A 129,644-nucleotide genomic window follows, 5' to 3' on the forward strand; every position below is an offset into this window, starting at 1 on the left:
CGTCATAGTTAAGGGAGAGTAAAATCCGTTACAATTCTCCCCGACTTAATGTTGAACGTCCTCGCGAAAGCAGAAACCACGCGCACAAGCACCAAATAAAAAAAGGTGCGAATCCAAACAATGATGAAAAATGTTCCATAGAGACAAAATGACCATAATATGGCAATGACCAACAAAGAAAAACAAACAGAAAAAGGCAAAATTCACATGAAAACAAGTGAAAAACCGTGACATGGCAAAGCCGAAAAACATGGCAAAAACACGAAATTAAAGAAAGTTATGATGAAAAAAACATAATACAATGGCATTTACAAAGATAACCACAAAGTTAACAAAAGACGTCATAGACCAGAAAAAACAGTGGTGGAATACACATCGAACAATTAAAGGTTCACTGAACTCTTTAACATAAAACCACAGAGAATACCACTCTGGACAAAAGTGCAAATATATAAACAAGTATGGATATTCAAATTCCCTAAACAATCTTAGAAATTAGCCAAAATATATACAGCGAAATATATACAAAAATAATTATGGATAGATACAAAATGAAAATAGTTACACAATGAAATGGCCATTAGAATATGAAACGAAGGGTATGAAACAAAATAATACACTACCTAGAAGTGCACAAAACATTAAAAAAATTGAGCAAATTGAAATCATCACCATTGAAAATAAAAATGTGAAAATTTACATAATATACAAGTGCGTTACGCGTCATTAAAACGACAAAAAAATTGGATCGCGGTTAAAACGAGCTGACCCATAAAATATAAAATAACCCACATAAGTAATTGAGGCCTAAAAACTCCTATGGGGTAGACAACAGAGGTTTACACACTCTGGAAATGGGCACAATCACCCAACGAAATTAAATCAAACGCACAGAGGTTTACACGCTCTGGCTATATAACGGGATCCCTTCCCAAAGAAACATACAAAACAGCACAGAGGTTAACCACGCTCTGGCCACGGGTAAAACACCCATAAAAAAACGTCGAGGTCACCACCCTAGTGTGCTCACAATTAAAATGTATTAACCCTTCGCCATTCCGCACAGATAAGAGGTTGATCACACTCATTAAAAATTGGTAGTTTCAGGCATGGGGGATAATACAAAATAAAACAAATTAACAAAAGAAAATTAAGGACCGCTATGGTATCCTCGACACCACCCATACCAACGGGGGTTGTAAAGAAAAAGCTTAGTATGAAACTGGGAACGAAAAAGGATTGCCTTGAAAGGCCTAGCTAAAGCGATGTTTTGTCTAATTGATCCATCGTACTTCTGCGCTAACCCAATCGACGCCCATAACTAGCTAAAAAACATTAACAAAGAACAAAAAGGTTAGTAATTAAAAACACGATAACAATAAAAAACTAATCGAAAGTAAAAAAAGGGGGATATAATAAGAATTAAATACAATATGTACAATTGGGGCCAACGGTACTTCAAAAATAAGAGGGGAATTAATTTAAAATGGTGATATAGACGGAGTACTTAAATAATGGGTCATGTGAGGCAAAAGAGGGTTAACCGAAAAAGTTAAAAGAAAAAGTTGATCAGCAACTCAAATTGAAATTACTCGGTAAAGAACGTGGCACCGCGTCCGAAACCACGCCGTACCCTCTTGGAGAGCGGCACAAGAGAAAACATTTATTAAATTAAAATATCTAAAATATGAAGGGGACACTAAAGCGAACGTTCACAAGAAAAAAATGACCGTAGAAATATAACCGTCAAGGGTAATATACAATGGGCTTCAAAGCCACATCGAAAAATAAAGTGGCCCAAGAAGGGAGTTGTAAACGAAGGGGGGGGGGGATGAACAAAAACCCTGTGGCCCTACCCTAAGACGGGGAAGGCTGCAACAGGGGCCATTGCAAAATGTTTGGGGAAAAAAATTGGCGCGAAAAACTACCAAATTGCCCAATCTGATAATTCAATCGAGCTACTCGTACTTTGAAAGGGGTACAGACCACAATTTGACAGTTGGGTTCAAGAACTAGACTAAGAATGAGTTTCTACATCACTATACCATCCGATTCTTCGCTGAATTACTTTCCCGGTAATACTCTGAGCAAATGCCCGTTTTCAAGCGCCCAGTTCTACGGAAGAAAATTCCTCTTTACCGGAGCGAAGGTCGTCATGGACGTTGCTAGTGGTATTCCAATCAAAAAGTCACATGCAATTAGATTCAAAAGTCCAGAAGATAAACCTTATTTTCAGCCGCAGAAATGGTTAAGAAAATGACGGGATCTGGACTTAAAAAACGCTTCAGCCCAAATAACTCGAAGAAAAGCCAGGAGGAGGAAAACATCGTGCACTTCTTACTCCGATATATTTTCCTAAAGCGTTATTCTGGCACTGTTACATCTACATTCAAGCGGGTGCGTGAATTCGGAATTGGATTGGACGGGGATTATCGGTGGCGAATGGGTCGAATAAAATCCCATTTTCAGTAGTACCAACAATTCCACGTTAACGTTTTGCGTTAGTAGAAATTCCAAAGCCTACGTACACTTGTCGCAGACTCTCCTTCACGTTCAGGTGAAAGTGAAAAAACAAAATGGATCTTTCCCCAAAGCCGCCGTGATCGATCGAAATGGCGTGGTTACTACACCAGCTGATAATGTCAATTCTTTTTCCCGAAGTTCATCTATTTTTAAACGAAAAATTCGTTACTCCTTCGGCTCAAAATTACCCGTATAAAAGTATTATACTTACCTTAAGTTCATATTTGGAAACTAATGCAACACTACATGAAACTATGATACGACTTTCTTTGAAAAAGTTAATCCTCGCGGGATAAAGCCTCAAAAATGAAAAAAAGTGTTTCAAGTATTGGCTGTTATGATGACATTAACTATTCAGTTAATCACACAGAAGCAGATACAAGAATTATTTGCCATGCGATTGTATGCAGTCATTTACCTAGATCAAATTGAATTGAAAATTTAATAGTTGAGTCTCCTGACACTGATATTTGTTTGCAATTTTAAAATGATAGAACCTACTCATGTGTGGTTCTTCACTAGAAAAATGAAGTCCATGCAAGATCTTAAACGCTTCATTCCTATTCGCTGGCTATATGGTATTATTAAACCTTCGTTATGTTCAATATTGCCATTACTTAACGCATTCACCGGGTGTGACACGGTTTCGTCATTTTTCGGAGTAGGTAAAAATAATGTTTGGCAAGTACCACAATGGTTAACAGATGTACAAATACGGATTTTAAATAAGCTACCCGAGTTTCCGACTGATGAAAATGTCATCCAGAACTTTTTAATCAATGTTATAAGACTTAAGTGGAAAATGCAATACCCCACACCATTCCTTAAATGCTATGGGTGTAATGCTGTTTCAGGACCTAAAACAAGACGCAGGTATTGTAAAAATGCCACCATCAGCACCTACATTTTCACAACATTTTAAAAGACCTGATTGACAATCAAATAAATGGAACAACGCACATAAAACTATGATTCCACTTAAGTATCCTCTAGAATATGGCTTGGAACTATGCGATGTTTCTCTGAATTTCAAGTATTTTGAAGGCCCACCGAGTAGCAAGAGATGTCATATAAAAAGATTAATATTATCTGCTCTGCGATAGATAAATATTTAAAAAATAACTGTTACATAATTACATTATTTTGTCACTAATTTCTCTAAAGATGAAGATAAACACTTACGGTTGGCGTCGTTTATTACTCTATACTCGGATTATTGAAAAAATTAAGAAAAATGGATTAAATTGGTAATAACAAAAACCTGAAAAATCAATTGTACTTGATCAATTTTTAAAATATAAGACCCAGTAAATTGGAAAATAGTAATCCCACGAAGTTCATACCTTTCCCAAATTGTTCGTCATGCTTTTTTGAATAAATTTCATATAAAATATACTGGACATGCATCAGATTTATAGCCCGGTGTACCGGTAAGATTAGAACCACACCACCGGAGGTCCATCATCAAATGCCCTACGCCAGCGTCCACACGCCCGGACAGGTGACAAAACCAGCATGGGTAGCAGAACCCTACTACTGATGGTCGCACCTTCGACGCAAGCCGCTCAACCCAGCAGAAGGTGCAGCAATGGGCCGACCAACCCGCCACTTCACGGACATAAAGTTATGTATTTGTACCCCGCCGTTCCGCTAGGCACTACGGCGGCCCACAACACTCAACCAGGTCCGGACAAAAATGCGCTTTGCGAAACAAACGTTCGGCCAGTGAGACAGCTATAAAAACCGGCTCACATATGGCAAACAAACGCCCTCATCACGGCCCAACAAAAGGCGACACCATGGGCCTGCCCGAGAACCCATCCTCGCACAGCTGAGGGCTAGAGAGACTTTCTCATTCACTGCAATTACCATCCCCGATAAGGTTATCAAATGACAGGTATGGAGCGAACCATCGCGCGAACCCAAAGTCCGAGCCCAGCAACCACGAACACACCCGTCCCCCCTCCGGCTGGCGGCGAAGGGGGCGATGCGAACTGGCGCGCAAGCCCAGAAATCAGGCCCGGCAGCCGCGAACGACACCAGTGACCCCATTAAGGACAATCCGGATAGGGACAGTGATACCTGTGCAAATCAGCCGCAGGTTATTAGCCATACGTTGCCCGGCTCTCGCCACGAGGAGGCTTTGCAATCAGGGTTTTCAAGAGAGCGGACAGCAGTGGGGATAAAGGCGGATGCCCTGGCAACGCCAGCCGACACCCTACCTAGAAAGGTAGAGAGCCAAGCCCATTGGAAAGAGCGCCTAAAGGGGAATGGCGGGCACACGGCAGACCGCATAACCCGGCACAGCTGTCACCCCAAAAGGCCGGGAGATGGGCGCCGCGCCCTCATACGGAGGCCCGCAGCCCCACAGCAGGCAACGCAATCCGCCGAGACGGCCAGTGGGCCCGGCCCCTCTCCGTTAGCCTGGGCCGAAGCCCAGTTACCAGCCCACACCGGACCGAAGTCGGAGGTGGAGATAGGACCATTTGGACGGAGCTAACATCTCCCAGTGCGCCATCGCCCGTGCTGGGTTACAAGGTCCGGACCCCGACTCCCCGGTAAAGCCACCAGTTATTGCACACTCCGACCCCTCGTGGGCCATATAAAATATGCTGAAATAGGTTTACTGAAAATCTTTTAAAAAATGCTTATACCAATTCCAATCGGAAATAGTTAATAAACCACTGATTTTGAAATGTGGCCACGAGCGGATTTTGGCGGATTTTCTTAAAGAACATCCTTTTTACGTATACTTTCGATTTAAACAGCTTTCAGTCGGTCGTAAAATATCTGCCGTTCATTTACCAAAATCGACCTCAATTTCTTCACCTACATCGGACGTCTTCGTTTCATGCCAGCTTGCCTCGAAACTGTAATTGATAATTTGGCTATGGGATGTTCGGATAAATTTCCTTTTTTTAACTATTTCTATCCTTCGCATCAAGTCCCGTATTTAGTAAAAAAAGTTAACCAATCCTTACGACTATATGGGTAGCGTGCAAAGACACTTTCTCCCAGAAAAGCATTTTTCACTACTCTCACTGATGAACACATCTCTGAAGAAAGTAACGAATCAGTCCGTCAAGTGTGATATACTCTCAACGTAAAAAATCTAGGTATTTCTCCAAAAATCCTTAATGGAAAGAATTAATATCACCAACGAAAATTTTATTGACAGGTGAATTACACGATTTGTACGTTCAAGCGGATACCCTCCAGCTCGCTGACGCCTTCGAAAGTTTCCGCGCCATGTGTGTGGAATATTATGGCCTAGATTAGTAGATTGCGCGCACGCGTACACTGGATCAGGATTCGCTTTGGAATCCGCGCTTCACATGACCAAGGTGAAGTTTGAGTTACTCCTCGATATTGACACGCACTTATTTATTGAGCGTCGTATTCGAGGAGGGGTTTCGATGATTAGCCACAGATTGAACAAGGCGAGTAATAAATACATACCAGAAACTTTCAACCCCGAGCAGCCGAGTAATTTTATTTTCGACATGAACAATTTGTACGTGTCGTCGATGGTCGGCTACCTACAAACCAGTTAGTTCACTTGGGTGCTTGTAAATGACCCCCTTGATTACGCTAATTTACACGTGCTTACTTTATCGGACGAGTCATCCTACGGTTTAATTTTGGTGGTTGATTTAGAGTATCCCGCTGAACTGCATCAAGGAGACAATTGCTACCCCTTCGCGTCTGAATCTCACGCACTGACCACCGATTTATTTTCTTCATATTATAAACTGATGCTTAAACAATTGAGCCTTTCTATTCAACAAGCAACGTTATGTAGTTAACTATCGTTATGTAAAATACTACGTATCGAAGGGGCTGAAACTTACTCAAGTTCACAGGAGGCCCTCGTTTGAGCAAAGTCCCTTTCATCGAGAATAAAAAGTGGAACTTAAAAATGGTTCTTATATTATTTGTATTCTTTTTTCAAGAGTTTTAAACCACAGTGAAGGTATGTACCGATGAATGATAAAGTTCCGTTATTAGAAATGGTATCTATCACAGAACAGTTCTTCTCTAAACAGACGTTACCTGAATCTAAGAAACAAAAAATAGACATAATAATACTTATTTTTTGCGATAGACCAGTAAATTTGTTAACCAATCCCATCTCTATTAACGAAACGTTCGCTTTAATAACACTTAAAAATTATTCGTCTATTAAAATCCTTAGTGCTGACAAAAGTGGAAAGGTGGTGATATTAAACTCTTTGAACTATCATAATAAAATGTCAGAATGGTAAGAGAAATCTGGTTACTACAGGGAAATTTTTATTGTATTATTTAAGTTCATTAGAACATTTTATTCAGTTAAATTTAGAAAATGAAATTAAAAGTGATTGTCTCCCATTTCTTGATATCTTAATTCAACGTCAGAATAATCATTTCAAGTTTTCCCTTTACCAGAAATCCACTCGCAGTAAACAGTTTTTACATTTTAATTCACTTCATCCTAAACAGACGAAAATGGGCGTTGTAAATTCTCTTAAACACAGAATTGAAGCCATTTCTGATACACCAAATAAGGACCAAATTGTAGTTAAGGACTAATTACACCCCAAAAGTAGTAGATGGTGTCTTTCAAGAAAATAGTGTGAAAAACTGTAGTACGAAAATAGGTCAAAATAGGTCATACCCTAATAAAAACGGGGGATTAAACTTGAAAATAATTTTTATTGGATCGTGTAAAGCAGATAGGGATGTTTTGGAGACTAACCGTAAGTGTGGCGTTAACGATATTGGTGAAACCAAACGTCCTCTACGCACGAGATTTTATGGACACAAAGACAGTATTAAGAGAGGTGATGTTGAAAAGGGACCAGCAGTCCATATATGGTCGCCAAATAATGATTGTGTGGTGAACTTTGATGAACCGGAAGTGTTATACAGAGAAGGAAATGTTTCAAAGCGTAGGTTTGCAGGGGCACTTTTTATTAGTTATGCTAAAAATAAATGAATGAATTTAAATAAAGGAGATGAAGGTGCAAAATAATGGGGTGTTATTCATAAAAAAACGATTGGTTGATTTTCGGGTTTTTTTTTGTACTTACTTTTTATTAAGAAAAATGCGCAAATGAGCAGTTTCTATTATTCCTTGGACATAATTGTTTCCTTTTACTAAGTATTTAGTTTTTTATGGAAAAAAAGAAAATGATCACTAGTATTAAAAGTTCATTATTAATTGAAAGAAGTATTCAACGTGTCAAAAATAACAATACCAAGGGGTTTCATAGTGACTACGTCAACTGAAAGAAAGTTATTTATTGAATTTCGATTTTTTTTTTCAAATTCCATAAGTTCAAATTTAACTGAATTAAAAAAAATGTGCAAAAGATCACCTGGAGCCCACGCTAATCAATCTTGAATCCGTTCGAAGATTCGTGGCGTGTTACGATTTCGCGACCGAAAACTAGGGTGGCGCTTCCTAATGGCGGCGGACGGAACTACTCGTCGGGGGTCAAATTTAATGCAAGTTATTATACCTCTTATACGGTTCGGCATAATTGCTGCATCTTGACACGTTTCTGTCGCGAATAATTTCACAACAATCAATAATGCGTTGTCGTAGGTCGTCAATGTTGCGGACAACTAAAAGTTGGGTATGAATAGAAATTCGTGTTCTTTGAGTAACAAGGAATAAAAACGTCTTATGAGCTAAGTTGATAAAAATTTCAACTAGGAAAAGCTTATTAAGCGTTCGCATCTAGAAGTGTGCGATCGATAGGATTTAAATAATGAGAAGTAGACCTAAATTACCAAGATACACCGTAAAAATTCATTTTTTTGTTTTATGTTTTCTCAGACGTTATATTATATTGATCATTGTATTTAGAACCGTTATTCGAAATGGCCCTCATTGGCGTCTAGGCAAGCTTGGACGGGTCTTCGGAAAGATTCTGGAACACGACGAAAGATTTTTGGCTTGTTTTGGATTGTGTCGCAGGCGTCAATTGTGCTTTGACGTAGGTCTTCAACGTCTTGAACTACAGTCTTGTATATCAAGTACTTGATATGGCCCCAAAGATAGAAATCAGGTGGGTTAAAATCAGTAGATCTGGCTGGCCATGCAACAAATCCCCCTCGGCCTATATAATTCTGAAGAAACTCGGCATTAAGGTGAGCTGTAACCCGAAGGCTAAAATAAGGGGGTGCTCCGTCGTCCATAAACCACATTAGTTGTCTTACTGCTAGCGGTACGCCTTCAAGTAGCTCTGGTAAAGAGTTTTGTAGAAAGGTAAAGTACGACTCACCAGTTAGTCTTGGTGGTAGAAAATAAGGTCCAATTAAATGGTCGCCAACAATTCCGCACCAAACGGGAGTTATGAAGATGTTAGTTGAAGATTCCGTCACGGGGAAAATTAGCCTCGTCAGAAACTAGGTGCTTACTTAACCAATTGATGTCTGTAGTGTGCTCCTGAAACCACTGACCAAATTCGACTCGTCTTGGATAATCGGCCTCACTTAAAGATTGAACCTTTTTTAAATGGAGTAGGTGGTACTAGTGCCCTCGAAGGATACGCTAGTCAAGAATATGGTTGACTCGCTATTGACGTCCAACTTGCCGCGTACTTGTCATAGAATCATACTCGAAGATAGTTAGTAGTTGTTCCTCCACGTGTTCTGGAACGTCTCCTTCTGCAGTAGCAGGTCCCGTTGGTTAAATTTTACTAATTTCTCTTAACCATCTGTCAATCGCGGTGAGCGTTTGCCGATTTTGAAGCTGTCTTTGAGGAAAATACTCCAGATACAAGCGCCGCGCTTCCATTGCATTTCCCTGAGCGAGTCCATACATAAGATGCATATCGCCATATTCTGCATTCGTGTAGTTCGTAATAGCATAGCAGGTTTAAAATGAGAATGTGAAATTAATTATTGAGGCCCCTCAATTTATTGCAAACTCGAGCCTCGTACCCAACCAAAAAAAATTAGAACATGTGTTGTAGACTTAACTTGTAAAATTTAAACATTTTTTGTGGGTTACTATTTAATAAGACCACAAATTACGCAAGCCAACTACACTCACGAGGAGACGACCCGAGGTGGTTTTCACCGATTTTGTTCAAAGTTGGGGGATTGTTAGACCTAGATGTAACATGAAACCAGTTAAAGGGAAAAGTTACGCTGGGCTTCCGTTTCAAAAATGTTTTTGACAACATAAAATGAGAAAAGGTCTATGTAAAATAACATGCGAAAATGATTAATTCTAAGGGTCCCCCCTGTGCAAAATTTCAATAAATCAAAAAAACAATTATTTTTAAAAAAATTTAAAAAATAGTAAATTTTACATTTTTGGATTACTTTGGACAGATAGGGGGAATAAAAACCATTTTGGGTGAACTCGAGCTAATTTGAATAAATAGGTCGAAATTTTAGGTATAATACAAAATATTCGTAAAACTTATGCCGTGATAACTGCCATATATTTTCGCCGATAAATCTTAAAATTTCTACATAACATTATCTGAACGATGTAAACAGATTTTTAGATTTCGATAGAAAAACGACGCCATTTTATAAAATGGCGGATACAAATAAAAATCATGGTTCAATAAGTTAGGTAATTTGTATCCGATTAACCTGAGATTTTCTACGTTACATTATCTGAACGATGTTAACAAATTTTTAGATTTCGATAGAAAAACGACGCCATTTTATAAAATGGCGGATACAAATATAAATCATGGTGCAATTAGTTAGGTAATTTGTATCCGATTAACCTGAGAATTTCTACGTTACTTTATCTGAACGAGGTAAACAGATTTTTAAAATTCGATAGAAAAACGATGCCATTTTATAAAATGGCGGATACAAATATAAATCGTGGTGCAATAAGTTAGGTAATTTGTATCCGATTAACCTGAGATTTTCTACGTTACATTATCTGCCCGAATGAATTCGTACTATAGATTTTGTAAAATGGCGGATATCAATAAAACTCATCGTGCGATAAGTTCCGTAAATATTCGTCGATTAATCATCAATTTTCTACGTTTCATTATCTGCCCGAGCTAATTAGATCTATGGGTTTTCCAATAATAATCCGACGCCATTTTGAAATATGGTGGATATAAATATAACTTATGATGCGATAACTGCCGAAATAATTTGTCGATTTACGTAAAATTTTCTTCATTACATTATCTGACCGAATAAATAAGCCACTTAGTTAACTGAAATAATTAAGGTTAATTTTACATTAAATTTGGAAAGGAATACATTTATGTAAATACTTATTATTTGGGTAAAATGGAATTACATTAAATTAGTTCAAATTACATTTTCGACATTCATTTAAATTGGGAGAAATACAAACTATATTTGGTGTTTTTAATAATATTGAGTAACTTCAAATAATTTTGATAACATTGGAACAATATTGAGTAAATTCAATAATATTTGGTTAATTGAAATAATAGTATTGTGTATATTTATATAACATTCGTAAATTTAAATAATATTGTGTATATTTGAATATATTGAGAAAATTCCAATAATATTGTGCAATTAACATAATTTTGTTTACAGTCTATTAATTTTCACTAAATCCAATTTATAAAGTGTAAGTTCATTTACCAATGGGCGAATTATAATAATTTTGGTAAGTTTATATTATAATATATTATTTGGTTAAAATAAATATCGGAAAATGTATATTATATTTTGTAAATAGACGAGTAAAGAAATCAGCTATTAAATTTTCGCAACGATTTTCCTGGGGAATTGTGGGAAGGAGAAGATAAAGTGATTGGCTATTTCAGGGGTCTACACATAACCTTACTACTCTTTAATCAAATTAGTAAATATATAGACCAATATTACGCCCCGGTACTTACCATTTCGATCGCTAGTTGCGTGCCGAGGGGCTGATCACTCCTCGTAATTGACTGTACTAATGGGATTACGCGTAATCTTTGAAATCCCTGCCTTTGGCAGTGCTAATCTAAGCGTAATCCGGTGTACAGACTTTCTAAGTTGCGTGCAGAGCCGTAGCAGGGCGGGGTATATCGCGCTGCAACCTTCCAATTGACAAAAGTGTACGCTTATGGTATTGCAAGCCTAAGAAATCTGCACTACTCTGCCACGAGTGTATAGTTATAAAGTTGTGATCGAGTTCTGGCTTCGCTTAAAGTTACTAGACTGTAACTGCAAAGTCCCGCTTCAGCCGGGAGTGTGGCTAGCTCCTATAATCCCATGCTATGGGATATAGATAATGTTGCGGACCTTGTGAGGGCAACCATTAGGTGGTGCTCATACATCCGTCATGGTGTCCTTTTCTAAGTATCGCTCCCGTGGGCGTGACCTTGATACATTCTTACACTTAAGACCAGAGGACGTATTTGTCCCACGCATCCGAGTGAATGAGATAAAATTTTGGCTCGTCGCGTACTTTACTTTACAAATATTAAAAGATTTATATCTATCCATGGAAATTGTTAACTAAATTTTTTTTTACTATTAACAGAGAGACACGCATGGATTTTATTTATTATAAAAATATTATTTAATCAATAATTGGGGTGTAAAGAGCCCACAATTTTAACGAAAACAACTGAGCTTTCGACCCGCGGGTCTTCGTCAGAGTGAAATTTACTTTACTTTACCCTAAATATTGGTGTTCGCAAATTATAGAAAACTAGCACATATGAAACAAGCGAGGTAAGAGATAAAAATATTGGTTTACATGTTGAAATATCTATCATGATGTTTTTGACCTAGTCACTAGTCAGTTACCGTTCTAGTCAGTGAAAGGGCAACGCAAGTGACCATGTAGGGGGGCGCTTGGTTTGAAACTAAGTTTTCTTCTACAAGTCGTAAATTGGTTTTATAAGGAGGATTTTATAACGTATACTCCTTTGTTGTAGATACGTGGTGCAATTTCGCTTTCATTCGCGAATTTTTCAATTTTCTTAGCTCACCACCAACAAACCCAGAATTTTAGGCTTAGATTAATTTATTTATTATGGAGGAAAGAACTGAGTTTCCGAAAGTTTGACGTTGATATTTTCGATTTATAAATGTTTTGGAATAAAATGTTTTGCCAGTTTAATATTTTCAAGTATGGAGGTTGAAACATTAGGCCTTGGACGCGGTATACCTCTGCCGCTAGCCTCGCACACTTGGTTCTATATCCCGTCTCCCTTAACAATTTTCCAATCCTTATACCGGAACAGAATATTTATCTTTGCTTTATTACAATTGTTTTTATAAAGGATGCGATTTGTCGGTAAGCTCGGCCATTTTCCGCAACTTAAGAATTGCAACCTTTTTAAGGAAATATCGTCTTATGATGATTGATAAGAAATATTCCTAGCCCTTGCTCAAAGATATTAAAGTAAGTGTCTAGGTTAAGTAGCTTTTTCTTCAACAGATGTCGCTAGCGTCGAAATCAAAACAAGATGCTGAAGCTACATTTTCACTCAAAAGGCGGGACATAAAAGTATGCTTCGTGTTGATTGGCTCGTTTGTAAATTTGTCAATAACTTCAATTATAGTAATTGTTTACAATATTTTTATATGGGATATATAATTTAGGTTAAAATTCACTCAGTAGAGTAAAAGTGGTCTAAATATAATACTTTATAATGCCTCTCTGACGACGTTATTGTTTCGCTATTTTGAATTTTATCTTCCGTTCCCATTAATAGATGGCTCCACGCTCTCCACGCTCTCCACGGAAGTAATTTTTTTCGAAGATTCGGATGGAGCCGGGAGTAGTGGCGTACTCCTGTAATCCCAAGCGTCTGGGAGGCAGAGTTTGTGGATGGCCGTTTGAGGAAGACCACCAATCCCCCAACGGGTGGTCGGAATACTTCCGCCACGGGTGTCCTCACCCCTGTCCCCACGTAATGCTTAGGCGGTGTACGGGGTATATAAATACAATAGTCTGATGTCCCCACGTATCCCCCCGTTGGCGTGGCTGTTACACATATCTCGCCCTGATTAATCAAATGGACGAGAGGACTGAATTGTCCCACACGTCTCAATCGACCAAAAAAAAGATTCGGATGGATTCATGCCCAGGTAGCAAAATCTCGTTGATAAACCGTTTGTGAATCGTTGAATGTTGAGAGATAAACGTTATGAAATGGTTGACGATGTCACCAAAATAGACGGTTTATAAAACGGTTGATATTAAGTCTTTTAATACTAACAGAAACCCAAGTATAAACATTATATGATTAGCGTTTATTTAAAGTTTATATTAAATGATAACCGAACAATTAAATGATGTCAAATTCACCAAATGTTAACGTTGTAGGATTATCATCTATTAATCGTCAACATGAATTGTTTGTATATTTATTTACAGATGCAAAATGAACGAAGTATACACGTTATAGGACTAGCGTCGATTTACACGTTGGTATTATTCAATATTTAACCCGGTATCTGTCAGGGATATACGCTTCTTACGGATAAGAGGCAATTCGTTCCCTAGTAAATGAACCTTACACTATATAGTACAGGCATTTGCCAAGTATTAAACAACAGTGACTAACATCGTCATATTTATGATGGAAGTACAACGCTGTTATAACTCTCTCCCCGCATGGCACCGTACCCTATATAACTAACTGATTTATGCCAACTTCAAACAATTATACGTTGATTTTACAATAATTTCCCTTTTATCATACGGCCTAGTGTCTATAGAAGAAGGCGCTTAAAAACATTACTATACATTACGCGTTTTTCCTGTGTAGGGACAAAGAATGAAGAAACTCTAGCTTTTGGCTAAGACCAAAGTGTAGTATCTTGTGTATAGTGGATATACCTAATTATTAAATTAATCCAATTAATTAAATATGTTTTGCCGACCGTAACCGTCGAAAACCACAGTCAGGGTACCATGAGATGGTATACCAAATGTGGTAGAAGTAAGTTGAAAACTGTAGATTTCTATAGCGGACAAACAAACTAATAAATAAAGTTTATATTTAGTTAAATATTAACTACTTCTATAACATGTTTTAATTATAATATTCTTATTAAAACATGTTTAAGAAGTGGTTACTATTTAACTAAATATAAACTTTTATTAAAAAATTAGTTGAGAGCTAACAAACATAAAAACGTCTCATGTTTGTTAAAATATATACCCTTAAAAAAGATAAATGATATAACGTTATTTTAACCTAAATATCCATATTAAAAGTGACGTTTTTGAATGTGGTGAATATAATTTAAATAACGTGGTTTTTCAACCTAACTATTTTGATAAAAACATGAGTTCAAAAAGAGGTCAATATTTTACTGAATATAAACATTTATAATTAGTGGGATAATAACCATTAAACGTTATTTTGACCTTAAACCAAATATTGACTATTTTACAATCGTTATTTTGCTACCTGGGTGGTCATCTCTAATAACAGGGGCCTTGTCATAATACAGGTGGCAATGATAGAGCCGACAGTTGCTTTAATTCACCAAGGCCCGGGAAGATGGCGAGTCGTGGCCTTTCGTGGCGTGAATTAAATCTGAGAGAGGCTCCCCCCCCAAGCTTTGGAGAGTTGGCAAATCAAGGTGGACTTCGCAAAATGAAAATTATGAAACATGTTTTTTTTAATTAAGAATCATTTAGAATTTCCCAGTAAATTACTTCCCTAAAGTCATTCACTATGTTTGAGATTTCTATGTAGTTGCTTCTCCTTATGTACAACTTACAAGACCTGATTTCTATGCTAGGCAGCTAGTGCGTCGAAACCAGAGACATAATAAAGAAATATACCCAAGATTCTACGGTGGGTAAATACGGCAGCGATAACTAGCAGACAACCGATATTTGTTCCGTATTCCTGTGGTACCACGTTTAAGCGACGCCTGCCGATTAGGTGATAAAATAAAAAATCATCACGTGACACGTCACACATGTTCGTGTTTGTAATCTTTTAGTTACTCTGACGTGATTCGCGAATATTTTGGCTGTGAGAATTTAAAATTAGGTTAATTTTTATTATAATTTTTAAATAAGTCAATTAATTCTTTCAAAACCCAAATAAAAAGCAGCAGATGATCGTATAATTAAAAATAAAAAAATTCAAATTTCGAAATGATATTTTGTCCGGTGTGTTGTGGTTATGGACATCTTCCCAGATCACCACGAACATGTTTGATGCTGAAGTTGGAATCGAACATCATCATTAAGAAAGTTATTAATTTATATTGCAAGCTCAGACTCCACAAATTAGTGAAGGACAAAAATCTAGAAATGAATTGTCAAGCCATCAGACTTAAATTGTCAAAGCTAATTTTATTTCAAGGACAATAGCTACATACCTTTAGTAGAATCATCCATTTCATCAAAATTCCATTTACTTTTGTTTACAATTTAGAATCTCAGAATATTCCCATAACAAGCCATAACCACAACCACGGCCAACTTTGATCATGCGCTGTTCGCGCTACTACGGCCAACACATTCGTCGAAATTCCGCGAGCAAGGATTTTCCCCCTATAAACTGTACTATAATGTGTAGGAGTTCAGCGCCACGCTCGGTGGTTATATTGTCCCCAATGTAAAAACTATACTAAAAATAATAATCCGCTAGGGGCGCTGACGTCATACACATCTTTTGCTCATAGGTTAACACAGAAACGTCAACGAATGAGATGGCCGCTGTAGCGCGAGAGATGCGCGAGAAATCAAAGTTGGCCGTGCCACAACACACCGGATAGTACACGAGTTACTTAAGCCTTTGACAAAATATCATTTCGCAATTTGAATTTTTTAGTTTTTAATTACAAGATCATCTGCGGTTTTTTATTTGGGTTTTGAAAGAATTAATTGACTTATTTAAAAAAATTAATAAATATTAACCTTATTTTAAATTATCACAGCCAAAATATTCGCGAATCACGTCAGAGTACCTAAAATATTACAAACACGAACATGTGTGACGTGTCACGTGATGATTTTTTATTTTCTTACAGGCGTCGCTTAAACGTGGTACCACGGGAATACGGAACAAATACCGGTTGTCTGCTAGTTATCACTCCCGTATATTTTTGGCAAATCAAACTCCGCGTAAGGTGTCTATTTCTTTATTATGCCTATGGTCGAAACTTTAGTTCAGCCTTGTGGTAAAAGCTTTTTAAATATTCATTTTTCCTACAGCACCTTATAAAATTCAAAGGCAGATAGACGCGTGATAGAGAATATCGGTTGTTCGTTATTATGTCAGTGTTAATTTTCTACGTTAAAGGACATCGCACTTCTTCAATGCATTTGGCTTTCGACAGATTTTTTTCAAATTCAAATATGTTGTTAAGCTTGATCAAAAGAGCAAAATTGTCCATTGCCATTTTTCCCTAGCTCCTATAGTTTGTCCAGTATCAATGTTCAAAAGTGGACAAAACTTAGTATAGTCTATTTGTTAAAAGGAGTCACGGCCCATCGGTTAGCCATGGCCAACTTCGCGCGCTCACTACGCTCGCACCAGGCGACCTACTCAAAGAATTTCAAATCCATGTATTGGCGCGAAATAAAAGTTTGGGTTTTAGTGTCTTCGACGGCCGTCGGGAGCGCCACTTCCGGACCTTAAAGTCGGCTACTTTAACGATATAAAAAACATGGTTTTCTATGTCGCGAAACTTGACCATAATGAGTACATAGTACTGGAAATTATTTAAATATCACAAAACTGTAGTTATTTTATACTTAGGTTATAACTTAAAAGTTCAATTTCCATATATAACCCCTCAAATACTTCATTACTTTGGTAATTTTTAAATAGTTTGTATGATTAGTTAAGCCTTGTCGGATTTGGGATTGGTCGTCTTAAAACAATTTTCGCGGCGAGAAATTCGAACACTTGATAATTACTTAATGCTGAAGGATATTTGATTAATGTAAAAAGATATTTATTTCATTTTTCAATTATTATTTAAAGTAGGTATGAGTAGTTTTAAATATTTTATATTATTATTTATAGGCCTATAATTGTTTTAAACTATGAGTTTCCCTTCTCTTAACCCGAAACACTCTCAAAGTGGATTAAGGTCAGCCGTGACAACTGGCATCCATTAGAAAACGATTTGGTTTGTAGTGACCATTTATTAGACGCGAATATAGAAATTTCCATTCCAACTGAGAATTTATTTCATGTTGAAGTAGAATCTTTAAAGGATATTTCTCAAACAACTGACACATACTTCGATCACGGATCTATTCGTGTAGGTTTAAGTATAAATATTAATCTATTACTACCTCGCGGAAATTACTGTTACTAGCAGTGCATTCTACATATCGAATATTTCCATGAGGAAAATAAAGGGCAATTCCACCTTATAGTTGAAATATCATTTTACTCGAGTATCTTAAAACTGAAATATATTTGTTACGGAAATATTACGGTAGAAATGATAATGTAACAAAGCAGAACGAGTCGGTTACGGTATCAAGCTGCAAATTTTAATTTGTCAAACTTTAGATGACACCTTGACCGAAACTCATTCGGTATCGGTTTGCGTAAAAACTAATTTTCATGAACCTAATATTGAAAATAATACAGTACTAGTATATATTTGTGTGCATTTTTAAATTAAATAAACATTTGAAACAAAAGTTGTAACTTCAGTTAGGTCACCTCTCAAAATGATAATTTATCACTTCCGGAGGATTGCACATCAACTTTGAATCAAGACAAGACTTCCACTTTCAATACATCTGATGAAGTACAGTACATTTATGGTCAGTTATTACAATAGTGCAAATTTTTAAATATGTTTTCAAGACCTTTTTTTACATTTACCTTTTATATTTTCAAGTATTATCAAATCTTACTAATTTAAAAAATATTAACTTTAGTTGGATAATTCTAGCCAGGGTGGGGATCCTGAAAGCTTGATTCGAACATTGAAAAGAAAGAACCAAAGTCTGACGAATAAACTAAACAGCGTCTCAGTTTAACTCTCTAAAACGGAGGATATAATAAACAATTTGCAGGACTTACTGAAAGATTTGAATAACCAAAATTTATATATTAAAGAACATCTAGTTATCATTAATGAGAACTCGACATCTAACTCAAAAGCCACATTTAAAGAACTTCGCGAGCATGCTTCTAAAATTCTTAAAAATAAACCTAATTTTTTAGAGGCAACATTTTTGCTTACCCCACGAGAACACCATCAGGGAGTGGTCCAATAAAGTAGAAGGCAGGCCTGGGTTCATTTTATTTCAAGGGCAATAGCTGCTCACTTACCTTGGTGATTCTTGTTCATGTTACAAAACCTAAGTTCCGAATTAATTTCGTAACAATATCTAGTAACCTACATTTTTAGCAGTGGTTAAATATTATTTATATTTTAATGTTTATTTTTATTAAATTTTCATTATTTATTTAATTAAAACATATAATTGACGATTTGTCTACCTTTCATTTTCAACGGATTAATAAATGTATTTGCATAATTAATTAAGTAGCACCTTCATCCGATTACCGAAGAATCATTAATTAATTAATCACGTGGGATTATATAATTTTATTTAATAAAATAGAAGGCGTTTTCCGCAGTTTTCAACTCACGACTACTAGGTCTTGCTTGCACACGCGCTCCGTGTAAAATCTGGAGTCTATTTTATTTTATGGATTCAACTATCGATATATTGCAGAAAAGGATTTCATGAAATAAAATTTTTAAATGTTTCCATAAACGCCCTTTTAATTGAGTCGCACTAGAAGGCCCAATGATCCAGGCGTGTGGCAATTTCTACTGATTGCAGTACGATAAACGTTTGCCACCCTAAGGCTTGTTAAAATGACCAAAAGCGATTTTCTTGTAAGCGCCACGGTATTTATTTACTCACGGTACGCGGTATATAAATTAAATAGGGTACGTAAGTGCCAAGGGTAGGCAAATCTGTATTAGAATTGTATAAAAAATGCCTGAAACTTTAACAGATTAACTAACTCATAGCTCACAGTTATTGATGTATTTCATTCGAAAACATTTCAAAGTCATGGTAGTCTGGCGTTATCTATAGTACTTAAGAATATTTAGTTTGGTCTGTCCATTGTGTCTTACCATTTGTTTACCACCCTATCCTACGGTACCTACAATATATTTGAAGGTAGTTTTTCTTGGCGAGTTGACGATGTTAGTAGACGCTTTGCCAGAGTTACAGCAAACACATGTAGTTTTTAAATTTTCATACAAATTTAAAATACTAGCGGCGCGCAGCGGTCAAAATTATTTTGGTTTTTAATTATCTCCCTACGGTCTAATTAGTCAGAATCAAGTGATTTTTGGGAGAGTTAGGTGAAGTACGATTCTACCGTTGCATTGGTTTGGTTTTTGACAAAATTTATTCAATTTTCTTAGAATTAACATTTATTTGCTATATTTTGTTTATCAAACACAAGGGGCAGGTCACTTCCTTGATTAACGACGCACCCCTCAAAAGATTAAATCTGATTTAATCGTGATTATTTTGATTAAATTCAATTTAATCACGATTATGTTGATTAAAAAACGTTTAATCATGATTATGTTGATTAAATCATGTTTAATAACGATTAAATGATTAAATCTGATTAAAATGGTTAAATCCTGATTGAAACGATTAAATCGTGATTAGTATGCTTAAATCAGGATTAGAAATTAGAACGAGAATCAAATACAATTGCGATAGAACGATCAATATTAATAACTAATATTAAATTATCGTACTTTAGTTTTGATTTTAATTATAAAATCTCGATTCGACCGATTATATTGATTAAATCATGATTGAAATAATCAAATCTTGATTAAAATAATTAAATCGTGATTAAAATGATTAAATCTGATTAAAAAGATTAGATCATGATTAGAATGATTAAATCGTGATTATATTTTCTAACCTTGATTAGATTTTTTAATTTTACCCTGATTTAATCATTTTACTATGATAAGACGCACCAAAAATGGAAGGGACCTGCCCCTCGATCAAACATTCGACCTAATCTAAAGGCCCAATTTATTATTTGACTACAAAATACATCCATCGTTAGCGTCTGGTAAGTTGTGTTCGGATATATTATAGCATAGCTGACCCCACGCAAATTTTTGATTTTATTTTTTAAAGAGGGATAAATAAATTAATTTAATGGCAATTTTTTTAATTATTTTCCTAAGGACAATATTTTGTATTCCTAGATTTTAATACGTTTTGGATAAAGTAGAGGTGATGACCAAAGAGATAATAAATAAAATGCAAACCATAACTTTTAAAAGGTTAGGAATTTTTGCAGAATTTCAACCAAGTTTGGCCATTTTTCCACCCATTTTCGAAGTATCCCAACAGGACTAGGGAAAAAATAAAAGCTTCGAGTGGGGAAATCATATATTCTATTTAAAAGGCAATCAGATTTTTTCAGTGAAAATCAATGTTACGATAGAAAAGTGTGTTTTTTGGATAAATTGAGATTTTAATTAGTACCATTTCAGTTTGGTACGATTTAACTAGCTATCCATTTTTATTGTCAATTGTCATCTTCCATTTCAACTATTATAATCGTCAAATCAAAAAGTCAAAAATTCATGCTGTCAACATTTTTACCATCCTATTGAAAATGACAAATGAAAAATTTCCTGCCCCTTCACCATCAACTTCAGCATCAGACATTCAAAAAGCAAAGCAAATTTCTCCTACTTTAATGGATCTCATTTTCTCCAATGTCATCATAAAAGAGAAACTTTCGTCGACGAAGGACATTGCGAAATACAATATGAAGAGGTGGGGGAATATGAACCAACTGATGCATCACAAAGTTCAAGCCAAAGTCTCTCCCAAAAATGGCAGCAATTTTATATGGAAGGGGTGGAGTCTGTAACAATTGATTACATACAAAACGCCCTTGCGCTCTATGAACAAAAAATACCCCAAATTCCAGCATGCGAATGACATCAAAAGATGGAGGCAGTACTTGGATCAATGTGGAACAGTTTCTGAAAAGTTTGACAAAGTTGAAGGTCATATTTTTGATAGGTTTCTGGAAGCTAGGCTAACTTCTACACAGTTTGGACTTGCAGAGATTTGGAGCGGTTGAAGCTTAGCGAATTGGATTAAATTTCACTGCATGTAAAACTTGGCTTATTGGTTTAAAAAGAAAGAAACGAATTGTATCTAAGAAAATAACTAAACCTACTTCAACGAAAGATACCGAAGATCATGACCAGCTTTTTGAAAACGGTGTGCAATTTGTACTCAATGTCAAAGAAAAATTTGACTCAATTGAATCTCATTTTGTCTACAAAAGAACCCTTGCGAACAAGGTCAACGACAAGTGTTTGGAAAAATTAAATCACGTCTAAATCAGGGAAAATGGATAAAGAAAAATTCAGGCTTTGGGTAAAGTTCTGTTTAAAGCCAAACCTCGGTCAAACCCAAAATTTGTTAGTGTTGGACTCATAGACTGGACACAGAGATAAAAAGCTTTTTACGGAAGTAAGTTTACATTAAATAATTGTTGTTAATGTAATCTAAACATTTAAAGGTATCGAGCAACTGCAAGATAGAAGTATTGCCAGCTGGAACAATTAACTACAATTAACTACAATTTTTTTCCGGCAATTCAAAATACTGCGCACAAAATTAACCGATCGAATTTTTATTGATAAATTGGATATTGACTTGCGAAATCGGATCAACATACTTAGAATGCATTCATTAATTTTTAATCGAATTCAGTCTCCTAAACCTCACTCAATGTTAAAGTATGCGTGGGGAAAATATGGTTGTATAGATAATGTATAGGTTTGTTTTACCTTACCTGAAGAAAAATCGTCCAACTGTGAAAATACAGATTGCGAAGATGGGTTTTTATAAGTTGTAGCCACTGTTCATTGGTTTTGTGCATGGTGCATTTTTATATTGAAAACCATCGACACTAGTTGTTTTAAAAATTAAATTTCCTTTCCAATACGTGCAATAAAATACTTTAAACTTAACTGCTAATTGAATTTCAAATCTTTACCAAAAAATGGTTTCTAAAGAAAACATTCATACTGAAAATACTGATATACATTTACTTGAAACATATACTACACTTCTTTTGATTGGGGGATTGGGCGGTTCGCAGCGAGTTGCTTTAGGCATATCTCAACCACGGCCCTATCCCCAGGTTGAAAGGGTTTAGTAATTAATTGTTCTAGATTCAATTTCAGATGCAGTCTGATGCCTCATTGAAGCTTCAATTGGCAATTTTTTAATTTGACCTCCCGCTTTTATCACTTATTTCTAAAATCAACAAAAATTATCCATTCTTAACACTCCCATCGCAAACTAACCATTTTGTACCATATTGACCACTCCCATCGCAAACTGAACATTTTGGACCATATTGACCACTCCCATCGCAAACTGACCATTTTTGACCATAATGACCACTCCCATCGCAAACTGACCATGTTGGACCATATTGACCACTCCCATCGCAAACTGACCATTTTGGACCATATTGACCACCCCATCGCCAACTGACCATTTTGAACCATATTGACCACTCCCATCGCAAACTGACCATTTTTGACCATATTGACCACTCCCATCGCAAACTGGCCAGTTTTGGACCATATTGACCACTCCCATCGCAAACTGACCATTTTGGACCATATTGACCACCCCATCGCCAACTGACCATTTTGAACCATATTGACCACTCCCATCGCAAACTGACCATTTTTGACCATATTGACCACTCCTGATTCAAACTGGCCAGTTTTGGACCATATTGACCACCCCCGTCGCAAACTGACCATTTTTGACCATATTGACCACCCCCGTCGCAAACTGACCATTTTTGACCATATTGACCACTCCTGATTCAAACTGGCCAGTTTTGGACCATATTGACCACCCCCGTCGCAAACTGACCATGTTTGACCATATTGACCACTCCTGATTCAAACTGGCCAGTTTTGGACCATATTGACCACCCCCGTCGCAAACTGATCATTTTTGACCATATTGACCACTCCTGATTCAAACTGGCCAGTTTTGGACCATATTGACCACCCCCGTCGCAAACTGACCATTTTTGACCATTTTGACCACTCCTGATTCAAACTGGCCAGTTTTGGTCATTTTACCCAATTTAACTTTGAATGACCACTTTTACGCATGTTTGACATGGGCAATACAATACTAAATTTTGGTGCCCATGAAATTAGCATATAAAATCCCATAAGGAATTTCCGGCTCGACCAAAGTCAAAATTTCGAAAGGTCATAAAACTTGACCTTTTGACTCTGATCAAAAATCCGCCCGTCTGATACCTTCCTGGGGCATGGTCTAAAGGTTGCCATAACGTTTTCTCGGATCCCCGATTTACAGTCTAAGACCTTCCCTTGTAAGTACAAATTATGCTTATATTAATTCATACTGCTATTGGAATTCATTGCCTTGCACGTATAGTGTTTACCCACTGCCAGTCGGAGTAAACGCTTCGTTACGAAAACGGTAAAGGGAAAGACCTCTTTTTTCGTAACCAATGTTACCTAAGACTTCTAAAGCAGTCGGCATTTAACATTAATAAACATCCGAATACCTTGGTATCCGGATATTTCGGTGTACGACCTTTTGGTGTAGCCATCTTGGTGGAAGGACCAAATGTAAGGGTACCCCTGTAAAGATTTTAATCAACTTCGAACTTTTCCATTATTTTCTTATTTATATTTTCTATTTTTAGCATTTTCAAAAATTAAAATTAAATTTTTTAATATTGGTCAGATTCCCATGTTATTTTCTATGAGAAAATTTCCATTTTGTGTTGTCAAAAACATTTTTGGTTGCCATGGCAAAACGGTTGCCTATGGAGACATTTCCCTTTAGGGTGTTTCAAGTTACATGAAGGTCTACCAAACCCCCGAGTTTGAACAAAATCAGTGTGTTACACCTCGGGTCGTCTCCTTGTTAGTGAAAAGTAATGTTTTTTTTTAAATTATTGTCAGAGCCAAGGCCTAACCAGAATCACGATTTACGAAACACTAAAATAAGCCAACCACTCTTAGCAACTTTACAGGTAAGAATAAATTATAATAGAGAATCTTATACATTACTTCTTTGGGTGTATTCTAATCCTTGGTTTATTTATAGATCCTTATTTGCTGGTAGTGTATGCAGTGGGTTTTAACTAATAAGTCAGTAATGACATGGTGAATTTGTTCAGTGTATCAAAGATCTTTAGCTATCAACCAGCGTTTATACCAATTCATCTACCAAGAAGAAACCTTTCCTCAGGTAGACTAGGAGTTGCGATAAAAGATGTATTGGAATATTCAAGTTTATTTGGCATGCATCAAGAGCTTACCGAGCCAATTTGATGTATTACCTTAAAAGTGTTTGTCAGTTAATTGTACACGCTTATATCATTTGTTACAATTTATACCTTGACTAGGCTATGTAAATGCCAGATAATTAGGTTGAACAACAACTTATATCACAAAGCAAGACCTTGTTTTACGTGTGATCAATATAGGATATTGAGCTAGAAATTGCTTTAGACAATTACCAATGTGTGTACACTCGTGAAATTGCTCTTTTTTTATTTATTGATTTATTTTATAACTAGATTTATTTTAATTGTTATCAGCTAAGTTTTGAAATAAATATTTTCCCAAAAACCAAACGATATGGCTCATTTTCTAACAGAGAATTCTTTTCAGAAAATGTTGGCTTATAATAGTAATGAATCCTATTTTCATTCGTTTTTTTATTGGTGTACAAACCTATTATAATAATAAAACCATTACTGTGTAATAAATGCAACTTATCTAATAAAGAATCAGAGTAAGAAAATTACATAATCAGAAGAAACTAATTTTCATGCACTATTTTATGGCTTTAAAAAAGATTTTGGATAACCTCTCATTCTTCAGAAACTGATTTGCTTTCCCTTCGTGGCTATATTATATAAATATATTTTAATAAAATAACGGATTTAACTATAAAAATTATAAAACCTAGTAATAATATTAGAGTAAGAAAATTATTAATAAGAAGAGCAAGGCTTTCATCGTCAAAATGTAAGCCAACCATAACCACGTGATAGCTTTTTGCGTCAAAAATGGAGCTCTCCTATTGGTCCGTGACTCGGGAATAAAAATTCGTAAAAATAACAGCGTCGCCGATTAACAGGAAACGCTAAAACGTCTCTGCACCGCGATTTCGATTGCGAGGATCGCCAAATAAACAGCTCGCTAAATCTGAATCGCTAAATTGCGATCCTGTTAAAATTAACAGGAATCACAAAACGTCACTTCACCGGGCCCTTACTTCGTTTTCTTAAATGTATAATTTAATCCTTTTGTAGCAGTCGCCGTGTTGTTCATGGATACTCAGTTTACAATGAACGCCAAAATTATTTTAAAACGTTAATCCAATTATATTTAATATATTTAAAATATGGTTTCAAACATTTTATTTTCCAGTATTATACTATAGCAAAAGTGTATAATGTTTGTCTTAAAAAAAAGTATCCGACAATTTACGTGCTGACACCCCTTAACCAGTTAATTAGAACAAGTTGGCAAGCCTTCCCCTCGGAAGAATTGTCCCTAGTGGTATTAATTTTTCGATATGACCCTTAAAGATATATCTCCGCAATTCAGAGTTATTTGCTAAAAATGTTAGCCCAGGACGGACGGACGGACGGGGACACGGACGGGGACACGGACACGGACACGGACACGGACACGGACACGGACACGGACACGGACACGGACACGGACACGGACACGGACACGGACACGGACACAGACACGGACGCGGGCACGCACGGACACGGGCACGGACACGGACACGGACACGGACACGCACGGACACGGGCACGCACGCACACACACACACACACACACCCACACACACACACACACACACACACGAGATGATTATATAACCCCTCCTAGGGGACATAAAATGCATTGCCAAGAGATATTTAATTGTAAACAGCACTTTCCTTATGTAATGGTTTTTGGATATCACTATATTGATGTATTTATCCCACACTAATAATATTAAAGGAAAGTTCCGGGATAGACAACTTTGGTTTTAAAACACTGGCACTAACTTAAAATGCAATATAAAATTAGTAAAACGAAATAAATATTAATAAAACTAACTTATATGCATTTAATTCATTGAATTTGGGCTTTTTTGGGCCGTATCTTCATTGCCTGCTTTAGTAGCCAATGAAATCATAACTCCTAGGGTTGACTCTTGATTGTTTAAAGTCAGTTTTTTCTTCTAGACGTTTTTTAAACAACAACATAATGCCAGTGTTTAATAAACGGGTGTAAAAACTTCTGTACCGCATATGGAGTTTCTTTATTTAGAGTTCCTTATCATTTGAAATACCCCGAACTTGCGCGACCATGGCTTCTAGCCGCAAAAGAGAACGTCAGAGCGGTTTATTTTGGGCCTTGCTCTTTTAAGCCTTTGCCGTGTCGGTTGAAGTTGGAAAAGTTAGTGTTGGAACTGATACCTGTACCAAAGAAAGTATAAGGCTAGACTGTGATACTTTTAGTCAATTTCGCCATGAAAGATCACTTCCTCATCATCATTTCCAACGTATAGCCCAAGTCATATGAAAACAAGACCATTGGCTTTTACCTCCACTCCATTGAAGAATTTAGTTGCTAAATATCCTAATCAATCCTCTTTTTGTCTGAATGAGATTTCTGAGTAGGATAATTTTGACTCTTCTATTGACTCATTGTATGCGTCTAGTTTGTATTAGACCTTTATCTTGGAATCAGATGTATCAGTGACAAAAAGCGTGGTTGAGACAAAAAAATATATAGTCTTCGAAAGTGAACTTGACCAATGTCGAGTGTCGTGTCATGAAAGCAGTTGTTCAAGCCCTATTGATATTTCAAAGCACTTAAAAAGTGAGAATGAGGGAACACAATTAATTATTAGGGATAAGCAAGTTTCAATCGGGTTAAGCGGAATCTACAAATACGAAGTCTTCCAAATAACTATAGTTTGTTAATTATTATCAAAAACAATTAATACTAAATACAATAAAAGTTGAGAATGTCAAAATGGAAAAACCCAGGAAGTAAATTCTACAAGCTTGGTTTTGTTTTAGCTGAGTGGAAGCTATAATATACACTAAATAGAACTGTTACATGAGGTTGAAAGGATGGAAATATAAAGGTCAGCCAACTTTTGAAAGTAATTAAGGTAAGGTTATTCGGAGTTTACAGAGAGATGCAGTGGCGTAGCTAGAAATCCTTCGAGGGAGGGGTTCGCACTATGTAATATACCTAAGGGGGGTCAAGAAGGGGGTGATAATTTAGTACAGCCAAAGTTACAACCAAGGGGGGTTGACAAGGAAACCATCCCATGGTCTACGCCACTTGAGAGATGGCTGCAACACCTCATGGTAAAGTTGTTCTTAATCCTGTTTAAATCACATTTGTCCCACGAGAATCAGATTTGAGTTAGATCTCTACTTTATATAAACTATACGCTGCTTTAACAACATCATTGAGTTAGAGCTAATTATTAGACTATAAATTACACGTTAATTTTTGTAAAAATTAAACCGTGTTTCTAAAGCGAAATGATTATCTTACAAATGTAGTTAACTAGTTGAAGCGCCAGGCGTGCCGGCAAGCGTCCATTTACTTGGTTTCGTAAGGTTTTAAAGTTAAATAAATTAAGGCAAAACATAAAATTAACGTCAAAAACCGTCTCTCATAAAACAATGACAAACAGATCTACAAATAAAAATGAACATTAATTAAAAATATACAGATTTTCGGCAACTTCGAGCCTTGAGCACGCGACATAAAGCTGTCCCTGGGAAGAACACGGGTTTCTAGGTTGATACCCACTGTTTTGAGAGACTTTCGAACTACCAACCACAAAAACAGAGACAAGGGGGTTATACCACCTTAAAAGCCTCCCTCGGGTTATGGTGAGGGGCCGAAAACACCTCAAAACCCTGACGTCGAAAAAGAGGTGCAAGAGGGCCACACCACCTTGAAAACCTCCCTTTAGTTTTCACGAAAGGGCCTAAGCCACCTTATAAAACTTAGATGTATATAGATAAATAAAAGAATTAAGCCCGCGACTGTTAAAAAAGGGGCAAGAGGGCCAAACCTACTTAAAAACCTCCCTTGGGTTATCGCTATGGAGCCCAAACCACCTTTAGACCTCTCTCAAACTGTCACTATAATGTAGTGCAAGTTTGATCAAAATAGGTTAAGAATTGAGGCCGAGTATAGCGAACGACAAACACATAAACCTACAAAAAATTAAATGTAGTATTTTATTTTTATATAGACAGATTTATCGGTTTCCAAAATCAAGAAATAAAGTCAGGTATTCTAACACTAAACCAGCTTCGTATTTTGGAGCTCTGGCGTACTTCGGGTTGTTGCCGGGTGCATTGAAACTAGTACAAATAAACATGTCTCGCGTAAGCATCCAAAACAGTTTGGGTGAAATAACCCGGCGCGGACGGGCGACAATTTTCTTTCATGAGTCACGATAATTTAAGTTATTCTTGGTATTACATATATGTTTTATCATAATAGACCATTCTATAAAATACTACTTAACTGGTTATTTACTTTTGTGTATAGAGAGGTAGAAGGTTTGGCCCGATATTTCACAAACCAGGCGGGGCACAAAAAATGATTATGTGGCAAACCTGCCTACTTACAATTGTTAGTTGTCTGGATAATATGTGGATTTTTAATAAAAATTATTCTCATTTAAGGGTTATAGTTTTATACAAACCATTATAAATAGTTAATTAAATATATCTCATTGAATTTTTAATTAGTTCAGTTATGGACCTCCTATATTTTTAAATGTACTATCTTCATCTAGGCTACCTTAGCTATATTTGGAAAAGTGACTTTATGGGTGACGCTTCAGATTGTACCAATCAAATAGGAAAGAGCGTAAGCACAATGTTTAAAACCAGAGAATAAATAAGTTTGCAAGTCCTATTGAAGTAGTGCTATGTGGTCTTTGTGAAAGTGTTTGTCCTGTCTAGCTAGGAATTAATAGACAGGTCTATTAGGAAAATAGTAACGTTTTAGTGCGTCTTTATTCAATATTGTCACTTACATTAGTCCCGAAGTTCGGCTCCAAAAATGTTGAGTTTCTAATTGGGAAAAAGTTGAAGTGCTCATGTTATCCAACGGAACGATGAAAAATTGACAACACGCAGTTTCAGAGCAGCCCAAAGAAAAACGCCATTGCTGTGTATTCGATGTTGCAAGTCCAAAAAGCTCTTAAGGGTCCGGGAAGAAGTTTTGTGAAGAGTTTGGCTGGTTTAGTTATAAATTTCTAGAAGGGTCTAGTGAATTTGCGAGCTACGACTATTCCAAGAGAGCTCTGGAAAAAATGGTAAAATGTTTTTTTCACAGATCGAACTTGGTCCAGGAAATCGGAGGAAATACGGTTTATCATGTGGCCAAACTAAAAATTCTTCTTAGTTTCGGATAATTAAAATGAACACGGATATAATAATCTTCATTTTACCCTAAGCCAAAACAAAATATTATGTTCACTTTTTTGTTTAAAAATAATTGTTTTACAATGCAAGTGAACGTATATATTCAATTCTAAAGGACTCTAAAAATAATTGAGAAATCAATTTAAATTTAATTAGATTAACTGATTGTTACCAGTGTCTCCATGGACAAACGAAGAATGGCATTAATTGATTAAATGATACATTTAACAAATTTAATTCAGATCTAAAACCTGGGATTTCAAAATGCTATTATTAAAGTTGAAAGTATTTAAAAATTATTAAATGAAACAAAAAGTTTAATGTTTAACACATAAAATAATAGAAAATAAAAAACCGGACATGTTTACACTTGCAATGTCGAAGAAAGACTATGTTGGCCATGATGATTGTCATAGAAATGCTTGGTTGTTTTAATACAGTTTATTAAATTTGACGCTTTGGTCTTCGTCATGGAGTTCAACTTTAATTCGTGTGTCCCGCTGCTTCGAAAGTAGCTCGTTTAGCTCAGCCGCATCTCGGCATTGCAATTCTTCCCGTTTCATTATTGACGGAATTGATAGTAGATCGATGAAGTCAAATAGCTCTTCTTTGATGCGCGTGTAGTCTATTTTCAAACATTCCTTGCCGAAAAGAGTCCCTCTACTGATGCGAAGGTGGCCAATTCGATCTGCGGGATCCGTTTCGCTTTTATTGGCATCGATAAACTTCGTTTTTCGAGTGAAATAATTAATCTGTACATTCGTTAGCTGACGTATTTTCACCTTACAAGACTTGACTCCCATTTGACGACATGGGGGGTTGAATTGCCTCAGTTGCGGTGGGGTTATGGTGTCTAGTTCTTGGCTGAGGATTATGCCAGTTTGCTTCCCTGCAATACCACAATTTCGATGGTGAGATTTGAAAGATGACTTCCAAGTGCACTGACCACAATTGTAAGGTAACATGCCCGTGTTTGTACTATTGTGGCGAATGAGTAAGCCATCATTTGCGGTTGCGTACCTACACTGACCACATTTGTACGGTTTTTCAGAAGTATGCGTTTTTTCGTGCTTGGTCAGTATCATTTTCTTTGCGTTATAACATTGGCCACATTTGTAAGGTTTCTCGCCTGTGTGTGATCTTTTTATGTGTTTAGTAACATGGCTTTTTTGCGCAGCTGAGTAAGTACACTGATCGCATTTGAACGGTTTCTCGCCCGTGTGTGTCCTTTTGTGTCTATTTAGATGAGCTTTATGCGCAGTTGAGTAAGTACACTGTTCGCATTTGAGTGGTTTCTTACCCTTGTGTGTTCGTTTGTGCATCGTCAAATTTGACTTTCCCGAAAATGATGAGTTACACTCATCACATTTGTACATTTTCTCGCCTGCATGTCTTCTTTTGTGTACAGTTATATAAGATTTTTGCGCAGTTGAGTAAGAACACTGATCACATTTGTACGGTTTCTCACCCGTGTGCGTCATTTGGTGTATATTTAAACGGGATTTTCGCGCTGCTGAGTAAGTACACTGATCGCATTTGAACGGTTTTTCGCCTGTGTGTCTCCTTTTGTGTACAGTTAGACATGAGTTTTGCGCAGCTGAGTAAGTACATTGATCGCATTTGAATGGTTTCTCGCCTGTGTGTCCTTTTGTGTATAGTTAGATATGATTTTCGCGCAGTTGAGTAAGTACACTGATGGCATGTAAACGGTTTTTCGCCTGTGTGTCTCCTTTTGTGTAAAGTTAGACAGGCGTTTTCCGCAGCTGAGTAAGTACATTGATCGCATTTGAATGGTTTCTCGCCACTGTGTGTTCGTTTGTGTACAGTTATAGAAGATTTTTGCGCAGCTGAGTAAGTACATTGATCGCATTTGAATGGTTTCTCACCTGTGTTTGTTCTTTTGTGCATAGTAAGATATGCTTTTCGCGCAGTTGAGTAAGTACACTGATTGCATTTGAACGGATTTTGGCCAGTGTGTGTGTTTGTTTGTGCATAGTCAAACTCAATCTCGAAAATGGTAAGAAACACTCATCATAATTGTACGTTTTATCGTCTGTGTGTGTTCTTTCTGAATAGTTAATGGATTTTTGTGCAAATTAAGAATTGAACTGATCACATTTATAGGGTTTCTCGTCCATATAAACTCTTTTTAGCTAAGAGTTGCAAGTTGGCTTTTTGAGGATAACACATTTCATGAAGAATGCCAAACACCTAAATGAAAGAAAACTTCTAAATTATTCATACAAATATTTATTGCCAAAAGTATATTAGTAAAAACAGTGATTCTTTACAAATCATTTTGAAGAGTGGTACTAAGGGACATTCAAATGCACAGATATATATTTTAATATATGTTTTTTCTCCTTCTATGCGCAGTTGGAAATTTATACATTTTAATTAATTAATTAATTAATTGTATAGTGTGAACTGGGCTTAAGAGGTGGAAAGGGAGTTAAAATAACCTGATCAATTAACTTATGTCATAATTTTCCAAATATCCAAGAGATATGTTTTTTTGTTATTTAAAAATGAGGACTAATTAGAATTAAATATTTGAATTCAAAAACTATTACTTAGGCCCAAGACAGGAAAAAAGATAAGAAAACTAAAAAAATAAGTAGTTAGTTTTAAAAATAAGCTGCCTTTTTTTGTTCAGTTGAAATATTTAAATGAAAACATAATGTTGCTTTTTTATTAATTTCAAAATGTTACTTTTTAATAAATTTCAAAATGTTACTTTTTAATAAATTTCAAAATGTTACTTTTTAATAAATTTCAAAATGTTACTTTTTAATAAATTTCAAAATGTTACTTTTTAATAAATTTCAAAATGTTACTTTTTAATAAATTTCAAAATGTTCCTTTTTTTAATTCATTTCAAAATGTGCCTTTTTAATATCAAAATGCTCCTATTCTTTATTTTTACAAGTGTTATTAAAAAATATGGTTCTTACTTCTAACCACGTCCAATCACAATAATTGAAATTCCAACTTGAAAACATAAGTTTTCAATAGGTTAAACTTTTAAGTGTTATTAAAAGTTTTGATTTAATAAGTTTCACGAACTGGCAACGCTGACTCTGCTTCACTGAAAAATAAACAAGCCTACTAAAGTGCTGCCAAGAGCTCTAACTTAGCTATGGCCAAGTCTCTCAGAATTTATATAACGGTGCCTTAATAATCCTACACCACTGGAAGTCACCTCAAAACGCCCTGCGATAGTGCCCACAGTTGACAAAAACTTAATTTAATTATAATTCAATAAAAACTAATTATAAAATTTTAAAACTCTGCTCTAAAGCGTTAATCGTCATCGCTTTACTTACTTTTAAATGAACATAAAGCACATTTTCATTATCAGTAGTCCTACGGTATCCCAAAAATATTCTAAGGAATATTTTCTTGGAATCGATTATTGTTGACAGAAAGTATACTTAGGTATCCTCGTTCTCGAAGAACAAATAAGAGCGCAAACGATTAACATTAATTCCACCATCAAATAATAAGAATTAACTTGACATACTTGTTTCATATATGCTAACTAAATATTGTTCATAATAAAAAACAGTGCCGAATGGCGCGGACACCTCAAAGTCGAATCTAGGAGAGAGACTAGATGTGCGACATCGAGCATCATAATTGCCAGAGAGGAAAAATCAAAATATAGTTTTAGGACCAGACATAAGCTTTTAGGTCGGAGCCCGTAACAGCATTTGCCCGGCCGAGATAAGTCAGATCGCTTCAATCATTTTTATCGTTATTGTAGTCGCGCGCCATGATATTAATAAAATAATTGAAAAGGTTATGTAGATGGCGCCGCCATCTACATAACCCTTTCAATTATTTTATTAAATTAAACAAATTAATCGTATAGAAATATTAAAAAACTATTCACCGATTATATATATTTTTATTTTAAGTTCTAAATAAATCGCTTTCATTAACTTTATTTTCTGAATATTAGACCCTACCAGGTTGCGCTAGGGGAAAATAGAGAAATTAAATTAGTCTGGGGATCCTCTGTTTACATTTTTGTACACAGCGTGACAGCGGGCCAGCAGTGAACGAGTGAGCAAAGGCCAGTAGGAAAACATTTTATTATTTAAAATTAAAAGTTAAAAATCTAAAATCATTTAAAATTTAAGTTAATATTTCAGAAAATTTTAAAAGTTAATACTGCTTTTTATTCATTTATTTATTTCATAATATTTAAAAAAAAATTAAGTTCCTATTTTAAAAATTCAAAGTTCCTAATTGACGGCTTTTAAAATTCATTTTGCGCGTGAAAATACCTCTACATGTTATGGTCAAAAAGCACGCAAAGAAGGCTGTGTGCCCAAGACATGTACCTGTATAGTCGCGCGCTAAAACGTCATTTCAAAATCCGTCAATTGAATATATTCATTTTAAATTTGAACAAGTTGGCAAGCTTGCCAAAATATACCTCTCCTCGGAAGAGTTTGCCCTTGTGCCTATCAACTACTTATAGACACGGCACTCAATGAAATACCGCCATATTCAGTGCGTCCGCTTAAAAACATAATCCGAGTCATATCCCGACCGTTTTTTTATAATAATTAAAATAAATAGTACAAATGTTTTTGCCTAAAACAAATTTCAAATATCAATAGAACAAAAATCCAACCTTAGACCAAACACGTTATTAAATTAACAAAGAAACAAAAATGAGAAACAGAAAATACAAAATTAACAATTATAAGAATGCTCACGAAACGTAAAATATATACGTGGGATAAACTATTTTAAAGACAAAAACCAAGTCATTGTACTTAAAGGTCTTAAACAATCAAATGTATACGGAAAAGTTTAAGCGAAACCAAAAACTATTAGTGAAAGCCCTAATAACAATACTAAAGAATAGACAAAAAAACAATACCAAAGAATAGACATGAAAACAATACCAAAGAATAGACAAAAACAATACCAAAAAATAGACATGAAAACAATACCAAAGAATAGACAAAAACCATACCAAAAAATAGACGAAAAACAACGCTATCTCGATCAGTAAAAATAACAATAAGACACTTCCATGGCCTAAAACCCAGATACTCCCCGAATTAAAAACAAGTTCACCAAAATAAAAAAAATCGCTTTTTTGGTTTTCAGGGAAGTCAGTAGCTCGGCGGTAAAATATCTGCTCAGTAACACGACAACCTGGGTTCGATTCTTGGTCATGACCGTATTTTACATTTAAATTATTAATTCATAAACTAGTTATAAAATTATAAATTTAATATAAATATAATTCATAAATATTTAAAATGTTATAAAATAAATTGACGTTAACACCGCTTAGTTGTTATAGTAAATCTCTGGCACGTAGCAAACCCGGTTTCGATTCCCGGCCGGCGCCAAAAAATCGCGAATAGACGCAAATTTGATCATGACCAAGAATCGAACCCAGGTTGTCAAACAAAACACAACACATCACAGGCAAAATATTGAAGTAAAGGAACCATTATGATACGGCGATTTTTTTTATTTTGGTGAACTTGTTTATATTATTCTGAATAAATTAAACTCCGTTGTTTCGTCTCAAGTATTTTAATTAAAATTAAAATTTGATACCGGGCGGGATTGAACCGGGATTAGGTTTTACGTAAATAAATCTGAATTGCGGAGATATCTTTATGGGTCGTCTCATGAAATTAATACCACTAGGAACAATTCTTCCGAGGAGAGGTATATTTTGGCTTGCCAACTTGTGTTTTTAGACATAAACATATTCTGCTTATCTAGTTTTTTTTCTTAACGAGCTTCGGTTACTCCCCAAATGAAGGCGCTGTTGGCCAATAAACATAAAATCCCCCCGTTCTCTAGACGGCGGGGGGGGGGGGGGTCTGACTAATTTCTGCCATGCATTTGTATATTACGGGTATAGACTCGCGCTCCAACCTTTTGTAGATAGACTCTGCTTTTAGGTTTCCATCATAAGAATCTCATAATTGTTAACTAGAATGTTGCTGTCTATATCGGGGCTTGAAACAAACCAAAAGGGCCAATTCAGTGATTTTGCTAAGTTCGAGCGGGAACATTGCAGACGATGTCTTCGACAGCCGAGCTCAGCAATTTCTCGTAGAATATTGCTGTGGTTTTTCTATTATCAGGTTTTAACCTCATTGTCATAATCACTTAATTAGCATCGAAAAGTTTGTGTATTATTATTCGTATTCTTAACTATACATATATAAGGAGGAACATTTGAAGAGAAATTGAAGAAGATGGCCCAGTTGATTTTAGCGGTGCGATTCTAAATCTAATTGGCCCAATAGCAATAGCAGCTGCAACTGAACCAACGTTTGTAAATTAGTCTTATATCTATTTAAACAGTTTTGATAATTTTATATTAATATTTAAGGCTTTGTTCGAGTAAAAAAAGGTGACTAAGAGATTATTTCTAAACTGTAATATTCAAAACGTAAAGAAAAACTAATCGACCAATCAAATACTGGTGTTTATAAGAAACAATTGGTTTCTTGATTGCATATTTTTTAATACACCACTTAGACCTTACATGCAGCGCCTGCTGCGGCGTTTCCGAGAAGTTCCAATAGGGTGAAAAGTATTGCGGGAAGTTTCAATACCAGGCGATGCCCAGCGTGAGATAAAATATTTAGGCGCCTTAAGTACAAAGACAACAAGGCTTAAAAAATTCATTTATAAGTTATGGATTTAACTGGTGGTTATTCTGCTTATGTGCCTACTCGTCGAAGTTGATGAAAAATACATAATGATTCATCTTACGAGGAGACTACCCGAGGTGATAATCACCGATTTGGTTGAAACTAGGTGGGTATTTAGACCTTATGGTAACATGAAATTTCACAAAGGGAAAAATTGCAATGGGCATTAGTTTTGCCATGGCAACCGAAAACGTTTTTGACAACACAGTATGTATATTTTATCATTGAAAAATTTTAAAAAAATTTCAAATTTCAAAACCAAAAAAAATAGATCAAAATTGACAAATGAAATGAATTTTATGATATTTTGATGAATTTGGTCAATTTGATCAAAATATGTAAAAATTGATCAATTGTTATTTTCAATGGGACAATATACAGACTGTGTTGTCAAAAACATTTTCGGTTGCCATGGCAAAACTAATGCCCATTGCAACTTTTCCCTTGGTGAAATTTCAAGTTACCATAAGGTCTACATACCCACCTAGTTTCAACAAAATCGGTGATTATCACCTCGGGTAGTCTCCTCGTTAGTATTCCTTTCCAGACGATTCTGATTTAAGAGAGATTTGTTTGAGAAAAGTTCAAGGAAAATTCAATATAACTATCAAGATAACAAAGTTTAGTAGGATATGTTCGGAACATTTCCTTGAAATTAGTACCGGCCTTTCATAAAAGTGAAAAGGATTTTAAAACAAGGTTCTGTGGGGCAGGAAGTGGGTAAACGCTATTGACCACGCGCAAGGTAGTGAATTCGAATCTAGGGTACCAGGTCTATATTATCTTTGCTATTGAACTACAGATTGTAAAAAATAAATATATTTTAAATTATGTTGCTTGGTTTAAAAAAGAATTAAACAATGTATAAGGTAATGAGTACAGAAAAATTATTTTGTAAATAAGGACCATTATTTCTGACTATTACAGATTAACAAAAATCTTCCTGTATTCCGTTAATAACTGAATCTTTTAAATGGTCGAATTTTGATCGGCTGCCTATAAAGACTATTAACCGACATTCCGACCACTTCCCAACCAATTTTGGAATGGCCTTTGCTGCTGGGGTCCCTATACTAATGTTATCCGCTTGAAACATGTACCTTCGAAGGCTCCCGCTGATTTTTTAAATTACTTTTTGGAAGATAACAGAGCGAAATTCATCATATACCGAGTTTCTAAAACTATGACTATATAAGGATTTGTTAATTAGTACATATTAAAATGTATCGTAGTTTTAACATTTCACGTGGTCAGGAAAACTAATACACGCAATAAATGTACACATCCGCAGTTTGGCGGGAAATTCGGGTCCATTGCGTTGGAGTCTGCGTCTAGCCTGCTACGGTCCGAGTTTCATTTTTTGACCTAGATGGGTACTAAGAGATATATTATAAACATTTGGTAATAAGTACCGACAAGAAATACGAGCTTGGCATTAAAATATTTATATTAAATTACTTTATTCAGTTAAATATTTCCCTAGAATTATTTTATTCGTTTTAATTGGAATGAAAGTTAAGTTCAGACTTAATTACCTATTTTTGACTAACTGATTATTATTGTTTTCGAACTCGCTGCTATTGTTTCACAGAGAAACTACCTTCAAACCTTTTGCACTCGAACTTTTTAATAAATCGATGTTAGTATAATCTATGCGTTACGATCGTGTGTTTCGCTGCATCTTCTAATTTAGAAAAGTAATATTTTTCAGTGAAAATTTAACAAAAGACAAATATTTGGGTAAGAGCTAAGCACACGACTCAAATACAATGTGTGGAGTTAACTAACTAATTTTCAAACAATTTTAAAATTAATTAAATAATAAGTGTTTCGGAAAAAGATCTGTGGTCACATAATTTGTTTATTTTCTGTTGTAGGGCTTTAGTATTTGAGCGCAGGTTTCTTTTTTAATTTTGAACGTGCGAGTCACAACCTACTAATATATCAAGAGCACGCGCCCAAAAATTAACTCTTTCGTACATGTATTTGTCAATATTATATTTCAGAATAACCTATTAATATATTATATGTTTTTTTTTTAATTCCACGATTATACCACCGTTTATTTTGCACGTACTTTACCGTACCTTAATGTTTTGGTTTAATCATCGTTTATTTATTGGACGGACAGCTTAGGGTAGCGTTGCTAATTTAACCGTTCGGCTAGTTTACTAGGTTATTTATGAAACAATCACGAATCGACATAATCTCAATTTTCGGTTCACACACCAGTAATAATTCTAAAGCTCCGATGGCTTGTAAAACTCTAGTCGATGAACTCTCAACACAAAAAGAATTAACAACATTTGTTAATTCCATAGACTATATCTTGACAGATTGTGATGGTAAGCGAATTAAAAAGACAATTCGTTATTTTATTAAATTTCTAATACAATTTTACCTTGTGGGATTGTGTGAAATATGTATTGCTTATGGTTATTACAAAACGTAATAAGCCCTTATTTACAGCTTATAAATATCTTACCGATAGCTAGTCTTAGTTTAAACCGCTAGCAACCTTGAAAAGTAGCTGAACCAATAGCAGACGATGAATATCGCAGTGTAACCAGAGGGCTTATCTAAATATTGCCCAAAAAGATGACGTTGCGCTGAGAAATTTGAACTCCTGACCGTTGCTTAAGGGCAATGATGCATTTTTGTTTATATAGTAATTTATTCAGTGTTTCAATTTACCCTGATTTTTGGGTCTAAATAGCTTAATTTATATACAAAATATTATATTATTGTTGAAAAGTAATTTGCATTATTTTTAAATTAGTACTTTACTTATATAGTAGTAAATGAAAAGAGACTTAAAACGGTTTGAAAATTCACAATTTATTTATTTAAAAATCCTACGTTTAAATAAATAAATTGTGAATTTTAAAACCGTTTTAATTCTCTTTTCATTTAGTTTTTCACAATGTGCTTCTCTTCACTTCCATATAGTAGTAATTTATTTAATTAGAAAATTATTGATTTCTTTAATTCGAAAATTAGTGATGTATTTAATTAGAAAATTAGAAATTAAAGAAAGAGACAAATTAGTAATTCAAAGAAAGAGATAAATTAGTAAATTTTATGAAAAAGACGAATTAGTACTTTTATGAAAAAGACGAATTAGTAATTTTATGAAAAAGACAAATTAGTACTTTTATGAAAAAGACAAATTATAAATTTAATGAGAGACAAATTAGCAATTTAATGAGAGACAAATTAGCAATTTAATGAGAGACAAATTAGTAATTTAATGAAAGAGGCAAATTTGTAATTTAACGAAAGGGACAAAGTAGTAATTTAACGAAAGAGACAAATTAATAATTTCACGAAAGAGATAAATTAGTTATTTCACGAAAGAGATAAATTAGTAATTTCACAAAAGAGATAAATTAGTAATTTAATGAAAGAGAAAAATAATTTATGAATAAATATATATTTAGAACTTTACTGAAATTATTTAATTAGAAGTACTCTGATATTAGTAAATTATTACTATATAAATCAGTAATTTAGTATTACTGGTATTAGTAATTTATTTATTTAATAATAAATTAGAAATTTACTGAAATTATTTAACTAGTAGTACTCTGATATTGTTAAATCATTACTTTATCTAAATTAGTAATTTAGTAGTACGATTATTAGGACATTAGTAGTAAGAATATTAGGAGATTAGTAGTAGGAATATTAGGACATTAGTAGTAGGAATATTAGGAGATTCCGAGATTAGGAGATTAGTAGTAGGAATATTAGGAGGTTAGTAGTAAGAGTATTAGGAGAATAGTAGCACGAGTATTAGGAGAATAGTAGCACGAGTATTAGGAGATTAGTAGCACGAGTATTGGGAGATTAGTAGCACGAATATTGGGAGATTAGTAACACGAGTATTAGGAGATTAGTAGCACGAGTATTAGGAGATTAGTAGCACGAGTATTAGGGATTAGTAGTACGAGTATTAGGGGATTAGTAGTACGAGTATTAGGGGATTAGTAGTACGAGTGTTAAGAGATTAGTAGTTCGAGTATTAAGACACTAATTGGTCGAGTATTAGGAAATTAATTGGTCGAGTATTAGGGCATTAGTAGTACGAACATAAGGTAATTAGTAGTACGAGTATTAGGAAATAAGTAGTAAGAATATTAGGAGATTATTAGTAGGAATATTAGGAGATTAGTAGTAGGAATATTAGGAGATTCCGAGATTAGGAGATTAGTAGTAGGAATATTAGGAGGTTAGTAGTAAGAGTATTAGGAGAATAGTAGCACGAGTATTAGGAGAATAGTAGCACGAGTATTAGGAGATTAGTAGCACGAGTATTGGGAGATTAGTAGCACGAATATTGGGAGATTAGTAACACGAGTATTAGGAGATTAGTAGCACGAGTATTAGGAGATTAGTAGCACGAGTATTAGGAGATTAGTAGCACGAGTATTAGGGATTAGTAGTACGAGTATTAGGGGATTAGTAGTACGAGTATTAGGGGATTAGTAGTTCGAGTATTAAGACACTAATTGGTCGAGTATTAGGAAATTAATTGGTCGAGTATTAGGGCATTAGTAGTACGAACATAAGGTAATTAGTAGTACGAGTATTAGGAAATAAGTAGTACTAGTACTTGTAAACGATTAGTATGAGTATTAAGATATTAGTAGATTTGAAGATTATTGAAATTATTAAATAGGTTTGTTTACTAATTTAGTAAGTTTTGATTTACCAATTTGGCAAATACTAACACGGAGGAAAATAAGGAGAGTGAACACAGCCTTTGAGGTATGTAAGGTGGCACGTTTCAATTAACACGTGGCACTGGGCATGTGTCGCCCGCCGCACAGTGGGGCAAACTGAGCCCAAACCTGGCCTAAAGTCAAAAAAATAAATCACGCGTATTAATTTTATTTTAATTTATAATATTTGTTTATAAACCACCGCAAAATTTACCGGTGTTTGATTTTTGACTGCTAAATTTTATTCTCCACCAGGCTCCTTAGAAGTAGTAGATTTTTTTAGAAATGTTAAGTAGGAGTTTTTGCATAGTATTTGGTATACATCCAGGCTTGATTTAAAAGGTAAAAATATTTTTTGCAGTCTTTGGTTTTGGAAATATCAATACCAAGTAGATATCGTTATTTTAGAGTTATGAAACTATTATACAAAGCCACGTAGTTCAAATAGTGGGAATTCTGGAAAACGACGTTTGAGGTCTTTAACTAATATATTCCTTTTAGAATTAATGTGACTTTTAGTTATGAATTTAAGTGGATTAAGTTACAATTTTTGATTTAAGTTCATGAATGTTCATTATTTATCACAACATCAATTAAAAATTTTGCCGATGTTTGCCTATTTTCTGTACAGATTTTCAATAGATATATGAAATTAAAAAGGGTGTCCAATTTAAAAACGGTCCATGGCGATAACATCAAAACCGTTTCATGTACTAATTTCAAATTTTTGTGGCACAATTAAAAATGATAACATCGATGACCTTCTTCAGGGTCATTGAAAAATTATCTCGAGAACCATTAAATTTAGAAACTTCGTTCCAATTAGAAAGGTGTTCCTCATCATATTTAATGTCTGAATAACTTTTGCCCGAATTCATTTGATCAATTGAAAGCCGAAAAATTTCACACTTAAAACCAGTTGGTCATCAAGTAAATAATGCTAAACTGGCTACAGGAAAGTTATTATGAATCGGACATAACATATGTTCTGTTCACGAATATTCTATTTATTCAAATTTATAGAAAAGTGTTCTTCGCCACCTTTTATGCTAAATGGGCTTTGATATGACTCAATTTGTAAAAAAGAAAGCTAAGTAATCGAAAATTTATTTTCTTTATATTTTGTCGATTCAACTTAAAACTATGCTAAGTCAATGGGAGAGTTTCTTTTACGTAATTTTTGGAGTTATCAATTTTTTATTGTAAACAGTTAAGCATTGTTTACATGATGACCAACTTGTTTTCCGGCTTTCAATTGATCCAATGAATTCGGGCAAAAGTTATTCAGACATAAAATATGATAAAATACGCGAAAAAGTAGATAAGTCCATAATTAAAACTGATAATATAGCTAAATCCTAAACAAATTTGAAGAAATTAAAAAACTTACTAGGATTTAGATATATTATCCCTTTTAATTATGGACTAATCTACTTTTTAGCGTATTTTATCATCCTTCTCACAGTCCATAGACATAAAATATGACGAGGAACAACTTTCTAATTGGAACGAAGTTTCTAAATCTAACGATTCTCGAGATGATTTTTCAATGACCTTGAAGACATGGTTCAAGGTCATCGATGTTATCATTTTTAATTGTCCGCCAACACGTGCTAAGTGTCACAAAAATTTGAAATTAGTAGAGGAAACGGTTTTTGAGATATTAATTTTGACCAGGTTTGGGCTCAGTTTGCGCCACTGTGCGCCGTTATAAATTAAAATCTGGAAAGCTGGCTAATATTGTGTAGCGCCATCTTCAGTCTAGTCGGAGTTAAAATAACCCTAATTACACTTTATTATTTCAGGGGTGATTTGGATTGGCGATGATTTACTGCCAGGATCAGCCGAAACTTTAAGTCTCCTCAGAAAATTGGTAATTATGTGCCAACGGAAATAATGTACACTTATGAGAACCGCACTTAATTTTAATTTCAGCCGACAGTGCAGACACATGACGTTGAACAGTTGAGCCATAATGTTCATTAGCCGAAATAAAAGCAGTCATAAGTGGGGGCCGACATTTGCAAGTTTTGAGTTCGGGATTTGGAACCTCAAATCAGACTGATTTTGAGATTTCATAGCATGATTTCCGTGGTGATTTCTGGTTTTTAAGGCAACTGTCGGCTCTACCATTGCCACTTCTATTATGATAAGGTACTTGTTATTCAATGAATCTATCCGATTCTTCGGAAAAAAACGATTTTACTAGAAAGCGTGGTGCCATCTATTTATGGCAAAGGAAACTAAAATTGAAAATAGTGTAACTATAACGTTGTCAGAGAACCATTGTAGAGTACTATAATTAGACAACTTATACTCTACTTATAGTGGACTTTAACCTAAATTATGTATCCCATATAAAATATATTGTAAAATTGAAAACGAACCAATCAACTTTTATGTCTCGCCTTTTGACTCAAAATGTAGATTAAGTATCTTGTTTTGATTTCGACGCTAGCGACATCTGTTGAATCAAGAGCTAGTACACGCCGAGCCGACTCTTGCTTTGAGCTGATTTCGAGATTTCCGCAACTAATTTTCGTCTAGAATTGGGAATTTTCAAGTTGATTTCAAGATTTTTAAATCGTTTTTCTCTAGAGTCGAACCCTTCGCTTAACGGCTGTAAGGCTAGACGTCTCTGTTTACATTATTTCGCGCCAAAATGCGGGAACCGTGATTTTTGAACAAACCGTGAGCGGCAATGCAGCTATAAATAATTTCCTACTTTAAATTGGTATTTTCTAAACCGCCAACCAGATTGTTGATTTTTAAGCTAAGGAAACCTACGTGAATAGAGTATTTTACTAAATATAGCAATTTTATAAAAGGAATATTAAAACAATCAATGAAATATAATTATTGTACTGTACTCACAAGGAGAGTACCCCAGGTGTTTATTGCCGATTTTGTTCAAAGTCGGGCGTAATGTAGACTTATATGAGGTATGAAATTTCCCAAAAGGAGACGTTACACTACCCATTCGATTTGCCATGGCAACCGAAAATGTTTTTGAACACTTAAAACAAAAGTAAGATTTTTTCCTTATTTTATGTAAAAAATGTCCCAATTTAACCGAACTTGATGAAATTTACCTAAATACGGTCCAAATTACCCATTTCGTGATTAGTTGGTGAAACCGAGAAAATCCCATGCTTTTTTAAATGGAGATTTATTTGGTTTTAAGTGGTCAAAAACATTTTCGGTTTCCATGGCAAATTGAATAGGTAATGCAACGTCTCCTTTTGGGAAATTTTATACCTAATATTGGTCTACATTACGCCCGACTTTGAACAAAATCGGCAATAAACACCTCGGGTACTCTCCTTGTCAGTGGGTTGTTTAAAGATTTATCCGATACAATTGCTATCTTTAATCCATAGAGTAAACCACTCGCATAGAGTGGAAGGCCCTATGGAAGCGCATGAAACATTAATACTAAAGGGCCAACTTGTTTTCAAGGCGTGAATAAATATAGTCCGAAGAGCGAGGGTATTGTTTTTACATTTTTTGGAGTATAAAGTTACGTTTTTATCAAGATATTGTACATTACCTTTAGGCCAACTTGTTTATTTCACGCCTCGAAAACAAGACGTTGCGTACGAAAAGTGGTAACAAGTTTCGCTGATAGCTTTCCACTCTATGTGAGTGGGTTACTCTATTCTTTAATCATAGTGTTAACAAGCATTTTTTTTATAAATAGTTCTTCCTATGGCTAATTAATGGCGACTTTGAATTTCTCAACGTTAAGAATGGGGGAAAATCGACAGATTTTTGGTTATTTATGCTAAAATATGATTAAAGGGAGTAGAAACTAAATTGAAAAATCATCTGCTAACACGTGCTACCATTACTAGCGCTGATCCATCATAAATTTAATTTAATTTGATAGAATTTCCTCAACCCTGAAACAAAAGTGACATAAATACCAAAAGTGTGACAATCCCTGTACTTTCGTATGCTAATGGTTTAATGAATGCTCGATTCGAGATCGACCACATAAAAGACTATTTATTGTCGCCTTTATCGATCTTTTTCTTAGTCTATGGTATTATATCGTAGGTAGATGGCGATAGCATCTCCACAGAACGACGAAAAATCAAAAAATACACTAACTTTGACCAGTGCTACTTAGTTCCTCCGTTCCTCACTACGAGGCGTTAATTGTTGGTTTTAACTTCCTTCCCTCCCCAAGGCATACTATCCCTTCTCATCCCCAACTTGTATTTCGCTTAACATTCATTAAGATTAAATTGGTCCGATTGACACACTTTTGTTAATTATGTGACTTTTGCTGAAATGTATCTCAACACATTTGTAATGATCCCGTTTATTTCAGGGTAAGAAGATTGGTTTTGTCACCAATAACAGCACTAAGAGCACCGAAGAATACATGTGCAAATTTAAAAAACTTGGACTAGAGGCCGAAGAAGTAAGTGGAGTAATTTCTTATAAATTATCCGTGTTGTTCGGAACGTAGTTCACCGCGAGACACAATAGGTGGTTTTTTTCGCCTGTTCTGGGTTTTTTGAGAAGGTTAAAAAGTGTAGCCATATGACGTCATTTTACTACAATTCTGTCTTGACGAAAAAAACGAGTTGGAGTAGAAAGGGAGTAGTTAAAGGTTAAAGGTTATTTCCAAAAAGTTTCCCGTCATATTTTCGTGCAAAGAAATTTAAGCAGACGACAAAACTAGATTACTCCCTCTACACCTCCTTTCCAGGAGGAGTAAAAAGTGTAACCCTAATACTCCGGAACAAGCGAACAAAATTCGGGACAGGGTAAATCTTACCCCGAGAACAGGCGAATAAAACGTTTTAGGGTAAAAACTTTACACTTTTTGTCCCCGGACAAGCGAAAAAAAACCACCTACTGACAGACAGGCAGACAGACACACAAATTTAGCAGATTTATCTATCGTATATTCAAAGAACTCATGGGCCCCCGCGGGGGTGGGTACTAATAAGTAATAATAGGTTAGAGTTTGATCCAATTTTTTGTCAGACCCTTATGAAGATAGTTAAAAGGATAGTTAAAAATGTATGATTTAAAAAAACATTTTCGAACCAAATTATAATTTAAATAATTGATATACAGGATTACAGGGTGTTTCAAAAGATTATGCAAAAATTTTAAGGAGTTGTAGGGGGTGAGTTGAGAAGTATGCCGGTTTTTTTCCCCATTTTCCTACGATGAGTTAAAAGAGCGCCAGAGAGCTTCAAAGTGTGGCCTACTAACCCCTAGAAGTAGGCTGCAACCAGCGCAAAACCAAGCAGCAGGGAAATGCGAACATTAAGGTTTTGGTTCATGTGATAGTTAAAAAAGGACTTTGTAAACAGATCGAGGTAACCACCCTAAAACAGTAAACTTAAACAGTATTTAAATTCCCTGCTGCTTGGTTTTGCGCTTGTTGCAGCCTACTTTTAACTCATCGTAGGAAAATGGTACAAAAACAGGCATACTTCTCAACTCACCCCCTACGACTCCTTCAAATTTTTGCATAACCTTTTGAAACACCTTGTATACATGAATGTATCGATAATCATCAATTAGAAAAACATCAGTTTCTACCATTAAAAATAATGGCACCACAGTTTTTCCATACAATATAACGTATCAATACTTCCTGGTGAGTTTGAATGCGAAGGAGATCGCTGTAGCTTTGAGAATGTTCTTATTCCGTCGCTCTTATTTAAAACTAGCGCCGATAAAAGCAAGGCGTGAGACTAGCGCCATCTTCTGATCAGCGAAAGAAGCTCTGCATATTTTTATTATTAATAAATGCTGACCACTTTATTAGTTCCTGGTAACACTAATTAAGGAATTAAGATATCGAAGTTTGCAGCTTCAATTTCTTAAGTTGTCTTTGTCGAATCCGACGTTCGATAGATGACGATACGTTTCCCGTAAAAGGCGCGTTCTCTGTAAATGCATATCTCTTTTTATACACAATCCCCAGGAACTTGTGGGTATTAGTATCACGTACAGTGTAACGGCCACGCCGTTGTGAAAATATAGCTGTAGTGCATTTCTATTTGTGGTTATTATTATGATAATAATTATTAGGTGGTTCTTATTATAATAATAATTATTAGGTGGTTCTTATTATAATAATAATTATTAGGTGGTTCTTATTATAATAATTATTATTAGGTGGTTCTTATTATTATAATAATTATAAGGTGGTTCTTATTATAATAATAATTATTAGGTGGTTCTTATTATAATAATAATTATTAGGTGGTTCTTATTATAATAATAATTATTAGGTGGTTCTTATTATAATAATAATTATTAGGTGGTTCTTATTATAATAATAATTATAAGGTGGTTCTTATTATAATAATAATTATTAGGTGGTTCTTATTATAATAATTATTAGGTGGTTCTTCCTTGGAGCGCTAATGATGTTAAGGGACAGGGTGATAATGATATAGTTCGTTAATACAGAAAGCGCTCCTTACGGTAGAAATCAGAAGTAGGTAGTTTAGGTAATATACTGCGTACTTCCTTGGTGCCCTAAGTTAACGGACAGGGTGATTGTCTTTAGAAAGGGCTCCTTAATAAATAACTCCGATTTTGTTAATTTTATTCGCTCTTCTTTAGTTATTAGACAGAGTGATTGACATAGCGTGGTAATGGATTTTCTCTGAGATAAAGTAATGGGATAATTATGAAATATTGTCCTTAACAGAGTGGTCGATAAAAAGTAGGCCTGTGCGTCGTGCGAGTCCTCTTTTTATGGTTTCGAGTCGAGTCTCGAGTCCTTTAGTATTGTACTCACGAGTCTCGAGTCCAATTCTCGAGTACTCGTTCGAGTCCTCGAGTCCTTAAGAATTAGTTCGAGTCTGTTCGAGTCTTAATTTTCTGGTCGAGTCTGTTCGAGTCTTAATTTTCTGGTCGAGTCTGTTCGAGTCTTAATTTTCTGGTCGAGCCCAGTTAAAGTTAAATATTTTGAATCTCCAACGTAGTCATTTGAGTCCTAAATTTGTCAAAGCCATTTTAAGTAATAAGAACTTAGAAGCAATTTTTTTTACTATTTGTTGGTATTCATTTTAAAAAAAATTTTATATATTCATTTTCTGGTCGAGTTATAAATACTAAAAGTCTTAAGTTTAACTTATACTTATTTGTAAACGTAAAACTAAAAAAGTAATCTAAACTTACTAAAGCCGCGTCACCAACACAAAGGAAAGACCTCTCTCTACTCCAGAGTGCAGTAAGCAAAACTAAAACTAAAACTAAAATTGGAAAACATGCCGGCTTGGTGAGTCACGCGATCTCCGTTTGGAATTCAGTCTGTGGGCAAACGCTCCATAAAAAACAAAAACCACTACCATAGCGTGATTACGGGATTTCACCTGGTGGTAAGCTGTTGAATGAAACTACGCGTTAAAAAAATTAGATAAAAAAAAACTCCTAGGACTCGTAGGACTCGTCAAAAAAAAGGACTCGTTGTAATATTTATTAACTCGAGTCCACTTCGAGTAATTTTTAAGCCTTGACAAAGGACTCGGGTACTCGTTCGAGTAATATATTAAGACGTCGCGAGTCCGAGTCCGAGTACTCGGACTCGGACTCGAGACGAGTACTCGCACAGGCTTAATAAAAAGCTCCTTTGGTTCATAATTAGTCTAAGGGTGATGGATAACTGTATTTTAAATTTTAATTAGTAAAATGTGAAATCAGGGGCATTGTGTGTACTCGAATGTCACATCTTGTTTGTTTATTTGCATTCTTCAAAGCCTCTAATTTAAACCATCTGAAGGACAGAGTAAATATTAAAATATCTATTGATTTTTGAATATAGGCCCGTTACATAGGTTAGTAAAATAAGTTACAACGTTATCACTCAACAACTGTAAAATTCCTAAACGGATTTAGATTATTCGATAATGTTTTCCAAATCACAACTTTCACTCACTGCTTCTCTCACGTGTTGGTGCGAAACAAAATCAATTATATGTTTTTTTACGATTGAGGCTATTGAAACCAAAAACGCACTGACGAATGCGCTTTCAAATTTTTCAAGTTCTTGGATAAGTTTTTATTTTGATATGAAAATAATAATGTGATGGTGCTTGGGCAGACGGCTGGCGCGAAATGTTTTTGAAATAGTGGAATTAAATTTATTTTATGTTCAAAATAATAAAAGTCTTCCAACGAAATTCTTTTCAACGGAAATAATTTTATAAATTTCTAATTAAAATAAAATTTTAAGTCAAGTCCCCACTGGATTTCCATTTTGATTTCCAAACTTTATTTGTAGAAAGAATTATTCGCCACGTCGTATTGCGTGGCCTCTTATTTGAAATCCCGGAACTTCGATCAGAAGGTTTATCTGGTGGGAAGTTCGGGAACATCCCAAGAACTGGACAAAGTTGGAATTCAATATCTTCCCATTGGGGTAAGTAGCTTCCTTACTGACAACTAAGCCATGACTACTTTTATAAACGGCGCCATGTCGTCTCACTGTCGCCGCCACTGCCAATCATCTGGCTGTGATAATAGGTGGTGATTTTGGAAAATTCCTCGCAACAGGATTTGGCTAGTGTACATTGTGTATAAAGGGGCAAACGTCAAATTCGATTTCCAATTTTTATTCAATAGACGCTTCAATAAAACAGGACGTGAAAGTTACTGTTTATATATCGCTTGTTGAAATTATACCTGGTAGCTTCTTTTGACGTATTAAGGCTTAGCCAAAACACAACGTTCTATTTAAGGGTGAAAAGTTACCATTATTTCAATAAGCATTATATTAACAGAGACTTTCAGGTCCTGGCTCTCGGAAATATTACTTCTTGGCAATTTCCTTGAAGATATTTTATTGAAGCGCCTATTCATTATATAGTTACGTGAGGGATAAGAAGGCAAAGTCAGATAATAAATGTGTAGATATGAGAGCGAACAGCTAGCATTTAATAAGTGTTTTGTGTTTCCTTTATGGTAACAAGGAGCTATTACGACGCCCAGGTTGGGAAAGTTTTCTTTTATTTGACAATAACAGCGCCACCTAGAATCGGTTCCGTAACGAAAAGAACAAGTTTATTTATCAAAAGGGGGATGACAATTAAAATTTTCTTTTTTGCTTGAGTAAACAGTACGTTAACGAATGATGGGAAATTAGTTAAAATGGTTTCCCAAATTTTGAATCGGAAACAATCCAGCAGGCCGCGAAATTAAAGTCGTAGCTTTTCAGCTAAATTAGGACTCGTGATGGACGGAATATAGTGCTAGACTAAACTAAACCAAATAACGATAAAATGAAACTAATTGTTCGTTTTTGTTCACCAAATGGCGGGTCATGAGAAATAGGACGTGGGCCCACAAATCTACGGTGGTTCATTGATAACGCTAACGTCCTAACTCAACCTGATGGGCAAAAGATGGTGGTGAGCCGCGAGCGGCTCGCGTTGGGCCCGGGCCAACTCTCGACTGCCCCGATCAGGTTATACATTAAAAGTTATCCGATAACTTAGTATCATTTATTTCGAATACAGCCATGGTCTAGCCTCGGTACGTCTCCTTGTACACCAGAGTGCTGCGGGTGGAACACGTCTACAGGCGCTGTTAGGCTATTTAATCCGTTAACTAATTTTGGTAAGAACAAAGTTACGCACTTGGTTTCCGCGATAGCAGACGACGATTTAAAACTGAAAATGAAAATATAGACCTAGTAAGATCCAGCTAGAATTTCTACCAATTCTAGCTGGATAATTAAATAACGGATTAAATAGCCGAGGCAGCGCCTGTAGAAGTGTTCCACCCGCAGCACTCTGGTGTACTAAGGGAAGGCTGGACCACGGCAGAGGCTTCCACCCTGTACAGTTAATAATAATAAAACAAATAATAATCAGCTAGGCTAATACCCAAGGTACCACCTTAGGCCCAAGTCATCTAGCGACTTATAACGCCTTTCAACAGGTGGCCGGGTTACATTCATTGACGTGATGTATGGTACTTGTAATTACTCTTGATTTTGTTTTAGCCGGATCCGATATTGGTCAGCTGGCAAGATACAATTAAAAATGGCATTGCTCTGGATGAATCTGTAAGTGATCGGCTTACGTTTGATCAAAAGTATATAAATAGTTCCATATATTCGATAGTCGAAATAACTATTGATAACAACGTGTGGAATAACGCAAAAAGATGAGCGGTTCTTCACCTCGACATGGTTTCCTGAGCGCGCTCACTACGACGAGGAGGCAAAGGGCACTTATTAGGCTTAATCACTTTAGTTGGAAATCCTCCAAAAACGTTGCGTTAATTGTTTAAATAGCTCTAACACGCGGTAGATAGCTAACTGACACATGCACTTATGTGAAACGTACATATATACTTATGGTCTAATATTTTGAAGAAAAAGGTGGACTTTGTCCCCTAGGCACTGAAACGTTTTCGTCCACATAAAACAAAAGACTACAAATTGTGAATTGATAGGTTGGAGCCGTTGTAGTGGCGTTTGACGATCACATAAGCTTCTTGAAAATGGCGAAAGCGATTTCCTACTTGAGCAACCCCAACTGCCTTTACGTCGCTAGCAACACAGACGAACAATTTCCATCCAAAGGACAAAGAAATGTGGTGACACCGGGTAAATATCAAGCGTTTACTATTTAACCATGGTTATTTTGCTATTTAAGAGGTTGTATGACGTCGCTATTCCAGTAGTAGCAAAGCCTGTCCGATAATTAGTCGCTCTATTCCCCCATCTGAGTAGGCGAGTGGTTAATTTATTGTTTTGCTGACAATGCCCTCTATTGCGGATAAATAGAACTTCGTGAAAACGCTATCCTCCTTCTCAGTTCGATGTTAACTGGACCCCGGTGTACCCCTTTAAACCGCAAAAATTAAACCACGTCAATTACTTTTTTAACATAAAATATGAAATATTATTAGTAGTTATTTATTTTCAATTATGAATATAACTTCATTTAATTTTCTTAACGAATTGTGTTACCTAGATGGCTCTAGCGTTAAATAACGATAACATAATTTAGATCTGACGTAAGGGTGACGACAGAAAGGTTAACCAACCGCCTAAAACAGGGTTACCCAAATGTACGATTTTTAATTAATATCCATCTCGACCTTGAAAACGATCATCTCGACCTTCAAAATGTTTCTCTCAAAAATATACTAAAATCTTATAATATAAAAATAACTAGTTTGAACTTAGCAATCTTGATATTCAAATAGGATATCTTTAAGATTGGTAAATTGATCACCCCAGTCTTTAAAAAATAAAATTTAACGGGGTAGTAGCATTTGTCCGAATTTCATTCGTCCGAATAGTGTCGCGTTTGTCCGAATACTCATTTGACCGAACTCGAAAACCGAAATTGTTCCATTTGTACGAATTTAATGACCTTGGGTGTCATTTGTCCGAATGAGTAGCAGCATTTGTTCGGATTTCCATCGCAAAAATAGTGTTTCGTATATGCATTATGTCCGAATTTTTCGATTTATAATAATTTTAAACAATGTTGTATAAAAATTAGATCAATTGGTTTTTAAAATGGAATGATTCCGTTAGGTTAAATAGGTTAGGTTAAGATAGGTTAGGTTGGGTTAGGTTAAATAGGTTAGGTTAAGATAGATTAGGTTAGGTTAGGTTAGGTGTCTGTTTTCATTGGAATTTAGGTTAGATTGAAGTTCGACAATTATTCATATTACGATAAAAAAAAACGCACGTTTGCGACTCTATTTTTTACGGATTCGGCTAAATGTGATTCTTTCGAATTTGACTAAAGCCAATGTATCACGTTGGGACAAATGACATTTCGGACATTTGACCAATGGATAGAACGGTTAAATTGCCAACAAATTATACAAAATAATTTTCGGACAAATGAAACCGTAATTCGGCCATCTGAGCCATATTTTTACAGTTCGGACAAATGAGTATTCGGACAAATGCGCCTCGATTCGGACAAATGCTGCCAAATCAATTTAACTATAGTTTGATCGAGGGGGGAATAATTCGCTGAAAATGTGTACACCAGATTACATATTTCAAGAGATTACTTAAACAAATTACAGATTGCCAAATATTACGCGGGAATACTTATTTCGAGTAATCCAAATAATATTATTAGAGATTATTATGAGATTACGCGAGATTACTGAATATTACTAGAGATTACGCGAGATTACTAGAGATAACTGATAAAACGCGACATTACTAGAGATTACGCTAGATTACGGAAGATTACGCGAGATTACTGATATTACGCGAGGTTCATTATCATTTCTGATTTGACGTTTCTTTTGGTCGTCACGTACCGGTTTTACCCGCAATATTTCAATTTCCTTCAAAATATTGGTAATACGTGCCACATTTGATTGTTCAAGGCAGAATTGGTTCCACCAAAAGGCAGCGGAATTACTTATATTACTTGAGATTATTTTGGAATTACGGATATTACTTGGGATTAATTTGAAATTACGTATATTACTTGAGATTGCACAAATTACATGGGATTACTATTTTATCCTGGCATTACCCGAGGGATTACCTAACGAGTGTACACCAGATTACTCAAGTTATTTCCCCCTCGAGTTGGATACGTGTTCCTACCCCCATAAAACATAGTGTAAAGTGTTTTGGAAATTAACTAAAGAAATTGTAGAAGAAGTGATTTAATCATCATGGCTACTAATCTAGAACAATCACCGGTGGAATATGCGTCCGTGTGCAGCAAATTGTGCACAACGTGGCATTATCTAAAGTAAAAATTTCAGCCAGAAATTCCAACAGTAGACCATTTTGGGACTCATCAGTATTGTGTAGGAACTCTGGCTTGCTCTGAAATCTTCTCATCTCAGTAAAACATCGAGGGTACCCTAGGTGTGAATAGCCCGTTGCAATTTATAGTGAGATTCTTCACAATTATTGCATGGCGGTCGCTATACACCAGATATCTTTTCAACGGAAGTATAAGTATATGTCTGCTGTATAGCGAACGCCATGCAATAATTATGAAGAATTTCACTATAAATTGCAACGGACTGCTCACATATACGGCACCCTGGATGTATATTATACTCACATTAAGTTGATATATTGTAATGCCTTTAATTGCTCTAATTATGCTTGCATTTTCTTTCTAATTTTTGAAATTTTATTTGAATTTTTACAGGATAACCTTTAGCTGGAATCCATACCTCTACTTGGAATGCTTATCCTGCCGTATCGCGTATGGTAAGATCACTCTGACGGCTTTGGCCCCGCCTACGAGAGAAAAAATCCCCTTTGCGCGCGCTCCCCTCTCACGTTATTAACATAGTGACGTCTAAAAAACCGTCAGCCACATCGAAACGAAAATCTGCCGCGATAAGCATTCTAAGTAAAGGTATGGATTCCTGACTTAAGCTATTCAAGCCGCAATGAGCATTTTCAATTAGACAATGCCAAAATTTCGCTCTAATTTTCTCCATAAAAATATAATCTTGCTTAAATTGGGGGTCTATTAAATACGTTCAAAATATCCTGATGTCCTATCAAATCACTCTGTCACAGGGTGTCCGAATAATCAAGATTAACAATTGAATCATGTTTTAATCAATTTTTATCTTTATGCGGTGAAATCTACAGATTTTATTTAAATCAGATTTAATCATGATTTAAACGTACGAGGGTGATCTTCCCCTCAGCATTTTTGTCTTAACCTTAACATTGCTTACATTATGCACCGTATACTGCAAATAGAGTTACTTTAAATTTACCATTTTTGGAACTGTGCTGGCCAAATTAAATATAATTAAGTTTACCCGTAATAAATAAATATTCCCCTAAATAATTTTCTCTTAGAATTATGTGAATTAAAATTACAAAATAGTGATAAAAACCAATTATTGAATCGGCTAAAAAGTGAATATTATAAACAATCGTTTCGATTTTGAAGGTCCTTTTTTAAACCTCAGGCTTTGACCGAAAGTCCGAAACTGGTAGCTAGGAGCAACAAACACCAGGAGAACGCAGTATCGTGTACCAATTTCATTGGGCGAACCTTTACGCTGAACGTTTTACGGAAAGGGGGGAAGACAATTTCCGAATTTTCCCCTACCGACGTCAGCAGGCGCTAAAGCGTCAAGTCACGTTAAAAGGAACCACCTTGGTAGTTTGGGGTAAAAGGTGTACTCTTTTCGTCCCAAAGCGAGCGAATAGTTTTGGCCTATAGACGAGTCCCAAATAGGACGAAACCGGTCTACCGTTGGAATTTCTGGCTATTTTATTTAATTTAATTTAGTTTTTCACTCTAAGATCTATTTGGTCCGAGTTTCGCGTCTTTTTGTCTGCTCGAAGACCTATCGGTACGAGCTATTTGTAAATTTTTAATTTTCTTCAAATTTGTTTAGGCTTTTGTATCCCTTTTCTTAATGGATTAATCTACTTATTCGCTAATTTTTTCTTCCTTCGCTAAAGAGTCAAACCAATGAAAAATGTACTCAAGAAAATCCACGACTTTTGACGGGTTGCGTTCTCCTTAGCCACGGTCACACTAGAGCTTAAAAACCCAGTTTAGGTCGGTTTGAATGCCAGTTTTGACCGCCGATGATAATTCTTAGTTCACACGTGCGAAATCGCTTCACCCCGGTTCGCTTATAGCCAAGGCTTAACGTCATTTCAAATTATGACCAGAATTTTTAAAATACTAAAATGTTTCCCAAAACAATTAGATAATCATAATTACTATACATACAGTAATATTATTTGACATTATTTAGAATTTTATTCCCATTATTTTTGAAAATACGAGCAATTTTACTTCCCCACCTTGTCATTTTGAAAGCGATTCCAAGCGAACCGACTTGGACGAGTTGCTTCCCGAACCAACACGAAGCGATTTCTCACGCTAGTTTTGAAAACTAATTATCTTAAACGAAGCGATTTTAGGGGTAAGTGTGAACCTGGCTCTTGTGTGGGGTGCTGTGTTAGTTGCTCCTAGGTGGTAGCACTGGTAGGCCTAGTATATCTGAACGCTAACTCTTAGAAAAATGTTTGAAAACGAACTTGGCGCTACTTTTTTATCGTGATCCAAATAATTTCTTCTTGCATGGACAATGCCGTCTACACGAAGCCCAAAGCGAGACCTTATGATAAGCTTATGCTATCATTTATCCTGATTCCATTTCTAATCCGGGGGTGTGTTGTTTCTGAGAACAGGTACGGGAGCGATCGTGGCCTCCATTAGCACCGGATCGCAGCGAGAGCCCCTAATTCTGGGGAAGCCGTCTACTTACATGTTCGACTGCATCCGGAGGAACTACCCGGGCATCACCCCAGAGAGATGTCTCATGATTGGCGACAGGTTGGTCACGATATCTTTTCCTTTTGTATTCTTTACTTTCCAAGACAGGGAGCGTAAATGTATTCAATTGCATGGTTGTTTGAAAATGTTGTTGGTTTTTTCCACTTCAACTTTTTTTTATTTCAACATAGTTTTACGTGAGGACTCTGTCGGTATACATTTTAATAAACCTGATAACGCTGTCGACTTAATTTTTAATTAACCTAATAACTCTGTCGACTTACTTTTCAATTAACCTGATAACACTGTCGACATACTATTAACTTAACCTGATAACTCTGTCGACATACTTTTTAATTAACCTGATAACTCTGTCGACATACTTTTTAATTAACCTGATATTTCTGTCGACTTACTTTTTAATTAACCTGATATTTCTGTCGACTTACTTTTTAATTAACCTGATAACTCTGTCGACTTACTTTTTAATTAACCTGATAACTCTGTCGACTTACTTTTTAGTTAACCTGATATTTCTGTCGACTTACTTTTTAATTAACCTGATAACTCTGTCGACTAATTTTTTAATTAACCTGATAACTCTGTCGACTTACTTTTTAGTTAACCTGATATTTCTGTCGACTTACTTTTTAATTAACCTGATAACTCTGTCGACTTACTTTTTAATTAACCTGATAACTCTGTCGACAAACTTTTTAATTAACCTGATAACTCTGTCGACATACTTTTTAATTAACCTGATAACTCTGTCGACATACTTTTTAATTAACCTGATATTTCTGTCGACTTACTTTTTAATTAACCTGATAACTCTGTCGACTTACTTTTTAATTAACCTGATAACTCTGTCGACTTACTTTTTAATTAACCTGATAACTCTGTCGACTTACTTTTTAATTAACCTGATAACTCTGTCGACATACTTTTTAATTAACCTGATATTTCTGTCGACTTACTTTTTAATTAACCTGATAACTCTGTCGACATACTTTTTAATTAACCTGATATTTCTGTCGACTTACTTTTTAATTAACCTGATAACTCTGTCGACTTACTTTTTAATTAACCTGATAACTCTGTCGACTTACTTTTTAGTTAACCTGATATTTCTGTCGACTTACTTTTTAATTAACCTGATAACTCTGTCGACTTACTTTTTAATTAACCTGATAAATCTGTCGACTTACTTTTTAATTAACCTGATAACTCTGTCGACTTACTTTTTAATTAACCTGATAACTCTGTCGACTTACTTTTTAATTAACCTGATAACTCTGTCGACTTACTTTTTAGTTAACCTGATATTTCTGTCGACTTACTTTTTAATTAACCTGATAACTCTGTCGAACTACTTTTTAATTAACCTGATAACTCTGTCGACAAACTTTTTAATTAACCTTATAACTCTGTCGACATACTTTTTAATTAACCTGATAACTCTGTCGACATACTTTTTAATTAACCTGATATTTCTGTCGACTTACTTTTTAATTAACCTGATAACTCTGTCGACTTACTTTTTAATTAACCTGATAACTCTGTCGACTTACTTTTTAGTTAACCTGATATTTCTGTCGACTTACTTTTTAATTAACCTGATAACTCTGTCGACATACTTTTTAATTAACCTGATATTTCTGTCGACTTACTTTTTAATTAACCTGATAACTCTGTCGACTTAAAAGTTAATTTTGCTTAATACCCTTACCAGTTAATTTTGCTTAATACTTTACCAGTTAATTTTGGACGTGCTTTTACCCAGTAATTATTTCGGCATACTTTTACCGATTAAATGTTTTGGGTACATTTACAAGATAATTCTTTCGATATAGCTTTACCAGATATATCTTTTGGCATACCTTTACCAGTTAATTCTTCTTTCGACATACTTTACCAGAGTATTCCTTTAGACATAATTTACCAGCCTATTATTTTAGACATATTTACCAGCCTATTCTTTTAGACATAATTTACCAGCCTATTCTTTTAGACATACTTTACCAGGCTATTCTTTTAGACATACTTTACCAGGCTATTCTTTTAGACATACTTTACCAGGCTATTCTTTTAGACATACTTTACCAGGCTATTCTTTTAGACATACTTTACCAGCCTATTCTTTTAGACATACTTTACCAGGCTATTCTTTTAGACATACTTTACCAGGCTATTCTTTTAGACATACTTTACCAGGCTATTCTTTTAGACATACTTTACCAGGCTATTCTTTTAGACATACTTTACCAGCCTATTCACTTAGACATACTTTACCAGGCTATTCTTTTAGACATACTTTACCAGGCTATTCTTTTAGACATACTTTACCAGCCTATTCTTTTAGACATACTTTACCAGCCTATTCACTTAGACATAGGTTACCAGCTTATTCTTTTAGACATACTTTACCAGCCTATTCTTTTAGACATACTTTATCAGCCTAACTTCTTAGACATTATTTATCAGCCTAACTTCTTAGACATTATTTACCAGCCTATTCTTTTGGACATACTTTTGATCAGTCTAAAGGCCATGCTTCCTTTATTAGAATGAACACGGACATTGCTTTCGGGCGCAACATCGGATGCCGAACGCTGCTGACTCTGACTGGCGTCACTTCGCGCCAGGATCTCGACGCGTTGCAGAGTTCTTCTCAGGCGAACAAAGAGAACTTGCTGCCTGACTACGTGTGTGATACATTAGGAGACTTTCGCGACGTATTGAAAAACTACGTACCACAATGATTTAAATGAACAAATTAAAGATTATAGGCTGTGTGCAATTCGTTTTATATAAAATTCTATGAAGCCTTTAAAGTGTTTTCAATCATATTTCAAACAAATCAAATAGTAAAAAGGTTCAAGAGGGTAATAGCATTAAGTATCTTTCGCCATGGCTACCATGTTACTATACAAGTTTGAACGTTAGAAATTTCTTTATAATAATTATTTCTGTAAAATAAAATGAATAAAAAGTAAAAAATATAATATGTTGCTCTGACGTCACAAGATGCAGCTTTATTAGAAAAAAAACTATTCGTCTGGCGACTGTAGCACTCGCTTGTAGACTTGTAAAAGTAAGAGACTCTGACGTAAGAGCCACATCTAAACAAGTAGGCCACGTTACTTTATAACAAGTTGGCAAGCCAAAATATACCTCTCCTCGGAATAGTTTCTAATTTTCAGTGATGCGTCACATGTATCCGTGGTTCTGTGCTAGAACGCTCACCTGTCGTGCAGGAGGGCTCGGGTTCGAATCCCTCCCGATACTAACGCAAATTGGAAAATAATTATGCTACACCCAATGACAAAAACAGGGCTCTTTTGGAAAATGTTTTCCCTAATTCCAAGAAACTGCGAACGCAGTGATTACACTTTGCCCCGAATATGCGTACGCGCTCGCAGCCCAGACAGACAAACCCACCGACAGACAGACACGGTGATTGTAAAACCCCTCAGAGAGGTAAAAAGAACTATAGATTTTTTTTTATGATTTTTAATTTCGTAATAGCCCCAGAATTATAAAATAATTTGTTTATAATAGACATTCAGGTTTCAGTACACCAAGAATATATTTCTTTAGGGATTATGACTTGGTGAGACGATTTTAAGCGTCGCTTCAAATCACTTTCATGCTATAACCGTAAGTTCCTTCCCCTATAAAATCAAATCAGCCCTGTATTTCATTGGTTCCCTGAAACTGACGTTTTCCAACGCGATTGAAACACACGCCGTTGAAGGTGCCGGGGGGGGGGGATAAGATCCTGGTGCTCAAGGGTGGTTTATTTTCGCCTGTTCACGGACTAAACGTGTACTCTTTTTAACCTTAAATGATTTATTCGCTTGTTCTGGGGATGAGAATTACACCGGCCCATAAACTATTCGCTGGTTCTGAAGTATTAGGCCTACTGTTTTTACTACTTCCGGAAAGGAGGTGTAAAGGAGTAAATCGGATTTTGTCGTCTGCTAGCCAGAATGTATCTGCTAAAAAAGCCACAGGCAGCCATTTTGGAAAAACGTTTTTACTCTGACGCAAACTATTCGGAGTAAAATGACGTCATAGCGTTTCTCTTCTTACCCTACTCCGAAATCCCGCAACAAGCGAAAAGAAACCACCTAATATAGTCGCTATTCCTAAGCAGAATAAATATATACTAGATTATACCTTCAATTTTTGTGGAGTTTCTCAATATTTAAAAGCGACTAATTGGGTTTTAGCCTTCTCGTGTAAATCCAATCAAATTCCGTTATGAATTTAAAAAAAAATCCTAATTCGTTTTGGTCTAGGAACAACAAACACAATGAGAACGCAGCTAGCCTTTAAACACGCTAACGCAGTGTTGTGTACAAATTTCATTCGACGAGCCTTTACGCTGAGCGTTTTACAGAAAGGGGGAAGACAATTTCCGATTTTTCCCCTTCCGACGGCAGCAGGTGCTAAAGCGTCTAACCAATGACAAATGTACTCAAGAAAATATACGACTTTTTGCAGGTTGCGTTCTCCTTGTGTGGGGTGCTGTGTTTGTTGCTCGTAGGTTTTATTTGAAATTTAAAATTTGTGTAACAACGACATCAAATATTACGGATGGTTCACTTAAGCTCGCATGGAAATACATTCATGTTATTTCGAATAGAAAAATCCAAAGTTTTCGATTCTTTTAGTTTGTTGGAATCAGATTTGCAATCTAATAATATGTAACAAAGCTTAAAAATAAACTGTTTCCCCCCCCTATGAACTTGGGTGTAAGACCAAAATCAAGCGGACATTTGTTAATTACTAAGAGAAAAATTATTTTAATATTTCGATTCATTAATGAATTAATAAGCAATTGTAAAACTAATTGAAGTTGAAATCTGTTTGTGAACGTTTTGACTTTGTTTTGGGAAATATTAGAGTTTGTTAACTTTTTAATTTTTTATTTTTTTTGTTAATTCTTTTGGATTTTTGAAGATTTTTTGTTAACTTTTTGATTTTTGAAATTGTTTGTTAATTCTTTTGGATTTTTCAAGATTTTTGTTAACTTTTTGATTTTTGAAATTTTTTGTTAATTCTTTTGGATTTTTAAAGATTTTTTGTTAACTTTTTGATTTTTGATATTTTTTGTTAATTCTTTTGGATTTTTGAAGATTGTTTGTTAACTTTTTGGTTTTTGAAATTTTTTGTTAATTCTTTTGGATTTTGGAAGATTTTTGGTTAACTTTTTGATTGTTTTGATTTTTGTGGATCGTTTTAGGTTTTTGGGTTTTTTAATTTTTTTGGTGGAATTTGGAATTTTTTTAGATTTATCGATTTTTAATATTTTTTGTGAATGTTTTTCTTATGATTTTTGTTTCGATATTTACGGATTAATGGATTAGTTAAATTAAAATTTAGAGAATTCAAGAAAGCATTGTTTGAGTTTTGAAGGGTATTTCATTGAATTCCGGGGTGAGTGTACGGGAAAAATTTGTGTCAAAACGCGTATCTCTTACTCATTTTCGGTGGTGATAGCTCATACATGATGGAAATCGGACATAACCTGTGCAGCTGCGATAGTAGGAAGTGCTTCAAAACATCCTTAAATGAGCCGTAAAACCAAATTGTCATTCTTAGATAAGCGACAGATATCTTCTGAAATTCCCTCGAGAAATCGCAGGTGGACGCTCTCAGTTTGAACTTGCTTAACAGCGCCGAAGTCATTGGAGAATTGTCCACGTGGAGACGAACATGCAGAGAGTTCTTCTGATTCAAATTTTGGGTCTTCTCATTTGCTCTGGTAAATATTTCATTGAAATATATTTTGTCTTTATTTCGGGTAACTATCCCATACAGAATCAATTCATAGAAATCCAAAATAATTCGTTGTTTGCTATTAAATATTCTATAGAATAAATTAATATCTATAATTCTATAGCAGGGGTTCCAAAATAGCCAATCTATAATAAATGGCCATCTCAATCTTCCAAAAATTAATTGCGTTCTCCTTGTGTGGGGTGCTGTGTTTGTTGCTCCTAGGTTAAGTTAAAATTTTAAATTTGTGTAACAACGACATCAAATATTACGGATTCGTTGTTTGCTATTAAATATTCTATAGAATAAATTAATATCTATAATTCTATAACAGGGGTTCCAAAATAGCCAATCTATAATAAATGGCCATCTCAATCTTCAAAAAATTAATCAGACTCAAATCTTATAAAATGGTTGGTTTTTAAATTGTTTTTATAGATACTCTTAAGAATTTCTTGGTCTAAAGGTTATTCTAAAAATTTCGTAAGAATCGCTTAAAACTCCATAGAAAATTTATGGAGTTCTATCGGCTTTAGCCTTCAAAATTGTGATCTCGACCTTCAAAATGCTTATCTTTAAAACTAACGAGTATAAAAATTGCAATCTTGACCTTGAGAATCTTAGTCACCCGCTGTTCTATTAAAATCTTTAAGAATATCTTTCTAAAAAACTCTAAAGAATCCTGTAAATGTTTATAGATTATTTATAAAAATCCTTAAGAATGTATTTCTCGAAAGGTTTTTCTTTGGAATTCTAGAGAATCCTGTTAAATTCTAGAGATTATTTATAGAAATCCTTAAGAAAGGCTTTTTCTAAAGGTTTTTTTATGGAATTCTAGAGAATCATATAAAGTTATATAGATTATTTATAGAACTCTGTATTTTTAACAGTATTCTATAGATAAAAAACTGTTAGATAAAATCCTTCTAAACGGTTTATAGGTAAGTACAGATATTAAGATGTTCTAAAAAGTATACGTATTCTAAAGCAAATAGCTATTTGAGCATTCTTAATTAATTTAGATTAAATCAAATGCTGGAAACCTCGAAATAAATAATTTTATACCCCTGTTTGGTTTGGTATAACTAGCTTTTATAAAACTTTTTCACAGAAATTTTAAACAATCGTTTAGGATCTTCAGAAATTTATTGAAATTTCTAAAGAAAAATCTTAGTTTTAATAGTAGTCGAATTCTTAACCAATTTAAATTATTCTGAAAATAACATATTTTCGAATTAAAATTGACGCTTTAAGGTGACCTAATAATCATGATTAAAGTATTAAGAATTTAATCAGTATCTAATAATTTAAGTCACAATGTTTCATTTAAATCACGATTTATTAATTTAAATCACGATTTATTAATTTAAATCACGATTTATTAATTTAAATCACGATTTATTAATTTAAATCACGATTTATTAATTTAAATCACGATTTATTAATTTAAATCACGATTTATTAATTTAAATCACGATTTATTAATTTAAATCACGATGTATTCACTTAAATAACGATTTACTGACTTAAATCACGATTTATTCACTTAAAACGCGGTTTATTCACTTTAATCACGATGTATTCACTTAAATCACGATGTATTCACTTAAATCACGATGTATTCACTTAAATCACGATGTATTCACTTAAATCACGATTTAATCACTTAAATCATGATTTACTCACTTACATCACGATTTATTCACTTAAAACGCGATTTATTCACTTAAATCGCAGTTTATTCACTTAAATCACGATACAATCATTTTATCGTTAATTAATCATTTAATCGTAATTTATTCCACTTAATTGTGATTTAATTTTGTGAGGTAGGCCTAGTAAACATGATAGCGACCTGCTCCTCGTTAAAAACAACTCTTGGTTTCGTTTGCACATAACATATTTCACATTTTATAAAAACCACGATTAGCAATAGTGGTCTTACCGCATTCGGTGATTTCAAAATAAGTCGAAAACAAATAGTTTTAGAAAGATGGCCTTTTCTAAAAAAAGGTATTATATGGCTGTTTTAATAATAATAATAATAATAAAGAAACAATCAAGAAATATCTTTTGATAATTTTTAAGGCTATTCTAAGAAAATATTTGTAGGGGATTACTACCTCATTCTAAAGTACAAATACCTTTTAGAATATTCACCTATTCTAGAAAGGTATTATATAAGTATTTTTAGCATATCTATATAAATATCTTAAAGTTAAGTGTGAGATTCACCATAGTTATTCTCCTTAACTATAAACATTCTTGGTATTACAATAATCGGTAATCGACCACTCTTCGGGTACTCGACAATAATCAGTAATCGACCACTCGTCGGGTACTCGACAATAATCGGGTAATCGACCACTCGTCGGGTACTCGACAATAATCGGGTAATCGACCACTCGTCGGGTTATCGACCACTCGTCGGGTAATTGACCACTCGTCGGGTACTCGACAATAATCGGGTAATCAACCACTCGTCGGGTACACGACAATAATCGGGTAATCGACCACTCGTCGGGTATTTGACATTAATCGGGTAATCGACCACTCGTCGGGTACTCGACAATAATCGGGTAATCGACCACTCCTCGGGTACTCGACAATAATCGGGTAATCGACCACTCGTCGGGTACTCGACAATAATCGGGTAATCGACCACTCGTCGGGTACTCGACAATAATCGGGTAATCGACCACTCGTTGGGTATTCGTCAATAATCGGGTAATCGACCACTCGTCGGGTACTCGACAATAATCGGGTAATCGACCACTCGTCGGGTACTCGACAATAATCGGGTAATCGACCACTCGTCGGGTATTCGTCAATAATCGGGTATTCGTCAATAATCGGGTAATCGACCACTCCTCGGGTACTCGACAATAATCGGGTAATCGACCACTCGTCGGGTACTCGACAATAATCGGGTAATTGACCACTCGTCGTGTATTCGTCAATAATCGGGTAATCGACCACTCGTCGGGTACTCGACAATAATCGGGTAATCGACCACTCGTCGGGTACTCGAAAATAATCGGGTAATCGACCACTCGTCGGGTACTCGACAATAATCGGGTAATCGACCACTCGTCGGGTTATCGACCACTCGTCGGGTAATTGACCACTCGTCGGGCACTCGACAATAATCGGGTAATCAACCACTCGTCGGGTACACGACAATAATCGGGTAATCGACCACTCGTCGGGTACTCGACAATAATCGGGTAATTGACCACTCGTCGGGTATTCTTCAATAATCGGGTAATCGACCACTCGTCGGGTACTCGACAATATTCGGGTAATCGACCACTCGTCGGGTACTCGACAATAATCGGGTATTCGTCAATAATCGGGTAATCGACCACTCCTCGGGTAATCGACCACTCCTCGGGTAATCGACCACTCGTCGGGTACTCGACAATAATCGGGTAATTGACCACTCGTCGGGTATTCGTCAATAATCGGGTAATCGACCACTCGTCGGGTACTCGACAATAATCGGGTAATTGACCACTCGTCGGGTATTCGTCAATAATCGGGTAATCGACCACTCGTCGGGTACTCGACAATAATCGGGTAATTGACCACTCGTCGGGTACTCGACAATAATCGGGTAATCGACCACTCGTCGGGTACTCGACAATAATCGGGTAATCGACCACTCGTCGGGTTATCGACCACTCGTCGGGTAATTGACCACTCGTCGGGTACTCGACAATAATCGGGTAATCAACCACTCGTCGGGTACACGACAATATTCGGGTAATCGACCACTCGTCGGGTATTCAACAATAATCGGGTATTCGACATTAATCGGGTAATCGACCACTCGTCGGGTACTCGACAATAATCGGGTAATCGACCACTCCTCGGGTACTCAACAATAATCGGGTAATCGACCAATCGTCGGGTACTCGACAATAATCGGGTAATTGACCACTCGTCGGGTATTCGTCAATAATCGGGTAATCGACCACTCGTCGGGTACTCGACAATAATCGGGTAATCGACCAATCGTCGGGTACTCGACAATAATCGGGTAATTGACCACTCGTCGGGTATTCGTCAATAATCGGGTAATCGACCACTCGTCGGGTACTCGACAATAATCTCTTTATCATAGCAAGTCGCCCGGGTAGAAAAACGGGGGAAATCAATCCAAACGAAATTAACGAACATCCCTCTCAGTGACCTTGAGCCGCCTTGAGCTGGCTGGATTCGTACAGAAGTTTTTAGTTTTGGTTTTGAGAGAGATCGGAATTATCTCTGCCGTGAGTGCGTGAGTAATGTTCTTTAGTTTAACGTTTTGTTAATTATTTTTATCTTTTTTAGCTCCTTAGTTTTTATCTAACATCCATTTAAGTAGTAACTAGTAGGCTATTTTAAGTTTTTCTTAATTACGCGACTACCCGAAAAGAACTCGTAAGTACCTGAACTGGTTTTTCTTACTACTCGACGACTCGAACAAGGAAAATTTGGAAATAATCGAATACTCAACAACTCGACTCGATCAAAAGACTACCCGACTCGACTACCCGATGAAAAATGTATTAATACCCGACTCGATTGCATAAAACCACTACTAGCACAGCCCTATGGATTATACTACGATAATTAAATTGTAAATTAATTTTTAAGACTAAAACGTGGTTTGTTTAGCTCAAGCTTTTGACTTGCGGGGTGGTCAATGGGAACTTGTGACTGTGAGCTACCCCTCTCAATATTGCACTTTGGAAGAGCTAACTTTGGAGACCTATCCACCGAACTGAAACATTCGATAAAAATTGCGGTCCTTGGGAATTGGTAAGGATTGTGGGTCTCGGTGTCTTTCGTGAACAAAATCCTTCCCCAATTCTTAACGATTATTTATTTCAAATTAAAAACAATTTTGCAGATGATTTTTCTCATTTGAGGGCCTTCCTATATATTGACTAAAAAACGAAATTTCACAAATTTTCTGGAATATGTCTCACCTATCCCAACGGCGCCCCATAAGGGCGTATTTATGGGGGGTTTTGGGGGTTTAAACCCCCTGCTTATGACTGGGGGGATGTCTAATACAAATCAGTGAAACCTCCGTCAGCACACCTCTTCCTTGAAATGTTTCCCTCAAAACCCCCCCTGAAATAAAATCCTAGATACGCCCTTGCCGCCCCAGGTCTCAAAGAAATCGAAATTTGCGAAAACTATTTTCGACGACTTTGAGAATGGCTGGAAATCTTCAAACGATGCTTTTAAGAGCTCTAGATTTTCTAAGCCATCAACCCTTCAAGCTATATAGACTGGTTCACTTTTCGTCAAAATAGGATTCTAGCGGCATTTTGGGTAACATTTGGCCAAATGAGTTTTTTTTTACTAATTCGGACCTCCTGAACACGAATTTCGATGTTGGCACTCCCAATTTTGGACCGGAAGCTCAGAATTCAAGATGGCGCCAAATATGGCGAAAGTTATTCCGTAAATGCCGTCTTCAGGGTTATTTACGTCATAGAATGCGAAAATTATTGTTATAGACTGTTCAAGCAATTTGTTAGCCCTGGCCCGAAACATAAAATTCAAGATGGCGTCCATGATGGTGAACATAATATGTTAATCCAGAACCAACAAACACAAGGAGAACGCAGTTAGCCTTTAAACACGCTAACGCGGTGTTGTGTACAAATTTCATTGGACGAACCTTTATGCTGCACACTTAACGGAGAGGGGGAAGACAATTTCCGAATTTCCCCTTCCAACGGCAGCAGGCGCTAAAGCGTCTAACCAATGAAAAATGTACACAAGAAAATGAACGACTTTTGACGGGTTGCATTCTCCTTGTGTGGGGTGCTGTGTTTGTTGCCCCTAGATGTTAATTGACATAGGAAAATCGAAGATTCTAAGGGTCCCCCCTATGAAATATTTAAAATTTTCTAATGCTATTTTTTTATTAAAAAAGTGGTTAAATTGGGGAATATATAATTAAACTGGGCAAGTGTATGTAAAATGGGTAAATGCAAGTACATTTTGAAAAATTAGCGAAATTTTAAGAAATTGACAAAATGTATGTGAATTGCCTACATTCGGGATATAATAGGGCAAATTTACTTGAAATATCTAAAATAGCCATGGTAAATTTATTCTATGTCTAAATTTGCGTAGAATTAAAGAAAATATAGACCAAATATTGTAAATTTTGGTAAATTTTTGCGAAAGTTATATAAATTCATAAAATTTTTATAAAATTGTTAAAGATTTGTCAAAACTTTATAATTTTCTGTAAATTTAGTTAAAATTGTATAAATTGTTGAAATTATTTTAAAATTCGATAAATTCGTGTAATTTTGGGTAAACTTTAGTAAATACGCGAAAAGGTAGAAAAGTCCTAAATAAAAAGAGAAGCAAAAAAGCGAAATCATCAACAAATTTAAAGTCATTTCAAAATGAATAACTCGTACCAGGAATCCATACCTCTACTTGTAATACTTATCCTACCGTATAGCGTATGGTAAGATCACTTTGACGGCTTTGGCCCCGCCTACGAGACCAAAAATTCCCTTTGCGTGCGTTAAGTTAACATAGTGACGTCAAAAAAACCGTCAGCCACATCGAGACGAAAATCTGCCGCGATAAGCATTCCAAGTAGAGGTATGGATTTCTGCTCGTACCAATAGGTCTTCGAAAAAAATATAAAAACGCGAAAATCGGGTCAAATAGATCTTCGAGTCAAAAACCAATTTAGAAAAATTATAACCGACAGAATTTCCCCAAAGGTGAACCGCTTTCGCCATATTTGGGGCTCATCAGTACCGTGCACGTTATCTGGCATGTGACTAACTAAACTGAAAAGAAAAACTAACCCTAATCATTAAAATTTCAAAACTGGTTGCTTAGCAACGTAAAGCCAAATAGGAGAATAGTCTTGGATAATAAAATATACGAGAAGATAAAGATTAAGGGCCACACCGGCGTTTGAATTTGACCAGAAAAGGAATGGTCGTATCTGCTACCACGTGCTAATTTTGGGCCGAATTTTTCAAACACCGGTGTGTCCCTTTAATAAGAACCACCTATGGACTATGATGCAAAAACTGCTCAAAAACGCAGAAAGGTAGAAAAGTCCACAAGGTGTCCGGAATTGATCAGACTGGGCATTTTTCTCAAAAACTACAAGATATAGAGTTTTAATTTATAGGGTATTATTTTTAACATAAGAATGCTTTATATTAAAAATTTTTGAAAAATCGGAAAATATTTTCACGTTTTAGAAAAATGTATCTTAAAATCTTATTGGTTAATGTTTTTGAACCATAATATCCGAAGATTTTCTTCAATTGGGAACACGTGGAACGTTAACTCTTTTCTATTGCTTGTATAAGAGGTACAATATGGTACACATCAAGAAGGCATGGTATACAATTCATACTTTTTATATTAATAGTTACAGATACGTTCGGAAATTCGTCTTTCAAATAACGCTTTTAAAAATGGTGCTTTTATATCAATAATGAGTTAGAAAATGTCGTCTTCAGATCAATAACGCGTCTCCTATATATTCCTCCCTTTTTCCCTTTCCCGTCGAGAAACGCATTCTCGTTTAATTAGTTTATTTAATTTAGTAAATTTTTTGAATATAATTTTAAATTTGTCACATTTACTTATTTCAACATAGTTTGAACAAAAATATTGTGTAGGCACGCGAAAAAAGCTTTTTTTTATCAAAAGGAATTCGATTTCCGCGCCTTCGCCCTGTATTCAAATCTTATTAAATCTTATCGCCGAAATAAGTAGCCCAGTACACAATATAATGTAATTTTTCCACGATTATCTATTTATTTTATGGAAAATTATAATATAAAACGGTCAAATAATTGCTTTAACAGTCTATAACAATTATTTTTGCATTCTACGACAAAAACAACCTTGAAAACGGCAAAGAAAACGGCCTCGGGAGTGAAAATATCGTACTTGTAAGAAAACGTCCGCCATCTTGAATTCTGAGCTTCCGGTCCAAAATCGGGAGTGCCAACATCGAAATTCGTGTTCAGGAGGTCCGAATTAGTAAAAAAAACTCATTTGGCCAAATGTTACCCAAAATGCCGCTAGACTTGTTAAAATGACCACTTTAGAGAAAAGTGAACCAGTCTAATATGGCGAGGGAAACAAGCGAATGGATCGGTTATTTTAGGAGGCAATGCAATTGCTTTACATTTAAGGATTCCAGTTATACAATTTAATATTTCATTTCATATTTTTTAAAATTACTATTAATTTCATTAATTGTTTTTAAGAGTAAATTCTAGTGAACGCGTAATTTTAGTTTACAGCTTTCTAATACTCAATACATTTCTCTTAGCAATATCCCAGTTAAAAATGTGATGGAATTGCTCCTCCACAACACATAGCCGTGTGTTATGACTGTTCTTTTCCTTATTCGGATTTCTTTCTTCAGTTGCACCTAGGAGCAACAAACACAAGGAGAACGCAGCTAGCCTTTAAACACGCTAAGGCAGTGTTCCGTACAATTTTCATTGGACGAGCCTTGACCCTGAACATTTTACGGGCAGGTGGGAAGACAATTTCCTAATTTTCCCCTTCCGGCGGCAGCAGGTGCTAAAGCGTCTAACCAATGAAAATGTACACAAGGAAATGCGTGACTCTTGACAGGTTGCGTTCTCTAATCTCCTTGTATGGGGTGCTGTGTTTGTTGCTCCTACAGTAAGTTGCGCGGTCTTATAATTGAAGGGAGTAAACGAGGGTATTGAAAATTGGGGGTAATAACTTTAATCAAAATAAAAGAGAAAAGTTAACTAATTTTAGTTACAGTGACGTCATTTGAAATCCTCATCTTACACTCACACAATATGCACCCCGGTATACTACGACAGGAGGTTTCCCCCAACTTTACTAGGCGGTGTATCATTAACACAATCTTTGTCGAACTAATAATCTTGCTCGCTGAGCTAAGAGGAACGGCCACGGGAAACACGCTCGCGTTTAAATTGAGCGTCAGGAATAGACAGACTCTAAACCCTAAAAGTAGTGGCGTCAATAGGTTGTTTCTTTTCGCTTGTTCCGGGATTTCGGAGTAGGGTAAGAAGAGTAACACTATAACGCCATTTCACTCGGATTGTGCGGTGGCGTATAATTTGGCTCGGAGTAAAAACATTTTTCCAAATCGAGGGGCTGACCACTTCCCGAAATCGGTGTACACCCTAACTGTAATGATTACGTAATCTTCTGTAATCTTTTGTACTCATTCGTAATCCCGTAATCATTTGTAATTTTCGTGCTCATCTGTAATCACCCGTAATCATTACGAAATCACGCGTACTCATCTGTAATCATTTGTAATAGAGCGTAATCATCTGTAATCACGCGTGTTCATTGGAATTCTCCCGTACTCAATTACTCATCTGTAACAATTTTAAAGTTTTTGGTTCCTTGTGTACTCATCGTAATCATTCTGTACTCAATGCGTAATCATGTGTACTCATCTGTACTCATTAATGATTACGTAATCGGTGTACAGGCAAATTCTTACTGGTTAGCCCCTCGTTCCAAAATGGCTGTCTGGGGCCCTTTTAGCAGATACATTCTGGCTAGCAGATGACCAAATCCGATTTACTCCTTTACACCTCCTTTTCAGAAGGAGAAAAAAGAGTAGCCCTAATACTCTGGAACAAACGAATAGTATGGGGCGCAGCAATACTCATCCCCAGAACAAGCGAATAAAACGTTTTACGGTAAAAAGAGTACACTTTTAGTCCGAGAACAGGCGAAAAGAAACCACCTATACTAACAATGTAAGAGCGTTGAAAACCAGTGATGAAACTGACGCTACGAACTCATCGTCCCTTAACATAGCTCTTTCAACCACTCTAGGAGGATGGAAATTATGGGGTAGACTCGGTAGGTAGGCTAGGCAACGTTAGACCATTGAACTGAATACAATATAGACATAGTTTCAAAATATTTTCGTCTGCTAGTTTTTGGCACGCCACGTATTTTTATAGGTTTTACAATGAAACAAGGAAAAGCGTTCAATTAAGTTTTCCAAAAACACAACTATACTGTTTTTTACAAAAGTAAAAAAGAGACAAATATTGGTAAATGTATTGTTTAATTAGATAATACAATATTTTGCTACTTAAACCAAACATTCAGCTTCCTCCACTAATTAAAATCAGTTTCCAATACTAAACTAAAGAAAAACCCGTTACTACTTCTTATTTCAAACGTCTAGCAGACGATAATATATGTACACGCGCATACGTAAATCTAGTAACACTGCCTGCCGTAAGATGGCGCTATAGGCTTAGGTTAAAGTTTTAGCTCGAGCTTCGTTACCGTAGGTACGACGGCGAGCGCGTATTGGGGGGAATACAGTTTTCCATTCCAGGATACTGGTCATTCAAAGTCCTAGAAACACTGTACTCCTTTTATAATCCCTTTAACAAATGAACTGATGGAATTGGTCGTTGCAGGCATTTGCCGGTCGGCCCCGTACGACGACGACGAAGAATGCGGAGATCTGAGTCACCGAGAGGTCGCGGTGGGCACCAATGTGGTGACGCTGCGCAGTCCAGGCTTCGAGCAGGGGAGCTTCTCCGCCGGACAAGTGTGCGTTTGGAATCTGCAGCCAGCTTCCGACAACGAGAAGGTAAACATTGTGGGAATATGAGCTAATCTCTACATCTGGCTCAACTTATTTTCCAGTTGCATAATATGAGATAAACCCCATGACGGTTTCGTTATTTCACTATGTTTATGTGAGGTAACATATTTTACTTCGTTGCTTCATGGTTAGTGTTTGCATCGATCAACTGATCAGGTTATATCCCACACAACCGAATTCCTATTCAATCAATATATTTATAAAAATAGCACGAAAGTGGGCGGGGTCCCATACAACCGAATTAAGTCATATCTGATTTGGTAGGTTGGATTAATATCGGATTGGACAATACTAGCTGTGTTTGGCTAGGTACCGTACTCAGACACGGGCCAAATCGCTAGTGATATTTAGAGATTCACTCTCACTTAAGAGTGCGAGTGGAACTAATTAAAAATCTTCCCTCTTTCTCGCTCTCGCTTTTCGTCACTCGCCGAGTGCACTCTTCCCGAAAGAGTGAGATTTGTCACCAATTTCACTCGTATTCTTGGCCGGAAAATTGAAATTTAAGGCGGGAAATTTGAATTCGGTCCCATAAGTATATTTTAGCCTTCTTTGCCGCTTATAGATGGCACCACGCTCTCCAGTAAAGTCATTAAATAAAATATAAATTAAAATTTCCCGCCTTCTTTTAATAGCCTTGAAAATCGATAAGAGTGAAAAAGCTGACCTTGACTAACATCACTCTTTTCGCGCGAGCCCACTCGGCGAGTGACGAAAAAGTGAAAACTCCACTCTTACAAGTAGATTTTTTTATTAGGGATTGGAGAGCGAAAAGTGTGGGGTAATACCACTCGCCAAAATTCACTCAGAGTTTTGCCCAACTCTGACCGTACTGTCCTCTAGTTTGCGTTATAGACCATTGAGTTGGGAATATTAATCTAGAGATCCAATCAAATCTGCTCCCCGCGAAACAAGTTTTTGAAAATTACGAATATGCCGTCTCCTCTAAAATGACGAAAAAACGTTATCATATGACCCGTGGCGCCATCCATTATTTTTGAACCATTGAGAAATAGACGGCGCCACGGGTAGAATGATAACGTTTTCTCGTCATTTGGGACGCCGATGGAAGCAGACGGCAGTATTCTTATTTTTAAAAAACTTGTTTCACGAAATACTGAAATCCGACGGTTTGATTGGACCTCTAGATTAATATTCCCAACTCAATGTTATAGACGGCCCATCGTGATAGCAAGAATGGGGTTAGGGTGCCGCCGTGCGCCCCCAGCACGAGTGCGTGGCGCCAATACTTATAATACATTGCACGTTTTATAAGGGAAACCAACACTAAAGCCATAGTATAGGCTACAGTTCTGGTTGAGCTTAGGTAAGGTTAGGTTATGTTAAAATCCGTTAAAATCATATGATTCGGCCGAATGGGTATTCGCTTGTATGAGTTTTCCCATACGACCGAATTCCCATTTGACCGAATGTTTAGTAGTTGTATGTATTGTTTCTTTTATATATTTATATAAAAATGTATCCCTAACATTATATTGAATGAAAACGGCGCAAAACGCGGTTTTCGGTCGATTGAAATTCGGTCCAATGGTATACAATCGATCAGGTTATTCAGATATCTGAATATTGTCAGATCATACTATTTTCCTCAGCCACTAATCTGGCCTCAGATTGTATCTGATTCATTATCCCAAGCAACCGATCAGAACTGATCTGAACATTTATCTGACTTACACGTTTAGTATGAAATGTTAGGAAAGATCTGATTCATTATCCCAAGCAACCGATCAGAACTGATCTGAACATTTATCTGACTTACACGTTTAGTATGAAATGTTAGGAAAGATCTGATTCATTATCCCAAGCAACCGATCAGAACTGATCTGAACATTTATCTTACTTAGGTTTTCTATAAACATTTTCTTAATTTTTCTATAGACATTTTCTTAATTTTTATATTTACCTTTTCTTAATTTTTATATTTACCTTTTCTTAATTTTTCTATAAACATTAAACCTTTTCGTAATTTTCCTATAAACATTTTCTTAATTTTTCTGTAGAAATTTAGGTCATTTTTATTTTGAAATTTAGGTCATTTTTATTTTGAAATTTCGGTAATATTTGTTTTGAAATTTAGATAACTTCCTATATAAATTAAGGTAATTTTTATTTTGAACTTTAGGTAATTTTTGTTTTGAAATTTAGATAATTTCCTATATAAATTAAGGTAATTTTTATTTTGAAATTTTTATGTTTTCCTATAGAAATTTAGGTCATTTTTATTTGGAAAGTTAGATAATTTGCTGTAGAAATTTAGGTCATTTTTATTTGGAAAGTTAGATAATTTGCTGTAGAAATTTTGGTCATTTTTATTTGGAAAGTTTGATAATTTGCTGTAGAAATTTAGGTCATTTTTATTTGGAAAATTAGATAATTTACTATAGAAGTTTAGGTAATATATTTAAATGTAGGTCACATTAAAGTGTAACCAATTTTCTATAGAAATTTCAAACATTTGAAAATGTAGTGTATATCAGCGTATTTTTGTTTCTCATTTTATCTACATTTTTCGTTTCGGTTGCCAACAGTTTGTTCAAATTAACATAACGGACATTGACCTGCCGGAACACCAAAGATGCGAAGAGTCCTTCGTGGAGATTAACTATGAGGACTCCATCGGGCCTTACCTCCGATACTGCGGCAGCACAGCCAAGGAAACCGTGACGTTGCCATTAGACAAGACGCCCTCGATCACTTTCTTCTCGTCGAGAGTTCCTTACGAAGGAAAGGGGTTCCAGCTCACCGTCCAAGGACTCAGCGAAGAGTGTAAGTGCAAGCTAGCATCACCTGCCAAAAGTTTTTGTTTCGAGAAGTGCTTAGGTTTTCACAAGAAGGTATTGAGGTTATTGAGATCAGAGAACGTCTGCCTTACAGACAGAGTGTAAGTGCAAGAAGGTTTTGAGGTTATTTAGAACGTCTGCCTTACAGACAGAGTGTAAGTGCAAGAAGGTTTTCAAGTTATTGATAACGTCTGCCTTCCAGACCCGCTAGCGTGACCTACCAATGGATTTTGTTTCGAGACGTGCTTAGGTTTTCTGTTATTGTATCTGATCACACCAAGATATTTTCAACTGTATGAAAATCAGATTAGACCAATTTTTACACCATCTGCAGATAACAGTTAGCTAGTTTGCAGCAATCTGAATAACCAGATAAAACAAAAATAAGCCTTTCTATAAATTAACATTAACGGCCTTCTTGTTTTGATATTGCTGCTGCGTCACGGGTGACGTATCGATGACGTTTTACTACGAAAAGCCCGGGACATATAATAAGAGTAAATTCGATTCACCCTGTTTTTAAGCACGTAGTTCGTGACGAATGAGCTACATAAAATTAAGTTCAGCAAACGTAGCTTATTTTAAAGAAAGGCCTATTCAATGAATAAATGTTTTTAATATTTACTAATAAGGCAACATAATATTGTTTGAAAATCGGTAGCTGATAGCTGTTTCTTATCTAGTTTTTTAAGATGAGGCTAACCAGGAATCCATACCACTGCTTGGAATGCTTATCCTGGCGTATCGCGTATGGTAAGATCACACTGACGGCTTTGGCCCAGCCTACGAGATTAGTTATTAGATACAACGGTATTTACAGATAGGAATGGAAAGAGTGATTGCAGGCAATAAAAATATACAATACACTCTGTTTAAAAAGTCTTCGACAGGTGAAATTTTTGCCCTCTTCTTAATTCTGCTAGAAAACTATAATAGATAGATCGATGAAACCAATTGGAACTATTATTTATTTTCCAATATCTTTCATTATTTATCGGTTTCGTCAGCCAAAAATTAATAGGTTAGGCGGTTACCGTCAAAACTCATTTTTGACAACTTTTTTAATATTAGTTCTATGGCACTGACTTGCGCGTTATTGAATTCGCAATGGTCAGTTCATATTTAGAAAGTGGAAATATTATCCCTCTATAACCAACGGTTGAGAAGTTATCGCGTTTACAAACTTTCGTCGAAACTAGGAAACACCTAAAATGCATCAAGCGATTAATAATAACGCAAAACTTCGACAGCGATCCAACAACATATATTTAAATAAAGGCTGGTTTAAAATTGTGTTAACAATTATTATAAACAATTTATAACGCATATACCTTTTTAAAAGCTTTAGCGTATAAAAAAGGATATTCTTAAAACCACTTGCCAAGTTGTCCTAGAAATTTCGATTTTTTAAACCGGCCTTTAAATAATTATATTTTCAATGTTGTTGAATCGCTGTCGAAGCTGCGTTATTAATAATCGCTGGATGCATTTTAGGTGTTTCCTAGTTTCGACGAAAGTTTGTAAACGCGATAACTTCTCAACCGTTGGTTGTAGAGGGAAAATTTTTCCACTTTCTAAATATGAATCAACCATTGTGAATTCAAAAACGCACGAGTCAGTGCCGTAGAACCAATATTTAAAAAGTTGTGAAAAATGAGTTTTGACGGTACCCGCCTAAACTATTAATTTTTGGCAGACGAAACCGATAAACAACGAAAGATATTGGAAAATAAATAATAGTTGCAATTGGTTTCATCGATCTATCTATTATAGTTTTCTAGCAGAATTAAAAAGAGAGCAAAAATTTCACCTGTCGAAGACGTTTTAAACAGAGTGTACATAATGAGAAGGCGTTGTACAAACATTACACAAAAATTGAAAGAGCCTCACGTATGCTTTTGATTTTGCAATTATATATATCAATAACCCTAGAAAACTTATTTGCTGTTATTCGACATCTGTTTATGGGATTCAGGACACTCTTACCAGAATTATAGGTATTGGTGTATCTTATGTTGTAATGGGGCACACAGAGATTCACTTGAGGTATAAGGGTAGTGCACTGATAGATATTGTTCAATAATTTATACAAAGATAATAATTCATTCTGTTTCCGAATGTTTGTGTAATTGTATCTGCATTGTTTGCGAAGGAAATGATAATAAAGATGGTCGACAAATCTGCGCTGAAGTTGTTCGATGGATGATATCAGATAAGATGCACAGCCACCCACGCTAGGGAGCCGTACATGGCTTGGGAGCGTATTAGAGTTACATAGAGCAGTATAAAATGTTTACTGGAATTAATGTTTTTGCTTATTTTAATAATTACACCCATGATACGTTTGCACGCGGCGATAGTATTCCGAATATGTAGCCACGTTTCGGTGATACAGATGACGTCGAAATTAGATAAATTGACATTAGAGAAAAATATATGAGATTTGTTCCGAAGACCCCGAACATTTTGATAGGCAATGGTGAGTTGTTTAGTCATTGGCGGTAGTGGAGGGAACATAATCAAATTTCTGATCATCGTTAAGTTTGCCATGAAATTCCATTATCAGACAGTGGTCGGGCCAGTTGTTGGGAGCCCCCAACTCCTCAAATTCATGGACATCCGAATTGATAAGAAAAGAGGAGTAGCTGTCGTATCTTGTCTTCAGCTTAACACATATTAGGGTTGTCAGTTTTGTTTCTTCTAGGAGTACGTCGTGAAGTTCTTGCGCAGGTAAATCTGGTGAGAGTCGTGTGACAAATAAAGCCTTCCTAATGGGGTGTGCGTGGCGAGTGACCACTTTCAATTTAGATTCGGATTTAGTGACCTGGATTCCAATCCTTTCGGGTTTCTTCACATCTGAGTTAGCCTTAGGGTGCGTAACAGCTCTTGGTTTTTTAGATGGTTTCAAATTTCGAGGTAGAGTGCTATCCGAAACGACTGAGCTTGCGAAGGACACCTTTACATTCGTTTGTGATAGATGATCAAAAGCGGAAGGGTTTAGCCCGGTGGGTAAACCAAGTATAAAATCAGATCGCAATTGAGCGATTTCCAAGTTAATTTTTGCATTTTCGTTGACTAATTTGGTGACAGTACCCTGCAGTTCTCTCACCATGTCCATGAGAAGGCTCATGTTGGAGTTGTTACAGTCAATACTTGATTGCTTATGACGAGATAAACTATCCAACAGGAAAAATTCGTTTAAAATATCCAAGTATTCACCCGAGACGGGGCCGGCTGGGTTGATAGTAGAATTCATAACCGAAGACAGAGACGAATCGCTATTCTCAGCCAAGGAATCGGATACCAGAGATGTGTCCGAATGACCAGATTTCTTCTTAGCCGTCTTCTGCTTGGCACTACAAGATGGACAGGATTATGAACTGGAAGCGGGATTAGATCCGTCCCATAAAGCAGCAAATTGTTCGTCGGTAAATTGAGCAGCGCATAAACGATGTATTAGCTTTTTGCAAAGAAAGCAAGGGGCACTGCTTGGTCTGCCGTAAAAATTATTTTTACATTTAAGGCAAACGTCTTTCGATGGGGCCATGAGAATGTAGGAAGACTAGGGCGCGGTACGATAGAGTATCCTAGTCGGATATAAACTCCCCGGGGAAAGACACATTCAAACAGTATATACACTTCCTATGGTAAATGATAATTAAGATAGGGGAGTAGTAGATCTGCACGGCAAAATAAAAATAGTAAATTTAGTCACGTCTGGAGATATGACTTTTGAAAGTTAGCAGTTCACCGTCACCAAAGAAGATAAACAAAAATTGTTATTCCATGTGAATAGTTCTGCACGACAATGTCGTAAAGAGTCGATCCATGACGTGAAATTGGATGAAATGCTGATAAATAAACTATACAAATGTACAGTTGTTGGCGAAATTACAATTAATAAGGTAAAAAGCAATAGAATAACAATCAAACAAACTACTTGGCTATGAACAATATATATATATATATACAAAAAGAGATAACGCTGGGCCGATGAAGGAAAGTGATAGACGTAACTAAATTAAAAAGCCGGACACGGAATAGTAATAAAAGCAAAAAGCAATTGAATAAATGGGGCAAAAACCATTAGGTGGATGGAAAAGAGATATGGATATGGTAAACAACAAAATACTAATAATAGGTGGAATCGGAGCCACTGCTAAGCGGAAGACCGATGATGGATCCTCCAAGCGGACGGACACGTCGCACAAATAACCGAAACAGACAAGGGAACACGTTAATGAGACCATGAGACCGGCGGAACAACTAATTGAAAATAAAACAAAGCCGGAGAACCGAACGCCGCACAAGGCCGACACACACACCAAAATAAAGACGGAGAAAAATTACACTTGAATAACTTAATGAACAAATTGAAAGACTAAAGAGCTAGGCTAAAAAGACCGAGAAATACGCGAGAAGCACGTGGTACATTAGCGTAGCATGCTGCCAGAATAATATATAATAATAATAATATTTATAATAATAATAATATGAATTTATTATACAGGAAATACAAAGTGTATACAGTTACTGAACCCTTTGTCTTGTGCAATAATAAAATTAACTTAGAAAAAATTAAGAGAAACAATCAAATTTAAGGAATGACATTTAAATTTAAGATAAACAATCAAATTTAAGGAATAACATTTTAATTTCAGAATAGTTTAAAAATTTCAACAACTGTCATATCCAGTCTCTGTGAACTTTTTGGCCGTTTAAGCTAAAGCAGGAATCCATACCTCTACTAGGAATGCTTCTCCGCCGTATCGTGTATGGTAAGATAACTCTGACGGCTTTGGCCCCGTCTACGAGATAAAAAATCCCCTCTGCGCGCGCTCCCCTCTCACGTTGTTGTTTGTTAAGTTAACATAGTGACGTCAAAAAAACCGTCAACCACACCGAGACGACAATCTGCCATGATAAGCATTCCAAGTAGAAGTATGGATTCCTGGCTATGGATATATAGAATGGTCCATTGATATACAAATGTTTGAATTATTAGATTCGTGTGGCTCGAGCGAAGTGAAATGCGAATATCCCGTCAAGTGCATTCCCGAGGCTAAGAAGTGTGACGGAGTCCCAGATTGCTACGACGGTTCTGACGAAACCGGATGTAAAGGTAATTGGAGCACGCTATCTGAGGTACGGTGTCAGCAGGATCTGTTAATGGAGAGGTCATCGCACTCACGGTCTTTTTCGAGCAACTCGTTTGTCAGATTCAGGCTACGAAAAATACATTCAAGAAATCTTTTACAAAACATTATTTTACTTTATAGATATAATTATTTTATCATTTTAAATACTTTTTATAATATCCTAATATTTTAAAATATTCAAGGTGTTGCAAAAGGTTATGCCAAAAATTTAAGGAGTGGTAGAGGGTGGGTTGAGAAGTAGGCCTGGGTTTTTCCTATTTTCCTACGATGAGTTAAAAGAGCGCCAGAGAGCTTCAAAGTGTGGCCTACTAGCCCCTGGTAGTAGGATGCACAAGTACAAAACCAAGCAGCGGGGAAATACGAACATTAAGGTTTGGGTTTGTGTGATAGGTAAAAAGGACTTGTAAACAAATCAAGGTAACCAGTGTAAAAAGGTAACCAGCGTAAAAAGGTAACTTAAGCAGTATTTGAAGTGCATGCTGTACTTGGTTTGGCGCTTGTTGCAGCCTACTTCCATTGGCTAGTATGCCACACTTTGAAGCTCTCTGGCGCTCTTTTAACTCATCGTAGGAAATTAGGGAAAAACAGGTATACTTCTCAAGTCACCCCCTGCAACCCCTTAAACGTTTTGCATAACCTTTTAAAAACAGCCTGTATATTTGGAAAATCATTTATTTATTAAGGACTATGTTGGGAAGATTGCTAGCGCTACTACCATAAGTGTATAATATTCTTACATAAGTGTGACACTTCGTATTCTTAACATGTAAAAGTTTTGCTGATAGCTATTCACAAGACAGACTGCATTACCGGCTTCGTCGCCGTTATGCGTTCGCTCGCTAACGCGTCACACGTAGCCTTTGACAACGCCTCGCTAGGGGGAGATTTTCTTCTTGTGATGACGTCACTCAGTTACTAGCTCTCAGTAAAATATTCCCCAAAGTGACCAACTTATGGAACAATATTATAGATTTATGCTATTACTTATCCAACTCACGGTCTACCAGTAGGCTCGTCCCCTGAAGAGTCAATCAAAGAGGCCCGGTATCTCATTGTGTCCTTAAATCGTATTCTGACGAACGCGGTTGAAACACGCAAGAGCGTTTCCACATTATTATACTCGATTGTATATTAAAATGTTAAGATTTAATAAATAGCACATCGTAGTTGAAACCATTGTTTACGAGCTATAAAATTATTTTAGTTCTACTAAAGGTCGTTAGATGGCGCGACGAGACACTGTGATATTACTCTTTATACACACTGCCTTCCCCTAACAGGACAAGACTAGGCGTCTGATGAACGGGTACCAATTCGTTATACGTCAGTGAGAGACCCACGCTTTCACCTTTCCATAAAGAGATCGTGGTGTCGCTGTGGTGCTTCCGTTCAACGCACGTGCGTAGTTATAGGCAGAAATCATGTACAGGAAAGTTAAAGAAAAGTAGACGTAGCATTAATAATAATAATACTAATAATAATCAGCTAGGCTAATACCCTTGGCACCACCTTATGCCCAAGTCATCTAGCGACTTTTAATGCCTTTAAACAGGTGGCCGGGTTACAAATTATATAATTTCCTGTACACGTTTTCAAGTGCCGTCTTAACCTAACTATTGTTTCAGTGGAAGGCGAAGTCTTAGAACCGAAAGATGTGTGCGGAAAACCGAGTGTTCGTCCGGAAACTGGCGACGGAGATAGAATCGTGGGCGGCCAAGAAGCCACCCCTCACAGTTGGCCGTGGCAGATTTCCATCCAGGGAAATTACATGTTTCCCAGCGGACACAGTTGCGGGGGTACCCTCATCAACAGCCAATGGGTACTCAGCGCTGGACACTGCGTGGCGTAAGTGACACTCTTCATTGCGTACGGTTGCTCACTGAGTATGTTTAAAACTGGTTGTAACCGGTGGTTTAATTAATAAAAAAATGCTCAAATTGCTTATATCTAGCCTTCATTACTTCGAAAATGCTAAAAATTAACAGATTTCAAATTACGTTTTTCCGCGTGATAGTACACTGTGAGGTATAGCAGACTTATAAACCTGCTTTTATACCCTAACATGGCGGCGTATTTTCACGCGCAAAATGAATTTTAAAATCCCCTAATTGCTTATATCTAGCTCTCATTACTTACGACAAAAAGTGAAGGTTAAGTTTTAGTTTTTTCATTATTTCTAATTCATCTCTCAATATTTTTTTTATAAAAAAAAGTGGTTTTAACAATGGATTTTTTCGGTGGTTGGCAACTCTGATTGAAGTCACAACTAAACCATTTTTAGGGCCATGCTCTTGTAATTCTCAGAATACATATCTGTTTGGCGCCTCTAGAATGTTAGTTGTACTAGGTTATTAAAGACCTTTGTACTTCTGAATTTGCAATGGTTTTCCTACAACTATTTACGGAACGAACATTTTGCTTTCAATTTTTTTTATCTTTTTATTAAGAAATATGTTTAGTGTGCTCAAAAACCCTTAATTTGCAAATTCATGCTACTTTTAGAATATTTTTTACGAATATTTAAAACATTTCGAGGTAATTTTTTTAGAAGAAATATTTTTGATATTTTGAGGGAACTTTTAAAATATTTCGAGGTAATTTTTATGATATTTGGGTGCCATTTTAGGATAATTTGAAATAAATTAAGGATATTTAAGGTTCTTTTTTTGTGGCAATAGTAAAATACCAAATATTCAAAAGATAAAAAAATTACAAAGGCGCCAAAAAACCGTCGTAAAGTATTGCTATATTAAGTGAACTTAATTTTATATTTAACCTCCGACATAAAAAATACGGTCAAATGTTACCGCAATTCATACATACACGACCTTTGCAAAGAGACATTCAGAGGCCGGGGTATGCGATTCATAGGTTGCTCGTGGGCGTGGCTTGTGTTCGTTGCCGTGGTAACGTGTATAGGTCAGCCATGACATTAAGACACCCATGGGGGTCACGTGATTATCGCAGGATCGTGTCATGGCAGCCGTTTCAAGGCGTAGCTTAGTTAAGACGTATGCCTATGACGCTACGAGCAGGCACCCAATAGTACCATGAGTTGGATATTTTTGTCCCTTAAGTTTTAGCAAAATAATATTTTAAAGTACCTTTAATTTTGCAGAGGTACATTCTGGAAGGTTTTGCGCATCAAATTGGGGGCTCACAGTCAGTTCGAAAAGGAAGACGAAGCCGTCTTACGATCCGTTTCTCTCATCTTCACCCACCCCGAGTACAACCGTTTTACTGCTGAGGTAAGCTGTAGATCGATTCAAAAATTGTTTACAGAGAAACGAACATATGGATCGAAGCCTTTAGCGGTTCGAAATTATTACTTTTATTTACACCAGATGGCGCCAAACCATTTAAAGCGAAGCCCTTAAAAGTTCTATTTTAATTATTTTATTTATCCTAGATGGTTCCAAAAATTTTGCACGAATCCCTAAGAGATTAAATTGTATTGTTTTCTTTAATAATAGATGGCGCTGTAACACTAGAAGTTCGATTCAAATGGTTTTATTTTTACTAAATGTTACCAAAACATGTATAATGAAGCCCTTAGTGGTTCGATTTTTATATTTTATTTTATGATAGAAGGCGCCAAAACATTTAGAGCAACGCCCCTAACGATTCAATTTTAATAATTTTTTATCCTAGATGGCGCCAAAACATTTACAGTGAAGCCTTCAAAGGTTCGGTTATATTGCTTTTAATTACGCTAGATGGCTCAAAAATATTTAGCACCCCAGCCCATAAGGGTTCAATTTTATTGCACTTTTATTAATAGTAGAAGGCTCTTCAACACTTAGAGTGCATTATAAAGGTTTTTATTTATACTAGATGGCGCCCAAATATTTAAAACAAAATCCTTAAAGATTCTATTTTAAATTTTCTATTAGTAATAGATTTAAACCTTTTGGCTGAGAGTGAATAAATACTTACCGATGTATAAGTAAAATAGTTAAACTCTATTTGAAACGATGTATAAATTATTCAACTCAGGGATTAATCGACGTAAAAAACTTTCGTGTTTTATAAATAATTTAAAAATCAGGTTTCAAACTGTTGGCGCCATCTGGTAAGACTTAGGGTATTTAAAAATTGACCTTTAACGGTGTTACCCCTAGGCAAATGTGAACTGTTCGATTCGTTCGGTAGAAATGGCCTACGCATTGTAACACGGCCACCTGAATTAAAGGCCTTAAACGTCACTCGATGACATGGGTCTAAGGTGGGGCTTTGGGTATTAGCCTAGCTGATTATTATTACTAATATTATTAGTCTCGAAGTCCTCTTTTTAAAGTCGATTATTCTTTTGTAAATATGTTTTATGTTAATATTTAATTGCAATTTGAAACTCGCGAACTTTCAAAAATGGAACTGTTTTAAAAGCAGTGATGGGCACTCTCCTCTCACCGTGAGATCAGTGAGAGTAATTGAGAGGAGGTGAGATGCTCTAAGCTTCCAATGGAGAGGAGCTTGAGATGAACGAAAATTTAAAAGGAGATACTTTATTACTTCCATAAAGAGAAAAGAGCGTCAGATGAGATCAGATATTTTAACAAAACTAGTTGGAGTGTGCGCGAGATTAGTTTAATAGTTGATTTTATAAAATGTCTTTACGCTTGCCCAACTTGTTGAAATGTTGCCCGGGAATAGTTCAGGCAATGCCTAAGAATGAGTTCATAAACTCTTTAGTGGGAGAGAAAACGGATCCACAGCTGAAGCGGGGAGGCAACATTTCAACAAGATGGCCAAGGTTATTTTATAAAAAGAACTATTAGCGAAATTCGATGAGAGGAGATGAGCTCAAAAGTTAGTTGACGGGGGTGAGAGGAGATGATTTTGAGTTTAAAATTATGGAAACGGGAATGAGATGGAGTGAGAGTTATCACAAAATTCTCAAAAATGCCCATCCCTTTTTAAAGGGATTCTTGTAAGAGTTAATAAAAATTAATTGATTCAATCATGGCTCTATTAAATGTCATTAAAATATCTAATCTTTGGACAATAATATATTTTATCCTGTTGCTGTTTCAGAATGACCTTGCTTTGATAAAACTCAACGCGCCCGTGAAATTTACGAGTTCGATCTTGCCAGCCTGTCTTCCCCAATATTTCGACCCAGAGGATCTGAAGCCAGGCACCAGAGTGTTCGCCACCGGATGGGGCGAGACATTGGGTAAGGGGGAGTTCCTGTTTAGTTCTATCATAAGTAGCATAATATCAAATAAGTGCGACACGTCTTATTCTCTAAACGCTAACATTTTAACTGATTTTCTGTTTCTCTTATGACATGTATATTAGCTGATTTCTTTTCGCTTGTTCTGGAATTTTGGAGAAGTGAGGCTATGACGTCATTTTATTCCGATTCTCTGGTAGCGAATAGTTCAAGACGGAGTAAAAAAGTTTTTCCAAAATGGCTGCCTGTGGCCTTTTTAGCAGATGAATTCTGGCTAGCGGACGACAAAATCCGATTTTCTCCTTTACACCTCCTTTTCAGATGGAGTAAAAAGAGTAGTCCTAATACTCCGGAACAAGCGAATAGTTCATTTGGCGGAGCAGGAATCCATACCTCTACTTGGAATGCTTATCCTGTCGTATCGCCTATGGTAAAATCACTCTGACGGCTTTGGCCTCGCCTATAGGCGAGAGAAAAATCCCCTTTGCGCGCGCTCCCCTCTCACGTTGTTGTTTGTTAAGTTAACATAGTGACGTCAAAAAAACCGCCAACCACATCGAGACGAAAGTTTGCCGCGATGAGCATTCTAAGTAGAAGTATGGATTCCTAGGCGGAGTAATTATCATCAGGAATAATACGTTTTAGGGTAAAAAGAGTACACTTTTAGTCCGAGAAAAGGCGAAAAGAAACCACCTATGTATAAACACGTGTGAAGAGGGGTGTGGGTGTGAGATGGCATCTTAAAACTTAAAGTATGTTGTCCTAAGTTTAATATATTTAGTAAAATTTGTTTTTCGAAAATTGGATTTCAAAGTGTATTGTGCCTCGTCCACCTTGTTATATCTAAATAAATATATAATTAACTTTTTAGAGCGAGGCACCAACAACCAGCTTCGTCAAGTAACGGTTCCAGTTGTGGAATTGGACTCGTGCAGATCTCAGTTACAAATGATCAGGAGAGTCGCCGACAATTCAATTTGTACTGGTTTCCCGGAAGGCGGAAGGAACCCATGTTTCGTAAGTCCATTCATCACGAACAAAATATACTAGAGATTTAAGCTACTGTAAATTACTGTCTTAGAAGACGAAATTTAGACATCTCTAGATTTGTTGCTGAATCTCTATTTAATAGACGATCAGTTTCTAGAAATCAGCGAGATTATTTTAGTAAAAAACCGGTTTGAACAACCAAGGCTTAGGAGCTAAAATGAACTACAATATAGTGTCAAGTTCTGTTAATGTAATTAATTTGCAAATTAATGAAATTCTCGGAGACTCACGTTCAGGCGCGTGCCAACCACGGGGGCAGCGGGGGCGAGTTGCCCCTGCTTCTATTTCAAAAAATAGTTGAAATTAAGGTTGAGCTTTTCTGGCGCATTTACAAGGTTGGAGTCTTTGCAGATTCTCTTGAGGCTAGGCCTAACTCTTCTAGGCTTGATATGGGTTTTAATAACGCTGGTGGAATATTCCACTTCGACGACTTGTTCCATTTTCGGAAAGCGATCACTTATTGGTCATTTTCCGCAACCTTTTATATTTCTAAATTACTCATAATTTAACTTCATCCGCACAAACCGAGCGAGTTGATAAATTTCAATAAAGCTACATTGGGCTGACTAAAATTCCGACGCAAAAAATTCCTTCTCAATTTCGAGGTTTTCCATTGGCTTAAATAAATATGTTACTAGTGTGACTCCCAAAATTACTAGGATGAATAAAAAGGTTAAAATCTAACGTAGTCCACCTTTTTACTGGTTCGTGGTGAAACAAACCGTTAGTGAAGATTTTTGAATGGAATAAAGGTACAGTGGCATACTTATGAGTAATTATGTTACATATGGTATTATAGTTAGACAACTTATACTATTTAGTTGACTTTAACCTAATTTATATCCTGTGTAGAAATATGGTTACGTAATTGCTGTAATTTATGTTATTGACCAATTTACAAACAATCCATTCAACGCGAGGGGTACCTATAAGTAACGCTTTTTTTATTTCGACACTAGCGACATCTATTGAAGAGCCACAAATTGTAATTTTATTCCATTTTAATTTTAATATTTTCATTCTTAAAATCCTCGAAATTCCCATGCTATATTAAAAGGGAAAATTATCATTTTTAGCTGGCAAAACGAAAGCCCATTGTAACTTTTCCCTTAAGCCACTTTAAAGTAACACGAAGGTTTACTAGCCGCCCGAGTTTGAACCAAATCGGAGTTAAACACCTCGGGTACTGTCCTTGTTAGTTATCAGAAATATTGGCTGCACAGAATCGTTCGAAAAATTCGGGACAAATTTCAGGTAATCACGTGTTTGGTAATATAAAACGAATGCCGGCATTCGTTTTATATTACCAAACACGTGATTATGTGGCCCGACCTTAAAAATTCAACGATTTTGCGTAAACATCCACTTTCCTAACGATAGATGACGCCACGTGCTCCATAAACTAAATAATTACGACTTTTCTATAGTTTCAATATTTTGAACGTTAATTTTCATGTTAATAATTACATTGAAGTGTGGACATGAAATTTTCAAATCAAAAAACTAATTTTGTAAAATTAAATCAAGCAGAAATTTGACTCAACGTCTAAAACTATCTCTTTTATCCCTATTCATCTATTTACGTTTCGACTAGATGGCGCCACTAACGAAATTCGATACCGATCAATTAAATAATGGACGGCAAAAACCTTAGAGGGACTAGGTATGTTTCCGTATTTGTACGGGAAAAGCGAACATTATAACCTTTATGAAACGTGTCAGATTTAAAGTCAATACTGAAACTGTCATTTAGTAATTCGTTAAGCAGCTTAACGTACAACAGTCACGTTTCTGATTCCAAGTAACGCTTACCGTGTCGATAAATATGACTTTTACGTCCTTATAAGGAATTGTTGGTCCACGATCTCATCGATTTTTCGGAGAACGTTAAATTTTTAGACAATTTTCATTGCGATGTGAATACAAAAGCGGTTTAAATTTCAAATGTTTAACTAATTTGGATTTAACCATCTTTATTTATTTAAAACTTAAAGAAGTCTCAATTGAGTAAAACGAAAATGTTACATTTCTACGGTTTGTTTTTTACGTGGGCATTTGTTTTCAACACGACTGAAAATTGAACCCTCGGAGAGGTCAAAGGATAAATGGGGTTATTAGTTGAGATGGTTTAGGTGTCGAGATGCGTTTCGGAGACACGGATAAACGTATATCACTCTATCGGATTCGCAGATGGCGCCACAGCTGTTATATCCAGCAGGCTATTAATGGTTTCTCTTTCGTCGCGAGTCCGCGCGCACCCCGAAGGCGAGACTGAAATCGATCTGCCGCGAACGCCTGTGTTCCGACGAGAGATGCCCAAGTGCAGCGGCTCGATTTTTGATAAATGAACGTCCATCCATTTCTACACAAAGCGTTTCAGTTCCAAAACTAAACTCGCTCACCCTCGCCCTAATGCGCTTAAGTAATTACTTAGGCCAAGAAGACCGCTATTCGGATATTTTTAAAATTTCCCACGTTTTGAAAAATAACAGAATTACCTCTTAGCATGCGAGAAAATTTATGGATAAATTATGAATAAAATCAGAAGTATATTATGTAACTACTAAATGAGAGGTATTCATCCTTCTAAATATTATCGAGGGGGGAAATAACTTGAATAATCTGGTGTACACTCGTTAGGTAGTCCCTCGGATGATACGAGGATAAAATAGTAATTCCAGGTAATTTGTGCAATCCAAAATAATCTCAAGTAAGATCCGTAAATCCAAAATAATCTCAAGTAATATAAGTAATTCCGCTGCCTTATGGTGGAACCAATTCTACCTTGAACAATCAAATGTGGCAGGTATTCCCAATATTTTGAAGGAAATTGAAATATTGCGGGTAAAACCGGTACGTGACGACCAAAAGAAACGTCAAATCAGAAATCATAATGAATCTCACGTAATATCAGGAATCTCGCGTAATCTCTATCAGTTATCTGTAGTAATCTCGTGTAATCTCTAGTAATATTCAGTAATCTCGCGTAATCTCTAGTAATATTCAGTAATCTCTAGTAATATTCAGTAATCTCGCGTAATCTCTATCAGTTATCTCTAGTAATCTTCCGTAATCTCGCGTAATCTCTAGTAATATTCAGTAATCTCGCGTAATCTCTAGTAATATTCAGTAATCTCGCGTAATCTCTATCAGTTATCTCTAGTAATCTTCCGTAATCTCGCGTAATCTCTAGTAATATTCAGTAATCTCGCGTAATCTCTAGTAATATTCAGTAATCTCGCGTAATCTCTATCAGTTATCTCTAGTAATCTTCCGTAATCTCGCGTAATCTCTAGTAATATTCAGTAATCTCGCGTAATCTCTAGTAATATTCAGTAATCTCGCGTAATCTCTATCAGTTATCTCTAGTAATCTTCCGTAATCTCGCGTAATCTCTAGTAATATTCAGTAATCTCGCGTAATCTCTAGTAAAATTCAGTAATCTTGCGTAATCTCTATCGGTTATCTCTAGTAATCTTCCGTAATCTCGCGTAATCTCTAGTAATATTCAGTAATCTCGCGTAATCTCTAGTAATATTCAGTAATCTCGCGTAATCTCTATCAGTTATCTCTAGTAATCTTCCGTAATCTCGCGTAATCTCTAGTAATATTCAGTAATCTCGCGTAATCTCTAGTAATATTCAGTAATCTCGCGTAATCTCTATCAGTTATCTCTAGTAATCTTCCGTAATCTCGCGTAATCTCTAGTAATATTCAGTAATCTCGCGTAATCTCTAGTAATATTCAGTAATCTCGCGTAATCTCTATCAGTTATCTCTAGTAATCTTCCGTAATCTCGCGTAATCTCTAGTAATATTCAGTAATCTCGCGTAATCTCTAGTAATATTCAGTAATCTCGCGTAATCTCTATCAGTTATCTCTAGTAATCTTCCGTAATCTCTAGTAATATTCAGTAATCTCACGTAATCTCTAGTAATATTCAGTAATCTCGCGTAATCTCTATCAGTTATCTCTAGTAATCTTCCGTAATCTCTAGTAATATTCAGTAATCTCTAGTAATCTTCCGTAATCTCGCGTAATCTCTAGTAATATTCAGTAATCTCGCGTAATCTCTAGTAATATTCAGTAATCTCGCGTAATCTCTATCAGTTATCTCTAGTAATCTTCCGTAATATCGCGTAATCTCTAGTAATATTAAGTAATCTCGCGTAATCTCTAGTAATATTCAGTAATCTCGCGTAATCTCTAACAGTTATCTCTAGTAATCTTTCGTAATCTCGCGTAATCTCTAGTAATATTCAGTAATCTCGCGTAATCTCTAGTTATATTCAGTAATCTCGCGTAATCTCTATCAGTTATCTCTAGTAATCTTCCGTAATATCGCGTAATCTCTAGTAATATTAAGTAATCTCGCGTAATCTCTAGTAATATTCAGTAATCTCGCGTAATCTCTAACAGTTATCTCTAGTAATCTTCCGTAATCTCGCGTAATCTCTAGTAATATTCAGTAATCTCGCGTAATCTCTAGTAATATTCAGTAATCTCGCGTAATCTCTATCAGTTATCTCTAGTAATCTTCCGTAATCTCTAGTAATATTCAGTAATCTCACGTAATCTCTAGTAATATTCAGTAATCTCGCGTAATCTCTATCAGTTATCTCTAGTAATCTTCCGTAATCTCTAGTAATATTCAGTAATCTCGCGTAATCTCTATCAGTCATCTCTAGTAATCTTCCGTAATCTCGCGTAATCTCTAGTAATATTCAGTAATCTCGCGTAATCTCTAGTAATATTCAGTAATCTCGCGTAATCTCTATCAGTTATCTCTAGTAATCTTCCGTAATATCGCGTAATCTCTAGTAATATTAAGTAATCTCGCGTAATCTCTAGTAATATTCAGTAATCTCGCGTAATCTCTAACAGTTATCTCTAGTAATCTTTCGTAATCTCGCGTAATCTCTAGTAATATTCAGTAATCTCGCGTAATCTCTAGTTATATTCAGTAATCTCGCGTAATCTCTAGTAATATTCAGTAATCTCGCGTAATCTCCAAATAATCTCTAATAATATTATTTGGATTTCTCGAAATAAGTAATCCCGCGTAATTTTTGGTAATCTGTAATTTTTTAAAGTAATCTCTTGAAATATGTAATCTGGTGTATACATTTTCAGCGAGTTATTCCCCCCTCGGATATTATGGCGTAACACAACGAGTTTCTAGGAATTTCACCTCGCCACAAGAGTAGCTGGGTTCTCGAGCCCAGCTGGTGGAGGTTAACGGTAATAGCATAAGTCTATAATATAATTCTATAAGTTTGTCACTTTGGGGAATATTTTACTGAGAGCTAGTAAGGGAGTGACGTCATCCCGAGAGTAAAATATCCCCCTAGCGAGGCGCTGTTAGAGGCTACGTGTGACGCGGGAGCAAGCGGACGCAAAATGGTGACGAAGCCCGTAATGCAGTCTGTCTTGTGAATAGCTCTCAATAAAACTTTTGCATGTGAAGAATAGGAAGTGTCACACTTATGTATCTATATTATAGACTTATGGTAGTAGTGAGTGTAGGGAGCTGTTGGCTCGCGGGCCATGAAGGGCTTGCCACCACCCTCCAACGCATTGTAACCCGGCCACCTGAATCGAGGGGCTAACCACTCTCTTACAATCTGTACACCGATTACAAATGAGTACAGCCTTTGGTAGTGCTAAATCTGTACTCATTTACGTAATCATTTTAGTGCAGTCAAAGGTACAGGCATGTACACCGATTACGGGGAGTGGTTAGCCCCTCGACCTGAATTAATGGCATTAACAGTCGCCTAAGGTACTTCTCTCGTAAGTAATGTTAATAGACTTTTGATCTCACATAATCATCAGCTAGGCAGCACCTTAGGCGACTGTTAATGCCATTAATTCAGGTCGAGGGGCTAACCACTCTCTTACAATCTGTACACCGATTACAAATGAGTACAGCCTTTGGTAGTGCTAAATCTGTACTCATTTACGTAATCATTTTAGTGCAGTCAAAGGTACAGGCATGTACACCGATTACGGGGAGGGGTTAGCCCCTCGACCTGAATTAATGGCATTAACAGTCGCCTAAGGTGCTGCCTAGCTGATGATTATGTGAGATCAAAAGTCTATTAACATTACTTACGAGAGAAGTATCCGCAGACTTTTCAAAATATTCTCCGGAAAAAAAGTAGTTCGGGACGAAATACGTTATAAAAACTAATAGACAGATAAATTTATTATTTTTTATTTATTTATTCATTTATTAATCATTTTAATATTTTGGTTAACTTTACCTCTAATTTAGTTAAATTTACCTCTAATTTATTTGAATTTACCTCTAATTTATTTAAATTTACCTCTAATGTATTTGAATTTACCTCTAATTTATTTAAATTTACCTCTAATGTATTTGAATTTACCTCTAATTTAGTTAAATTAGTTAAATTTACCTCTAATTTATTTAAATTTACCTCTAATTTAGTTCAATTTACCTCTAATTTATTTAAATATACCTCTAATATAGTTAAATATACCACTAATATAGTTAAATTTACCTCTAATTTATTTAAATTTACCTCTAATTTAGTTCCATTGACCTCGAATTTGGTTAAATTTATATTGTGAGGTTTATTTTATTTCTGATCATAATTAACCAAAAGCATGATTAACTTGATTATTTTTCACTGTGAACCCAAAACATCCGAAAGGCGGCGCATGGTAGCAACTTCGTAAGCCCACTAGCGGTAACAATAATTTTTTCCCTTTTTTTTCATTGGCCAAGGCTTAGCGAATTTTAAAAGCTTTCAAAATGAAAATTGAACTCAAAATAATGATGAATAATTGAATCGGAACATAAAAATAACATTCGCGTCGACTTTTGAGCTTATGGCTTCGCTTATCAACATCGAACTAGATTTTCGAATAATAATTGGCCGGATTAAAATATTACACACCAAACTGAAATTTAATCTCTCATTAGCCACATTTTTATTACCGGCAAATATTAAAACAGAAAACTTGAAATCGATCATACGTAAATTTGCCAATCCTGCTACTAATTTGTAAGTCGTGTTTAATATTGGCTGTAAGAAAATATAATGTTTTATACTTACATTACTTATGTTATTTTGTTATATTTATAGTTCTTATATTACTTATGGCTACGTTAAAAGCGAAAGAGGATATTAAGCGTGGAGCCATCTATTAATGAGAACGGAAGCTAAAACTCAAAATAGTGAAGCAATAACGTCGTCAGAGAGCCATTATTGAGTATTATATTTAGACCACTTTTACTCTACTTAGTGAGCTTTAACCTAAATTATACATCCCATATCAAATATATTGTAAACAATTACTATAATTGAAGTTATTGACAAATTTACAAACGAGCCAATCAACGCGAAGCATACTTTTATGTCCCGCCTTTTGAGTCAAAATGTAGCTTCAGCATCTTGTTTTGATTTCGACGCTAGCGACATCTGTTGAAAAAAGAGCTACTTAACCTAGAACCGACACTTGCTCTAAGTAATAAAATTTTCAATTTTATTCTTTGTACATAAGTAAAGCAATAGATAAGTGCGACAGTGAAAGATTGAGGTGAAAGATGGCGTAATCTGAAACTCGCACCTACCTAATCTCTATGTTCATTTCTTAGCAAGCTAAAAAGTTGTTATGTCTCAAATAATTGTCAATTTTATCTTCCAATTTAGTAATTTGTCATTATTAATTAATTTAATACAGATAACATTATTTTATCTGATCAGATCAATTCTGTTCGCCTTATCTGAATTTATTAACTGATCTACTTTTAAGTAAAAAAAATCAATCAGCTACAGATTTTCAGAATAATATTATGCTCTCTTGTTAGTAAATATTAAAACATTAAATTTTTTGTTCTAAATATTTTTTTTTAAAAAAGCATTAAAACATATTATCAAGAATGTATTTATTTATACTCAGGGAGAATGAATATGTCGAGATTATTTTGAGCGTTTCTCCAATTCCACCCGTCGGGGCCCCCGGTATGCTCCTCCGCTTTAATAAAATCAAATAATACTGCAATCTCATTGTTTCTTAAAAATTACGTTTTTCGACGCGATGAACGCTGCTGCGAGGACGCAAAAAAAAAGACCGCCTCATTTTTCCCTCCCCCCCCTAGCGTGAGGGGGTTGGGCCACAACGTGTCCGTCGATAGTCTCGACATATTCATTCTCCCTGAGTATAAATAAATACATTCTTGATATCATGAATTTGGTGTAAAACAACCGATATTTTTTTTATTTTTAACAGTTTATTCAGACTATTTTGAGCCCGCTAACTGATCTGATCTTGATACGGTTAAAAAAATTGTATTAATATTCACCGCTTTAGCTCTAAGTCATCGAGCATATTTTTAGGCATTTAATTCAGGTGGCCGGGTTACTATGCGCAGAAAGCTGTTAGCAAGCGTTTTGTGCCACAAGCTGTTTACACCTTATAATACCGTTAACCTAAACAAAGGTTTTATAGAAAAGGAAAGTAATAATAATAATCAGCTGGCTAATACCCAAGTCACCACCTTAGGCCTAAGTAATAATAAATAATAATAATAGTGAAAACTCGGAACAACTCCTTCCGCGTTGAGTTTGCAAGTTCCCTCCCCACTGGTTTAAGGGGTTTTCCCCCGAGCTCTTCGGTTTCCCCTTCCATAAAAACTTGTTGAGATTAACTGTAATAGTTAGTGTAGGGAGCTGTTGGCTCGATCGCGTGGCATGCAGGGCTTGCCACCAGCCTCCTACGCATTGTAACCCGGCCACCTGAATTAAAGGCTTCAAAAGTCGCTTGATGACTTAGGCCTAAGGTGGTGCCTAGCTGATTATATTATTATTATTATTAAGTCACCGAGCGACTTTTAAAGCCTTTAATACAGGTGGCCGGGTTACAATGCGTAGGAGAACTCAGAGAAAAACATGTTTAAACAATATAGAAAGTCGTTGCTAGGTTGCATCCAATGCAATATACTGCGATCGAACCCGGCTCCTCTTGCCGCGAGTCGAGAGTGCTAACCACTCCACCACCCAATTCACGGCGATGGTTTTAACAGGCCAAAACCAGATAACCATTACCGGGTTGTTCCAAAGAGTAATATACATTCACGGAGAGTTGTCACCATTGACGGCGGAATAAGGGGGGGGGGACCCAAATAAAGTAGGGGGGCTGCAAAGTATATATTTGTACCCCTAAAAATTTGATATATAGGTTGTTTCAAAAGGTTATTCAAAACTTTTAAGGAGTTGTCCATTATGAGGTCCTTGGTTATATTGTATTGAAGAACCAGGGTGCCATTATTTTTAATGGCAGAAACTGATGTTTTTATAATTGATGATTATCGATACATTAATGTATACAAGGTGTTTCAAAAGTTTATGCAAAAATTTGAAGGAGTTGTAGGGGATGAGTTGAGAAGTATGCCTGTTTTTTCCCCATTTTCCTACGATGAGTTAAAAGAGCGCCAGAGAGCTTCAAAGTGTGGCCTACTAGCCCCTGGAAGTAGGCTGCAACAAGCGCAAAATCAAGCAGCAAGGAAATGCGAACATTAAGGTTTGGGTTCGTGTGATAGGTGAAAAAGGACTTTGTAAATAAATCGAGGTAACCAGCGTAAAAAAGTAAATTTAAACAGTATTTAAAGTCCCTGCTGCTTGGTTTTGCGCTTGTTGCAACCTTCTTCCAGGGGCTAGTAGGCCACACTTTGAAGCTCTCTGGCGCTCTTTTCACTCATCGTAGGAAAATGGGGGAAAAACAGGCATACTTCTCAACTCACAGTCTCACCCCCTACGAATCCTTCAAATTTTTGAATAACCTTTTGAAACACCCTGTATATACATTTAAAATAACTTTATTCTTGAAAATATTTTATCTATTAAATGAATTTATAAAACGACGTGCGCAGTGTGCATTCTTAAAGGGAATATAACCTGCAAAGCAATCTTTATGGAAGACCCCTTAAATTTTTCAAATTACCCTGTACAGTAGCGCCAAACATTTATAAAGTCAAAATCAAGAGCGGCCAAAGCTGCAAACGTTGGTGTTCCACACCAAATACCCGAGGTTATATTCCCTTTAAGGACATTTGGTCTTTTCGTTAGTATCGTCAGCGTCGTATGCCCTGTTCCTAAGAAGTACGATGACACAATTCCGCTTAAATAGTATATGCATACTAAACGCGTATCAAGATGAGCTACATAAAATTGATATGAATGAGGTAGTTTAAGATTTCATTCATAAAGGGAGTAGAGTTAAAATAAAATTTGTGTGAATATTCTGTGTCTAGTTTGATTCTGTTAACCGATTTAGTCAGACTTCCCAGCTCGTTTGATTCTAACTTACGTCGTTAGTTAATAAACCAGCGGTTTAATTCGACTAAAATTGGTAACTTATAAGTTAAAGAAAATCTGTAAATATGCATTAAATATATATATTGATTATATAAAACAATTTAGCGCTAAATATAGACGTTGTAGTTTTTTAAATTTAAATGGGAAATTTTGTTGTGCATTTACAAGCAAAATCACTTCATTTTGATCACTGCGTAATCAGAATACACTTCCCGAAATAAGTAGGTAATCTTGGAGTAAGCAATACAATGTTTGCTGAGGTGACCTATACTAATTAAAATTGGTGGCGAAAATGGAGATTAAGCCTTTGTAGTTCGTTTGCAGGGGTAACGGATTGCCTATAACACTGAAGAATTTATCGATTATTTTATTTTTTCTAAACGCTGGCGCTCAAAAATGAGCGGATCGTGCTCAAAACTTCTTTCTCATTTGAATCTGAATGCTGATTACCGCTCAAATGCGAAAGAAACTTGCCCAAAACTCCCCGATGGTTTCAAAACGTTGTCTGTAGTTAAAACATGAGAGGAGCGTGAACTAAACATCTTGAAAGGTTTCCACTCATTTGAACTGAAAACGTTGTCTGCAGTTCATAAATGAAATAGCCGTGAACTAAACGTATCCAAAGGTTTCCCCTCATTTGAACTAAAAACGTTGTCTGTAGTTCAACAATGAGAGGGCCGTGAACTAAACATCTCGAAAGGTTTCCCCTCATTTGAACTGAGTACGTTGTCTGCAGTTCATAAATGAAATAGCCGTGAACTAAACGTATCGAAAGGTTTCCACTCATTTGAACTCAAAACGTTGTCTGCAGTTCAAAAATGTGAGGAGCGTGAACTAAACGTCCCGAACGGTTCACCACTCAATTGAGTTCTAAACGCTAAAATATGAATCTCTTACTACTTAGACTTACGATAAGTGCTAACCCATAGAAAACATTATCTAATTCATTTCACCGGCTGAGCAATGCAATCTATAAAAATATATTCATAATACCATAATTAACATAAAAATGGAAATAAGTACGACAGTTCGTATTTTTTAATAACAATGACATTATCGTCCTACTCTAACGTTGACCCGAAACCAAACTTCGACCTTCCTAGTTGTAAATTTTGCATTGGAGATATATTACGACCGTGCTCTGTGGTGACTTAAGTCTTGATCACGCAACGTTACTTATGGTATTATAAACAAGCTACGAATAACGCGGTAGAAGCGCTCTATTTCAATAATTATAATAATAATAATCAGCTACAATAATATCCAGGGCATCAACCTAGGCCCAAATCATCTATCGACTTTTAATGCCATTAATTCAGGTGGCCGGGTTACAATGCCTAGAAGGGTGGTGGCCAGGGCCGGACTTAGAGATCCTGGGCCCATAGGCAGATAAGGAGTCTGGGCCCCTTTTCACGCGCTGCATATACTCTTATCCTTGGAACTAGGCTGTGCCTGAATTTCCCTGATTCAGCGTAGAAGTCTGAGCTCTACGGTTATATTACTAAATAAAAGCTCTTAACAATCGTCGACTAAATATGCGATAATTATTCAACATTGCGATTTAAGGCTGCGTCCGTAAACTGCCGGGCACAAATTTTGGTAATTTTAAAACAAAATCTTCTACCTAGGAAATTCTCCAATATAAATTACGATTGATATTATAGATTTATGACTTCGAATATAGTAATTACGGGTCCCTGGAGCGCCCCTTCCAAGGATAGGCCCCTAGGCCACGGCCTAGGTTGGCCTAGGCGGAAATACGGCACTGGTGGTGGCCAGCCCATCATACTATTACCGTTAACCTCCGAAAAATTTTATGGTAGGAAAAACCGAAGAACTCGAGGGAAAACCCCGTTAACCAGTGGGGAGATAAATTGCAAACACAGAAAAGAGGGATTGGTTTCCAGTGTTTTTTTAATTTTTAATAATTTCCATACTTATTTCTCTTACGTTACTTATGCTAATAGTGATACACTTTTCAGTTTGAAAAATAAGAAAGGTGGAATATCCGTTGGGGGGTGTCGTCTCATCTTGTTCGCCATAAAACGAAATTAATTTAAGCGGGTTTGGCTTTTTGAGCGTTTGTTTCGTCGATCTTCTTTCGGAGATGCCGGAGGAAATAAATTGATTTCGAGGTTTCCTCCGAAAACGAACCGACTGCGGCGCGTTTTATTCGCGACGAATTTGGCAAACTGCGCGAAATTGAAGACAGCTAACCCTTTATGCAAATATTTCCCAACCTCGTAAATCAGATAAAAATTTAATATCAGAAACAGTTGCGAAGTCAAGAAGCCGGCGTTTCAACGAAATTTGACTTTCAATTTCGGTGGTCTGAGAAATGAGAAAGTAAAAACTCCCCTACAAAGAAAGTTTCCGAATTATACTCGAGCGCCTACCGAGAAAGTTCACTCGCGGATATATGAACGGGCGAATTTTAAAACGGAATATTTTGAAATACAGTATGCCGGCCGTTTTTAGCTGCCGAAAATGTTGCGTGCTTACTTCCAACTAATTTACATACGCGCAGTCGCCACCTATAAGTAGTGATGGCCGGCATTCAGCAAAAATTATCTTTTTCAATAAAAGAGTGAAAATGTAATGAGATGATTGGTGGTGTTTCCGCTCCAATGAACGCGACATGAGAGGAGTACAAATTATGTCTCTCAAATTATCGCGACATGAGGGGGAGAGCAAATTATGTCTCTCAAATTATCGCGACATGAGGGGGAGAGCAAATTATGTCTCTCAAATTAACGCGACATGAGAGGAGAGCAAATTATGTCTCTCAAATTATCGCGACATGAGAGGAGAGCAAATTATGTCTCTCAAATTACGCGAAAAGAGAGGAGCCCAAATTTTTCTTTTCAAATGAATGCGAAAAGAGAGGAGCCAAAATTTTTGTTTTTAAATGAATGCGAAAAGAGAGGAGCCCAAATTTTTCTTTTCCCAATGAATGCGAAAAGAGAGGAGCCCAAATTTTTCTTTTCCCAATGAATGCGAAAAGAGAGGAGCCCAAATTTTTCTTTTCCCAATGAATGCGAAAAGAGAGGAGCCCAAATTTTTCTTTTCCCAATGAATGCGAAAAGAGAGGAGCCCAAATTTTTCTTTTCCCAATGAATGCGAAAAGAGAGGAGCCCAAATTTTTCTTTTCAAATGAATGCGAAAAGAGAGGAGCCAAAATTTTTGTTTTTAAATGAATGCGAAAAGAGAGGAGCCAAAATTTTTGTTTTTAAATGAATGCGAAAAGAGAGGAGCCAAAATTTTTGTTTTTAAATGAATGCGAAAAGAGAGGAGCCCAAATTTTTCTTTTCAAATGAATGCGAAAAGAGAGGAGCCAAAATTTTTGTTTTTAAATGAATGCGAAAAGAGAGGAGCCAAAATTTTTGTTTTTAAATGAATGCGAAAAGAGAGGAGCCAAAATTTTTGTTTTTAAATGAATGCGAAAAGAGAGGAGCCAAAATTTTTCTTTTCAAATGAATGCGAAAAGAGAGGAGCCAAAATTTTTGTTTTTAAATGAATGCGAAAAGAGAGGAGCCAAAATTTTTCTTTTCAAATGAATGCGAAAAGAGAGGAGCCCAAATTTTTCTTTTCAAATGAATGCGAAAAGAGAGGAGCCAAAATTTTTGTTTTTAAATGAATTCGAAAAGAGAGGAGCCAAAATTTTTCTTTTCAAATGAATGCGAAAAGAGAGGAGCCAAAATTTTTGTTTTTAAATGAATGCGAAAAGAGAGGAGCCAAAATTTTTGTTTTTAAATGAATGCGAAAAGAGAGGAGCCCAAATTTTTCTTTTCCCAATGAATGCGAAAAGAGAGGAGCCCAAATTTTTCTTTTTAAATGAATGCGAAAAGAGAGGAGCCCAAATTTTTCTTTTCCCAATGAATGCGAAAAGAGAGGAGCCCAAATTTTTCTTTTCAAATGAATGCGAAAAGAGAGGAGCCAAAATTTTTGTTTTTAAATGAATGCGAAAAGAGAGGAGCCCAAATTTTTCTTTTCCCAATGAATGCGAAAAGAGAGGAGCCCAAATTTTTCTTTTTAAATGAATGCGAAAAGAGAGGAGCCCAAATTTTTCTTTTCCCAATGAATGCGAAAAGAGAGGAGCCCAAATTTTTCTTTTTAAATGAATGCGAAAAGAGAGGAGCCCAAATTTTTCTTTTTAAATGAATGCGAAAAGAGAGGAGCCCAAATTTTTCTTTTCCCAATGAATGCGAAAAGAGAGGAGCCCAAATTTTTCTTTTCCCAATGAATGCGAAAAGAGAGGAGCCCAAATTTTTCTTTTTAAATGAATGCGAAAAGAGAGGAGCCCAAATTTTTCTTTTCCCAATGAATGCGAAAAGAGAGGAGCCCAAATTTTTCTTTTTAAATGAATGCGAAAAGAGAGGAGCCCAAATTTTTCTTTTTAAATGAATGCGAAAAGAGAGGAGCCCAAATTTTTCTTTTTAAATGAATGCGAAAAGAGAGGAGCCCAAATTTTTCTTTTTAAATGAATGCGAAAAGAGAGGAGCCCAAATTTTTCTTTTTAAATGAATGCGAAAAGAGAGGAGCCCAAATTTTTCTTTTTAAATGAATGCGAAAAGAGAGGAGCCCAAATTTTTCTTTTCCCAATGAATGCGAAAAGAGAGGAGCCCAAATTTTTCTTTTTAAATGAATGCGAAAAGAGAGGAGCCCAAATTTTTCTTTTTAAATGAATGCGAAAAGAGAGGAGCCCAAATTTTTCTTTTTAAATGAATGCGAAAAGAGAGGAGCCCAAATTTTTCTTTTTAAATGAATGCGAAAAGAGAGGAGCCCAAATTTTTCTTTTTAAATGAATGCGAAAAGAGAGGAGCCCAAATTTTTCTTTTTAAATGAATGCGAAAAGAGAGGAGCCCAAATTTTTCTTTTTAAATGAATGCGAAAAGAGAGGAGCCCAAATTTTTCTTTTCCCAATGAATGCGAAAAGAGAGGAGCCCAAATTTTTCTTTTTAAATGAATGCGAAAAGAGAGGAGCCCAAATTTTTCTTTTCCCAATGAATGCGAAAAGAGAGGAGCCCAAATTTTTCTTTTTAAATGAATGCGAAAAGAGAGGAGCCCAAATTTTTCTTTTTAAATGAATGCGAAAAGAGAGGAGCCCAAATTTTTCTTTTCCCAATGAATGCGAAAAGAGAGGAGCCCAAATTTTTCTTTTCCCAATGAATGCGAAAAGAGAGGAGCCCAAATTTTTCTTTTTAAATGAATGCGAAAAGAGAGGAGCCCAAATTTTTCTTTTCCCAATGAATGCGAAAAGAGAGGAGCCCAAATTTTTCTTTTTAAATGAATGCGAAAAGAGAGGAGCCCAAATTTTTCTTTTTAAATGAATGCGAAAAGAGAGGAGCCCAAATTTTTCTTTTTAAATGAATGCGAAAAGAGAGGAGCCCAAATTTTTCTTTTTAAATGAATGCGAAAAGAGAGGAGCCCAAATTTTTCTTTTTAAATGAATGCGAAAAGAGAGGAGCCCAAATTTTTCTTTTCCCAATGAATGCGAAAAGAGAGGAGCCCAAATTTTTCTTTTTAAATGAATGCGAAAAGAGAGGAGCCCAAATTTTTCTTTTCCCAATGAATGCGAAAAGAGAGGAGCCCAAATTTTTCTTTTTAAATGAATGCGAAAAGAGAGGAGCCCAAATTTTTCTTTTTAAATGAATGCGAAAAGAGAGGAGCCCAAATTTTTCTTTTCCCAATGAATGCGAAAAGAGAGGAGCCCAAATTTTTCTTTTCCCAATGAATGCGAAAAGAGAGGAGCCCAAATTTTTCTTTTTAAATGAATGCGAAAAGAGAGGAGCCCAAATTTTTCTTTTCCCAATGAATGCGAAAAGAGAGGAGCCCAAATTTTTCTTTTTAAATGAATGCGAAAAGAGAGGAGCCCAAATTTTTCTTTTTAAATGAATGCGAAAAGAGAGGAGCCCAAATTTTTCTTTTTAAATGAATGCGAAAAGAGAGGAGCCCAAATTTTTCTTTTTAAATGAATGCGAAAAGAGAGGAGCCCAAATTTTTCTTTTTAAATGAATGCGAAAAGAGAGGAGCCCAAATTTTTCTTTTTAAATGAATGCGAAAAGAGAGGAGCCCAAATTTTTCTTTTCCCAATGAATGCGAAAAGAGAGGAGCCCAAATTTTTCTTTTTAAATGAATGCGAAAAGAGAGGAGCCCAAATTTTTCTTTTCCCAATGAATGCGAAAAGAGAGGAGCCCAAATTTTTCTTTTTAAATGAATGCGAAAAGAGAGGAGCCCAAATTTTTCTTTTTAAATGAATGCGAAAAGAGAGGAGCCCAAATTTTTCTTTTTAAATGAATGCGAAAAGAGAGGAGCCCAAATTTTTCTTTTTAAATGAATGCGAAAAGAGAGGAGCCCAAATTTTTCTTTTTAAATGAATGCGAAAAGAGAGGAGCCCAAATTTTTCTTTTTAAATGAATGCGAAAAGAGAGGAGCCCAAATTTTTCTTTTCCCAATGAATGCGAAAAGAGAGGAGCCCAAATTTTTCTTTTTAAATGAATGCGAAAAGAGAGGAGCCCAAATTTTTCTTTTCCCAATGAATGCGAAAAGAGAGGAGCCCAAATTTTTCTTTTTAAATGAATGCGAAAAGAGAGGAGCCCAAATTTTTCTTTTTAAATGAATGCGAAAAGAGAGGAGCCCAAATTTTTCTTTTCCCAATGAATGCGAAAAGAGAGGAGCCCAAATTTTTCTTTTTAAATGAATGCGAAAAGAGAGGAGCCCAAATTTTTCTTTTTAAATGAATGCGAAAAGAGAGGAGCCCAAATTTTTCTTTTTAAATGAATGCGAAAAGAGAGGAGCCCAAATTTTTCTTTTCCCAATGAATGCGAAAAGAGAGGAGCCCAAATTTTTCTTTTTAAATGAATGCGAAAAGAGAGGAGCCCAAATTTTTCTTTTTAAATGAATGCGAAAAGAGAGGAGCCCAAATTTTTGTTTTTAAATGAATGCGAAAAGAGAGGAGCCCAAATTTTTCTTTTTAAATGAATGCGAAAAGAGAGGAGCCCAAATTTTTCTTTTTAAATGAATGCGAAAAGAGAGGAGCCCAAATTTTTCTTTTCCCAATGAATGCGAAAAGAGAGGAGCCCAAATTTTTCTTTTTAAATGAATGCGAAAAGAGAGGAGCCCAAATTTTTCTTTTCCCAATGAATGCGAAAAGAGAGGAGCCCAAATTTTTCTTTTTAAATGAATGCGAAAAGAGAGGAGCCCAAATTTTTCTTTTTAAATGAATGCGAAAAGAGAGGAGCCCAAATTTTTCTTTTTAAATGAATGCGAAAAGAGAGGAGCCCAAATTTTTCTTTTCCCAATGAATGCGAAAAGAGAGGAGCCCAAATTTTTCTTTTCAAATGAATGCGAAAAGAGAGGAGCCAAAATTTTTGTTTTTAAATGAATGCGAAAAGAGAGGAGCCCAAATTTTTCTTTTCAAATGAATGCGAAAAGAGAGGAGCCAAAATTTTTGTTTTTAAATGAATGCGAAAAGAGAGGAGCCCAAATTTTTCTTTTCCCAATGAATGCGAAAAGAGAGGAGCCCAAATTTTTCTTTTCCCAATGAATGCGAAAAGAGAGGAGCCCAAATTTTTCTTTTCCCAATGAATGCGAAAAGAGAGGAGCCCAAATTTTTCTTTTCCCAATGAATGCGAAAAGAGAGGAGCCCAAATTTTTCTTTTTAAATGAATGCGAAAAGAGAGGAGCCCAAATTTTTCTTTTTAAATGAATGCGAAAAGAGAGGAGCCCAAATTTTTCTTTTCCCAATGAATGCGAAAAGAGAGGAGCCCAAATTTTTCTTTTCCCAATGAATGCGAAAAGAGAGGAGCCCAAATTTTTCTTTTTAAATGAATGCGAAAAGAGAGGAGCCCAAATTTTTCTTTTTAAATGAATGCGAAAAGAGAGGAGCCCAAATTTTTCTTTTCCCAATGAATGCGAAAAGAGAGGAGCCCAAATTTTTCATTTCCCAATGAATGCGAAAAGAGAGGAGCCCAAATTTTTCTTTTCCCAATGAATGCGAAAAGAGAGGAGCCCAAATTTTTCTTTTCAAATGAATGCGAAAAGAGAGGAGCCAAAATTTTTGTTTTTAAATGAATGCGAAAAGAGAGGAGCCCAAATTTTTCTTTTCCCAATGAATGCGAAAAGAGAGGAGCCAAAATTTTTGTTTTTAAATGAATGCGAAAAGAGAGGAGCCAAAATTTTTGTTTTTAAATGAATGCGAAAAGAGAGGAGCCCAAATTTTTCTTTTCCCAATGAATGCGAAAAGAGAGGAGCCCAAATTTTTCTTTTTAAATGAATGCGAAAAGAGAGGAGCCCAAATTTTTCTTTTCCCAATGAATGCGAAAAGAGAGGAGCCCAAATTTTTCTTTTCAAATGAATGCGAAAAGAGAGGAGCCAAAATTTTTGTTTTTAAATGAATGCGAAAAGAGAGGAGCCCAAATTTTTCTTTTCCCAATGAATGCGAAAAGAGAGGAGCCCAAATTTTTCTTTTCCCAATGAATGCGAAAAGAGAGGAGCCCAAATTTTTCTTTTCCCAATGAATGCGAAAAGAGAGGAGCCCAAATTTTTCTTTTCCCAATGAATGCGAAAAGAGAGGAGCCCAAATTTTTCTTTTCCCAATGAATGCGAAAAGAGAGGAGCCCAAATTTTTCTTTTCCCAATGAATGCGAAAAGAGAGGAGCCCAAATTTTTCTTTTCAAATGAATGCGAAAAGAGAGGAGCCAAAATTTTTGTTTTTAAATGAATGCGAAAAGAGAGGAGCCCAAATTTTTCTTTTCCCAATGAATGCGAAAAGAGAGGAGCCCAAATTTTTCTTTTTAAATGAATGCGAAAAGAGAGGAGCCCAATTTTATCTTTTCAAATGAATGCGAAAAGAGAGGAGCCCAAATTTCATTTCTTAATTGATCGTGAAATTACAGGAGCACCGAATTTTCATCTCACACTAGCGCAAAATGAGAGGAGCTCTGATTTTGCCCCTCAAATGGGCACGGGGAAAAACTTAACGCCTGTTGATCATCGCGAATTTTGACCTGAAATATCTCAGGTTACAGATCCAATATTAAATTTCGATGTCAATTGATTTTATCTGGTTACGTTTCAAATTTCATTCAAATCGGTTGATAACTAATAACAGAAGTATATAACAAACCTTTAACGAGAAGTTATCATCATTATCTTTTTCTAGTGTTAACGTTATTCGTTTAGTAACTTGAACCTTCGCTGGGTCTCTCTGATTTCTCAAAACACGTTTCGAAAGAAATAGTCCAAAAAAAGTCATTATCCCTTAGTAAAAATAATTACATTAGAACAACGACGTCGGGAGTCACTTGAACATTTTACTTTTCCCATTTGTACTTCGGAGTCGAAAATTTAAAAACTTCATTAAGACGACGCCATATTTCTGTCGTGGATTCGTAAAATATTTATAGTTTTTAAATAAAAATACTGATAATTATAAGTCAAAATATCGAGACAGAGTAATGACAAATTATTATTTATCAAGCAGCGTACTGGTTTAAAAGCGTAAAAACTTGTTTTAATTGGAATACGCTTAGGCCTTGTATAATTAAAACGAATTTGGCGAAATAAGTACGAGCAGGAATCCATACCTCTACTTGGAATGCTTATCGCGGCAGATTTTCGTCTCGATGTGGCTGACGGTTTTTTTGACGTCACTATTTTAACTTAACAAACAACAACGTGAGAGGGGAGTGACCGCAAAGGGGATTTTTATCTCGTAGGCGGGGCCAAAGCCGTCAGTGTGATCTTACCATACGTGATACGGCAGGATAAGCATTCCAAGTAGAGGTATGGATTCCAGGTACGAGTATACAAAGAGAGACATTCACGGTACACCCGGGCACACGAAGAAACAAATAATTGCACTTCGACAACACTCATACCCATACATAACGCCGGTTTTAGAATTGTTCAAACGACGTTTTTAATTCTTCGTGTACCCTCGGTTAGCGAAAAGTGCTTAATTTGTTAAAATTCGATTTCAAACATACATGATTGTGTTATCGGATGAACTTAAAGTGCGCTTCACCGATTTTAAACTTAACCTTTCTATTCTTGGTAATATTATTTCAGAGCGGGATATGATATTTAAATAAGAAAATACTTTTTTAAATTTGGCATTCTCAGGCGAAGTAAGACAGATTTGATCCGCGGTTTGATGTGCCCAATGAAAACTGCCTTGAGCTTAGATAGATACTTTTCTCGTAAGGAATTTTTATGAACGTCTGCTAATACGTATTTCACACGGACCATCTTGTTATAAGATGTTGAACTTTAATCCCATATATCTCAGATCGCGGAAGAATTTGGAAAAATCTAGTTGTAATATTCCAAATATCTTTGAAATCATCGCTTTACCTTTCATAATTTACCGCGTGTATTACACAAGCGAATAATACAAGCACTATCGAATTTAGCTACCATAACGCCATCTGCTTTTATAGCTCAAAACTAAATGTGTGAAGAAATAGCAGAATAGGCGTTTACATAAAATAAAACAATAAACTAATTAAAAGTTTGTTTATCCGCGTCACGAGCTTAAGCTATTTAGTATTTTAATAATCAGCTAGGCTAATACCCAAGGCACCACCTTAGACCTAAGTCATCGAGCGACTTTTGAAGCTATTAATTCAGGTGGCCGGGTTCTATTGGCACTTCGAATTCGAAAATGTTTATCGACTTCAGCGCGTACTCTCTATCTTCAATAACTATAGCTAGTGACGTAGAATAAACATTTACACGGGACCTCCCGTATTTTATAAAAACACCTATGGACTTTTGGACCTAAATCTTTCTAGGCAGATTTTGTACAGAGATAATTCAAACAGTCCTTTCGTTTCAATTAAAAAAAATATTTTGATAGAAGTTCCTAACCCCATTTCCAAAGATATTGCTCCATCTTCTACGTTGCCTGTTTAAAGATTCATTTTAGCTGCGATTTTATTCAATGGGGAATATGAATGGAAATTCCCTGGGATTAAATCCAAAAGAGTTCACTAAAGCTGCTCTCAATGGCTGTAAAAATGATTATTTTCTTTGGTGACTCTCCCCTCCTATTGCTTTAATACTAATTTTCTAACCGAACCTTTTTTCGGCACTGATACTCTCTTCAAGCTGTGACTTGGACTCCCGACTTACCGTTTTGGATGACTACTTTTTGATAGAAATTTAAGAATAATATCGGAAAAAACGTTCTGGAGTCGCGAGGGGCTTTGGCTTTGTCAAGGCTATAGAAGAGATGGTTGAGTCACTTTCCCGCTACACAATAGGGGGATAAAGTGATGTTCTGGTCATTTTCACCCCCCTTCATTTCTCGTCGTAGCTCTCCTGTGGTTCGTTTTTTAGCGCCACATCGCGATTCAATCTGTGTTAACTTTAAAAAATTATAAAATTATAACAATTTTTTAAATTTAAAATTTAAAAAATCGTTTATAATAAAATATTATTCATTTAATTTTCTAATTAAAATTATAAATAAAAAATGGGAAAAAATAATTTTATTCTTTCAAAAATCTATGGTTAAAATTATTAATATGGAATTGAACATGTTTTAAAGTGTAAAAGTTGATATTTAATATATTTTTCAAATTTACAGAATTTAGTTCAATAGCATTTATAAAAACAAATTGATAAAAGACTATTTTCAATAAAAGAAATCAACATAATTGCTCTTAAGTTTTTATTTTTTTCTAGATTAGATACCTTTTTGGTACTTTCCTGTTATCTGCTTTTACCAACCAGTGTAACCCGATGGCTTCAGATAACAGTAAAGTGCCTACATTTCTACGTTAATTTTGAACTTTTGTTTAAAGTTTTCCTTTTTACACGGCTACTTAAACTTCTATTAAAATTTTGAAATATAAAATGCACTCTACACAAAATATAAAAGTTTATTACTCTAGAAGTTAGCCCAATATAATGATTTTTGCATCCAAAGATATTCTGCGTTAATTCTTCAGAAGCAAAAACATTGTTCCGAATTTCTAAAAAGGCATCTTCTGTAATATTTTTGCTGTGAAGCTGTACTATTTTTTCAATTAAATTTGTTAATTCAAATAGTTCTCTCGCTGGATTAACTAACCCTCCATTGGATTTTAATCCTACTAAATATCCTTCAGGAATGAATTTTTCAGAACTGTCTATGACGTACTTGTTACAAAATTCACATTTGATCAATTTACTAATTTTATGGGCAACAAAGCCAGCTAAGTAATATTTAGCACAATCTTCTGCGCTGGCTTTATTATAGTCATGATCTGGGTTTAGGTCCATTTCAGGCCACTGAAAATCTTCAAAGTCATATTTATCCATTATGGTGGTCAATCTATTTTCTGTATCTTTTGAAACGTTGATTGGTTTTTAGCATCATCTAGTACGCTTACAAATAACTCGGTTGACCCCATATTTACATTCCCTCCTCTCTTGGGTGGTTTTACAAGTGATTTCAGAGCTAGCAATCTGTAAATATACAGAAATCGGTTTGGTGTGGGGTGGTCATCGCCACCTGAAGATTGTCGGACCACACCAGGGGCGTAGGAACCAGGGGGGGGGGCAGGGGGGCAATGCCCCTCCCTAGAATTTTGCTGGGAGGGGCAACTAATGTTATTGCCCCCTCCAAATTTTTGGTCTGTTGAAATCTTCAAAAGGCTCAAATGCTCTTTTAAACGCATATAAAGCTTATAGAACCACAACTGTGTTTAAATTTCAGTCTTTTCCCGCCAATTGACATAGTAGTAAAAAGTACACATGCACATGCACTCGGAGAAGCTACACTCCATTAAAAATTCAAAACCATTCTTTAGACCCCTTTTCGTTTCTCTTTGCCCCCTCCAACTTCTAGAACGTTCCTACGCCCCTGTACCACACCAAAATAGCGCTGTAATGGACAAATATAAAATTAGCAAAAAGTAAGAGAAAAAACTAATTCACAGTTGAAGCTTTTTTTGCAAATCGTTGGCACATGAGAGTTTCTTAATACCATAAATATACACATTTCAACAACTCAATTAAGAAAATCTTTTTCTCAAAATAATATTACCTCTAATGGATCTTGATTGAACTTATTCGTAAGTACATATTTGAATCCATGAGAAAAGATCCTTTGCTAACTCCAAAGTGCTCTTCAGAGTAACTTTAAATCCTTCACAAGTTTGATTGCTAAGAAAAAAGGTTTTGTGTTCTTTGGGTAAAGAATTTCTAAATGCCTCCCACTGAATTATCCATTCTAGTGCATTTTCAAGTTGTTATTTTATACATATTACTACTAGCTTTGATGAATTCTGGAAAATCGCTTCGCATGGCCTCCTACCATTTAGAAGATCAAAGAGTTTATCCATTCTCAGCGTAAATATCTCCGTAGGTTCAGAATCTTTAAGTGAAGGAACACCCTCTCTACGGTACATATGCAATCCCGTTGATACACTTTTACTAAAGAGCTAAAGAATAAATTAAGTATTTGACTTAAGACCTGAGCACAATGAAAAGGTAATACACACCTGAGTGGCAAGACTGACAGACATCTTTTGGAAATTATTTGGATTTACATGACCTTCCCTTAGTTTGGGAACTATTCTCAAAGAATTATCTTTGTGTAAGTCGTGAGCCAGGAAATGACGATAATGGTTGAACACAACCGGTCCCTCGGGTGTCTGAAAATATATTTTGTTTGATTAAATTCTCCGAGTAACAAGTTTCCCAGAAGTACTAGCCTTACCAAAAATTTTCCATGGTTCAATAAGTTATTTCTAGCACATTTAAACAAATGTACTGCATCGCTAAACATATAAATATTTGAATTCTCATCACAAGGATGTACAAAACTATTTACTATTGGACTCTCAGGAGTAGCTGAAAATCCTAACATCTTGAATACAGATCTGTTGGTTGATGCGCCATTAGCTACTAAACCATCAACCATGGCTCCACATTGATGCCGTTTAATAATAGCTTGAAGTATTAATTCTGTCAAAACCACAGTAGGAGTTGCTCCTGGTGAACAAAAGGTCCCTATTGTTTGAACCCAGCCACCCATGTGAGGTTGAAAAAGAAACACAAGCACGTGATCTCCTTCTTTATTTTGATGAGGCTCATGCCTAATGCTACCGTAGTTAACTTTTCCAATAACTTTTCTTTCCGAGGGTCTAAAGTCCAGGTGCTTATTGACCTGCATCTCATCATGCATAAGTACCCCACGGCGTTCATTCAATGGTATCTGCGATAATTTTTCTTTCATTGTTGGAAATAGCGTTTCGTCAAAGCCAAAGTTTGCTTTTAGGTTTTTTATTTTCCTATTAAGCGTTGAAACGGATTGTAGTGGAAGGTACTCATTAGTACGCAGAAATTGATAAGTTGACTGAGACTTAATTTTTATAAGTAGCGAATCCAGAAGCATTATGCCAGAATACCTGTGTCCGACTTTTGACTTGACCTGAGAATTAGATAGTGCTTGAGCGAGGATAACTTTCTGCCTTTCGGGTAGCTTTTCTATTGCTTGTTTTCCACCTTCAAGTTGTTTAATTGTTTTTCGGCATTGTACTAGTTCAAGTCTTAGACCTTTGATAATGCTTGATTTTTGTTTCAGTTTGTGTCGCAGATAATACTTCTTACGAAGAACATTAGTTTTACTCTGTTTCAAATTGGCTTTCTTTGCCAACTCACACGTATTATTAGATCCTAATACTTCTTTCATCGCAGCTCGATCTTGTATTGACTCTGATGTATTCGTTTCTAAAACTGATGCTGTCTCAGCTTCGTGGAAAACAGGTACAGATTCATAAAGGTCTACTTTAGTTGGATTTTCTTTCTTATCTGTGCTTGGGTTTATATTAGTTATACTAGTGTCTAAATTTGATGAACTCTCACCCTCCTGATAAACAGTTACAGAAGACTGAACACATTGCTGTAAACCACCCAATTCTGTTGATTTCAAGCTTTCAAATCTATTACAGTTTTTTTTCCAATGTCATAATTTTGCAGTGATTCTTCTGATGTTCGTTTAGCAAGGTTGGTTCTACTAGGAACAATGTTGATATTAATTTCTTTTAGTGGAGAGTTCTGATTAGGTAACTTTGATGGCGATAATGGAAGACACACTGGCATAGATTTCTTTTGGATGGAAATTGGTATCGCTTCTTTTTTTAGCAACCATCTACTGCGCTGAAGTTTACACGCTTTCGCTTCATTGATATAAAAGTTGTTTTTTAGAATGTCATTTTCTTTAAAATGAAGTTCACATAAAACATTTGTGCACTTTAACTTCTTCACCTCCTGCCACAGTTTCAATTTTTCAGGCGTTTTAGGAGCTTTAAAATAACGTATTTTGGCAATTTCATCGTCTTCTAATTAATTTTGACAACGCTGCTTGGTTCTGCAATTTGAAACCCAACATTTGGATTTGGGTTTCGCCATTTCAGAATGGTTACTTATTTATTTATAATACATGGTGCTGTGTTATATAGACTCTTTGATTATTCAACATAAAACTATTTTTCAACCATATTTACCTCTACACGTTAAGCAATCGTTTAGTAATAGAACTTACCGATGAAAACAGGAACAAAATCTTGACAACAAGCTCAACGTGAAAAATACAAATTAAACAATTTTCTATTTCAAATTCCGGCCGCCGCTCTATTGCGCTAAATACCGCATCCCAGGAGAGCCAGAAACCGAGGGGGAGGGGGGAAGGAAGTTACTCAACCATCTCTTCTATAGCCTTGGCTTTGTTTAGAAGCCCGCGTGCGAATCATGCGTGATAAAAACATGAGCTCGTGGCTCCGGGAAAAACCTTTTTAATTTTTATCATTTAAGCCTAATATTCCGCCTATCTATCGGAAACCAGATATTTCGGCTTAGCGGAAGTCTCGCGTATTTTAGACACTAGAGGGCTCTGTGTTGAGAAAACATCTTGACTACGCAATAACTATGAAAATCAGTTTGGTTGTAAATCTCGTTAATTGTCATACTTATTGCTATTATGTTACTTATGGTACAACCAAGAGCGCATTTAGGATTCTAAGAACGAAAGGCCCTCTATCATGACCCGGGGCTACGGAGGTCATGATGTAATATACCAATGCGCCTAGGAGCAATCGTGGCCTGCCATATCACCGTTGGTCTCATCAGAATGCCCCGCGCTAACTTCCACAAAACAGCCAGGGGTAGCGAGACATCCCTACAACCGACAGTCGCACCATTGACGCCAGCCACCCAACCCTCCATAAGACGCGGCAATAGGACAACCAACGCGCGCGGGTTGCGGAGTGGTTGGCAGTTTCGCTTCGCTGCCAGAGTAGCCGGGTTCGATCCCAGCTTGTGGCCATGTGTGGCAGTTCGGGAAAACTCCTTCCACATAGCGTTAACAACTGGTAAAAAGAGGTTTTCCCTCGAGTTCTTCGGTTTCCACTTTAATTAAAAACTTGTTGAGGTAATAGTGAGTGTAGGAAGCGTTTGGCTCGCTGGGCATGCAGGGCTCTCCACCACCCTCCTAAGGAATTGTAACCCGGCCCATCGAATTAAAGGCATTAAACGTTGCTAGATGACTTGGGCCTAAGGTGGTTTCTTGGGTATTAGCCTAGTTAATTATTATATTATTATTATACGTTACTGTATAGCGTCATTAGTTTTTAACTCGATTTTTCTGAACGGATGAATCGAGGGGTAAGACAGTCTCAGATAATCTGTACACCGAGTTCGTGCATTTAGCACAGTTAAAGGTACATATTTTCAAGAGTTCGCGAGTTCCATTTAGCACTGTCATAGGTACGGCAGTGTACACCGAGTTCGCAGAGTGTCTTACCCCTCGGTATGAATGCACGCCAGAAACCAAGTTTGAGCAGAATCTACTCGGGTAGATTTGGTAGATAAGCATCTTATTGCTATTAACAAAAGTAGCATAAGACCCAAAAGTGTATCAGAACGGTATAGTTTTTTAATGAGAGTTTGTCGCAAAGTAAAAAAGGGAAACGAAGGGGGGTCGGAAAATACGTCATCAAAATCGAGGTACTCCAGCGCCGCCGAGTGAGGCGTTTTAGAACGTATGTCTACGGGCGAGTAAATCGAAGAGAGACAATCGCGCCAGACTACAGACTAAATATTATGTTGCTAATACTATTCCAACTAGTAGGTTATGTAGTCTATAGTGTGGCTAGGTCTCGCTAGAAATTTTAATAGGCGCGAAGGTACAGCTGACACACATTTGGGTCTTATGCTACTTTTGCTATTAATAAGTACGCATAAACGTAGAGTTTGAAATATAGTTATTTGGCTTCTCCTTTATCACGATTGCAGTCTTCGTAAGTTGTTCGAGGCTAATTTTTAATATTATGATTTGGTTTGCTTTCCAGGGTGACAGCGGTGGACCTTTGGTCAGTCAAAAAACAGTCGGAAGCGAGCCAAGATTTGTCCTACAAGGCGTGGTTTCGTGGGGACCCACCATTTGCGGGCAAGAAAACAGTCCCACAGTCTTCGTCAAAGTATCCCAATACGCGGATTGGATTAAAGAGACTTTGACTGAAAACTGAATTTAATAAAAGATGTTGAAGCCTTGATTCGTTTTGCTATTTTACATGTTTTTTTTTTAAGTTACGTAACGTTTATGCAATTACTTGACGTCATAGTCTAGCGATAACTTAAGGTGGGAGTCTTGGAACAATTTAACTTGGAGGTCTAGCAATTATTTGATGTCGTATTCTAAGAATTTTTTAACGTGGTGGTCTAGAAAATATTGAACTTGGAGGTCTAGCAATTATTTGATTTCGTATTCTAAGAATTATTAAAGTGGTGGTCTAGAAAATATTGAACTTGGAGGTCTAGCAATTATTTGATGTGGTATTCTAAGAATTATTAAAGTGGTGGTCTAGAAAATATTGAACTTGGAGGTCTAGCAATTATTTGATGTCGTATTCTAAGAATTTTAACGTGGTGGTCTAGAAAATATTGAACTTGGAGGTCTAGCAATTATTTGATGTGGTATTCTAAGAATTATTAAAGTGGTGGTCTAGAAAATATTGAACTTGGAGGTCTAGCAATTATTTGATTTCGTATTCTAAGAATTATTAAAGTGGTGGTCTAGAAAATAGTGAACTTGGAGGTCTAGCAATTATTTGATGTGGTATTCTAAGAATTATTAAAGTGGTGGTCTAGAAAATATTGAACTTGGAGGTCTAGCAATTATTTGATGTCGTATTCTAAGAATTTTAACGTGGTGGTCTAGAAAATATTGAACTTGGAGGTCTAGCAATTATTTAACGTCGTGGTCTAGCAATGTTTACTGTAGGTAGGGTTTAGTAATTATTTGACGTCGTGGTCTAGCAATTTTTATTTAAAATAGGGGTTTAGAAATGATTTGACGTCGTGTTCTATTGATTATTGAATGGCGTGGTCTAGTAATTTTTATTTTAAAAAGGGGTTTAGAAACTTTTTAACATAGAGGTCTAGCAATTATTTGAGATCGTGTTCTAGCAATAATTATTTGAGATCGTGTTCTAGCAATTATTTGAGATCGTGTTCTAGTAATTATTTGAGATCGTGTTCTAGTAATTAGTGAACGTCGTGGTTTAACTATTTTTATTTAAAGTTGGCTTTTGGCAAATATTTAAAGTAAAATCTAGAAATAATTTGACGTCGTGTTCTAGAAATGATGAAATATCGTGGTCGTGCAATTTGTATTGAATGTAGCAACTTAGCCACACCTATTCCTTTTCCAAAACTTTATGGAAAGATATTTAGAAGGTTTTGTTACAGCCATACCATCTAATTTAGGAGTTAAATCGAAACTAATTATACGCGTTTTCTCAAAAGATAAAAGAAAACCGATACTTGATGGCGCCATACTATTGGAAAATGTAGGGATTCCGTTCTGGATAGGAGCTTAGGTAAGCCAAAATGTAGGCAAGTACGTTCTAAGTTACCTAAGCACGTTCTTGGTTTAGACAACCATTAGCAGTGGTCATTAATCATAATTCCCACGAGAATGAATTAACACGCACCTTATTGCTGATTAAAGATTATACGATAATATTTCAATGTACCAAGCAACCGAGTGACCAAAATCGAAGCCTACAAGTTAAAGGGAGTATAAACTGTTTTACAAAATTGGGGTGTAATAGTCGAGGGGTAATTTATTAATTATTTCTAGTGTTGTTAATTTTCTGGAAAAATAAAATGCGGAAAATTCCGCAATTCGGATAAATAAAAAATTTAAACATTAATTACTTTTTAAGGGTTTTTAACTTTTTATCGATATAAAATGTCTAATATCAGTAAACATACTACAAAACATTATAAGTTTTACATTGTTAATTAGTTAAATCTAGTCTAGAGGTTTAGTTTTACATTAAGTTTAGAAAAAATGAGGAGAAAATGCCGCTTCATTTAAATTTGCAAACAATATATTAGCCTAATCATCGATTGAAAACTTTTTTTATTTTTTTCGGAAAAATGCGGAAAATTTTCCGACTTACAACACTACTTATTTCCATTTCGTACTTCGATAATCGTTGTCACCAAGTTTACACAGTGAGCTGTTTCGTCGAATCTTCAACAAATTGCACTGTTTTGTAACGAAAGGTAAGACCACCCCTAAATTACGTAACAAATACTATATTTTTAAAATATATAGAATATGTTATAAATATAATAGAAACATTAGCCTTAAAATTATTAAATTTCTTTCAAAATTGAGCCAATTTATTTATTTTTTGCCTATAGAAAACTTACAAGGAGACATCCCGAAGTGTAACCCACCGATTTTGTTCAAACTCGGGGGATTGGTAGACCTTCATGTGTCATGAAAAATCCTAAAGGGAATTTATTCAATGGGCAACCGTTTTGCCATGGCAACGAAAAATGTTTTTGACAACACAAAATATTAAACTTTCCCATTGAAAATAACATGGGATTTTGACCTCAAATTGATCAAAAGTTGATCAATTTTGATGTTTTTTTGTCAATTTTTATCTATTTTTTTCAATTTTTGGCATTTTAGAAATTTAGAAATTTGTTAAAATGATTCACAGGGGGGCCCTAGGAATCGGTCAGAATCCCATGTTATTTTCAATGAGAAAATGTAAAATATTTGTTGTCAAAAACATTTTTCGTTGCCATGGCAAAATGGTTGCCCATGGAATAAATTCCCTTTAGGATTTTTAAATTTACATGAAGGTCTACCAATCCCCCGAGTTTGAACAAAATCGGTGGGTTACACTTCGGGATGTCTCCTTGTTAGCGTACTATTATAAATGAGAAAAACTTGCAAGTGTTCGTTAATATAATAGATAATTTTGATTCCGATGTAGAAATACGATATGTGACGTACCATTTCATCGAGCCATACCCCTCTCCTCTGTTAGTTTTAGTAATTTTTGAGCAACCCCAGTGCCCACTTGCCCTTGCTGCGTTACGTCATTTGGGAACGCACGCGGGGTAGGCACTCGATGAAGGCTCTAACATGATTTGCACTCTAAAAAAGCCATCGTCAGCGCTCGTAGCGGGAAAAACAGAAATTTCGTTGATCCAAAATATAACTTACTACTTTACACTCCTATAAACATTATCGGAAACATAAATATAACACTAACAAGGACACATCCCGAGGTGTTTCTCCTCGATTTCTTTTCAAACTCGGGGGTTCAGTACCTTGAAAGCTCCCAAAGGGAAAAGTTTTGCCATGACAACCAAAAATGTTTTCCACGACTCAATTTTAAACTTTCTCTGTAAAATAGCATAGGAAAATCACTTATTGTATTTAATTGATTTTATTTTATTCAATTTTATCGATTTTATTTCATTGTTTTGGCATAATTTAAATTTAAAATTTTTTTGAAAATGGCAAAATTTTTACATTCGAGATTTTTAAATGCTATTTTACGTAGAGAAAGTTTAAACTTGAGTTGTGAAAAACATTTTTGGTTGCCATGGCAAAACGAATGGCCATTGAAACTTTTCCCTTTAGGAGCTTTCAAGGTACATGCAAGTCTACGCCAGGGGCGGATTTAGGCATGGTCTTTATGGGCTGCAGCCCAGGGCCCCGTTCAATCAAAGGGTACCCTTTGCGGTCAACAAATAAAAACAATTTAAATTTAAGAAATATTAAATGTTTCCTTTAACCTGGAAAATGTATCTGATACCCCCAAACTTGAGTTCATGGGAGAGGTCGCAAACAGTGTTAGTCCAGGGCCTCCAAATTTAACGGTCCGCCCCTGGTCTACGCAACCCCTGAGTTTGATAAAAATCGGGGAGAAACACCTCGGGATGTTTCCTTGTATGTTTAGTTTTTATTAACGATGAAAAAAAATAATGAAAAAATTAGCGAATAAGTAGATTAGTTCATTACGAAAAGGGATAAAAAAGGCTAAACAAATTTGAAGAAATTTAAAAACTTACAAATAGCTCGTACCGATAGATCTTCGAACAAACAAAAAGGCGCGAAACTTGGACCAAATAGATCTTCGAGTGAAATAGTTTTTATGACGTCTCAGCGACTCAAAACTTTAACTACAGTAACTTCGTTTAATTAGTGGATACTGATTATGTTAAGATGATTTTCGAAGAGTAAGCTCCTACCGAGAAAAAATCAAGTGACTCTGGTATCTCATTGGTTTCCAAAAACTGACTTCTTGTGACGTTTTGCCTTTCCCTTTTCAGGGTTCGTACAAAATTTCCGGAATTAAATTCCCTGACATTTCCAGGTTTTCCCTGACCAAATTTCAAAATTTTCCGTGACCATTTATGTAGAATAAATGAATGGTTTGAGGTAAAAATATTGAAAAATATTTTCTTTCAAAAATTTATTTGCCTGATTTTTTTGGGGTCATTTTAAAATTCCCTTACTTTTTGGGACCATTTCCAAATTCCCTGACCTTTTGTACCAAATTCTCTGACTTTTCCCAGACCTTTTGGAAACCTTTAAAATTCCCTGACTTTTAGGAAACCTTTAAAATTCCCTGACTTTTTGGAAACCTTTAAAATTCCCTGACTTTTCCAGGTTTTCCAGGTCGTGTACGAACCTTACTTCTTGTGCCAGAAGGTTATTCGACCACGAATTAAATATTTTAAACTCTTAAGATTCTATTTATCAAGGCTCTTGTTCAACAGCGCTCCTAACGGCCAAAAAAGTGAATTTCTTTGATCCACCATCGAAGATCCTACTTTCTACTCCCTTTAAAGATGGAATTCGAATGGCAGATTAGAAACGTGATGGATAATACGGATTCTTTGGCTCGTGCACGAAAGATAAAACTTCTTGAGCCACTTTTTTGGGAGGTGAGTATTCTCAAACCGGCATCGTACCGCGCGCGCCTCAAGCCGGGCCCGCGAACCCACTTTTCGTCCGGGCGAACTTCGACGCGAACCCCATAATAACTAAATCAATAATTTAAAATAAGCTGATGATAAATGGCGCGAGATATTTGGGCGCGCGCGCGAGGGGGGGGGGGAGCATTCCTATAAGGTAGCGCGCGCGTGCGTTCGCGATGGGGAGGAGGTGAGCCCCCCCCCGCAAATCTTGATAAGAGCGGCACCGGTGGGTTCGGAAACATTTGTCTGGGAAGTCATTTTTCGTCGAACAAGATGTTAGGGCCCCGGATGTTTCATTTGTGAAGGGGGTAGCCATGGCAACGCTGTCAATCTTGTTACGCGGGGGAGGGGGAGGGATAGAAAAAAAACCCGCTTATATACAAACGTACACATCTAGGTGGCGCCATTAAAAGCATTTTGTTGTTGAGATACAGAAGTTTCCTTTGTAAACACGTTCTAACCCAAAGCAAATAAAAGAGGACCGTGACGCCGAGAGCCGCCCTGCGCCGAAGAAAAACGACTTCTCGAATCGAAGCTACTTTGACGGTTACATCGCTTATTGAGAACGAAAAAAAAAACACCCTGCCCGCCATAAAGTAGGCGTTATACATTTCTTTATTTTCTATATTTTTTTATGGACTGGAGTTCGCTATTATAGATACATTTTTGCGATCTTATGGAAAAACCCGTAAGAATAGGTCCTCCTCTCCAGCGAATCAAAGAGAGAGAGAGTATAGACTGGACAAAAAAAAAAGATATATAACGCGGAATCGCGGATCCCGCTGCACCGTAAAAAAATGTTGAAAAAGAGAAGCGGAGGAACGCGCCATCTTTTTCATGTTTTAGTTTCCTTTTTTATCCGCTTTGGTAAAATATATGGCCATAGAATTTCGCCATTGAAAGCCTTCATTTGGAATAGTTTAAAATGGAGATAGGGTAGCAGCCAACTATACATACGTTTCTCTTTCCTTTTACCGAAATAGAATTTTCTTAATGCAGAAGTTGCTTGTTGGTCGTATTTCATTCTTGGAATCTTGGTACGTTTCGGTTCATAATCCGTGTAAATAATGATTGTCTATCTTGTATATATTGCATTCGAAGTAAAACTACTTATAAATACGGAGGAAAAACTACGTTTCAAAGAATATAGAGACCATACTTTGTTTCGCTGGCAAAAATTGGAGGCGGCCATTGCGCGTGAAGAGGGGTGCGTCGAGGAATCTGGCCAGATTTGAATTATTTCTTGGCATCTCGTCAACTTTAACGATTGAAGTCCTCGTTATCGCAAAATTCATGAGATTGTTTTGGGGTAGTTTACAACAAGAAGTTAAATCACAACTTACTTGTTAATTACCAATTTCATCTTTGAGTTGCGCAGATACTTGTCAATTCGATTGGTCTGTTCAGTGTTGGCATATGTAACATAATCACTTATAAGTATGCCATAAAAGCATTTTCGTTAATGAAACCTTGTTCACTGGATATGACGTGACGAAATACGCGTCATCAACTTTACTGATGGGAAACGGAAGTTAGTGAGAATTCCTCGCGCGTTTCTGGCTTTGCCCATGTCAAGTTTAGTTCGTGCCTCGCGATCACATGATTTCATTTCCATGGTAACCTTTTCAATAGCGCAAGGATTATAAGCATTTTTGCATTTTTGGGTCCGCTCAATGTATGTTCCGCGTGAAACAAGGTCTCATTGAATTTTTTTCAATGGAAATATTATACAGAGGCATACTTATGAGTAATTATGTTACATATGTTGTTGGTAAGCAGCGTGTGCTAAAGTAGGGTTCGTAGGGTAGTTCTGAGGGGTAAAGAAAATTTTGGCTATTTTAGAGCTAAACCAGGGCACACGAAAATGTGATTTGGACGACACTAATGTAAAGGTTACGAACGCGTAATGTTTCGTCGTCGCGTAACCAGCCTTACCAAAAAATACAAGGGCGTTATCCTGACTAATACAAATTGTTAGCTACTTCTCGCAACCGAAACGGGTCTAGGTAGCGTAACGGTGCTAGCTTCTCTGAGGTAGCGCCAATGATCTAGCGTCTGCTACAGACAAAATAAAGATGCATAACAAATTTTTTCATAAATTAACTTATCAAAATATTAGCAAATGATGCAAAAATTATAGTAAAATGCAAGTACCATTATTTATAAATTTAAATTTACGAATAACGATGAGGAAAAACTAATAGCGTCTGCTTTAACCGCTACCTATCTAGGTTTCAATGGCGTAGGAAAGGGGCGTAGCGATAGTTTTCGGTCGCGAATATTGAAACCATTTACAATAGCTAGATTTAGATGCCGTATCAAAAGCGTGTTAGGTGCTCATTCTAAAAAAGGATTTCTGTGATAGTTGAACGCGATGAAGACAGAGAAGCGACACACTTACGTGAAACGTAATTATAAAACGAATGGTCATCCTTATGGATATAACGTCGCTTATCCTACACCCAATTTTAAGTTCGTTTGAATTTTCAGAAACCCATTTGTCTAATTAACATTAGAAAGATTTCCAATTAATTTTGCTAACTTCGTCGGAAATAAGGAACCTTTATTTTATAGCCCCCGTTTCGTTCCCCTCATTTAAGGCAATTTAACTAATGCACGCGTATGACATCTAAAATACCATAAGTTAATCCCTTAGGCCCTCAAGACACTTACTACGACGCACTTCCAGGGCCAAATCACCGAGCATATCTAGCAAACCTTGTTGAGTTGATGAAAACTGCTTATTAAGTTAATGGCGAGCGTCTGCAGAAGGCGAATCCGGATAATGTAGGCCATCTTTGGCCGCCCGCTGTGGCCGAATACGTAAGATTGACTTCCTCGCTCGATGCCTCCCTAATAATTTAAAGTACCATTGTCGTAATTGGGGCATTTCCTGGCAATTCCTCAATCAATATGGTCCTGGAAGCGGCCGACCATAGAGATCGAAAGAATCTACCATCTCTTTTTTAGATGTCTTTTAATTGCGCGGTTATTACCATTTTCTTGCTGGGTGGAAGCCAGATTCGATAGAAATAATTGAGCTAACTGACCGAAGGGGGCGTGGGTGGTGCGAGCGCGTAACGGCGGGGAGACGTCGGCGCCTCCTATCGGGACTGACACGCGAAATCCATTGCAAAATTGGCATATAATTATTATGATAATTACCGACATTCCATCGGATTGAGTGGGTTTCGGACCTTGAACGCCATTTGTTCCGTATAATGTTATATTAAGAGCTATTAGCCAAGCCATAAAGAGGTTCGTCGTGTGGGCTATATATATCTACGTGGGAAAGAACTGCACCCTCCCCCCCCCCTTCACCCACGCAGAATGAGAGCTTGATCGATGGTGGGCAGGCTCAACTCATTTTCGAGCAGTTTTCCGTTTTCCTTAGTCGAATTGAGATACAGATTTTTCAGATAGATTGAGAGCTATAAATTTTCGAACAACCCATTGAATACAGGGAAATAGTTACCTCATTCATTGTGTTAATATTCCGTTTATAGCATTAGAAGTAACATAATAACAATAAGTATGTCAATTAGCAACAATGTTGACTGAACTGATTTTCCGAGTTATTGTGCACTCAAGGTTTAGTTTGCAGCCCCTAATGGTTAAATATGCCAAAGACAAAATATCATACTATAGGCTCCATGCGTAGTTTAAATTGTTATAAAAGGGTTGTCAGTAAATAAATCTTAAATCTTAAATTGTGGTAATAAGTATCACCGCCTAGTGACCTAGTTTTAAATTGAATATATGAAATCTGTCTGCTCGTTCAAAAATATCTCTGCACAACAGCTGAAAGTTTCAACCGAAAAATATAAAATTCAAAAATTATCTGCTATTTCTTCACATATTTAGTTCACGGATATTAAGGCAGATGGCGATACGGATCTGGGCGACAATGTCGAAAAAAGGTTCGGTCAGAAAATTAGAATTGTAACAATAGGAAAGGTCACACTAATAGAAGTTATGTTACTTATGATAATACTGATAAAGTTTGAAACATAATCTATTCACGAAGGCTAATTTAAAACAAATTACAGTAGGAAATGTAATTTTTATCTTTAATAAAGGGAAAAAATATATGTACTAACTTGGGGTGTAAGTCGGAAAATTTTCCTGAAAAAAGGACTCGGTCATTTTCAGGAAAAGTTTCCGCATTTTTCGGGAAAAATAAAAAAAAATCTTTCATTCAAAGATTAGTCTAATATATTGTTTGCAAATTTAAATGGAGCGGAATTTTCGCCTCATTTTTTTCGAATCTAAAAGTAAAACTAAACCTCTAGACCAGTTTAAACTGATTAACAATGTAACACTATTAATATTTTGTAGTATGTTTACTGTTATTAGACATTTTATAACTAAAAAAAGTTATAAACATTAAAAACCCTTAAATAGTAATTTCTTTCAATTTTTTATTTTTCTGATTTGTGGAAAATTTTCCGCAATTCCTAAAATTTTCCGCATTTTATTTTTCCGGAAAATGAACAACTCTACCACGGCCCCTATAGTACTGGGCCCCTAAAAAGCAGGTTTGTAGGTCCATTTCCTCCAGAAGGGATTACCCCCTTTCCACGGCCCTGTTTAAAATTAAAACAAAGCACTTTATTACTAAGTGTGTATTATTTCAATTGGAACATATTTAAAAATTTGCACCAGGACTGAAACTATATCCATTTTAGTCAAAATTAGTTGCTATTACTCGCCGATGGCATTCGCTATTGCCAAACTCGCATCATACTTCAACTAATAGTCTTAGTCGATAATTCAAAATAACGGCCAAAAATGCCGCCGATCAGTTTAGTAAAATATTTTCGGCGGCGTAATCGTCGGCCATTTTCGGTATGGAGATACAGGCCAACTCTCTCAAATGTTTTCGTTTTCAAAACGAAAGTTTTGCGGCGTAGCTATCGACTAAGACTATTAATACCACAACGTTTTGGCTCTCTAAGACGTATAAACGCTTAAAGGGCCACATAATCATATGAAAATTCCACCCGAATTTCACGTAGGCAAATAAAATTATTGAGATTCAAACAATCCTTCTACCTGCTAATTTTTAGTTAACTCACTCAGCGCATGTCCGAAGGTATCAAATGAAGCGATCCTGTTAGCTAGCGCCTTCTCTTGGCATGAATACGCAACATTTTTTCCGTCTCTTTTTGGAAATAGAAATAGTAGTATCATTAAGAACTGTAATTTGGCGTACATTCAGTGGCGTCACCAGAATTTCCAAACTGGTGGCGCTTAAGCCGTAAGCACTAGTCAGGGCCATCCCATTGAGTGATATGAGGGAGGGGGGGGGGGCTCCCAAATAGGTTTGTAAAGTTTAAACATTGAAGCTGGCTAGGAAAAATGAAATTTTTAAGTTCGAAGAAACATTTCGCCAAGTATATTGTAAAAATTCTAAATTTTAGGTGGAGCTTCAGAAATTTTACAGGTGGTTCAAGCGCCGCCTAAAACACCCTAGCGACGCCACTGCGTGCGCAGTCGCTGTTACGGTGATTTTACTAATCAAGGGATGATAATAAGCCAAGGAATAAGCGCTTGAGTGCTTTACTAGGAACATTCAGTGGTACCGAAACGTAGCTTTCAGAAGACGTTAAAACTTCCCTGTGCGCGATAAACATCCGAATAATAATATTTGAACAGACGGGCCTTACGTCTTAAAATTACCGGAAGTGAGTAGCTCTAACATCTAATCCACTAAAAGCTTCTCTAACTATTTATAGCGATTTGCCTTTCCAATGAGATATAATTCTGAACCTTTTAAACCATTAAGAATAATTACAATTGACGTCCTACCAAGTGTCTGTTTAGATACCTAGAGAAATAATAATTACGTTCAAACAAAACGATGCAAATATCGTGTCAACTCTTACGAATGATACGTTGGGGGTTCGTATGGCAGAAATTAGGAGCCCCTCGTGAGGTGAGCTTTGAAGTTTGTGAAATTGCCCACCGCACTCCGAGACCGAAAGAGAGCGCGTGGGGGGGAGGGGGGTAGCAGCCTGCGGCGAGAGTGCACGCGCCAAAAGAAAAAAAGAACGACCCAGCGATCATTAGAAGGAGAGGAAGGAATGAGAAAAAGCAATCTAGAGCCCGTTTGTCTCTCGGGCAGCCGAGGGTTGCTGCCCCCCAGACCTCCTCCAACTTCACTTCCGTCGATGGGCTGCATCTACCAGTATAATATTGTAGCGTTGTGCGGGGGGCGAACGTTGATAGTTTTATTAGAGGAACGGCAAAAGTGATAGCGCTCGAGTGAGAGATAATTCGTTTTTTTTTGGGCTCTCCGTTATAAATATGGATTTTTAGCCAACAAAGTGAGTTAATTATGATTAGAAAATTTACGACTTCGAAATATGTCAACGGTCGATTAAAAAAAAATTGTACAATTAATTAATGGGTCTTTAGCGACCCTGCAATAGAATGCAGCTAATTATTTAGGTTTCGGTTTAACGATTTGCTTCGTACGGAAAATTCGACGAGTTTTTATCAGCCTGCAAAGGCTGCAAACTTGGTAGACGGTCGTAAACGTTTTTGTACACCTGAATCCTGATCACTGTTTTTCTGATGTGCTTTGTAGGGGCGCAAATCTTGGCTGTTGCCTCGTAGAGTTCCATAAAGGACCTACCAAACATTTAAATTCTAGATTTAAATAAGTAAATTTTTTTGCCATCTTTTCTTGTTGCCTGGTAATAACAAAGTAATACGTTAGCTGGCTTCAGCGCTGTCAGATTTTAAAACGCAAATTATGGTATCGACGTTAAAAAATTATTGAATTCTTTGCAAAATTATTGCACCTCCCATTTATGACGTATTTAGCTAGTTTGGCGGGAATTTCAAATCTAATCTGTAGTCGTTTTAAGTGTTTTCCTCAAAGATTTACATGTTCTTGAAATACTTGACCTGTCATTCGACCATAGTAAATAACTTTTATAAATAACTGCCGGCAACAGTGACGGACGAAAACGCAAGGTTCATATAATCGGCTTGAACGCTCCTCTGTGCTCGCTGCCAAGGACGTATTTAAGGGGGTGGTTGGAGGTAAACCCCCCCCCCGAAATGCTGATGACTGGGGGGGGGGTGCCTAATAAAAATCAGTGAAACTTCCATTAGCACCCCCCCCCTTGAAATTTTCCCTCAAACTCCCCCTGAAATAAAATCCTGGATACGCCCTTGCTCGCTGCCAGATCAGTGTTTTATTCTACGACGAAGTCTGAAATTGCCGTAGGCTGAAAGAGAAGATTCAAGAGAGGACTAAGCTGGAAACCTGCCTGGCGCAGTGCTATCGCAGCCGTCATGAGAAAGCGGGGCTGAACACGGTGTTCAGAACACCAGAAAGTGAAAGCGTGCAATGTCTTTGTTATTGAAATCGAAATTTTTTGAGAAAATGATACTATTTAAAAAAATATTGAAATTACAGCCTATCAAAATTATTGTAAATAAGCGTACCATATGATACAATCCAAATTTCTACCTAAAATTATTGATTTGTACCATAATAATGGCACGTCTAACAGCGCTGGTTGGCTTTTTCAGTTATGAGTAAAGCCGGCTACACGGCGATGTTATACACTCTTTAGGCCAAACAACAGTTGAATACAATTAAGGCTATATACTACACCACAGACGAAATATTATACTATAGAGACTGAACTTCTATTATTGTGGACACTGGAGACTTGCATGTCAAATCTCCCAGTTTAACCTGGAGACCGGACACCAGTGCAGACTGACTAATATTACTGTGGACACTGGACAGGATACTAATTAATATTACTGTGGAAACTGGACAGGAGACTTATTAATATTTCTGTGGAGACTGGAGGCGGTAGATTTAATTGTTCAGTGGTTTATCACAATTATCAAAAGTAGCATAAGACTCAAAAGTGTGTCAGAACGGTATAGTTGTTAATGAGAGTTTGTTGCAAAGTAAAAAAGGGAAACGAAGAAGGGGTCGGAAAATACGTCATCAAAATTGAGGTACTCCAGAGCCGCCGAGTGAGGCGTTTTAGAACGTATGTCTACGGGCGAGTAAATCACGCCAGACTATAGACTAAATATAATGTTGCTAGTACTATTCCAACTCTTAGATTATGTAGTCTATAGTGTGACTAGGTCTCACTAGAAAATTTAATAGGCGCGAAGGTACACTTTTGGGTACATTGGGTCTTATGCTACTTTTAGAATTATTCAGCAATTTTAATTGATATCTTGTAGTATTCCTGTTAGATGGCATGACCGCTTGTCGTACGTACCATATTCATCCTCCTATTTTTGTAAGTGAGACAAAGTGCCTTCTCTTATGGACCAAAATTCCCTATTACAGGTAGGGACTAAGTTAGCCCGTACATAATTCCCTATTTTTTATAAGTGAGACAAAGTGCCTTCTCTAACTTTTCCTTTTATAGGTTATATTATCAGGGTAGGCCTTTCTAGATTAGGATATAAAAAATCTGCGCCGATTTTGTGAAATTTACTCACCTTGGGAAATGTATCAAACTTCATTGTAAAAGTTATCCTTTCGTAATTCTGGCACGTAGCACTCAAGATTGGTAGAGACGCGAAAAATTAAATAAAATTACGAGTAGTAAGTATATAATTATCTTTTAATATATTAGTTTATTTATTAATATTAAACATTTTAAGTAGTCTCTAGACTTGGTATTACCGAAGAAGAAACAACTTTAGAAATTATAAATGGATTAACTTGGTGACTTTTTTCTAATAGCTTTTTTCTGATTAGAGCCATAAGATGGTGTTGCGAGCCAAGTTCGTCATTAAACATATGCTCATTTAATGTTGAAAAAATGTCATCGGAGAGTAACTGGCACATTACTTAACACTGTATTTTTTTAAATTGATGTTTTTAGCGACGTTTTTGTTCAAAGAAGCGCACTGCTTTCTCAGTTAAAAGGAGTAGAAGTTTCGTTAGGTCTTTTGCATAGCAATGATCTATTAGTGAAACTTACTTGTTAGTGGGGAGTTTCTCTGGTCTTAAGCAGTTAAACAGGTTTGGATTTTTAATTATTTTCTTAGTTTCTATAAAGATGTTAGGTGTGGATGTTTCCTCAGTAATAAACGTAATAAAATCATCTATTTTTATCTCCTGAGATTATTCCGTAAATAAATCGCACAACTAACATTGTTGGAAACTGAAACCTCGCATAAATAAGACGATGACCTAAGTGTTTTCATATACTGCAGTGAATTACCTATAGGTTGGGTTATTGTTCCACCCACCTCTGACGAATTGAATTAAAATACAATTCTAAATGGTCTTGAGATACTTTGTAGATTAAAAGGTACTTTTAAATTAATAAATGGTTAACAAAATCTGGTATAGGTCAAAATAATTTTGGCCAATTAAACATTATATTTCAAAGGTGCATCTGAAGAGCAATTTATTTTTCAACAACATCTAAAACACTGGATTATCACGGCAAAACTAATAATTGCAGTCTTCCTCTGACTTTCAAAGATCAACTTGCCTTCTACATCTTCAAATTGAAAATATGTTCTTTTGTCTTCATCAAATCACATTTCATTATTTCCATGTTAGACCGTCGAATTGTTGCCTTGAAACCTGTAGCCCACGGATTTCTCGAATTTAAAACAGTGTTTCCATATTGGGGGAAATTTTCATATTGCGGGAATTTTTGGGGTC

The 129,644-nt window shown here is 36.1% G+C and overlaps 3 protein-coding genes across 3 annotated transcripts; 2 read left to right on the forward strand and 1 right to left on the reverse strand.

Annotated features, from left to right (window-relative positions):
• Positions 1 to 30,368: 30,368 nt before the first annotated feature.
• LOC149949773 (uncharacterized) lies at positions 30,369 to 31,592 on the reverse strand. The gene has a single exon (XM_090169293.1). The coding sequence runs from the start codon at positions 31,490 to 31,492 to the stop codon at positions 30,443 to 30,445; it is 1,050 nt and encodes a 349-aa protein (XP_090025419.1). The 5' UTR covers positions 31,493 to 31,592; the 3' UTR covers positions 30,369 to 30,442.
• Positions 31,593 to 38,911: 7,319 nt separating this feature from the next.
• Positions 38,912 to 61,607, forward strand: LOC149949774 (phosphoglycolate phosphatase-like). The gene is made up of 8 exons (XM_090167907.1): positions 38,912 to 39,063; positions 43,248 to 43,315; positions 45,779 to 45,871; positions 49,709 to 49,846; positions 51,431 to 51,493; positions 51,886 to 52,039; positions 56,615 to 56,759; positions 59,266 to 61,607. Exons 1-8 carry the CDS (start codon positions 38,970 to 38,972, stop codon positions 59,459 to 59,461), a joined length of 951 nt encoding a protein of 316 aa, XP_090024033.1. The 5' UTR covers positions 38,912 to 38,969; the 3' UTR covers positions 59,462 to 61,607.
• A 758-nt stretch (positions 61,608 to 62,365) lies between these two features.
• Positions 62,366 to 115,219, forward strand: LOC149949775 (chymotrypsin B-like). The gene is made up of 9 exons (XM_090167906.1): positions 62,366 to 62,472; positions 72,953 to 73,128; positions 75,693 to 75,930; positions 80,950 to 81,066; positions 82,729 to 82,948; positions 84,222 to 84,351; positions 86,138 to 86,279; positions 87,151 to 87,296; positions 115,018 to 115,219. The coding sequence occupies exons 1-9, from the start codon at positions 62,424 to 62,426 to the stop codon at positions 115,192 to 115,194; spliced, it is 1,395 nt and encodes a 464-aa protein (XP_090024032.1). The 5' UTR covers positions 62,366 to 62,423; the 3' UTR covers positions 115,195 to 115,219.
• The last annotated feature ends 14,425 nt before the right edge of the window (positions 115,220 to 129,644 follow it).

This window comes from Leiobunum rupestre, chromosome 3, assembly GCF_980474605.1.
Source record: "Leiobunum rupestre chromosome 3, qqLeiRupe1.1.hap1, whole genome shotgun sequence".
Classification (NCBI taxonomy): domain Eukaryota; kingdom Metazoa; phylum Arthropoda; class Arachnida; order Opiliones; family Sclerosomatidae; genus Leiobunum; species Leiobunum rupestre.

Bases quoted from the DNA above. Each gene is read 5' to 3' on its own strand.
- LOC149949774 (XM_090167907.1), top strand. From the start codon at position 38,970: ATGGCTTGTAAAACTCTAGTCGATGAACTCTCAACACAAAAAGAATTA. The intron at 51,494-51,885 runs GTAAGTGATCGG...GTGAATTGATAG, and splicing joins GCATTGCTCTGGATGAATCT to GTTGGAGCCGTTGTAGTGGC. The intron at 56,760-59,265 runs GTTGGTCACGAT...TTCCTTTATTAG, and splicing joins TGTCTCATGATTGGCGACAG to AATGAACACGGACATTGCTT.
- LOC149949773 (XM_090169293.1), bottom strand. From the start codon at position 31,492: ATGACGCACACGGGTGAGAAACCGTACAAATGTGATCAGTGTTCTTAC.
- LOC149949775 (XM_090167906.1), top strand. From the start codon at position 62,424: ATGCAGAGAGTTCTTCTGATTCAAATTTTGGGTCTTCTCATTTGCTCT. The intron at 75,931-80,949 runs GTAAGTGCAAGC...TTGAATTATTAG, and splicing joins CCAAGGACTCAGCGAAGAGT to ATTCGTGTGGCTCGAGCGAA. The intron at 87,297-115,017 runs GTAAGTCCATTC...TTTGCTTTCCAG, and splicing joins GCGGAAGGAACCCATGTTTC to GGTGACAGCGGTGGACCTTT.